This window comes from Salvelinus namaycush, chromosome 12, assembly GCF_016432855.1.
Source record: "Salvelinus namaycush isolate Seneca chromosome 12, SaNama_1.0, whole genome shotgun sequence".
Taxonomy (NCBI): Eukaryota; Metazoa; Chordata; class Actinopteri; order Salmoniformes; family Salmonidae; genus Salvelinus; species Salvelinus namaycush.
The window spans coordinates 40,742,329-40,886,507 of NC_052318.1; the positions used below are offsets into that span (position 1 = coordinate 40,742,329).

The 144,179-nt window shown below is 43.6% G+C and overlaps 3 protein-coding genes across 3 annotated transcripts; 1 reads left to right on the forward strand and 2 right to left on the reverse strand.

Annotated features, from left to right (window-relative positions):
- The first annotated feature begins 12,190 nt into the window (after positions 1-12,190).
- LOC120057543 (probable G-protein coupled receptor 34) lies at positions 12,191-13,186 on the forward strand. Its single transcript, XM_039006134.1, has one exon. The coding sequence runs from the start codon at positions 12,191-12,193 to the stop codon at positions 13,184-13,186; it is 996 nt and encodes a 331-aa protein (XP_038862062.1).
- Positions 13,187-22,914: 9,728 nt separating this feature from the next.
- LOC120057544 (V-set and immunoglobulin domain-containing protein 1-like) lies at positions 22,915-27,059 on the reverse strand. The gene is made up of 7 exons (XM_039006135.1): positions 27,035-27,059; positions 26,698-26,861; positions 25,041-25,245; positions 23,638-23,796; positions 23,413-23,529; positions 23,168-23,303; positions 22,915-23,065 (listed from the first exon to the last, which is right to left on the reverse strand). Exons 1-7 carry the CDS (start codon positions 27,057-27,059, stop codon positions 22,915-22,917), a joined length of 957 nt encoding a protein of 318 aa, XP_038862063.1.
- A 21,945-nt stretch (positions 27,060-49,004) lies between these two features.
- Positions 49,005-111,920, reverse strand: LOC120057223 (gamma-aminobutyric acid receptor subunit beta-4-like). The gene is made up of 8 exons (XM_039005757.1): positions 111,854-111,920; positions 71,848-71,915; positions 67,715-67,935; positions 55,351-55,433; positions 52,427-52,564; positions 51,064-51,216; positions 50,397-50,653; positions 49,005-49,358 (listed from the first exon to the last, which is right to left on the reverse strand). The coding sequence occupies exons 2-8, from the start codon at positions 71,893-71,895 to the stop codon at positions 49,005-49,007; spliced, it is 1,254 nt and encodes a 417-aa protein (XP_038861685.1). The 5' UTR covers positions 71,896-71,915; positions 111,854-111,920.
- Between the last annotated feature and the right edge of the window lie 32,259 nt (positions 111,921-144,179).

The following is a 144,179-nucleotide window of genomic DNA, read 5'->3' on the forward strand; positions in this document are numbered from 1 at the left end:
ATGAAAATATATTTTATATTTGAGATTCTTCAAAGTAGCCACCCTTTGCCTTGGTGACAGCTTTACACACTCTTGGCATTCTCTCAACCAGCTTCGTGAGGTAGTCACCTGGAATGCATTTCAATTAACAGGTGTGCCTTGTTAAAAGTTAATTTGTGGAATTTTTTTCCTTATTGCGTTTGAGCCAATCAGTTATGTTGTGACAAGGTAGAGTGTAATACAGAAGATAGCCCTATTTGGTAAATAACAAGTCCATATTATGGCAAGAACAGCTCAAATAAGCAAAGCGAAACGACAGTCCATCAATACTTTAAGACATGAAGGTCAGTCAATGCGGAAAATTTCAAGAACTTTGAAAGTTGCTTCAAGCGCAGTCACAAAAACCATCAAGCTCTATGATGAAACTGGCTCTCTTGAGGACCAACACGGAAAAGGAAGACCCAGAGTTACCTCTGCTGCAGAGGATGAGTTCATTAGAGTTAACTGCACCTCAGATTGCAGCCCAAATAAATGCTTCACAGAGTTCAAGTAACAGACACATCTCAACATCCACTGTTCAGAGGAGACTGAGTGAATCAGGCCTTCATGGTCGAATTGCTGCAAAGAAACCACTACTAAAGGACACCAATCATAAGAAGATACTTGTTTGTGCCAAGAAACACGAGCAATGGACATTAGACCGGTGGAAATCTGTCCTTTCGTCTGATGACTCCAAATTTGAGATTTTTGGTTCCAACCGCTGTGTCTTTGTGAGACGTAGAGTAGGTGTGAGGTTCCCACCGCATTCTGCAGCGATACGCCATCCCATCTGGTTTGTGCTTAGTGGGACTATCATTTGTGTTTCAACAGGACAACGACCCAAAACACACCTCCAGGCTGTGTAACGACCATTTGACCAAGAAGGAGAGTGATGGAGTGCTGCATCAGATCACCTGGCCTCCACAATCACCTGACCTCAACCAAATTGAGATGGTTTGGGATGAGTTGGACCACAGAGTCAAGGAAAAGCAGCCAACAAGTGCTCAGCATATGTGGGAACTTCTTCAAGACTGTTGGAAAAGCTTTCCGGGTGAAGTTGGATGAGAGAATGCCAAGAGTGTGCAAAGCTGCCATCAAGGCAAAGGTTGGCTACTTTGAAGAATTTCAAATATAAAGTATATTTTGATTTGTTTAACACTTGTTTTTGGTTACTACATGATTATATATGTGTTATTTCAAAGTTTTGATGTCTTCACTATTATTCTACAATATAGAACATAATAAAAATAAAGAAAAACCTTTAATGAGTAGGTGTGTCCAAACTTTTGACTGGTACTGTAAGTGTTATGATACACTGAATGTATTTCAAAACAGAATGGAAGTACTCTGAGCCACCCAAAGTTGTTCGTCAATCTGAATAATTGTGTTTGTGAAAACACTTTCTGGGGTTTCAGTGCAGTGCAAAGGCAGCATCCAAACAAACATGTTTTGGCAGACTGTGTCGCTCATATAATCAAATATTTTTACATTGCAAATGGTTTATAGTATAAATATTGATTGATTATAAATATTGATTGAATTTTCTGTCAATATTTTGAATAATTGAATACTTTTGCTAGGCACTAATTATAGGCTAAAGTTGCCAGGCAACTTTCGATTGTAAATAATGTTACAATCTAAATTTTTAGGACTATGTAAGTTATAGCAGAGGTAAAATGAGGTAACATGTATAAAGTGCACCGTCATCACTGGTATTCATGTGAGAAAGTGGATGTGAACTCAGGATTCTTGCTTGTTAAAACACTGACTTAGTCCACTCAGCCATTCTTCATGAATGGACTGTTGTGCTGATCCACCCTTGTTACACTGATCAAATGGGGCCAGATTCAAACATGATATAAGTTGACTTAACATGGACTCAAGATAACATTTACTAGTCATTATTTTTTTAAGTCCACGTTAAATCAACTTATCTCAAGTCTGAACAGGGCCTAGGGAGAATGTTTTTTGTGTGAAATTCCACCTTTATTTATTCATACCTTCATATCAGAAGACAAATGTTTAGATTAAAGGCAAAATGTGAACCTCAAACATTGTGCTTGTGTACTTTTCTGAATTCCCCCAGTCTGAGGCATAGTGGTGGAGAAGGGGCATCCATGGGCAGGTGTGCCTGCCTCTTGCAAACTCTATGGTCAATTATAAAAAACAGGCACCTCCCCTGAACGGAAGTGGCTGGACGCCTGATGGAAAAATGGCGTCCCTTGACAGGGTAAGAACAAGACGTATGTCAGGAGAACTTCAGTATTATCATAAGGATACTTGGAATACAGAGGAGGAATGAAGGGAAAAGGGAGGCAGAGGAGGTCGAAGAGAGAGGGAGGAAGAGGGTGAGCTGGAATCGGTTAAAAATTGTGGAAAAAGAGAGATGGTTTGTTAAAGAAGAATGGTGTGGTGAAATTCTCAGAGCCCGAGGCTTGCACCGAGGGTCAGGATAAAGATGAGTCTGTGATGGTAGGAGTGACATTTTTGTAAAAAGTGGACCTTTGCCTTTTGGCTGATCCATTTGTGGTTTCAGGGTGGATGAAAACAGAGTTGGGTGCTGTGGAATCGGTGAAGGTAACCAGAAGTGGTCTTGTGATAATTGTTTGTGTTTCTGCTGGTCAGAGGGAGCAGGCTCTCTGCGTTAAAGGAATGGGGACAAGAGATGTGAATTGTTTTGCTCTCAAGAAAAGGGTGCCATTGAAGGAGTGATTACGGGGGTAGCGGTAAATGTGAAAGTTGACCAACTGAAGGGGAAAATTCCCGGTGTTTGTGATGCTCGTCATTTGGTGTGACAGACAGGTTGGCGTGAGTGGTGAAACAGAAGAGTCGTTGTCTGTTCTTTTGTGCCGAATACATTATGTTGTTACAGGTGTCAAGCATGTGGGCATGTGGCAGCAGTGTGTAGGGGAAGTTCCTAGGTGTGAGAAGTGCAGAAGGGCAGAAGTGCAGAAGGGCATGAGACAAAGCAATGTGTATCTTTTGGGGAAAGTAGTAGTATGTGTTTATGTGTTAATTGTAGGGGTGCCCATGGGGCGTTGGATCAGAAATGTCCATTGCGAGAGAGGCAGGTTGAGGTTTCCAGGGTTAGAGTAGTGCAGAAGTTGTCATATGCTGAGACAGTGAAGAAAGTAGAGGAAGATGGGTTAAGGAGGCGGGATCCTGAGAGTGGCGTGAGTAGGATATCTGTACCAGTAAAAGTGATATACAAGTGATATACAGTGCATTCGGAAAGTATTCAGACCCCTTGACTTTTTCCAAATTTGGATATAACTCTACAAGCTTGGCACACCTGTACTTGGTGAGTTTCTCCCATTCTTCTCTACAGATCCTCTCAAGCTCTGTCAGGTTGGATGGGGAGCGTCGCTGCACAGCTATTTTCAGGTCTCTGTTCGATCGGGTTCAAGTCCGGGCTCTGGCTGGGCCACTCAAGGACATTCAGAGACTTGTCCTGAAGCCACTCCTGCGTTGTCTTGGCTGTATGCTTAGGCTCAGTGTCCTGTTGGAAGGTGAACCTTTGCCCCAGTCTAAGATCTTGAGTGCTCTGGAGCAGGTTTTCATCAAGGATCTCTCTGTACTTTGCTCTGTTCATCTTTCCCTCGATCCTGACTAGTCTTCCAGTCCCTGCAACTGAAAAACAGCCCCACAGCATGATGCAGCCACCACCATGCTTCACCGTAGGGATGGTGCAAGGTTTCCTCCGATGTGACGCTTGGCATTCAGGCCAAAGAGTTCAATCTTGGTTTCATCAGACCAGAGATTCTTGTTTCTCATGGTCAGAGTCCTTCAGGTGCCTTTTGGCAAACTCCAAGGGGGCTGTCATGTGCCTTTTACTGAGGAGTGGCTTTCATCTGACCACTCTACCATAAAGGCCTGATTGGTGGAGTACTGCAGAGATGGTTGTCCTTTTTCCCATTTCCACAGAGGAACTCTGGAGCTCTGTCAGAGTGACCATCAGGTTCTTGGTCACCTCCCTGACCAAGGCCCTTCTCCCCCGATTGCTCAGTTTGGCCGGGCTGCCAGCTCTAGGAAGAGTCTTGGTGGTTCCAAACTTCTTCTATTTAAGAATGATGGAGGCCCCTGTGTTCTTGGGGACCTTCAATGCTGCAGACATTTTTTGGTACCCTTCCCCAGATCTCTGCCTCAACACAATCCTGTCTCAGAGCTCTATGGACAACTGTGGGACCTTATATCGACAGATGTGTGCCTTTCCAAATCATGTCCAATCAATTGAATTTACCACAGGTGGACTCCAATCAAGTTGTAGAAACATCTCAATCTGAGTTCAATTTCAAGTCTCATAGCAAAGGGTCTGTATATTTATGTAAATACGTATTTCTGTTTTGTATTTTCAATACATTTGCAAAAATTTCTAAAAACATGTTTTTACTTCGTCATTATGGGGTATTGTGTGTAGATTGATGAGGGGAAAAAATGATGTAATACATTTTAGAATAAGGCTGTAATGTAACAAAATGTGAAAAATGTCCCGGGGTCTGAATACTTTCCGAATGCACTGTATGCTTCAGTAAGAATGGATTTTTTTAGCATTTATAGCAATGGTTGTCAACTGTACTGCAGGGACATTTTTTACTATTTTAAAGCTTATTTCCTGCAATTCTATGTATTTTGATATGGCTTAGGTCTATGAGCAGGGTGGAAAATTAAAACCACAGGTCAGGTGTATTTAGGATGCTTTGAACATTAAATTAACACTCAAAATATGTTGACTTTGTTACTTGATTTTTGGGGGATGAAATTTCAAGTATGCTAATATCCTTTTTTACATATTTTTTGGGTGATTTGACACTTTTTTCAGACAGTAATGAAATGGGGAGAAACAGTGGGAAGATTGGAAGCAGGGATTAAACCCTAATCTCGGGTGGAAATTTGTAGGTAACACGTGCCAGGGAGTGGCACCACTACACTAAGGATGGAATAAAATCCTGCTCTCCAGGAGGGTTAGCCACCTCTGATCTGTTTCCCAAGTGCTGGGTGTTTGAAAATGTTCTTCTTTTAACAATACATTTCTCAAAATCACCCAAACTTCAAGAAAAATCTAATGAATATCAATTATTCAGGTGGTTTATGCCTACCAGTTGAAGATCCTTACCATCTTACTCTACATAGACAAAATATGATGCATTTATGAGTTGTGTCCCCCATCTATGCCTAGCATGTGCACAATACTAAAATGTCAAATATAATATTTGATTCCTGGAGCATTTTATCCAATGCTTATTTGAAAAATACATAGCTCCATATGATTCATTTCAAAGACACAAGTAGGCATATCATATTTCAAATATGGAATTACACTGTCAAAAATGTGAAGAAGCGGAATAATAAAATAAGTGTGTGGAATAATAATTACCCTATATTTTACCCCAATGTTAATAATGAGAATTGTCCAACTGATCAGGTAAATAAAGTAAATAGATAATAAAATATCCTGATGACTAGACTACATCCTAAACAAATTATTTGTCTATTTATTTCCCCCCCTCTAGAATCAAACGTACACTTTTGGGTTCACATCCCAATCTGTTGTACAAAATTATTTTCATAGTTACAAATCAGGTCACCCTGCCAAACTTCCCTGCTAAAACGTACTGTAGGTCTGTCTGCTACCTTTTCATTGTCACAGTCTAAAAGCCAATCTCGAAACTAGGGGACTAATGTAAATGTGTATTAAATGGGCTTTAGTACATGCTATCAAAAGGCTGCATTCTGCAATAGGGACGGGAGTTACAGCAACCTCATTTTGTTGACAACATTGTACATAAAACAGCGCTACCCGTGCCGCTCTTTTTACAGTTTTATAAACTCAGCAGAGAACGTTTTCATTTTCTCCATTAAACTCCACTCTAATCTTGAGGGGCGTTTCTTTAAAACATGCATCCAATCCCCATGAGCCCTTACATAACTAGACCAATCATATGCTTCAATGTGCCGCGGTTCACAGTGCAGTGGCAAAACAGGACAATAATGATAGAGGTTCCACTCGTGATTTTAAAGGAAATGTTCACCCATTTTGAATGTTATATTGTTTTGTGCATCTCTGAGGGATGTTCTATCCGTTTTGAAGTGTGTGTGAGTTTCCAATGCCAATAAAGCCCCTTGATTTGATATATAGATAGGAGATTTGAAACCAATGAATTAAGGAATGTGTAATGCCACACCCAGCAGACTGTCGACCAATCGCGTTCACGTTGTCATGCTGCGTCACGCCATTGTTAAATTTATCGTCACGCAATCCCTTCTCAAAGACAGTGTCTATGTCGAGAAACGTGCCTCTTTTCTAGAAAGTACGTAATTTTGCGATTCCAAAGCAATACGATATTACAGAGAGCAAGTTAATTATCTCACATCTCGGAAAATATTTGTAATGTTGTACTTGTTGTTGACGAAATTCGTGCTAATGTTGGGTTTTGAGCTAGCGCCCAATAGACTCCATTCAAGCCTTGCAGGACCGCTCCTTGTCTCCGAATCGCCCAGAATGCTCCGCGCGGACTATTGACGTCGCATGGGCAACGTTTCCCATTGCCTCAAGTATATGTATATATTATGCCTTTGTGAATGTAAAACTTTCTCACTCTGAGGCACATCGATATACAGGTTGAACATGGTGAGACGCCTAAGTTGATATTGCAGGATGTTTAGGCGATTGTACAACTAATTAGCTACTTTACATGCTGATATTGTCTTTGGTATTATTTTACTTTTTTAAATATTTTTTTACTATGAACACAACAAATACAAAAAAAAATGAAATATACAAACAAGAGTACATCAACCTAACAGACAGGGGTATTACATACCAAGATTAATTTTCAATTTATTAAATACTTTTATGGTGCGTATTGCTTTTTGTTTTTACATTCACTGATCATTTCAAAATAATATTTCAATTCTATCTTAAATAATGTGAAGAGTTCTCTGCCCACTTCCTTTTATGGATAAATAATCTTCCATGAAAGATAAACAAATTAACAATGAAAGTTAAATCAGGGTCCATATAATTTGGGTGTTTGGTACGTTTTCTAGCTAGCTACATAGCCAGCCAGCCAGCCCATAGAGAGAGCATTGCATTGTGTATTTTGTAGTTGACTTGAGCTGCAACGATTTCCACAATGATTTTCCATGTTGCTACCAACGTTATTATAACGTCAAAATGAAACATTTGTTAAAAAAATATTGTTCCCACATATTAGTGTAATTTAATACTGTAAATTAAAGGAATTAGTGGTTTTGGATGGATTTTTCCTTTACATTTCTGGTGCAGATACTAGGATTTCAAAACGATTTGGGCGCAGTTGAAAAGTTAACACAATGGATTAATTTAAAAAATAAAACCAGTACTTTAAAAATAAAACCAGTACTTTTTGATGCGTGAGACATGAGGTGTGGTGTGTCAGCGTGAGAAGAGTGTTATAAATGTGTGTGTCTTATTGCTTATGTGTGAGAATTGGCAGCTCTGACATTTGATAACCAAATTATGCATTTATGTAGTATCATTATTGCTTGAGATTACCATCATAGTGTTTATGAGATTTAGAGAGGAAACCACACCAAAGGAGAAGGGATCCAATTCGGCTACACAGGACTAATAGTGTTTTCAAGCATTTCCGGGACAGGGCTCCCAGTCTCTGGCAAGGGGTTATGACACTGACACTTATGTGGTGTTACAACACACCATGTCATGTTTCAGAACACCTCAAGATGAATGTTTCAGAACACCTTAAATCTGTCCCAATACCCTCACAACAATGTGTTTCAATACTCCAGCCAAGTTAAGGTTTCATCTCCTTTAAGGTGGTGGCAGCTCATTTGCCACTAGTTTGTGTAACAAAGCACTTTATTTTTTACAGTGTACATTAACTTCAGTGGATGTATTCTGCTTCATGTTTGACAACATTTGTGTGAGATATGAGATAAAGACATGTCACTCTCGGCCTGACTAATACAGCTATGCTCTGTGACCACAACAATAACCTGAAGTTCTGTGTTTTCTCCAAATGGCGTGTTTGCACAGCTGCATGCACTGCTACATGAAACCAGGCCCACCTCAGACATTTACTGTTCCTTTTAACGTTTGTGAAAACCAAAAGGGTTGCAGATTGTTGACATGTGCAAGTCATACTTTGTAAAGAACTGAAGGAGGGGGTACCTTAAACAGCTTTAAATAAGATCAAGAGTTTCCCTGACAATGTGACCAGAAAAAACACTACAGGTACCACAGTTTGACACAGGAGGGTGGTAATAATGGTAGACAGTTAAATTAGTTATTGGGGTGGTGTATTGATTTGATATCACAAACAATCCCACTGCCATCCGCTGCCATCCGCTGTGGGTGTATCAGTGCTGAGCTTTGGTGTGTAGCTTGAGCTGTGATCAGGTTGAATCCCCAGCCACAGTCCATATGGATGCTACAGTAGACTACACACCAGCACAGATGCAGCTTGCTCCATTGTATCAGATTACAAATTATAAATGCCTCCAGATGCCAATGCATCCAGAATTTCAGAAGACTAACGTGCAGAGAAACATTTCTTAAAACACCTTGATATATGAGGTTGCTTCACCTCTTCTGAATGAACTGAGAAGCAAAGTTGCAATGCACCACTGATAACATAGACTTATCTGATTACTTAATTCTGCGATAGGTGGCTTGGAGTTTTAGCATGTGGGTGGTGAATGTGTGCTTTTGCAGGCTGCTAAAGCATTTAATTTCCTGTTCTACAATTTTGTTTTTCAATGTGGTTTGATAATTCAGTATAAAGTTCAAGCTGCATTACTACAAAAGCGAAATGCTGAATTTTTCCATTTAACATCCTCTTTAACTGGAAATCTGTATGCCACGAACCAGCTAATACAGTAATGCACCGTCAGCAGAATCAAGCCCCCCACACAGGTTGTTGGCTCTCTGACCTGTGTCACGAACCGGCTCGAAGTTCGTAACAAAAAGGGAGACAACGTGGAGATAAGGAATAACTAAATATATTTATTAACTAAAGTAAACTAAATACAATTAACAATGGTGTGTCTGTAGTCAGTAATCAGTAGTGTAAGTGAGTGGTTGCGTGCATAAATGTGATAATGAGGGTGTTGAAAGGTGCCAACGCAAACAAACAAAACAGCCACAAGAATGCCACAACCAAAACCTATCAGTGTGTCTGCATGAAGAGAGTCTCCTCAATGAATGGGGAAGAGGTGTATTTATCCTGGGACACACCTTATAATTCTCCTTATAAAACAAGCTTTTTTCCCAGTATGGTCACTGTAGGGCCAAGAGTTTTTCAAAAAGTTTTTCTTGATGAAACAGACAATTGGGTCATGTGGAAAGAGGGCCCTATATATTTTCTGTATGGTTAGTGTGGTGAGGGGTCTGAGGTTGTTTCTTGACAAGAAGTGAGACTATCTTGAACACATCCTGCTGCTACATCCTGTAGCAAGACACTAAAGAGTCAAAGATTAGTTTCTAATGATATACAGTGCATTCGGAAAGTATTCAGACGGCCTAAAATAAAATATGAAATACCTTATATACATAAGTATTCAGACCCTTTGTTATGATACTCGAAATTGAGCTCAGGTGCATCCTGTTTCCATTGGACATCCTTGAGATGTTTCTACAACTTGATTGGAGTCCACCTGTGGTAAATTCAATTGATTGGACATGATTTGGAAAGACACACACCTGTCTATATAAGGTCCCACAGTTGACAGTGCATGTCAGAGCAAAAACCAAGCTATGAGGTCGAAGGAATTGTCCGTAGAGCTCCGAAATAGGATTGTGTCGAGGCACAGATCTGGGAAGGGTACCAAAACATTTCTGCAGCATTGAAGGTCCCCAAGAACACGGTGACCTCCATCATTCTTAAATGGAAGAAGTTTGGAACCACCAAGACTCTTCCTAGAGCTGGCCGCCAGGCCAAACTGAGCAATCGGGGGAGAAGGGCCTTGGTAAGGGAGGTGAGCAAGAACCCGATAGTCATTCTGACAGTGCTCCAGAGTTCCTCTGTGAAGATGAAAGAACCTTCCAGAAGGACCACCATCTATAGAGCACCATGAGAAACAATAATCTCTGGTCTGATGAAACCAAGATTGAACTCTTTGGCCTGAATGCCAAGTATCACATCTGAAGGAAACCTGGTACCATTCCTTCGTAAAATATGGTGGTGGCAGCATCATGTTGTGGGGATGTTTTTCAACGGCAAGGATTGGGAAACTAGTCAGGATCGAGAGAAAGATGAACGGAGCAAAGTACAGAGAGATCTTTGATGATCTGCTCCAGAGCTCACAGGACCTCAGACTGGGGCGAAGGTTCACCTTCCAACAGGACAACGACCTTAAGCACACAGCCAAGACAACGCAGGAGTGGCTTCGGGACAAGTCTCTGAATGTTCGTGAGTGGCCCAGCCAGAACCCGGACTTGAACCCGATCAAACATCTCTGGAGAGACCTGAAAATAACTGTGCAGCGACGCTCCCCATCCAACCTGACAAAGCTTGAGAGGAACTGCAGAAAAGAATGTGAGAAACTCTCCAAATACAGGTGTGCCGAGCTTGTAGTGTCATACCCAAGAAGACTCTAGGCTGTAATCGCTGCCAAAGGTGCTTAAATTAACAAAGTACTAAAAAAAGGGTCTGAATACTTATATAAATCTTTTTATTTGTGATGAATTTGCAAAATTGTCTGAAAACCTGTTTTTGCTTCGTCGTTATAGGGTATTGTATTGATGAGAGAAAAAAACGATTTAATCAATTTTAGAACAAGGCTGTAATGTAACAAAATGTGGAAAAAGTGAAGGGGTCTGAATACTTTCCTAATGCCCTGTAGATTGAATACAACACCTCCACTTGTGTTCTTGCTAATTAAAACTCAGAGAGTGGATGGAATGGGAGTGGTTGTCTCCATAGGACTCCATAAGTGCACATAGCAGTTAACTGCAAATAGTTTTTAATGACGAACCAGATAAATTATACATATTTTTTGGTCATGAAAGGATAATAAACCTTCATCATTCATTATGTCCGAAAGTTTATGAATTCCTTGTTCAGGCCATTGTTTAAAAATAATAGGTATCCAGGTCTGTATTGAGTGGGCGGTGATTGGTCCAAACTGAGTACGGAAAAACTTAGGAGATAAGGCAGAGAATAGTACATATTGCAATGTAAATGGTGCCACTATATTTTCTTCTAGATCCAACAAAGGAAGACATTTATCTTGATAAAACCATTTCTTAAATGGGCGGAGCACTAGAGACAAAGCATATAACCTGAAGTTGAGTAAACCTAGACCCCCAAGACCTTTGGGTTGCTGGAGTGTGGTAATTTTAATTCTGTGACGTTTCCCTTTCCATATAAAATTCAAGACTGAACTTTGAATCTTTTCCCAGTACCCTAATGGCGTGGGCAAATTAAAAGTAATGCAATAAGTAATCATCTATTTTTCCAAAAGTATCTGTAATCTGATTACAATATTTATTGTCTTCACAACGCTTGTTTGTACTCCATAGACCCAGGAGCAGTATATCATAACCTCATATAGTCCCCAAAACAATGAAGTCAAGACAATGTTGGTTTTTCTTCAAATATTACTCATCCTCATCTATCTAGAGATCAATGTCATGACAGGGCCCTCAGAACTGTCTGTCTCATTTTCCCTTCGCTGAAAGCTTTGCGATTGAGGAAGCAACATAAGCTGTCTTAACAGGGATGATTTGATGGTTGACTCACGTCACATCTCAGTATTTCCTTGATGGGACTTGCTTCTGTCAAAAGCACTGCTCATGCACAGGAACTCATTCATTTCAGTCTGAGACTGAGAGTGGAGCAGAGGGCAGGAGCAGCTACCCATGTAAGTTCTTGTTTTCTGGTTGTAATAACATGGCTTGATGATAGTTTATTTCAGACTTCAATCAACACAGCATAATATAACAAATATCGCAACTTTCATACATTTTGTTTATTTGATTTGATTATACTTTTTCTTGCATTGAAAGAAAACAATTGTATGCATGGTGTTTATAAAACACTGTCTTTGAAATATATGGGTTTTAATTAAACTTTTGCCTTTCTTTAGCTGATTGATCAGCATGTGTCGTCCATGTGATTCAGCTTGTGTCTCGGCCTTTGGGACTAGATTGAATACCACCGTTAGTGGGACGATGATGGAACTAGGAGTAAACACCAGTGGGGTTGATGTAAACGGCAACTGTGAGATCCATGACGGCATCCTGTCTCCTGCCTTACCCATTCTCTACTCAATAATCTGCTTCTTCGGCCTGGTCAGCAACACCATGACCATATTTGTGTTCTTCCTGAGGAAGCACTCCGACTCGTCCATGGCTGTGTACATGAGACACCTGGCCATAGCTGACTTCCTGTTGGTGCTGTGTCTGCCTATGCGGGTCTATTACCACAACAGCCAGGGCCCCTTCTACATCTGCAAGGTGCTGGGCATCTTCTTCTACGTCAACATGTATGCCAGCATCCTGTTCCTCAGCCTGATCAGTCTGGATCGCTACCTGAAGATCATCAAGCCTGTGTGGGTCCTGAGAATCCACAGGGTGCGGTGGAGCCACCGGGCGTCCTTCTCGGTTTGGGCAAGCCTGGTCCTGGGCATGTCTCTGTTCTTCCTCAGGAATGACAGGCAGCAACCCTGTGACATGATCTGCTTCCACTTCCACCATAAAGGTCTCCTGGGGGGCCTGGCCAACCTCACCATGGTGGCCTTCTTCTGTGCCACCTTCATCCTCGTCCTCTGCTTCTACGCCAGCATAACCACCAAGGTGAGGACCATGTCCTTAGGGAACCAGGACCCCAAGGCCCAGCGGAGGAAGAGCAGGGTGGTCCGGAAGACTTTTGTGGTGCCGGTGATCTTCACACTGTGCTTCCTGCCATACCACCTGGTGCGAGTGCCCTACGTGCTGGCCCAAATGGATCTGATTCAGGCCCTGGACAGTAAGCAGATTCTTCACATCCTCAATGAGCTCACTCTGCTCCTGTCTTCCCTCAACAGCTGTCTGGACCCCATAATCTACTACTTCCTGTCCTGCACCTATAGGAGGACCATCCTCTGTGCCCTGCAAGGACAGTTCAAGACCATGTATGCTGTTACCAGTAGACACATCATTATTAATCAATCTATTACAGAGATATAGAGCTATCTAAGGCAGGGAGTTTTTAACATTTTGCACAATGGGGTTAGAAATCTATTTAGATTAGTAACTGAGAAATGATGTATAATAATGGACAATACATGTTAATACTGTTGATACTATTGACTCTATAAAATAAAGTATAGAAGGGTATTATTGAATGTACATTATGAAAGATGAATATATATATGAACTATTTTTATCAAGTTCTTACTGGACTTTGTAGATATAATTGTTGGTCCAGTAAGAATGGTGTTTGTATGAGTATTTGTACAGTCTGCGAGTATATTACTCACCCTTATGGTGACCTTAGGTTGTCATTGTTAAAAGGGCATTATAAACCGGGTGGTTCGAGCCCTGGATGCTGATTGGCTGAAAGCCGTGGTATACCACGGATATGTCCCCCAAAAAGTTTTATTGTCACAAAACTTCTGTTGTCTGAAAACGTATTAATTCAATGAAGTACTAACAAAAGCTGTAATGGCCATGTTGTGTCAGTCTTGTACACTTTTTAAAATATATTTTTCTGCCATGAGATCAATAAATGTATATTTCCACACAATAGAGAGCCTTGAAGTTTATTTATGTGAATATTTGCCTTTTACAGTTGCATAAGTTCACTAAAGATACTGATTAATTAAGTTCACCAAAGTTAATTTCTTTTGATGTTCATGATGTCACGCCCTGGCCTTAGTATTCTTTGTTTTCTTTATTATTTTAGTTAGGTCAGGGTGTGACATGGGGAATGTTTGTGTTTTTGTCTTGTCTTGGGTGGTTATATGGTAAAGGGGGTGTTGGGTTTAGTGTATGGGGTTGTGTTTAGTAAATGTGTCTAGGTATGTCTATGGTTGCCTGAGTGGTTCTCAATCAGAGACAGCTGTCTTTCATTTGTCTCTGATTGGGAGCCATATTTAAGGCAGCCATAGGTATTATGCGTTTGTGGGTAATTGTCTATGTTTAACGTTTGTAGCTTGTGTATGCACTTACGTTTGTAGCTTCACGGTCGTTTGTTGTTTTGTTTTGTAAAAGTGTTCGTTTTTCGTGTTTCGTCTTCTCTAAATAAAAGAAGATGTATTTTTCACACGCTGCGCCTTGGTCCACTCATTATCCTCAAGACGATCGTGACAGAATTACCCACCAAACCGGGACCAAGCAGCGTGTTAAGCAGCAGCAGGAGCAGCGCATAAAGGATTCTTGGACTTGGGAGGAGATACTGGAAGGTAAGGGACCTTGGGCTCAACCGGGAGAATATCGCCTCCCTCGTGAAGAGCTGGAGGCAGCTAAAGCCGAGAGGAGGCGATATGAGGAAGCAGCACGGAAGCAAGGCTGGAAGCCCGAGAGTCAAACCCAAAAATTTCTTGGGGGGGGGGGCTACAAGGGAGTGTGGCGAAGTCAGGTAGGAGACCTGCGCCAACTCCCCGAGCTTACCGTGGAGCGCGAAAGTACGGGCAGACACCGTGTTATGCCGTAGAGCGCACGGTGTCTCCTGTACGTGTGCATAGCCCGGTGCGGGTTATTCCACCTCCCCGCACTGGCAGGGCGAGATTGAGTATTGAGCCGGATGTCATGAAGCCGGCCCAACGCATCTGGCCTCCAGTGCGTCTCCTCGGGCCGGCATACATGGCACCAGCCTTACGCATGGTGTCCCCGGTTCGCCTACACAGCCCAGTGCGGGTTATTCCACCTCCCCGCACTGGTCGGGCTACGGGGAGCATACAACCAGGTAAGGTTGGGCAGGCTCAGTGCTCAAGGGAGCCAGTACGCCTGCACGGTCCGGTATTTCCGGCGCCACCTCCCCGCCCCAGCCCAGTACCACCAGTGCCTACACCACGCACCAGGCTTCCAGTGTGTCTCCAGAGCCCTGTTCCTCCTCCACGCACTCGCCCTATGGTGCGTGTCTCCAGCCCGGTACCACCAGTTCCGGCACCACGCACCAAGCCTCCTGTGCGTCTCCAGAGTCCTGTGCGTCCTGTTGCTGCTCCCCGCACTAGCCCTGAGATGCGTGTCCCCAGCCCGGTACCACCAGTTCCGGCACCACGCACTAGGCCTAATGTGCGTCTCCAGGGTCCAGTATGCCCTGTTCCTTCTCCCCGCACTAGCCTTCAGGTGCGTGTCCCCAGCCCGGTACCACCAGTTCCGGTACCACGCACCAGGCCTACTGTGCGCCTCAGCAGGTCAGAGTCGGCCGTCTGCCCAACGCCGCCTGCACTGCTCGTCTGCCCAGCGCCGTCTGAGCCGCCTGCCTGCCCAGCGCCGTCTGAGCCATCCGTCTGCCCAGCGCCGTCTGAGCCATCCGTCTGCCCAGCGCCGTCTGAGCCATCCGTCTGCCCAGCGCCGTCTGAGCCATCCGTCTGTCCCGAGCCATCTGAGCCGCCCGTCTGTCCCGAGGCATCAGAGCCGTTCGTCAGCCAGGATCCGCCAGAGCCGCCAGTCAGCCAGGATCCGCCAGAGCCGCCAGTCAGCCAGGATCCGCCAGAGCCGCCAGTCAGCCAGGATCCGCCAGAGCCGCCAGTCAGCCAGGATCCGCCAGAGCCGCCAGTCAGCCAGGATCCGCCAGAGCCGCCAGCCAGCCATGAGCAGCCAGAGTCGCCAGCCAGCCAGGATCTACCAGAGACACCAAAGCTGGTATTGACAATGGTGGAGTGGGGGTCACGTCCCGCACCCGAGCCGCCGCCATAGGAAGGCCCACCCCGGACCCTCCCCTTCTGTGTTAGGTTTTGCGGCCGGAGTCCGCACCTTTGGGGGGGGGGGTACTGTCACGCCCTGGCCTTAGTATTCTTTGTTTTCTTTATTATTTTAGTTAGGTCAGGGTGTGACATGGGGAATGTTTGTGTTTTTGTCTTGTCTTGGGTGGTTATATGGTAAAGGGGGTGTTGGGTTTAGTAAATGTGTCTAGGTATGTCTATGGTTGCCTGAGTGGTTCTCAATCAGAGACAGCTGTCTTTCATTTGTCTCTGATTGGGAGCCATATTTAAGGCAGCCATAGGCATTATGCGTTTGTGGGTAATTGTCTATGTTTAACGTTTGTAGCTTGTGTATGCACTTACGTTTGTAGCTTCACGGTCGTTTGTTGTTTTGTTTTGTAAAAGTGTTCGTTTTTCGTGTTTCGACTTCTCTAAATAAAAGAAGATGTATTTTTCACACGCTGCGCCTTGGTCCACTCATTATCCTCAAGACGATCATGACACATGAGGGATTATCTCCTCAGATAACACTGATCCTTTCATTATTATTTTCTTGCTTTCAAAACATTTCTATTAAATGTATATTAAATGATAATAGAGTACTGATCAATTTAAGTAAGCATGTGAGTAGTATGTATAGTAGAGGCAGTATATTATCAAACTTTTAAGTAGTCTAATCCAATCACTGTCAGGATTCACTCAGTTATTCAGTAATTTATCAAATAAATGATGGGTTGAATTATTTAGTTTTATCACCTACTGCACAAAAACAGGCTGGGCTTCGACTGACAGCATAGATTGATCACAGAGGAGCGGAGGAGCAGAGGAAAGAGGGATATATACCTGTTGTTCAAAGCCAGACGCTCACTTTGATGATATCACTGTCTCTGGTGGATGATCAGCAGCCTTTCATTAAAGAGAACAAAGCCATTTCCAGTCTTTATCTTGGATAAATACTGTTTGGTGCATATTTAGGCTATTTGCATTTGGATGAGTTGACCTTGCAGTACAATACCTGAAGTAACAATGTCCATAGCTGACAAACATATTTTTTGTCATTTGTATAATAGAATGTAAATGATCCTTTGTCTGACATTTCTAACCGATTCTTATCCTTTTTAATCAAGGCAGTGCACAGACCTTTCAGGGGGCAGGTGCTCAAAATAAAAATACTTTCATAATTCATATCTTGATATTCCTAAAATATCAACTGCCTCTGTAGCGATGTATTTTTATTTTTAAGAAAAGGGCCATTTATTTGTACCAGAACACACTCATTACAAATTGTAAGCCTCCTAAAGACATGATTGACAGGGGAAAGAGGGTGGGCTTTCAGCTTGTCATTGTTGATAATTGATGTTAATCTGCTAGTTAGCTAGCTTGATTTTAATTTTTTTTGTACTGATTGTAATTTATCCTCCATGTTCTTAAATTCTTAAATAATAACTTTATAATGTAATACTCATAGTCTTCTAACTCATGATATATGGCTGGCTGGCAAGTGGCTTGTATTGATATTTTAGTATTATGGTGGTCAGCGCCAGTAGACTACCTGTGTTGCTGCTGCCCTGACACATGGTGCAACTCGCGGACTGAAGAAGGGATGGACTGAAGAAGGCATGGAGTTGAGTTAGAGGGTCCTTGATGAAGACGCTCCTCTATCTTTCTGCCTCTCTCTGCTGTGTGTATTAGCCAACCAGACCAGGTATTGATGATGCTATTAATCTAGTGTTATCAAGTGTTAATAAAATATTATGCTGATGTGGCAGTACTGCTGATATTTAAACTAGGTAGCTGGCTAGTTGCAAAGGGTCGGAAACTTTCCGGTAAATTTCCGTATATTTTCCAAAAATTTTTCATGGTAAGTTAAGCCTGGGAATTTTGGGAATTTTGCTTAAATTCATCAAAAAAGTTAGCTTATAACAGTGAACCTTTTTTTGTGGGATACACATAAGGCAATTCTAGGTCTGTGGCATATTTTGGTTAAACTATCCTCAATTCAATGGAATTGCAACCCTCTGCATGCACAGTACATTCTTCCATCACATGGGCAGCTGATTCTCAAGATCTTGCACACTAATGAGATGCTGTTGAGCCCACACTACTACACTGTCTGAGCCAAGGACTACATGCTTTCTGGTAAGTTTTGATTACAATACTGGGTGGGGTGAATATATTTTATATGACATACATTATTTCTTTGTTAACTAGTAAATAGTAGCCTACAGCAAAGTGTGTTTAAATAATTTATAACTTGTTAACAATTTCTGCTAGTTAGTTTATGCTACCATGTGGGTTTTAGCTTGCTTGAGCCTGCTAAGTGAGAAGTGTTAATTCACCTGTTTCCATACATGTTTCATTTAAAAATATATATCTTACAAAGGAGTTGTTTATTCTAACTGCTTAACTATTTATCTGTACATAGATTGTATTCGTTTTTTTTACTCATTTTTTTCTAACCTTTACAGGAAAATGCCACGGGCACTATCTGATGTGTGGAGACATTTCACTGCAGCTAATGTAGAAGGAAAGCTGTGTACATTTGCAAATACTGTGCCAAATCATATGTGAAGAATGGAACAAAGATGCAGAATCATCTGGCCAAGTGCATTAAGTTCCCTCAGCGCTCACAACAAGCAACCTCTGACAAAAGTCCCTCTACTTCTATTCGAGGTGAAAATTATGAATCAGACACCTTATCGATAGCAACAGCTCACGGTCCTCCTGGAATTAGACGTTTTTTGACTCAATGGAGGAACGTAGTCAGAGAAATGCTGATGAATGTCTTGCTCGAGCTGTGTATGCAACTGGTTCACCTCTGATGCTCACAGGCAATGTGTATTGGAAGATATTTCTGAATGTTCTTCACCCAGCATACACCCCTCCAACCAGACATGCTTTATCTACTAATTTGCTGGATGCAGAGTTCAACAGAGTTCAAGTGAAGGTCAAGAAAATCATAGAGAAAGCAGACTGTATTGTAATCATCTCTGATGGGTAGTCAAATGTTCGTGGGCAAGGAAAAATTAACTACATCATCTCCACCCCTCAAACCAGTATTCTGCAAGAGCACAGACAGAAGAGATGACAGTCAAACCGGTCTCTACATTGTAGATGCGCTGAAGGCAGTCATCAATGACCTTCGACCACATAAGGTATCTGCACTGGTGACAGACAATGCTGCGAACATGAAGGCTGCTTGGTCTAAAGTGGAGGAGTCCTACCCTCACATCACACCCATTGGCTGTGCTGCTCATGCATTGAATCTGCTCCTCAAGGACATCATGGCACTGAAAACAATGGATATAGTCTACAAGAGAGCCAAGGAAATGGTTAGGTATGTGAAGGGTCATCAAGGTATAGCAGCAATCTACCTCACCAAGCAAAGTGAGAAGAATAAGAGCACCACATTGAAGCTGCCCAGCAACACCCGTTGGGGTGGTGTTGTCATCATGTTTGACATGGAGAGGAAGGAGTCTCTCCAAGAAATGGCCATATCACAGTCTGTCGATATGGACAGCCCCATCAAGAGGATCCTCCTGGATGATGTATTTTGGGAGAGAGTGGTAAGCAGCTTGAAACTCCTGAAGCCTGTAGCAGTAGCCATTGCACGGATTGAGGGAGACAATTCCATCCTGTCTGATGTTCAGACTCTGCTTTCAGATGTAAGAGAAGAAATCCGTACTGCCCTGCCCACTTCACTGTTGCTCCAAGCAGAGGAAACTACAGTTCTGAAATACTTCAAAAAGTGTGAAGATTTCTGCCTGAAGCCCAACGTACATGTTGGACCCCAAGTATGCTGGCAAGAGCATCCTGTCTGGTGCAGAGATCAACGAGGTCTATGGTGTCATCACTACCCTGTCTCCCCACCTTGGCCTGGATGAGGGCAAGGTTTTTGGCAGTCTGGCGAAGTACACTTCCAAGCAAGGGCTTTGGGATGGAGATGCAATAAGGCAGTCGTGCCAACATAGGACTGAGGCTCTTTCCCCTGTTGCCTCCCTCATCCTTCAAATCTCACCATCATCAGCCGCCTCAGAGCGCATCTGGTCCTTGGTTGGGAACACACACACCAAAGCACGCAACAGGCTGACCAATACAAGGGTGGAAAATTGGTGGCCATCCGGGCAAATTTGAGGCTTTTTGAGCCTGACAACGAGCCATCCTCAACAAGGTTGGAAAGTGACAGTGAAGATGAGGCCTCAGAGTCTGATTTTAAAGAGGTGGACATTGAGGAGGTGCAGGGAGAAGACATGGAAGCCTGAGAGGAACCAAAGCTTTAGTTTCTAGACTTTCATTTTATGTTGAAAATGTTTTTGGGAGATGCGATGGATCATTGGGAATCATTCAATATTCCCTTTCTTTTGTTGTTCAGTGAAATCATCCCATGTGAAGAGTCAACTCATTTAATTAAAGTTCAATTCGTAACAAATATATATATTTATTTTTCTATTGGAAGGATTTAATTATTTGCAATTATGTCTACTTATGATAAGGTAAAAGGTTTATGGTTCTGTCTCCATATGATATGGTAATTATATCCAATGCAAAAAACATCTACATTTAAATGGTATTAATATTAATTTGCATATATTTCCATTAATTCCCTTATATTCCCATTAATTCCCATATTTTCCCGTTAATTCCCATGGAAAGTTTCCACCTCTGAATATTCCCCAAAATGTGCAACCCTAGTGGAGGGTGGCGGGGCATTGTGATCAGAACGATGACAAAAACTGTATACAAAAAACATACAGTGCCTTCAGAAAGTATTCATACCCCTTGACTCTTTCACCCATCAGACTATCCTCAATTTAAACTTGTATTTACTAATATGTTGTTACAGCCTGATTTCAACATTTATTAAATGTATTATTTTTCTCACCCATCAAGACACAATACCGCATAATGACAAAGTGAAAACATGTTTTTAGACATTTCTGCAAATTTATTGAAAATTAAATATCTTTACATAAGTATTCACACCTCTCACACCCCTCAAAATTCTTCAAGCTCTGTCAAATGGTTGTTTATCATCGCTAGACAACCATTCTCAGGTCTTGCCATAGATTTTCAAGTAGATTTAAGTCAAAACTACCTCGGCCACTCAGGAACATTCACTGTCTTGGTAAGCAACTCCAATGTAGAGTTGGCCTTGTATTTTAGGTTATTGTCCTGCTGAAAGGTCAACTCATCTCCCAGTGTCTGGTGGAAAGCAGACTGAACCAGGTTTTCCTCTAGGATTTTGCCTGTGCTTAACTCCATTACGTTTCTTTTTTATCCTGAAAAACTCCCCAGTCCTTAACAATTACAAGCATACCCATAACACAGCGCTGCAACTTTGGTTTTAGATGGTTTTTTTTTTATCCAGTCGGATAAACACTCCAAACCACCTACCCAACGCTCGGAGGAGTCCGCATGGTCCTAAAGCACACCATTGCCTCAATTCATATCACATTCCAATGATAAAACTGGGGGGGGGGGACAAAAATGACACGTCCCCCCGTCCCCAGTGAAAGTTGCATCCCTGCCATAACATGATGCAGCCACCACTATGCTTGAAAATATGAAAAGTGATACTCAATTATGTGTTGTATTGGATTTGCCCCAAACAATGCTTTGCTTTCAGCATTTGAAAACCTCCTTGGTCTTTATAGTTGAATCTGTGCTTGAAATTCACTGCTCGACTGAAGGACCTTACAGATAATTGTATGTGTGGGGTACAGAGATAAGGCAGTCATTCAAAATCATTTAAAACTATATTATTGCACACAGAGCGAGTCCATGCAACTTATTATGTGACTTGTTAAGCACATTTTTACTCCTGAACTTATTTAGGCTTGCCATAACAAAGGGGTTGAATACTTATTGATTCAATACATTTCAGCTTTTCATTTTGTATTAATTTGTAAAAATTCCCTAAAACATCATTGCACTTTGACATTATGGGGTATTGTGTGTGACCCAACCCAGTGACCCAACAACAATCTCAATTTAATCAATTTTAAATTCAGGCTGTAACACAACAAAATGTGGAAAAAGTTAAGGGGTGTGAATAGTTTCTGAACGCACTGTATATATACTACCACCCGAAAGGGCACTTGGCGAGTGGGAGGGCAAAGGGGCAGGTGCCCCTTTAACAAAAATGTATCTTATCTGTGCATGTATCTGGCTCTAATGTCAGTTAATTTTCCTGTGATTTTCCAGTTCTGGCCTTTCAGCTCCCCCTACTGGTCATTAATACTGTCTTTGAATCAGTATGTGGCATAATATTTGACAACAATGTTTTTTCTTTCTGTTCGGGCCAATTTTCTGGAGTATCCATCTGTCCGCACCATAGACTTAAAGGTCCACACTCCTCTGTTTTCATGCATATATGAATCATGACTGTGGGATCAGATGGACTCTGTACTCACACAGCTCTCTCCCTCTCCTGATAATGAAAAAGGTGAAGGATTAACAGAACATTAACACAGAGCTATATTCTAATCTTTTATACCATTCTTTTTCTCCATGGGCTCATTCTTAGAAATGTATTTCTTGGAGACAGCAGCGAGGTGTTAAGGTCAAGTGGTAGAGGCCACCTCTGATTGGCTGTGCTACTCTCATGTTGCTCTCCTCAGGTTGCCTGGAAAGGCCACAGGGAGTCATCACAGTCATTTCAGACCAAACATATTAGAGCTCTCCTCAGGATTTACCCCATGTCATTCCAGACCATGTGTATATCAACATTAGTAATGAAACGCTTGTCTCAGTTATGCAAAATTACATTTGTATTTTATTGGTTAGATTGTCACAATGAATATGAAATGGGAATAAACATTTTGTCAGGGAATGGGTGGATTACCACATTAATCAGGGTGTAGAGTGATTAGCATTTTTTTGGGGTGTGTGAAATCAAGACAATTGGAATTCCTTATATCACATAAAACAAACATGAACCATTACTTAAATTGTGAATAAAAAAAAACATTATACAAAAACACAAACTCCAGTGGAGTATTGTTTTTCAGAGTAGTGAGGTCACCCCAGACGTGTGTCAGGCCTCTCCTAAGCTTCGGCCTTCTCTCCGTCAGCGTCAGAATGGACGTGGCTGTTTGTTGCCATGGGAACCCCTCCGGAGGTCACATAGGCTTGATGGCCACTCCCCCTGGTAGGGACGCCTTCATATGCCACTGTGGCCGAACTCTTAGGGATGGCTCTGGCGGGGGAAAGGGAAACTGTAGGTAAAACACTGCACCACACATTTTAATTGTATTATTGTGAATGCGTTAAAAGTGCAGCACAAATCATAATCACTCACTGCATCTCTGTTGCCTTTGAAGCCTTGTATTTCTGCTTCTTCATGGAGTGTGTCATGTACCAGATAATAAGGATAATAAGGACAGCTCCAAGAAGTGCTCCAATGACTGCACCAGCAATGGCCCCGTCTCTTAACTCTGTTAATGGTGGGATATTGGTAAGATGAATTACAGCAGTGTGTTTAAAGATTATATAGCCACATTCAATAAAAGTAAAAACAACAGCATACATATATATTACCCATACCATGGTTGAGCTCCACAGTGCAAGTAGCAGATCCTACAGCGTTAGAGGCACTGCAACAATACTCTCCAAACTCAAACTGGGATATGTTTCTGAAATACAAGGATCCTATTTTCGGATCTGAAAAGAAAGAGAAAGAACACAAGTCTAGCAAAAGCATTCTAATGAATCAGAGAACAACAGAGTGATGGGGAATGTGTGTTACAGAGGAACAGTATGGCAACCCACCAGTGTTCCCCATTACAGGTGTCTTGGTCTTGTCCTGATCCACTCTGATCCAGGTATAGGTGGGGGTGGGGCTTCCCCGCTCACTGTGGCAGGTGAGGGTAACCAGGTGACCAGACTCCACATCACCATGGACAGCACAGAAGGGCACAGATGGCCTCTCTTACAGACCATGTAATAGAGAGAGAGAGAGCAAGAGTTAAGCTTACGTAATATGCTGCAAGCTGGACCCAGTTGATCCAACTACCGGCAATCAGAGAAAGTGCCCAAAGGGTATAGCCAAGTTAGACATAATAGTCAACACTTTGCCCTGGACCAGTAGCTAGCTATTTAAAATAATGACTTTATTATTCCCGTGGGGACATTTTGGTTGCGACTCTATTCATAGATAAAAAATATTATGAAACATAGACAAAGAACATATGCAATAAGTACAGGTAAAAAAGGGCAGTTCATGAGCGATCAATGATGAATCTGTACATTATACACTATACACAGCAGAACACTCTGTCAACTACAAATTCAACTGAGGCCAGCGCGCTGGTCCTACTTGGGGTTTTTAACACTCAGGATTTGGTCTAGTACTAGGTACCGTTGACGTTGGAATGCAGAACACTGAATGCCAGGGCTTGATACGAGTCGTTACAGTGATACTTTCATACATGAGCAGTCTAGTAAAGACGATGTCATCGCCCTGAGTGTCTCTTATGCTTTGCAATGGTGACAAAGGTGGCATTGTACTGTACACAATGATACTGGCAGGGTTTACGGTGACTAAAATGAAGAATTTATACAACAGACATGACCAATTAAGACGATGATATATTTGTAAGATGAGCAGCCATTGGTACAATCAAATGTGTATGTAAACACAGCATGAAAAATAAAAGGCCAAGACCATTTCCATGGTAGGACTGAATACCGTGTATTACCTTCACCATAATGCTTCACTACAACCTCTCTGCTTTATCGAACTGGGAATCATTCATTTCATCTAAAATAGTCATGTGTCTCTCCAGTCTATTCCTGAGGAGTACGAGACATGTCGGAAGGCGGTCTTGTACTCCTGTGTTCCTGTTCTAATTTCTGACACTGACAATGAAGATACTAGTCTGCTCCAGTTCCCATGGAAACTACTGTGGACACTGAGGCCTGCAAGGTTGGCCCTGGTAACTCTGTGGATGAGTGGAATCACAGAAGGCACGTAATTCAACGATCACCAAACTCAGACTAGGAAAAACAGTGTAACTATTTCATAGATCTGCTCGCGTGTTGTGGTGACACTGAAATAGGAAGAAGATTTACGTTACTATTCAATTTATTAAATGTGACATCATTGTATTCATTTATGAAGTAAACCATGACTAATTTCAAAGCATTTGACCAAATGTAAAAACAGAACTTACCAAGAACGTTGACAATGATAGTGGCCTCAGTCTTCCCATTGACATCAGGGAAGTTGTGGACTTCGCAGGTGTAGGCCCCTGCATCTGACACTTGCATGTTGCTTATTGTTATTGAGGCATTGCTAGTAGTTGGATAGGTGGGAGCCTTCAACCTGCCTTCATACGGTTTAGAAATAACATCCTCTCCTGACTGAGAGTAATACACCTAGAAAGTAACAGCAAGAATGTCTTATAGCTTACAGAAAAACAACCACTGGACAACCAACAGACTTCGTGCTGATATTTCAGAGACCTACTCATTCTACAGAAGAAAGTTACAATATGTCTGTCACGCCCTGACCTTAGAGATCCTTTTAATTCTCTATTTGGTTAGGTCAGGGTGTGACTAGGGTGGGCAATCTAGTTTTCCTATTTCTTTGTTTGGCCTGGTATGGTTCCCAATCAGAAGCAGCTGTCTATCGTTGTCTCTGATTGGGGATCATACTTAGGCAGCCTTTTTTCCCACCTTAGTTTGTGGGATCTTGATTTTGTATAGTTGCTGTGTAGCATGCAGAACTTTACGTTCGTTTTGTATTGTGTTGTTTTTCGGTGTTCATTTAAACGAAAGTAAGATGTTTGCCTACCACGCTGCACCTTGGTCTCCTCATTCAAACGACGAAAGTAACAATGGCAGAAAAGTTGGAGCAACCCCAAGTGTTAGTGACTGTGTGACGTGAGAATTCTGAGGTCTGAGGTTTTGCTCTACTGTAACACTGCCTCTGGTAAGAGGGCAGGGAGCCACTTGTGCTCTGGTGACTGTGCTTTTTTTTTGTCGTTCCAAGGTGTGTCACAAAATGGGCGCTCAAGAGCAACCACCATATTGAATAGTACCTGCCTTGGCTTTTCTGAAAATACTGAAGCACAGCAATCAAGACTGACGTACTGAAGCACAACAATCAAGACTGACGTACTGAAGCACAACAATCAAGACGATGTACTGTTTGTGATTTAGGGGAGGTCCAGAATGAATTGCACTTTTTATTTTATTGTACTTTATATGATGATTTGAGAGCTATACTGTTTGATAAAATATTGAAAATATAACAGGAACTGTTCTGAATTAGAAAAACTTGAATGGTTATTTAGGAAAGAAGTATTCCTGGTTTCAAATTGTATCTCCAGCTTGGAAGACAAGATCAGTTGTATATTTGAAATGTTTTTGTTTTGTTCTCTCAATAGTTTTTCACTGCTGTATGAACGTATGTTTATATACTGTTTATGTATGTGTGCACATACAGACATAATGATTTTATTTTGCTACAGAAAATACAATGTCTTATATGCCCATGTGGGCATCCAGAAGATGCATGACACTGTAATAATAAAACAAATCAAATCATCGATCCTTGTGGGACCTCATGCTATCCAACAGCATGCCCATCTACTGCAATGACTCTCCTGAACTTCCATGTATACCTGAAAGCAGTTCGATCACACATTTTCAAATTCAGACGTCTTTGTAAATCCCTGTAAGCACGATAACATTGCCTTTAGCACTCTTGTCCATGAACAGAACAATATCCTTTGGCGCACTAGGTGTGTAAAACGGTCCAGGTGAAATTGAGGACACAGTGTGACCATGTGGCAACATAAGACATAGTAATGTCAGCCTACATACCTGCTGTGGCACAATGGAGGTTTGGGCATCAAAACTCCACTGGATGATGATGTCGCTTGTGTTCTGAACGGTGGTAACAAACGTGCACTGGAGAAGAGCACTTTCACCATTTGTCACGTTCACAAATTTCTCGGGAACCGTCACTGTGATTAAATGCCCACATCCTAGAAAAAAAGAAGAATGTTAAAAAAGCAGAGTATTTTCCTCTGCTTGAACATGATCCTTTAATCTCAAATATGTCACACTCCAATGTGTAAGGCCAAGATATATACAGTAGTTACACAATCCTTCATTACTGTTTTTAAAAAGTATAATACAGGAACATATAGTTACTCACCCATCATGCTGAACAGCAGCGCCATTCTCAGTGTAGGTGACATTTTAAAGGAAATGTTCATGTGTCGTTCAACAAGCCAGTCGAGAGTGTTATCGTAGCACTACCTGGAAAGCCCTCACCTTTCTCAGTCCTTACCTATCAACTAAGGAGTAATGGGCAACGGCCAGGCAGAGTGTACTGTATTAGCCCGTGGTGACACTGTAGTAGTGGTCAGGCTGATTTTGTGCCTGTAGGTATCATGGGGATGTTTGCACAGCCATGTTTTCCATATCACCTAGACTGGGCGGGAACACTGACTGTTATCTTTCAAAATGCGGATTTGCGTTTCCAAATTATTATTATTTGTTCATACTTCAATGTTTAGACTTACAGGCAGGCCATGATGTCTGTGCTAAAGAATATATAACACAATTTAATTTATGTTTTTGCACTTTACACCATCAGTTGTACACTATACCTTTTTGATTCTGTCTGTTAACCTTATTCCAGCGGCCCACTATGTATTGACAGTGACTGTTCCAGTAATTCATTATTTAGTATTTGGGCTGATGCTCATCTCTCCCTCTTCTATGCTCTAAATGTACCTTGTAATTCATTCTGGGTCAGGGCTTCTGAAAAAGGAATTAATGTAATGTAATCTCTACTTGGACTTTATCACCTGCCCTGAGGAAGTGTGAGCCAGAGCACTACAATACTCTGCTTATCTTTGGGGAGTTCACTCCCTGGCACTGCCGCTGAGTTATAAAAGCCAGTTTTGCCTGTGTCACTCTGCTCGTGCTAAGTGATCGACACGGCGGTAGGGGGGACAATGAATCACGTATAAGTAATTGTGCATAATTACAATAAAGTGACATAAGAAATGAATGATGTGGAAATGTTGATCAGCAGTGACTAAACTGTCAGAGGGAAAACAGGGAAGGGGGATGTAGAGGGAGATGTGGAGAATGGAGGTGGTGTTGAGGAAGGGGAGTGGGAGGCAATCAAATCATTGGGCACAGAGCTCATATACAGTACCCATCAAAAATTTGGACACACCTACCCAAGGGTTTTTCTTTATTTTTACTACTTCTACATTGTAGAATAATAGTGAAGACATCAAAACTATGAAATAACACATACGGAATCACGTAATAACCAAAAAAGTGTTAAACAAATCAAAACCTATTTTATATTTGAGATTCTTCAAAGTAGCCACCCTTTGCTTGATGACAGCTTTGCACACTCTTGGCACACTCTCAGCTTCGTGAGGTAGTAACCTGCAATGCATTTCGATTAACAGGTGTGCCTTGTTAATTTGTGTAATTTCTTTCCTTCTTAATGTGTTTGAGCCAATCAGTTGTGTTGTGACAAGCTACATGTGGTATACAGAAGATTGCCCTATTTGGTAAAAGACCAAGTCCATATTATGGTAAAAACAACTCAAATAAGCAAAGAGAAATGACAGTCCATCATTACTTTAAGACATGAAGGTCAGTCAATGCGAAAAATGTAAAGAACTTTGAAAGTTTCTTCAAGTGCAGTTGCAAAAACCATCAAGCCCTATGATGAAACTGGCTCTTATGAGGACCGCCACATGAAACGAAGAACCAGAGTTACCTCTGCTGCAGAGGATAAGTTCATTAGAGTTACCAGTTTCAGAAATTGCAGCCCAAATAACTGTTTCACAGAGTTCAAGTAACAGACACATCCCAACATCAACTGTTCAGAGGAGACTGAGTGAATCTGTCACGTTCCTGACCTGTTTTCTGTTAGTTTTTGTATGTGTTAGTTGGTCAGGACGTGAGTTTGGGTGGGCAGTCTATGTTTTCTGTTTCTATGTTGGTTAATGGGTACCTAATATGGCTCTCAATTAGAGGCAGGTGGTTTTCATTTCCTCTGATTGAGAGTCATATTAAGGTAGGTGTTTTCACACTGTTTGTTGTGGGTGGTTGTCTCCTGTGTCAGTGTTTGTTGCACCATACGGGACTGTTTCGTTCGTTCATCGTTTTATGTAGTCATTTTTCCTGTTGTGCGTTCTTCGTGTTTTATGTAAGTTCGTATGTTCAGGTTTGTCTACATTCGTTTTGTTATTTTGTTTATTATCAAGTATAGTTCGTTTTTCGTCTTGTTTGAATAAATATCATGTCATTTCACAACGCTGCAGTTTGGTTCAATCCCTGCTCCTCCTCTTCGGATGAAGAGGAGGAGGAACGCCGTTACAGAATCAGGCCTTCATGGTCGAATTGCTGCAAAGAAACCACTACTAAAGGACACCAATAATAAGAAGAGACTTGCTTGGGTCAAGAAACACGAGCAATGGACATTAGACCGGTGGAAATCTGTCCTTTCGTCTGATGACTCCAAATTTGCGATTTTTGCTTCCAACCGCCATGTCTTTGTGAGACGCAAAGTAGGTGAACGGATGATCTCCTCATGTGTGGTTCCCACCGTGAAGCATGGAGGAGTAAATGGGATGGTGTGGGGGTGCTTTGCTGGTGACACTGTCTGTGATTTATTTCGAATTCAAGGCACACTTAACCAGCATGGCTACCACAGCATTCTGCAGCAATATGCCATCCCATCTGGTTTGCGTTTAGTGGGACTATCATTTGTTTTTCAACAGGACAATGACCCAAAACACACCTCCAGGCTGTGTAAGGGCTATTTGACCAAGGAGAATGATGGAGTGCTGCATCAGATGACCTGGCCTCCATAATCATCAGACCTCAATCAAATTGATAATAATGGCCCTGGAGGAGATGGCTGACAGTTTATGGTCCCGTAACCAATTGTGCTATAAGACAAGGGGTGGCGGTCTATGTGTATTTGTAAACAACAGCTTCTGCACGAAATCTAAGGAAATCTCAAGGTTTTGCTTGCCTGAGGTCGAGAATCTCATGATAAGCTGTAGACCACACTATTTACCAAGAGAGTTTTCATCTATATTCTTCGTAGCTCTCTATTTACCACCACAAACCAATGTTGGCACTAAGACCACACTCAATGAGCTGTATACGGCCGTAAGCAAACAGGAAAACACTCATCCAGAGGCGGTGCTCCTAGTGGCCAGGGACTTTAATGCAGGGAAACTTAAATCCGTTTTACCTAATTTCTACTAGCATGTTAAATGTGCAACCAGAGGGAATAAAACACTGGACCACATTTACTCCACACAGAGATGCATACAAAGCTCTACCTCACCCTCCATTTGGCAAATCTGACCATAACTCTATCCTCCTGATTCCTGCTTACAAGCAAAAATTAAAGCAGGAAGCACCAGTAACTTGGTCAATTAGAAGTGGTCAAACGAAGCAGATGCTAAGCTACAGGACTGTTTTGATAGCACAGAATGGAATATGTTCCGGGATTCTTCCGATGTCATTGAGGAGTACATCACACCAGTTACTGGCTTCATCAATAAGTGCATCGATGAAGTCGTCCCCACAGTGACCATATGGATTACAGGCAACATCAACACTGAGCTAAAGGGTAGAGCTGCCGCTTCAAGGAGTGGGACTCTAACCCGGAAGCTTATAAGAAATCCCGCTATGCCCTCCAACGAACCATCAAACATGCAAAGCATCAATACAGGACTATGATTGAATTGTGCTACACCGGCTCCGACGCTCGTCGGATGTGGCAGGGCTTGCAAACTATTCAAATCAAATCAAATCAAATTGTATTTGTCACATACACATGGTTAGCAGATGTTAATGCGAGTGTAGTGAAATGCTTGTGCTTCTAGTTCCGACAATGCAGTAATAACCAACGAGTAATCTAACCTAACAATTCCACAACTACTACCTTATACACACAAGTGTAAAGGGATAAAGAATATGTACGTAAAGATATATGAATGAGTGATGGTACAGAACAGCATAGGCAAGATGCAGTAGATGGTATCGAGTACAGTATATACATATGAGATGAGTAATGTAGGGTATGTAAACATAAAAGTGGCATAGTTTAAAGTGGCTAGTAATACATGTATTACATAAAGATGGCAAGATGCAGTCAATGATATAGAGTACAGTATATATATATATATACATTATATTAAGTGGCATTGTTTAAAGTGGCTAGTGATACATTTTTGATCAATTCCTATCAATTTCCATTATTAAAGTGAGCTGGAGTTGAGTCAGTATGTTGGCAGCAGCCACTCAATGTTAGTGGTGGCTGTTTAACAGTCTGATGGCCTTGAGATAGAAGCTGTTTTTCAGTCTCTCGGTCCCTGCTTTGATGCACCTGTACTGACCTCGCCTTCTGGATGATAGCGGGGTGAACAGGCAGTGGCTCGGGTGGTTGTTGTCCTTGATGATCTTTATGGCCTTCCTGTGACATCGGGTGGTGTAGGTGTCCTGGAGGGCAGCTGCCCAATGACACGAGCTTACCAGACGAACTAAATTACTTCTATGCTCACTTCGAGGCAAGTAACACTGAAACATGCATGAGAGCATCAGCTGTTCCGGATGACTGTGTGATCACGTTCTCCATAGCCGATGTGAGTAAGACCTTTAAACAGGTCAACATTCACAAGGCCGCAGGGCCAGACGGATTACCACGACGTGTACTCAGAGCATGCGGTGACCAACTGGCAAGTGTCTTCACTGACATTTTCAACCTGTCCCTGACTGAGTCTGTAATACCAACATGTTTCAAGCAGACCACAATAATCCCTGTGCCCAAGCACACTAAGGTAACCTACCTAGATGACTCACGTCTATAGACATGAAGTGCTTTGAAAGGCTGGTCATGGCTCACATCAACACCATTATCCCAGAAACTTTAGACCCACTCCAATTTGCATACCACCCCAACAGATCCACAGATGATGCAATCTCTATTGCACTCAACATGGCCCTTTCCCACCTGGACAAAAGGAACACCTACAGTATATGAGAATGCTATTAATTGACTACAGCTCAGCGTTCAACACCATAGTGCCCTCAAAGCTCATCACTATGCTAAGGACCCTGGGACTAAACACCTCCCTCTGCAACTGGATTCTGGACTTCTTGACGGGCCGCCCCCAGGTGGTAAAGGTAGGTAACAACATATCCGCCACGCTGATCGTCAACACGGTGTCGGGTGCCCCTCAGGGGTGCATGCTCAGTCCCCTCCTGTACTCCCTGTTCACTCATGACTGCATGGTCATGCATGACTCCAACACCATAATCAAGTTTGACGGTATCACAACAGTGGTAGGCCTGATCACCGACAACGATGAGACAGCCTATAGGGAGGAGGTCAGAGACCTGGCCGTGTGGTGCCAGGACAACAACCTCTTCCTCAACGTGATCAAGACAAAGGAGATGATTGTGGACTACAGGAAAAGGAGTACCGAGCACGCCCCCATTCTCATAGACGGAGCTGTAGTGGAGCTGGTTGAGACCTTCAAGTTCCTTGGTTTCCACATCACCAACAAATGTCATGGTCCAAACACTAAGACAGTCCTGCAGAGGGCACGACAAAGCCTTTTCCCCCTCAGGAGATTGAAAAGATTTGGCATGGGTCCTCAGATTCTCAAAAGGTTCTACAGCTGCACCATCGAGAGCATCCTGACTGGTTGCATCACTACCTTGTATGGCAACTGCTCAGCCTCTGACTGCAACACACTACAGAGGGTAGTGCGTATGGCCCAGTACATCAATGGGGCCAAAGCTTCCTGCCATCCAGGACCTCTATATCAGGCGGTGTCAGAGGAAGGCCCGAAAAATTGTCAAAGACTCCAGCCACCCTATTCTAGGTCCAAAAGGCTTCTTAACTTCTCTGGGATATGTGGGACGCTAACGTCCCACTTGGCCAAAAGCTAGTAAAAATGCAGAGCGCCAAATTCAAATAAATTACTATAAAAATCTAACTTTCATGAAATCACACATGAAAGACACCAAATTAAATCTACACTTGTTGTGATTCCAGCTAACATATCGGATTTCAAAAAAGATTTATGGTGAAAGCACACCTTGCGATTATGTTAGGTCAGTACATAACCACAGAAAAACACAACCATTTTTCCAGCCAAAGAGAGGAGTAACAAAAAGCAGAAATAGAGATAAAATTAATCACTAACCTTTGATGATCTTCATTAGATGACACTCAAAGGACTTCATGTTACACAATACATGTATGTTTTGTTCGGTAAAGTTCATATTTATATCCAAAATCTGAGTTTAGGCGGGACGCTACTGTCTCACTTGGCCAAAAGCCAGAGAAAATGCAGAGCACCAAATTCAAAAAAATTACTTTAAAATCTAACTTTCATTAAATCACACATGAAAGATACCAAATTAAAGCTACACTGGTTGTGAATCCAGCCAACATGTCAGAATTCAAATAGGCTTTTTGGCGAAAGCAAACAATGCTATTATCTGAGTTAGCACCATAGTAAACACTTACTTTAATGTTAGTAAACACTTACTTTTATGTTTACATACCTTACATTACTCATCTCATATGTATATACTGTACTCGATACCATCTACTGCATCTTGCCTATGCCGTTCTGTACCATCACTCATTCATATATCTTTATGTACATATTCTTTATCCCTTTACACTTGTGTGTATAAGGTAGTAGTTGTGGAATTGTTAGGTTAGATTACTCGTTGGTTATTACTGCATTGTCGGAACTAGAAGCACAAGCATTTCGCTACACTCGCATTAACATCTGCTAACCATGTGTATGTGACAAATAAAATTTGATTTGATTTGATTTGAGAGAGAGAGAGAAGCATATTTCAACCCTGCAGGCGCAACACAAAACGCAGAAATAAAAAATATAATTCATGCCTTACCTTTGACGAGCTTCTGTTGTTGGCACTCCAATATGTCCCATAAACAACACAAATGGTCCTTTTGTTGGATTATTTCCGTCGATATATATCCAAAATGTCAATTTATTTTGCGCGTTTGATCCAGAAAAACACCGGTTCCAACTTGTGAAACGTGACCTACAAAATATCTCAAAAGTTACCTGTAAACTTTGCCAAAACATTTCAAACTACTTTTGTAATACAACATTAGGTATTTTTTTACGTAAATAATCGATAAAATTGAAGATGGGATGATCTGTGTTCAATACAGGATTAAAACAAACTGTAGCTAGCTTTCAGGTCACACGCCTCTAACTAACAGTAGACCCTCGTTCAAGATGGCTGTACTTCTTCATTACACAAAGGAAAAACCTAAACCAATTTCTAAAGACTGTTGACATTCAGTGGAAGTGGTAGGAACTGCAAGAAGGTCAATTAGAAATCTGGATTCCCAATGAAAATCTATTGAAAAGAGAATGACCTAAAAAAAAAAAAATCTGAATGGTTTGTCCTCAGGGTTTCGCCTGCTAAATAAGTTCTGTTATACTCACAGACATGATTCAAACAGTTTTAGAAACTTCAGAGTGTTTGCTATCCAAATCTACTAATAATATGCATATCTTATCTTCTGGAGATGAGTAGCTGGCAGTTGAATTTGGGTATGCTTTTCATCCAAACGTGAAAATGCTGCCCCCTATCCTTTAACAGCTAATCAAATGGCTACCCAGACTATTTGCATTGCCCCCCCCCCCTCCCTCTTTTACGCTGCTGCTACTCCCTGTTTATTAACTATGCATAGTCACTTTAACTCTACCTACATGTGCATATTACCTCAATTACCTCGACTAACCGGTGCCCCCGCACGTTGACTCTGTACCGGTACCCCCTGTATATAGCCTCGCCATTGTTATTTTACTGCTGCTGTTAAATTATTTGTCACTTTTATTTTCTATTTTTTACTTATCAATTGTTTTACTTACCACTTCTTTTTCTTAAAACCGCATTGTTGGTTAAGGGCTTGTAAGTAAGCATTTCACTGTAAGGTACACCTGTTGTATTCGGCACATGTGACAAAGACAATTTGATTTGATTTGATTTGAGATGGTTTGGGATGAGTTGGACCGCAGAGTGAAGGAAAAGCAGCCAACAAGTTCTCAGCATATGTGGGAACTCCTTCAAGACTGTTGGAAAAGCATTCCTCGTGAAGCTGGTTGAGAGAGTGCCGCGAGTTTGCAAAACTGTCATCAAGGCAAAAGGTGGCTACTTTGAAGAATCTAAAATCTAAAATACATTTTCATTTGTTTAACACTTTTTTGGTTACTACGTGATTCCATATGTGTTTTGATGTCTTCACTACAATGTAGAAAATAGTAAAAACAAAGAAAAATCCTTGAATGAGTAGGTGTGTCCAAACTTTTGACTGGTACTGTACGTCTGCCAAGGTGTCATACCATGACCATCATTAGGATGTATGAAAAGGATCATCTGAAACAGCACCAGAAATGTCAGAGCAAAGCATGTCCATGTTATAGTTCTGCTGGGTTTATGAAAATGAAATGTGGCCATTGTGAATAAAACCTTATCAAACGGCATGACTAAACACACACACAAAAGAGAAAGAAAACATACAGGTTAATCATTGAAATCTCTAGGGCCTTACTGGTGTGGCCCTGCTAGCTCATCTAGTTTATGCAAACTGAAACTCAAGTATGCATCCACAGCAACCATACTGGGGGGGTGCTTTGCACTGAATGTGACATATAAGAGTGAGGAATGAAGACAATGTTGTTGTTGGAAGTTATGTTTTAATGCCCAACAATTACAATAACATTTTGTCACCAATTAAATCAAAGAACTCAGAACAACATCCTTCCCAACATTATCTGTTGTCTGACTTCTCTCTTTGTAGTTATTTTTTTTTTCAGGACATGGTCATGATTCCAATTGACCCTGAGAGTATCCAAAAATCCAACATGCAAGTAATTTACATTGGCCATAGATGCGGTAAAGAGGTCAATCGAACTCGACCAAAACAATGGAATTGCCATGGAAACGTGTTGGGGGAATGGGCTGTGGTGGAAAGATCCTGAGTCTCCTCATTGCCCCCCAGCAAAATTAGCCTACATTTAGGCTATTGTTTAAATGTGTATTTCTCACTAAGTTGAGGTAAAAATCGGAGTATAATACTTGTATGGATGTCAACCCCAGTACATATTCATGTCATTGTCACCAATCAACTGCATTACAGTTAAAAACGACTTTGACTACCACCATCGATTTATGTATGGTTGCTATGCTACCAGCTTATACAAATGGGAGTTAGCATTTAGTAGTCACTTCTTCTAAACCTGAAAAGGGACTTCAGCCAAATTGGACTTAAGTAACCACATTGTGGGCCTGTTACAATACATAAATCATGACGGATTTGACGAATATCCACTTTGTTAGATTTGTTGAATGTGCGCCAATCTGGTCAATGGAACCTCTGCGTTCCATTGACTCCTTTACCGCATCTATGGTTTGTCACTGTGCTCTAGTCATCTTTGCCATGGAAATGCTCTAGACCTTTCCAAAGTTATCCTCAGCATTCAGAAAGACAACTTCTGATATTTGAAGCACATTGGAAAACCTTATCAGTCTGCCTTTTTGAGAAATGTAAACAAAAAATGAACCGAAAAGTCTCCCAACAACGTTTGGCGATGGATAAGATGTTAAATACATTTTTATTTTGCATCCGGATTTGAAATGACAACTACAGTGTATCAACATTTGTATTACAGGAAAGCCTAAAGGGGTCTCACAGTAGTTTGAAGTTTGACATTACACAGTAGTTTAATATTTTACATTACATTAAGGCCTAGATTAATCATGAATACTCCATTTGGAATTCTGTTCAGAAATGACACATCGTTAACTGTTTTGAACAGGAGTTTATCATTCATGAGACCCAAGTCGTCTCCTCCAGCGATGGGTATGGACACGGACAGGGTGACCTGGAGATAAAGACTGAGACTGCTGGGGCCTCCCAGCCAGAGGACTCCCAGCCCATCCAGAGCATCCAGAACCTCTCCTATGGCATGTACTATCCTACACCTTTGTGCCTGGGTATAAGTGATCGACAGGGCATCAATCAAAAGACACCACGACGAGTCTGATGAAGAAGAGGAAATGTTTCAAAGACCCCTCTGAATTCCTCACAGGTACTTGATCTCTTTTTCTTCACTCTTGTGCAGAGAAGTGGACCAAGCAGTCACCGAATCCTGGAAAGAGCTCGGCGCCTTGCCCAATCAGTGATGGATGCAGAGAACGACTGTGGTCATATTTATGACATGGTGACCGGTCAGAGCGATAGTAGCAGTCGTCCTGTCATGCTGACCCTGGTTGTGAAGATGTCAATATTAGCGGTACCAGCCCATGTAGATCCTGAGGAGGACCACTGCACGCTGGTCCTGCCTCCCAAAAAAGGAGGCCCTGTCTGATTGATGCAGCATATTTACCTAGTTTAATAAAACTATCTATAAAAACTCTGCTTGTGACCTGTCCTCTCTCTCTCTCTGTCCATTAATCACGCCATAAAAAGAGGCCTTTGTAACTCTTCCAGGAGTCGTGACATGGTCTTAAATTCCAACGTGGCTCTCATATTTTAAACCTCTCTCTTGCACTCATTGATTTTTATGGTCTCTTAAAATGATCCCAATCAAGTAAGTGTCAATGTTTAGTGATATGATAAACTATGCTAGCTCCCTCAAACGCAGAGAGCAGAAGGGCTTCACTCTTACTGTGCTTTGATGAGAATATTAGCCTGGAGAACACAGTGTGCAGGTCTGCCTGTAATTACATATAATCATCTCATATTAGATTCGATTAGGTAACAAAGACGTTGGTTTTGGCTGCTGTTGTTGTTCAGCCAGAGTGGTTCATAAGAGATGTGATTTAGCAGTGGTGTAGTTAGATCCTCTGCCAACAGAGAGCAGTGTTGGCTGCCGACTGATGAGTGGGAGGGAAGGCCATTTGGGAGATGGAGGTGAGGGGAGTTTGAGGCGTGCGATGACAACAGAGAGAAGACCTCCTCTCTGTTCTCAACATGGCTCACTCCTTGCCCCTCGTCCCATCTTCCCAGCAGCCTGGGGAAAACAGGCCAGACATGTAGCATGACTTCACACAGTCCCCACAGCCACTGAAAATACCATCAACACAAAATAGGGAGGGGACACATTGCAAATTCACATATGTGACAACAAACAACCATGTAAAAACTCTCACTAGATTGTTAAAAATAAACATTCAGGATTCGTTACTCAAAGGCAAATGCAATGCCAATGAACCATTCTCCTGCATTGCCGTCAACTGCAGGGATGCAATATTGTTCTACTGGAACTGTTGTAGTCATTTTGTTTGAAGCAAGATAAAATAAGAGAAGCCTAAACAGAGACAGTCAGCCTTTCTTGTCTTTTTTCCATCTCTGCCATTCCAAGTGTATTTGGTAGACATTTGTAGAGGTTTCTTTGTACGTGCTGAATAAATAAGGAAGATAAAATGAGGTAGATATAGAGACAGAGAGAGAGAGAGAGAGAGAGAGAGAGAGAGAGAGAGAGAGAGAGAGAGAGAGAGAGAGAGAGAGAGAGAGAGAGAGAGAGAGAGAGAGAGAGAGAGAGAGAGAGAGAGAGAGAGAGAGAGAGAGAGAGAGAGAGAGAGAGAGAGAGAGAGAGAGATAGGGATATATAGAGAGAAAGACATAGATCCAGCAGTGCAGCGATGGTCACATTGTATTGGATAAAAGAGCTGGGTCTTAATATTTTATTAGACGCATTCCGTCTCCACTCCCCCTCATTTCTCCACTCTTTCTGCTCAACCCCAAAACAGGAGCTCCAAAAGCAAAACATCTCAAAATGGATGGACATCCCAGAGTGAAGTGACCTCTCCCTTAGAGAGACACCACGGCCAAAGTCAGAACATGGTTTCTCTAAAGGTAAAAGCAACAAAGACGCGTATTCATAAAGTCATCAGTCACCAGTAAGAAATAAAGGTTTCTACGAGTAACATTTTGATCTTTCATTTGTTTTTATTTTAAAAGACCATCACTTACCAATGTGTGTTATCAATAATGAGGAGTTGGGGCTGCGACTGCTGATATGAAGTAGTCATTTTCTCTCCCACTACTGAAGCACCTTCCAGAGAATCATAAGGAGTCCTTTGGAAGTCTGGCCTCTAACAAGACATTTCATTTCCTCAAGCAGTTTGCCAAGTCTATTTAAAAATCAACTCAAACAACACCAAATATCTGTCTCCATGAGATATTTGAGTAGACGATGCTCAGTGGCTTTTATCAAGCACAATTGTGACAACTACTGCCTTGCGCTTTACATTGTCAAAATCTGTGTTTGAACTAAACAACTCCATTCATCGCATAAGATGGCATGGTGATGTCAGGCTTATGATGACCACAGTTTTGAATCCATTGTCTTGATATCATCATCACGTTTACAGCTATGTACAGGTAACTGACAAAATAAAGGAAACACCAACATAGTGACTTAATAGGGCGTTGGGCCACCATGAGCTGCCAGAACATCTTCAATGCACCTTGGAATAGATTCTAAAGTGTCTGGAACTCTATTGGAGGGATGTGACACCATTCTTCCAAGAAAAATTCCTCTAATTTGGCGTTTTGTTGATGGTGACGGAAAACGCTGTCTCAGGAGCTGCTCCAGAATCTCCCTTACGTGTTCAATTTGGTTGAGATCTGGTGACTGAGACACACAAACCCCTTTAAACCTCCCATGCTCCTTTGAGAACCCCTCTTTCAAAGTCACTGAGATCTCTTCTTCTAGCCATGGTAGCCAAAATAATGGGCAACTGGGCATCTTTATACATGACCCTAAGCATGATGGGATATTAATTGCTTAATTAACTCAGGAACCATATTTGTATGGAAGAACCTGCTTTCAAAATACTTTTTATCCATCATTTAGTCGTGTTTCCTTTATTTTGGCAGTTAACTGTTTTTTTACATAATCTTTTGTAAAAAATCTGATTTTACCACTAAACCCCAGCCAGTGCAGGGTAAGGGTTAGCTTTGCTTGTGACACAACAGATCAAAATACATCACTGCAGTAGAAAGTGTAAGCCATGAAGCTAAAGCATCATCTTCTTTATGACCATTTCTGCTCCTTTTTCCTCAGTTGAGCAGCCATCAATTTCTGGCCCATGTTAATGCACCCTTTCAATATTTGATGTTTTTATATGGAGTGCTGATAATAGAACACGGAAATGGAGGGCACATTTTGCCGATCTAGTTCAATGGCTCTGCATCCATCTTCTTAACAGAGCAATGCACTCCAATCCTGTGAGTGCTTCTCCTCCACCAGCCCCTCCACTGGGGCCATTTTCAAAGTTTACCATAGAAAGAAAGACAGAGCGAAAAGGGGGAAAACAGCAAAGATGTCTGGCTACCCATGGCATCATGGTAAGAGTTGCTCCTGGATCTGTCTAACATGTCCCACACCAAAAGTCATGGAAAACATATATGGAACTAGGATCTACAGAAGCTCTTCAATAACAGAATGTGACTGTTTCTGAATGATAATCTTTAACTCCTGTAAGTATCAATGTGCTAACTTCACAAGACCAGATAGATGACTCTGGTCACGTGCTCTTTGTCCTCTGCTATCTCTCCAAATACCTTCACCACTCTACATACTCCAAAACATGGAACAGACTCAATACGAGCCAGAGGACTGAGCGGTCCAGCAAAATGATCTTAACGATAGTAGAGCAGTTAGTGCTAGGTGTCTATATTATGTTATCCATCTCTCTTCATGCAGATAAGGGGTAAGCAGTGCTATGGCTTGAGTTGAATAAGGGGCAAACATTACACTTCTCAGCAGGAATCACTTTGTGTCTTTATTCAGGAAATAGGGCATGAAAGGAGGTATACTCTCATTAATGCGTCATGGTTGTAATCAAATTAAAATCTGTAACAAGAAGACACTCTCTTGTCTTTTCTCTCTTTTGTACTCATGGCTGATAGCCCAACAGCCCTTATGAGAAAGCAACACACCAACAAATAGGTGAAACCTCCCACGACAGCTTGGAATTGCAATGGTAAAGAACTTATTTCGTTTTTCAATAGATTTTTTTTGCAACAGAGTATGTTATTTACCTTTTGGGGACTAACACATTAAAATGAACTCAGGAAAAATGTTAATTAAACAATAGATATTAGTCCTCAAAGGGCAAACAAAAAGACATTGTCATTCTTTACTGTATAAGCCTTTATTAGTAAAAAGTCCGTTGTTTGAATGATAACCCTTTTATACCACATACTTTAACACCTTGTATTTGTAAAAAACACATTTTGCTCAAACACCTAAAAAAGCTGATTGACACTATAACATTAATTGGCACTGACAAAAAAAAGTTAATACAACTTCATACTATACAAATGTTGATTCCATGAGTACAACTCATCCCCCAAATGAAATAAAACACCTCATTAGATAACTGAATCAAATAAAGCGCCCAATGTAAACTCAACAATTACAGTGCAAAAAATTAATACATTTTACTTCCAGGGTAGGTTGTAAGTACATGTCCTTTTTATGAGAAAACAACAGTAATAATAACAATCCATAACAAAACGCAACAAATACAGCCAATTACGAAGAAAAAAAATTGAAATAAATATAAATATAAAATACTGATTGAAATCTTTAAAATAGATATGGGTTGGTGGCCTTTCAATTTATTAATTTTTTTAATTTTTTACAGAATTTTCCCCATAGCTATTTGTTTTACAAGTAGTGTTTTCCCTGGTAAAAACTTATTGAGAGGGAGCTATACTGATGTATAATTGGGACTCAGCACAGCCTCCTGCAAGTATCATCATAATCAGTAACACACCAGAACCCCCCAGTCCAGAGGCAACTCATTTAAGAGAAACGGCTGGGAATACCCACTCAGCATGCAATCTCATGGCTTAAGTTCAGATGCTACTGGTAAGCATCCTTTACATCCTTTGTAGTTGAAGGGCGATTGATGTTAGTGCTAAAGCTAAACCTGATAAAACTACAGTATGTACTTGGTGCATTGATTCCAAATTGTATGTGCTTCGGGTACACAGTAAGTGAATATGATTGAGAGGTACATATTATTCATGTTGACCATGAATCATATAATGTACATCCTATTTTTCAGTTTTTCTCCAGTTTTATTGAATGTACAGTTTGTTTTACAGTGTTTTGTCGAGCTGGCTGTAAAACAAGTGCAACTAGAGCATGTAAACACTGGGTCCTTCCTTTCCTGGCTGTGAGAATGGAGCTGATGAACAGTGTGAAATAGAAAAATACGAAAATAAACCTTTCCAAACTTAGGTCATGCAAAACAAAACCTTAATCTTCTCTTCTTAACATTTTTTTTTAGGTTTTCTTTGCAGAAGTATGCCAATGCCATAGAAGCTGTCCATGCCATTAGCAGTGAAGCTAGCTGCTATTACGTACTGCCCTGTTTTGTTCATGCATTAAGAAATATTCAGTGAAAGATATCATATTTACAGTACAATTCACATATAATTACACATATACACAAGAGGCAAGAAAATTCACATTGAAATCAGTTCAACAGCTGTTTTTTTTTTTTACCTCCACTAATTTTTACCTCCACTAAATGAATGTATCAACAAAACATATGTGGCATAACCAAAATAAATCATAACATGAAAAACATGTAGCTGGTATTTCCTCACAGCTTTTGAGACATGAAAGTGGTTTACATTTGCACGTAGAGTAGGTGTGAGTTCAATGTAATGAGTATATTTACTGCAAGCATGCAAGGGTTTCCATACAGACCAATCATAAGTTATTTCTGGTAAAAATGAAATCCTTTTTCACTGTATGTTATACTATGAAATTAACTGTCATTGTGTGAAAAACAAAAAAAAACACGTATAAGCTATTTAGTGCATAGTGAAATTCAGATCAAATGGATTATTTCCAAACAAAAGGCCAAAAGTTGTAATCCATCTCTTACCTTTACTTGATATTTTCACTACGCAGTTTAAATGCAAAGTGCAAATGCTTAGCTAGTACATCTGGCCCTAAGTTGTTTGTTAGAGTTGGATGGCTTTATGTATTTTCTCCTTGTTTCTCAAAGCGTTGTATAGTATGCCTTTGTAAGACTTGTTTTGCATTTTAAATCATTTAATTTATTGTATTGCCATTGAACATTTTCACAAAATGTTTTGTGACCACCGTCTTGAAGCTATGTAAGCCAGGGTGATTTGCTATTTAATCATATCTCATTTTGCTCAAGTCCTGGCAATTTGAGGGTGGGGAGGTTACCTAGCATGACGTTTAATATCCAGTGGGCTCTATCCATCCAGCCCAAACCTAACACACCATAGGTAGGGAACATGTGTAGTGTATGTTGGATCACTAACAGATGAAAATTGGACATCTAGTGCTACTCTGACAATATGATCAGCTGGTTGGACATCTAGTGCTACTCTGACAACATGATCAGCTGGTTGGACATCTAGTGCTACTCTGACAACATGATCAGCTGGTTGGACATCTAGTGCTACTCTGACAACATGATCAGCTGGTTGGACATCTAGTGCTACTCTGACAATATGATCAGCTGGTTGGACATCTAGTGCTACTCTGACAACATGATCAGCTGGTTGGACATCTAGTGCTACTCTGACAACATGATCAGCTGGTTGGACATCTAGTGCTACTCTGACAATGTGATCAGCTGGTTGTACATCTAGTGCTACTCTGACAATATGATCAGCTGGTTGGACATCTAGTGCTACTCTGACAATGTGATCAGCTGGTTGGACATCTAGTGCTACTCTGACAACGTGATCAGCTGGTTGTACATCTAGTGCTACTCTGACAATGTGATCAGCTGGTTGGACATCTAGTGCTACTCTGACAATGTGATCAGCTGGTTGGACATCTAGTGCTACTCTGACAATATGATCAGCTGGTTGGACATCTAGTGCTACTCTGACAACGTGATCAGCTGGTTGTACATCTAGTGCTACTCTGACAATGTGATCAGCTGGTTGGACATCTAGTGCTACTCTGACAATATGATCAGCTGGTTGGACATCTAGTGCTACTCTGACAATATGATCAGCTGGTTGGACATCTAGTGCTACTCTGACAACATGATCAGCTGGTTGGACATCTAGTGCTACTCTGACAATATGATCAGCTGGTTGGACATCTAGTGCTACTCTGACAACATGATCGGCTGGTTGGACATCTAGTGCTACTCTGACAACATGATCAGCTGGTTGGACATCTAGTGCTACTCTGACAATGTGATCAGCTGGTTGGACATCTAGTGCTACTCTGACAATATGATCAGCTGGTTGGACATCTAGTGCTACTCTGACAATGTGATCAGCTGGTTGGACATCTAGTGCTACTCTGACAACGTGATCAGCTGGTTGTACATCTAGTGCTACTCTGACAATGTGATCAGCTGGTTGGACATCTAGTGCTACTCTGACAATATGATCAGCTGGTTGGACATCTAGTGCTACTCTGACAATATGATCAGCTGGTTGGACATCTAGTGCTACTCTGACAATATGATCAGCTGGTTGGACATCTAGTGCTACTCTGACAACATGATCAGCTGGTTGGACATCTAGTGCTACTCTGACAATATGATCAGCTGGTTGGACATCTAGTGCTACTCTGACAACATGATCAGCTGGTTGGACATCTAGTGCTACTCTGACAATATGATCAGCTGGTTGGACATCTAGTGCTACTCTGACAACATGATCAGCTGGTTGGACATCTAGTGCTACTCTGACAACATGATCAGCTGGTTGGACATCTAGTGCTACTCTGACAACATGATCAGCTGGTTGGACATCTAGTGCTACTCTGACAATATGATCAGCTGGTTGGACATCTAGTGCTACTCTGACAATGTGATCAGCTGGTTGGACATCTAGTGCTACTCTGACAATGTGATCAGCTGGTTGGACATCTAGTGCTACTCTGACAATATGATCAGCTGGTTGGACATCTAGTGCTACTCTGACAACATGATCGGCTGGTTGGACATCTAGTGCTACTCTGACAACATGATCAGCTGGTTGGACATCTAGTGCTACTCTGACAACGTGATCAGCTGGTTGGACATCTAGTGCTACTCTGACAATGTGATCAGCTGGTTGGACATCTAGTGCTACTCTGACAATGTGATCAGCTGGTTGGACATCTAGTGCTACTCTGACAATATGATCAGCTGGTTGGACATCTAGTGCTACTCTGACAACATGATCGGCTGGTTGGACATCTAGTGCTACTCTGACAACATGATCAGCTGGTTGGACATCTAGTGCTACTCTGACAACATGATCAGCTGGTTGGACATCTAGTGCTACTCTGACAATGTGATCAGCTGGTTGGACATCTAGTGCTACTCTGACAATGTGATCAGCTGGTTGGACATCTAGTGCTACTCTGACAATGTGATCAGCTGGTTGGACATCTAGTGCTACTCTGACAACATGATCAGCTGGTTGGACATCTAGTGCTACTCTGACAATGTGATCAGCTGGTTGGACATCTAGTGCTACTCTGACAATATGATCAGCTGGTTGGACATCTAGTGCTACTCTGACAATGTGATCAGCTGGTTGGACATCTAGTGCTACTCTGACAATGTGATCAGCTGGTTGGACATCTAGTGCTACTCTGACAATATGATCAGCTGGTTGGACATCTAGTGCTACTCTGACAATATGATCAGCTGGTTGGACATCTAGTGCTACTCTGACAATGTGATCAGCTGGTTGGACATCTAGTGCTACTCTGACAATATGATCAGCTGGTTGGACATCTAGTGCTACTCTGACAATATGATCAGCTGGTTGGACATCTAGTGCTACTCTGACAATGTGATCAGCTGGTTGGACATCTAGTGCTACTCTGACAACATGATCAGCTGGTTGGACATCTAGTGCTACTCTGACAACATGATCGGCTGGTTGGACATCTAGTGCTACTCTGACAACATGATCAGCTGGTTGGACATCTAGTGCTACTCTGACAACATGATCAGCTGGTTGGACATCTAGTGCTACTCTGACAACATGATCAGCTGGTTGGTGTCTCAGTGACTGTGTGAGTGATAGCTTACAGTAAATACAACATGGCACATAGTTACTTATGAACTGAAGGCTAAAGCCCATGTAAGGCCATCTTAACCATGACACAATCCATACCAAAACCATTCATAGAAATCCTGATGACACTAGCAAGCCTAAGTCCTTATATGTGACACCACAGGGGTCATTTGCCAAAAGGAGATTAATGGTTAAAACAAGAGTTATGCCATGTTTATGAAGTATTATGTAGGCTTGTTTGACATAGATCAATAGGGAGCAGAAGCGGAAGGTCCTTAAAATCTGATACCAGGTTCCTGAGTAACATCAAGTGACGTCATACAGTATTTCTTCCCCCTACAGATTAGCATCATCCACTGATTACGTTTTAGACTAAACAGAAACTCCTTTTTTCAACCTTTAGTCTCAATAGCTACACTGTACTGCTTCATTTTCTGCTGTAGTATAACCTGGCATTGCAGGTTGGACTTAGTGCAAACTCTGGTTCATTTCTCTCAAATGTGTTGCAGAGACTAGCCGTCATTGGTGGCGTAACATTGTAACCAGTGACAACAGTATGCTACAGTATCCCAGATACAGTTCCGTTTACAGTCAACTACAGGTAGAACATTGGAGTGGGATCCAACTCACTGGGCAAAAAGCGTCAGGATCCAAGATCTCTTCTTTGCTCCACACTATGATCTTTCTCCTTTTCTGTCTTTTCTGTATCTCTGTTTCTCGCTCTCTGTCCGTCTTTCTGTCTCTCCTCTCTCTCTGCCCCGTGGTGCATCCTGTCCTGTGCTAGTCCTCCATGGGGCCCGGGGCTCCCAGTTAAAGGTCCGTTTCCTTCCTGTCTGGTACCGGCCAGGGGAAGGAGACGTTGGAGAGAGAAGCTCTTGGAACTTAGGGGAGCCCATCAGTGAGTTCTGAGGAGATTGGTCACTGCAATGTGCAAGGCAGTAACTGTGATGCTCTCAACATTCTCTCCTCTCCTATCCTCTGGTACGTCCAAAGGACCCCATCTCTTTGTTTGGCTACCCTCTATCTGACCTGCGACTTTGCCTCCCTCTGTCACCCCATGTCATTTGATAACCATGCAAACCCAGTAGATTCAACAACGCTCTGCATGTATCAATCACAACCACATTTGGCATTCCTTAGCATGAATATTCAAATCCACTGCACTTCATTGCATTGTTAAATCAATGCAATACTAGTTTGAACACAGAGATAGCCTGTAAATGCCAGTTTAAATTGAAATGCCTGTTTAAATGTATGAATGCATTTGCTCTTCTCTTCACTCTAGGCAGAACCAAATAATGAAAAACAAGGTTGTCCTTTAAAGGTACAGTGTGGATCAAAATGGCATGGCATCAACTCTGCAGTGGACATCTCATTAGTGAGTGGATCTGAGCAGATGGAATGTAGTGACATTAAGAGCAAAACCCCAAAATAACACGGGGATTCTAGGCCTTTTTGGTTCTCAATTCAGTTCATGGCTATATTTATCACACATCTTGTCTTGCCCCTAAAAACTGAAAACCAATTTTTCCCGATTCTGCTGATGTTTCTGATCTTTGGGGTGTGATCCTCAGAGCCCATTTGAAGGGTGGGTATGTCTGCAGTGTTTTCAGAGCTAATGGATGTAAGAGGTTGATTCTTTTTCTTCCTCTAATCCCGTTCCCCGCTACAACCGCTACTAAATAGTACATTTGAGAACACGGCCATTCGAATTTTAAGACAGGCACGTTTCATAGGAACTATAATATCAGTGCCCAACATTCTCGGGGTGAAAACTGTTTTACAGTGAGAGAGTGTTACATTCAACTACAGGTCAAACTATGGGCTGATATGTTGATTTCACTCTCAAACAAATAAACAATGGCGATATCCCTTTTTTAATACACAATATTGTTTCTCACATTTTTATAGTGGAATAACTTCAAATCGTTCATTCTAGGTATCGTTTCTTCCTTACAGAACACAGAGCTGAATATGAGGCAATAAATACTGTATCTACAGAGCATGTGAAGCACTAGGAGGATGGTAAAGAAAAAGTACAATTATATTTGCCAACTATGTCCATGAGGATACTGAATTACAAAATGTACAGTATATGTCTATTTTTCAAACAATCAAAATGAGCAATTCATACCTGTGACTTTTTTTCTAGTAATGCACTAACTAGAACCTCGTTAAGTGACACACTCCCAAAAGCACAGTATTTTCAAGACAAAATAATAATTACAATAATCATCATCTGTATAACCATAATGAAAATACCCCAAGGAACTGCTCTAAAAACAAACATGAGTAGAGAAATGAAGAGAAGTTTGCACTGACTCTGAGCAGGAACGCAGTGGTCTAACATCCCATCCTGATGGCCCCCCAAACGCAGACCAGCATTGTACCAGAGCTGATGTCCCATAAAGAGAACGTCACTCGAAAAAAAGCCAAGGAACGACACATAATCCAAACAAGGTTGCTGTACAGAGTCGAACCGGAGAATTCCGTGTATGTTATCCATGGGAAATGGGGGGGGGCTGGATATTAGGGACTTGACTCAGCCGATGCCTGAACACACGAGCCACCTGATTTGATGAGCTGCAGTAGAGGACGCCGATTACGGAGTATCAATAAAAAGCCAATGAGACTCTGAGACATCTCTTCTCTCAAGAGCTTTCGCTTTCTTTTTTAGCAAAAATATCATGCAGTCTTTAGTTCCAAAATCCCCCAAAGGGATCTGATGGTTGTTAGTTAGTTCGTTTCTTTGCTAGTTTGTTTGTTTCACAAGGAAAAGGAAACTCAAAGGCTTGAAATTATTCTTAAACATTCAAGTCATTCTAATAATACTTTATACAGGAGAAAAGTCCTTCAGATTTACACACACACACGTGTATATATAAATATAATATATAGAAATATGCATATACATACTGTATGTATCAACTTGTATATGTGTATACATATTTTCCAACTGTATCAAAGCCAATTTAATGTGCTCTCAAAATATGGCCCATGATTCCTAGTGGGATGCACATCAATTCACATAGTACAACCAGTAGATTAGGTTGAAAAATACAAACATGATGGGGAAAAGGACCCGGGACCATTTGTCAATGGTGCTGACATCTGCCAGATTGGGGATTTTCAGCTTGAGCTTGGAGGAGCGCCGTCGTAGCCGACAGTTGGCCCTGCTGCGCATGGCGCTGCGGTCCAGTGAGTGGTGGCTGAAGCCGTCCCGGGGAGCCATGGGCTTCCTGAACTGGACCCCGGAGCTGTCGAATGACATCACTGAATTCCGGGAGTCACTGACGCTACTTCCCACATCTGACGGCATCATCTCGTTATTCATCTCCAGCGTGGTGAGCAGGATGTTCCCGTACGCGTCCACCTTGGAGGACAGAGGAGGGGTAGAGAGAGAACGTCAGGGAGAAGCAGAACACGGTGACATTACCACAAACTGTCCGACCAAAACTCTACACCCACCCAGCGTTTCATTTCCAATTTTCAAGCTAAAGCAAATGTAATGATGATGTGGAAGGACATTTCATTTTTTCATGCCTTTTTAAAGAATTCTGAACTGATGCACTTTTCCCATTTTCTTCCTTATAGCTGATGCCTTACGGTGCTTTTTCACTGAAAGTAAATCGACACAAATGAATTGCCATCACTCCATCAACCATTGTATCAGACCTCTATTAGGCCACAGTGCCACAACTCATATGATTTCAAAATGTATGTACCCCAACTTTTCTTTGCTCCTCGAGGTACAGATTTCTTCTCTGTGTATATGACCTGAGGGTGTTGGTTTGAAACGGCGTGGCGATGGAGTCCTTGCAATGGAAAAAGAAAAGTGAAAAGAACATTAAACGCCTATAAAACACTGACAATTAAGCACAATTTCTTAAAAATACAGAATGCATAAACATAAGGTTAACAAGAACAACTTTGCATACGGATGACATGTCATTTTTCAGACACAAAGACAAGGGGCTTCGTTCAGTCGGACCGTTTTAGCATTTTCCTTTGAATACTAATGTTTCTGGCTGCATACCCATTACGATTTGTTACATTTTAGACGGAAGTGGGTGAATGTCGGTAAGAAAGCGACTCCCAGGACAGAACAGAGATAAGACTGAATCAAGCCCACAGCAAAAACATAGACAACAACCTGAGAGGAGAATGAGAATGTAGTTTTACACATCTCCAGAGTTAAATAAACAGCCACAGTATATCTCCAAGCCAAAATACTATGCTCAATCAAATCAAAGTGTCAGTGCTGGAGGAAAAGCAATGGAGGATGGTTGTTGGATGTGTATCTGGTGAAAGTGGCATCTATATGCTTGTAAAAGTACTGTCTTATGACAAACTAACATAGGGAGGGAGTGCGTAAAATAGGCAGAGAGAGAAGCCAGCTGAAGATACAAACCTGTTCTCTCAGGCGCTTCTCTTCGTATCGCGGGCGCTCGTTGTTGGTTTTGTTCAGCCGCTCGTGGATTTTCTTCTGTTGCTGGGGGCCCCGGCCAAAGAACACGTAGTTTACGAAGGCATATTCGAGCAGGGCCAGGAACACAAACACAAAACAGCCCATGAGGTAGACGTCGATGGCTTTCACATACGGGATCTTTGGGAGGGTCTCCCTAAGGTGGGTGTTAATGGTTGTCATGGTGAGCACCGTTGTAACTCCTGGAAATTGCAAACACAAACACAAAGAAATTATTATTAGTAACAAAAACAATCAATAGTCATCGCCATCAAAGTAAGGTATTGGTCATCAGGAAGACCAACATGCAAGGTAATGATTGTGAGTAGGAAGTGTGTGCCTCTAAACATTGCTTGACAATTTGTTCCTGCTGGGTGGAGATTTATTCAATGGAAAGTGCACATTATTAGTGGTTGTAAGGGCTCCTTTGTGTAAGTGGGAGTTGGCCACTAATCTGTTTATGACGATTCCCAATTGTGCTGTGCGTAGCATTTCGTACTGCAACAGCAACATAAGTCACCTCAATGTTAGAGCAACCTACAAGGCAACCTTACCCACTCTGTTCACTGGGAATACTCTGTGTTGTAACACTGCAGTGGAAGCGGAGTCTTACCAAGGGCCACCCGAGCTGCAGAGGCATCGTAATTGATCCAGAAGGAGACCCAGGAGAGGATGGTGATCAGGATGGAGGGCATGTATGTCTGCAGGATGAAGTAGCCAATGTTCCTCTTAATCCTGAAACTCAGTGATAGCCTGGGATAGGAACCTTTCACAGAGAACAAGAGAGAAGGAGAGGATGGAGTGATGGAGTGATGGCGTGATGGAGCGGGGCAGAGGAAACACATCAGTGAAGAAAAGAAACGCTGGCACAACTTATGAGTTCCAAAGTCTGCACTTTGACAATACGCGGGGTAGTCATTTCTCCATTTGTTCAGACGGAGCACTTAATTTCCCCAAAGCAATGGATTCCTTTCCAGGGACAAGTTCGATTCCAATTAAACATGGCAGAAAGTCGCAAACAAGGCAGATTTTTCCTCAACCCCCCCATCTCAGCAGGCAGCTCCAGCGTCCCTGTGAGAATTGTCACGGAAAGCTGCTGTGCTTTTCTCTGTTTAGCACTTTCTCTGTCCTCTAAATAGCACCAAAAGGGGATTTAAAAAGGTCCGTAATTGGAGAGCACATCTTCTCACTACTTAAGTGAGAAGGAGGAACCCACATGAGACTGTGATGTAGCTGGTGGGGTGAACCTATGGCGCTTAACATTTATGCATGTTGCAGAGAAAAATGCCAGCTCGTTGTGATGCGACATTCATTGGTTGCATTGAATGTATTGATTATTCAAACAAGCTCAACAACAAGTTGTTAAAGAGAAATGCATCTCAGGATATTCCCCTGTGGCTTTGACTTTCCCATACTTCAGCTAGAGAGAAATGTTTACCGCTATGGATGCATAGCTAATTCCATCAAGGGAGTTTGTACGGCCACTTTATCAAAACGAGAGAAAGGGAATAAGAGAGCCATGATGGTTTTAATTTAAATGGCAATCGACTGTGAGATGCACAGAGTGAGAAATGACCCTATCATCTCGCTGGTCTGGTAAATCTTTTAATGAATCAATATTCAGGCATACATATTTTATCCCGGCAGGTCCTTCCTGCTGTACCTCGTGAATCTAAATAAACAAGTGCACGCACAAGGGCAAGACTACTTCAATCATGGCAACCTTTTCCAAAGGAACTCAAGTTAACTGTCACATTAAGAGATGACTCTAAATCTTCGCAGAATTGTTAAGCAGCTAGTTACAAGTGCTCCCCATTGGAATAACATTAACAACACAAAGCAGTGAGAGGAACTGGACTGACAATTTAACTCATCCTACAAGCACGCCTACATTAAAATATGTTTCTGAGAATGTATTCTTATGCCATACTATACCCCTTCAGCACAGATAGGAGGTGTTGAAGTGGAGGCCTTACCTGTGGTAAACCTGACCTCCCTGGACACCAGCCGAAGCGCCACGATGGAGAACTGGGGAAGCTCCAGTTTGTCCACCCCCGTCACCGCATTGTCCCCTCCATGCCAGTAGAACACTATGTCGTCTGTGGTGTACCCATCTGTCCCAGGTTACAGAGAATAGGTGGAGGGGATGAGAGGAGAATGAACAGGTTCAGTACTGGTACAACCTCTCACCTTAGACATTAGGGAAAGCCGAATAGACCAAAGCAGAGGAAAATAGGCCTTCATTCCATTGGTACTGTATAGAATATGGTCTAAGCTTATGTATGTCTCCCACTTCAGCAAAACTGAACTATATAAGAGCATGCATAATGACATGGCTAAGTTACGTCAGACAAACATGAATATTTATCACGTGTCAAGTCATGCTTCTGTTTATGATTCATGTTGACTCCACGGGGCTCCATCAAAATGCCAGTGGAATCAAAGCGAGAAGTGTAAGGTAGATTTATGTAGTGCAGTTCAGGCGATATACTGCCTTACATTCACTGTTAAACCTCATGGCAATTACATTTCCTGGATATAGGTGCCTTTACTGTATTTACATTTAATGACCACTCTTCTGCCCCCTGGCTGTGCCAGCTCTCTGTCCATGGTTATATACCAGCCAGCACCGGAGCACCATTCATCCACTTTTAATCTTTTTCTAAAGTTAGAGGTCCAGGAACTGAATTTGAATTTGACATGTTTTCATAAGTGGATGCTCCTTGTTAATCTATGATATTGAACGGTTGTTAATGAATTTTATCCCCCATGGCATTCTGCCTCTCCCAACATGTAGCAGGATATAGAAGATTTTAATTTCACAGCATGTCCAGATTTCCTCCCTTATCGACATGTAGTGGAAAAATATGTTATTGAGGGTGTGGGGTTATGGATGTGGTAGGTCTATCCATAATTACACTTTATGTCTATGGGGACCTAGGTAGGGCCAAGCCATGGACATGTTATGTTGCTTGGCTGTCACTAGTGGGGAAATCAATGGCATGAAATCATTGGTTTGGAGAGGAATACTGTAGCTGTGACTTCTCTGCATACATTGCATGTTTCACATTTGCATAAGTTAGGATGTGACAAACCTTTTTCACTCTGGCTGTAAAATTAAGGGAATTTGGGTTGATAAAGATATCCCTCCAATGCCATGCCTCTGTGCTGCTTTGCCATGAAAGGAGCATCGATGTTGTTATGACAGACGGGGTCCATCTGCCCGCTCAAGTTGCATTCAGTGGTCAATATGTAACGGCTTCTAATTGAAATACAAGCAAGCATTAAAAATGTCACCTGCTTCTGTCAATGCAGTCACTGCCCTCTGAGTTAACACGTCTATAAGAAATGGCACTCAGAGTCAATGATGCCAATAATGTTGGCCAGGATAGCTGCTTTAAATGTTCCATAATGATCACATCTGCTGACAGCAGGCCTCTGCAGACTGGACCCAGAACCACCCCAGTCAAAGATACATCAGTACAGCTTAGACCTAAACCACCCCGGAGTCAAAGATACATCAGAACCACCCAAAGATACATCAGTACAGCTTAGACCTAAACCACCCCGGAGTCAAAGATACATCAGAACCACACCAGAGTCAAAGATACATCAGAACCACCCAAAGATACATCAGAACCACCCGGGAGTCAAAGATACATCAGTACAGCTTAGACCTAAACCACCCCGGAGTCAAAGATACATCAGAACCACCCCAGAGTCAAAGATACATCAGAACCACCCCAGAGTCAAAGATACATCAGAACCACCCCAGAGTCAAAGATACATCAGAACCACCCAGGAGTCAAAGATACATCAGAACCACCCATGCTGACATCAGGCCTCTGCAGACTGCACCCAGAACCACTCCAGTCAAAGATACATCAGAACCACCCAGGAGTCAAAAATACATTAGAACCACCCAAAGATACATCAGAACCACCCGGGAGTAAAAGATACATCAGAACCACCCGGGAGTAAAAGATACATCAGAACCACCCGGGAGTAAAAGATACATCAGAACCACCCGGGAGTCAAAGATATTAGAACCACCCAAAGATACATCAGAACCACCCGGGAGTCAAAGACATATTAGAACCACCCAAAGATACATCAGAACCACCCGGGAGTAAAAGATACATCAGAACCACCCGGGAGTAAAAGATACATCAGAACCACCCGGGAGTCAAAGATATTAGAACCACCCAAAGATACATCAGAACCACCCGGGAGTCAAAGACATATTAGAACCACCCAAAGATACATCAGAACCACCCGGGAGTAAAAGATACATCAGAACCACCCGGGAGTAAAAGATACATCAGAACCACCCGGGAGTAAAAGATACATCAGAACCACCCGGGAGTCAAAGATATTAGAACCACCCAAAGATACATCAGAACCACCCGGGAGTCAAAGACATATTAGAACCACCCAAAGATACATCAGAACCACCCGGGAGTAAAAGCTAGAGGGTGAAGTAAGACTGTATGGAGAATTTTGGCCTAAGGACTTGGGCTTCATCTTTCAGTAAGGATAATACAAATGGTTCAATTCCAAATATGTTTTGTGAATATTGACAGAAACAACTTGAGATGCAAAAGGCTCCTTTTGTATTTTTTGTCTAGAGACAAACAGTATGACAGGTCTAAAAGTTGACTTTTGCCTTAAATGTATAGAGACGTGAGCTGAATTATGAAAAAGAACACAAACTGCCTGCAATCATGGGCAGTCCCTTGCTGTGTTTTTAAAACGCTGTGATACCCAGTGAAAATGGCAGGAAGACATTCCTGCTGAGATGCTTGAGAAGCCAAGGCAGGTAGTTGGGGGAGGGATGGGAGGTTACTTAGCTAGAGTGGAGAGGAATGGGGTAGAAGACGTTTGTATTAAGTCCACCTACAGCTTTCGATTTCCAAGGTGCAGTTCTGTTCGTCGAGGGGGTACCTCCTCAAGTCCATCATGCAAGCTGCTGTGGTGGTTATTCTGGAAAAGATAGAGAGCAGAGACATAGAGGGTGAGAGAAAATAGAGGGTAGAGAGAACCGCTGTTACCTTGGTAACCTTTAAGAAATCGTAGCTTAGCCTTCACTGCACGATGTGGATCTTTAATTGAGCAATGTTAGGCAGTTGTCTCGTGTTGGGAAAAAAATAAAAAAGGAAATGCAATCATTGGCAAGCTAGTGTTGGATACAACCTGTCTGAAGTCTGATTTCTAGGAGCGAGGGATGAGAAGGGATGGGGGAAGAAGAGGAAGATACATTTAGGTCAGTTTCTAATAATCTGGCCCACTGTTTGAGATCTTCCATAATAGCCGTGGTCAGTTCTTTATGAATTTTGAATGAATGAAATTGCAGAAAGTGAGGTTGTTGGGAATGTGTTCTGACTGAGGCAAGTGGATTCCAAACGGAGAGAGGTTGGAATAAGAAATGGTATCTCAGTGAGCAGCATTTTAGTGCTTATATATAGGCCTCATGACAGCCCTGATCTATGTTGTGACTGCAACCTCGCACACAACTGGAGCCGTTTGCTCCATATTTACAGTTCTACCTATAGAAACATCATGAATTAATTCAAGCTGTTAAAACGTCAAACAAAACCATAGGTACAGTTGAAGTCAGAAGTTTACATACACTTAGGTTGGAGTCATTAAAAACTCATTTTTCAACCACTCCACAAATTTCTTGTTAACAAACTATAGTTTTGGCAAGTCGGTGAGGACATCTAAGTAATTTTTCCAACAATTGTTTACAGACAGATTATTTCACTTGTAATTCCCTGTATCACAATTCCAGTGGGTCAGAAGTTTACATACACTAAGTTGACTGTGCCTTTAAACAGCTTGGAAAATTCCAGAAAATGATGTCATGGCTTTAGAAGCTTCTGATAGGCTAATTGACATCATTTGAGTCAATTGGAGGTGTACCTGTGGATGTATTCCAAGGCCTAACTTCAAAATCAGTGCCTCGTTGCTTGACATCATGGGAAAATCAAAAGAAATCAGCCAAGACCCCAGAAAAAAAATTGTAGACCTCCACAAGTCTGGTTCATCCTTGGGAGCAATTTCCAAATGCCTGAAGGTACCACGTTCATCTGTACAAACAATAGTACGCAAGTATAAACACCATGGGACCACGCAGCTGTCATACCGCTCAGGAAGGAGACGTGTTCTGTCTCCTAGAGATTAACGTACTTTGGTGCGAAAAGTGCAAATCAATCCCAGAACAACAGCAAAGGACCTTGTAAAGATGCTGGAGGAAACCGGTACAAAAGTATCTATATCCACAGTAAAACGAGTCCTATATTGACATAGCCTGAAAGGCCGCTCAGCAAGGAAGAAGCCACTGCTCCAAAACCGCCATAAAAAAGCCAGACTACGGTTTGCAACTGCACATGGGGACAAAGATCGTACTTTTTGGAGAAATGTCCTCTGGTCTGATGAAACACAAATAGAACTGTTTGGCCATAATGACCATCGTTATGTTTGGAGGAAAAAGGGGGAGGCTTGCAAGCCGAAGAACACCATCCCAACCGTGAAGCACGGGGGTGGCAGCATCATGTTGTGGGGGTGCTTTGCTGCAGGAGGGACTGGTGCACTTCACAAAATAGATGGCATCATGAGGCAGGAAAATTATGTGGGTATATTGAAGCAACATCTCAGGACATCAGTCAGGAAGTTAAAGCTTGGTCGCAAATGGGTCTTCCAAATGAACAATAACCCCAAGCATACTTCCAAAGTTGTGGCAAAATGGCTTAAGGACAACAAAGTCAAGGTATTGGAGTGGCAATCACAAAGCCCTGACCTCAATCCTATATAAAATTTGTGGGCAGAACTGAAAAAGCATGTGCGAGCAAGGAGGCCTACAAACCTGACTCAGTTACACCAGCTCTGTCAGGAGGAATGGGCCAAAATTCACCCAATTTATTGTGGGAAGCTTGTGGAAGGCTACCCGAAACGTTTGACCCAGGTTAAACAATTTAAAGGCAATGCTACCAAATACTAATTGAGTGTATGTAAACTTCTGACCCACTGGGAATGTGATGAAAGAAATAAAAGCTGAAATAAATCATTCTCTTTACTATTATTCTGACATTTCACATTCTTAAAATAAGGTGGTGATCCTAACTGACCTAAGACAGGGAATTTTTACGAGGATTAAATGTCAGGAATTGTGAAAAATGTATTTGGCTAAGGTGTATGTAAACTTCCGACTTCAACTGTACATCTTTAATGCTTAATGTAAACATCTAATTCATTCAAGCCCAAAAGCCAACAATCAAACGCAGAAAGTAAATTCACCAAGCTTGTTTTATTCCCTTGGGATACATTGAATCAGTTGAAAAATGAAACAAAATGTATATGCTTTAATCTCACACTAAATTGTGATTGACTGCTATACGTATATGTTTCCGCCACGTGTGTTTATGAGGGGTGTACATTCATTGTATTCCATTTCAATAAATCCAGAAACGCAGGAAAATGTAACGTTCGTCATATTCCTCCTCCTCGGATGAGGAGGAGCATGGATCGGACCAACACGCAGCGAGGTATGTAGACATAATGAATATTTATTAAAGCAAAGACGAACATACGAAGAACACTTGAATAGAAACAAAACAACAAAACGACGTAGACAGACCTGAACTTGAGAACTTACATAGACACGAAGAACGCACGAACAGGAAAGACTAGCCAAACGAACGAACAAACGAAACAGTCCCGTGTGGTGCAAACAGACACAGACACAGGAACAATCACCCACAAACAAACAGTGAGAACAGCCTACCTTAATATGGTTCTCAATCAGAGGAAACGTCAAACACCTGCCCCTAATTGAGAACCATATCAGGCAACACATTTAACCCAACATAGAAACACATAACATAGACTACCCACCCAGCTCACGTCCTGACCAACTAAACAAAGTTCAAAAACAACAGAAAACAGGTCAGGAACGTGACAGAAAAGTGCACTGCTTACAGATTATTAGTGTGGGAGTTTATGGCATTGAACTGAGATATTAACTAGTGCAGCACATTTTAGTAATTACATTTGTGCTGTTAAATCATACCAGCTTGTGCCTGCTTTCAGGTTTTTTGTGTAAATGAACTAGGGAGCTCACTGGTTTGCCTGAATGGGAAAACGAATTGAGTTTCAACTCATCACCCCTGTGTGTCAGATGCACCGTCACATTCATGGGGAGAGTTTGAAAGGTAAACAATTTGTGTGTGTTAGGGGGCGGGAGAGAGTGGTGGGGAGTTTACCCTTTACAACAGCCTATTTTACATTTGGGATGCCCAATGTAGGATAGCTGAGTCCATGCTGTCTTCCAGACTGCAGGACATTTCAGCACATTGCAAAAGATTCCCAGTGTGCAGGCTAATACAAGCCACCACAACTACTGTCAAACACATGCACAGGTACTGGTGAAGTGTATTGAGTGCAATAGGAAAACAATGTGAAGTGTTAGCAGGGCCTATACAACCATGATGAAAACAGAACCCATTTCAATACAGCGAGTCACCGTTTGGGACGATATACTTTTTGACTCCCTCTACTTTGGTGCGTTAGGACATAATGCCGTGGCAAAATTATTCTGACTCTCCCCATGGCACAACACAACCTCATTATCACTCCCCTCCGGCTTTATCATAGACCAAGTACATTTCACTTCGCATTGTACATTGTTTTCTATCTCACAACTTTACTGTAAATGACTAATGTAAAGCAAAGCTGCAAAATGTTGGGGAAAGAAAAAGAAGCCTGTGTCCCTTGGGGCTCTGGCTGCTGTGCTACTTTAAAAGGGCCCCAGATGCTCCTCTCCCCCCAGCAGCCCCCCAGTCCTCTGGGTGGGTCCCTGTGGGCACCTCACTGCAGACTCACTGTCTGGGATGTTTCATTGATGAAACTGGGACATTGTGGTGATGAGGGATGAGGAGGGTGTTTTGTGGCTTTTTTCTGGGGCACAGAATTCTGGATGGGAAGTGAGCCTCCTTTCCAGTCAAACAAATAAACAGAAATAAGTGGTGCACTATATTTGTTTGTCTTGTGCAGTACAATAGTGACTGCTACATGCAATAGTAAATGGTACATACAATAGTGACCACTACATACAATAGTGACCGCTACATACAATAGTGACTGCTCCATATAATAGTGACTGCATTATACAATAGTGACTGCTTAATACAATAGTGAATGCTACATACAATGACGAAAGATACATACAATAGTGACCGCAACATACAATGGTGACTGCAAAATAGAATAATGACTGCTACAAACATTAACGACTGCTACATACAATAGTGACTGCTACATACAATAGTGGCTGCTACATACAATAGTGACTACTACATACAATAGTGACTGCTACATACAATAGTGACAGCTTAATACAATAGTGACTGCTATATACATTAGTGACAGCTACATACAATGGTGACTGCTATATACAATGGTGAATGCATAAAACAATAATGACTGCTACATACAATAACGATTGCTACATACAATAGTGACTGCTACATACAATAACCACTGCAACATACAATAGTGAAAACTACATACAATAATGACTGCTACATACAATAGTGACTACTACATACAATAGTGGCTGCTACATACAATAACGACTGCTACATACAATAGTGACTGCTACATACAATAGTGACTGCTACATACAATGGTGACCACTACATAAAATAACGACTGCTACATACAATAGTGACAGCTTAATACAATAGTGACTGCTATATACATTAGTGACAGCTACATACAATGGTGACTGCTATATACAATGGTGAATGCATAAAACAATAATGACTGCTACATACAATAACGATTGCTACATACAATAGTGACTGCTACATACAATGGTGACCAATACATACAATAACAACTGCTCCATACAATAGTAACTGCTCCATATAACAGTGACTGCTTCATACAGTAGTGACAGCTTAATACAATAGTGACTGCTATATATATTAGTGACAGCTACATACAATAGTGACTGCTACATACAATAACGACAGATACATGCAATAGTGACTGCTACATACAATGGTGACAGCTACACACAATGGTGACTGCTAAATACAATGGTGTGTGCAAAATACAATAATGACTGCTACAGACAATAACGACTGCTAAATACAATAGTGACTGCTACATACAATAAAAGTGGCAGCTACATACAATAGCGACTGCTACATACAATAGTGACTGCTACATACAATAGTAACTGCTACATACAATAGTGACTGCTACATGCAATAACAACTGCTACATACAATAGTGACTGCAACATACAATAGTGACTAGTATGTACAATGGTGATGGCTACATTCAACGGTGACTGCAACATACAATAGTGACGGCTACATACATTAGTGACTGCTACATACAATAGTGACTGCTCCATACAATAATGACTGCTACATACAATAGTGACTAGTATGTACAATGGTGACGGCTACATTCAACGGTGACTGCAACATACAATAGTGACTGCTACATACATTAGTGACTGCTACATACAATAGTGACTGTTACATGCAATAGTGACTGCTCCATACAATAATGACTGCTACATACAATAGTGACTGTTACATACAATAGTGACTGCTACATACATTAGTGACTGCTCCATACAATAGTGACTGCTACATACAATAGTGACTGCTCCATACAATAGTGACTGCTATATACAATGGTGACCGCTACATACAATAGTGACTGCTACATACAATAACAACTGCTACATACAATAGTGACTGCAACATACAATTGTGACAAGCACATACAATATTGACTGATACATACAATGGTGACTGCAACATACAATGGTGACTGCAAAATACAATAATGACTGCCACATACAATAGTGACTAGTATGTACAATGGTGACTGCTACATACAACGGTGACTACAACATGCAATAGTGACTGCTACATACATTAGTGACTGCTACATACAATAGTGACTGTTACATACAATAGTAACTGCTACATACAATAACGACTGCCACATACAATAGTGTTGATTTACATTGTTTCTAAACATTGGAGTAAAAAAAAGCTTATTTGGGGTTCTGATGCAGTACAACAGTTGAACTAAGCTCAAGAGTTATGTGATATATCCTTCAATTATCAATGGCTAAAAATAAAAGTGGCAGCTACATACAATAGTGACTGCTACATACAATAGTGACTGCTACATACAATAACAACTGCTACATACATTAGCGACTCCTCCATATAATAGTGACTTCTTCATACAATAGTGAGTGCTACATACAATAGTGACTGTTACATGCAATAGTGACTGCTACATACAATAGTGACTGGTACATACAACAGTGACTGCTATACACAATAGTGTCTGCTACATAAAATGATGACTGCTACATGCAATAGTGAGTGCTACATACAATAACGACTGCTTCATACAATAGTGACTGCTACATACATTAGTGAGTGCCACATACAACGTTGACTGCTACATACAATAGTGAGTGCTACATACAATGGTGACTGCTACATGCAATAGTGACTGCTACATGCAATAGTGACTGCTACATAAAATGTTGACTGCTACATACATACATGTTGTGTCCCCGTGTCACACCTGCTACATGCAATGGGGACTGCTACATGCAAAAGTGACTGCTACATACAATGGTGACTGCTACATACAATAGTGACTGCTACATACAATGGTGACTGCTACATACAATAGTGACTGCTACATACAATGGTGACTGCTACATGCAATGGTGACTGCTACATAAAATGGTGACTGCTACATGCAATAGTGAGTGCTACATACAATAACGACTGCTACATACAATAGTGACTGCTACATACAATAGTGAGTGCTACATACAATGGTGACTGCTACATGCAAACGTGACTGCTACATACAATGGTGACTACTACATACAATGGTGACTGCTAAATATATTAATGAGTGCTACATACAATAACGGCTGCTACATACAATAGTGACTGCTATATACAACAGTGACTGCTACATACAATAGCAACCGCTACATACAATAGCGACTGCTACATACAATAGTGACTGCTACATACATTAGTGAGTGCTACATACAATGTTGACGCTACATACAATAGTGAGTGCTACATACAATGGTGACTGCTACATGCAAACGTGACTGCTACATACAATGGTGACTGCTAAATATATTAGTGAGTGCTACATACAATAGTGACTGCTATATACAACAGTGACTGCTACATACAATAGCAACCGCTACATACAATAGCGACTGCTACATTGTAATAGTGACTGCTACATACAATAGTGACTGCTACATATAATAGTGACTGCTACATACAATAGCGACTGCTACATTGTAATAGTGACTCTACTACATACAATAGTGACTGCTACATATAATAGTGACTGCTAAATACAATAGTGACTGCTACATATAATGGTGACTGCTACATACAATGGTTACTGCTACATAAAATTATGACTGCTAAATACATTAGTGACTGCTACATACAATTGCGACTGCTGCATACAATAGTGCTACATTCATTCTGTTGCACAGTCAAAATAATGTTGTGTCCCCGTGTCATGCCTGCTGAAAACATTCCAGGCTTATACTGTATGTTCCATCTCATGTAAGAGAAGCTCACATGCCAATCAAATGAACAGGAATGTCTTCCCATGAATGGTAAAGGGATCATGGTCTTCATGATAAGTCATAGAGGCATATTTGTTTCAATCATGAATATATACCCTACAGGCAATCTGTACTCTACACAGGCATGACATTGTCCTCACTTCATCCTTCCACCTTTTCACCAACTCCCTCTGGGTAACAAGAGATGCTACGACCAATTCCGCCCCTCCCTCCCTCCCTCCCTCGCTCCTTCCTCTGCACCCACAGCTGATTCCACCAAGAGACATATTAAATAAGCATTTACCAGACCATTAGTTTCCCGTCTCACTTCCAAACATCATCAAATTCTCATTAATACCACAGTCTGTCTGACAGATCCTAAAACATCTACCCCTCTGAGACAGACACCAAGATGTCCCTGTGTTTGGTGGGGTGGACTGGGGATGAGGACCTAGTTGATATGAACAATCTCAGAGTGATTTAGTGAGGCAGTGTTAACAAAGTGTATGCTGACTGGCTGAAAAACCACCAAAGAATGGAGAAGACTGCCATTCTCTTGCAGACACTGATAATGCTATCATGTATCTCATGTCAATGAGCAAGGGCATGCGCTAAGTCCCCCATTCTGGAAAATAACACAATCCTTTTCCAGAGGCTTACCTAAGCTATATTTAATCTTGCAGACAATAGGGACATGACAAGAGCAAAATGCCATCTCCACTGATTGTGAAGTGGAATGAGGTAATAGAACCTCATAATAGAGCTACGCATAAGATAGTAATATAGCCATTACAGCAGCATATGTACATTTAGCTGTAAGCTTCCTATAATTAACAGTTGCAACTGAATTAGGTTTTTGCTTTGAAACATTTCAAAATGGGACTGCCTTGTGTAACAAAGAAACAAACATCATTGGCCAAAGCACATCAGCATTATTTTAACCCAAAGAACAGTGATTCTCTGTCTTGTCTTCTGAGGCCTCCATTCACCGGAGACACATGATGCTAAACAAATAAAGTTAAGTCAAATTAATTTATTTAAAAGCGCAAGTACATGTGTACCATGTGTACAGTCAGGTCCAAAATGATTGGCACCCTTGATAAAGATGAGAAAAAAAGACTGTATAAAATAAATAATGCAAATACTGAGATATTTTGTATGCTACATTTTATACTAGTACAATTTCTCAGAGAAAGATATTTTGTTTAGCAAGTCATATTTTTTGGGGTAACACATTATTTGGATAGTCCATCTGGGCAATTCAATGGTAAGGGAATTAGGTTTTGACTCAGTATTTTCACCTTAAAATGTATGCCTGTAACGGCTGTCTTCGGGTGAAAGAGAGGAGGACCAAAATGCAGCGTGATGATAATCCATATTTTAATTAGGATATTTAAACGACGAACAAAAACAACAAATTGACAGAAGGAACCGAGAACGCTACAGTCCTGAACATGGGAACACAGAACAGATGAACACACAGGCTACCTTAATATGGTTCCCAATCAGAGACAATGACAAACACCTGCCTCTGATTGAGAACCATATTAGGCCAAACAACAAACCCAACATAGAAACACAAAACATAGAATGCCCACCCAGCTCACGTCCTGACCAACTAAACAAAGACTAAACAAAGGAAATAAGGTCAGGAACGTGACAATGCCAAACAAAAACCATTAATTTCAAAGTTTAGCTCTATGTACAAGGACTACATTTAACAATTTCCACTGAACATTTTACAAAAACTAATTTAGTGGAAGAACTGTGCAGATGCAAAGTTTGGTAACGGAATTATGGAAAAATCTCCAGTCAGGTTTTCATGCGACAACGTTTTCCACAAACTCTATTAAATATCTGCTTCGTACTAAGATTCAAAGATGTCTGCGGAAATAATGGGTGTGTCAGCTATGACATGACACCTTGAGTTAGAAAAAATCTATTTGAGTTTTTGAACTACAGTAAGTGAAGTGGATTTACACCTGGTAACGGAATTAAGGGAATGGGTTTACATCATGGGTCCCTGATATGTACTACACAGAAATGCGTAATTATGGAAATCAATGTAATTCTCTTCATTTTTTCACAAGTTTGGACATCACAGCAGAGTACAGTACAGTGCAGTAAAGTAGAGTTCAGTACAGACGGATAAACCATGTGATTCTATGTTCAGCAAAGATCTTCTGTGTATAAGTGACGCGCGAGGGCAAAAAAGCATCTAACAACGCAATTCTACGAGTAGTCTGAGGCAGACGTTAGGTAACGAGCGTTTTCAAGTGCAACGTTAATAACGACGGTTTCGGGAAACAGTTCAGAGATTTTAACAATGTTCCTACGAAGGTTCTAACAATGAACTTAGCCTTAATATGCTTTTGGGAAACCTGGTCCAGTACTGTGCTATCCAAACTTGGGAAACATACGTCTATGATAGGTTCAGATTTGGTCCACTCGGTCCATCTGTGGACGTTAACATCAAGGCCAGAGTGGACTGACCACATTTCAACTACCCTAACCCTAACCACAAACTTAGCAGACAGTTGCTTATCAACAGATAGTTTGTTGATAGTATGACCATCTGTAGAGAATCAACTTTTTTTTTAAACTCATTTTTATACCCCAAAAATGGTGTCAAAACGACTGTTTTCAGTACCTCACCTTGCGAGGATAATGCCACTTTTTCAAAAATGTTTTATGAGATTGGAGAACACATTGGGAGGGATCTTAGACCATTCCTAGATACACAATCTGCCCAGATCCTTAATATGCTTTGTCAGTGGACTGCCTTCTTCAATTCACACACATACCAATGGGGTTCAAGTCCGGAGACTGACATGGCCATTTTATGGTCATTTAACCTCCTTTTTGGATATTGATGTGTGCTTGGGGTCATTGTCTTATTGGAAGTTTCAGCCTCCTGGTAGAGGCAACCAGTTTTTTGGCTAAAAAGTCATGGTACTGAGCAAAGTTCATGATTCCGTTGACCTTAACAAGGGCCCCAAGACCAGTGGAAGAAAAATAGCCCCATAACATCAAAGATCCACCATCATATTTGACCGTAGTTATGAGGTACTTTTCTGCATATGCTTCTGTTTTTCAACACCAAATCCACCGCTGGTGTACGTGGCCAAACAGCTCTATTTTCATGTCATCTGACCAAAGCACCAGTTCCAATCCATGTGCCGTTTAGAAAACTCCAGACATTTACATTTGTTGGATGACATGAAAATAGAGCTCTTTGGCCACGAACAACAGTGGTGGGTTTGGCGTCGAAAGAAAGAAGCTTATGCAGACAAACTTGGCTGCAAGTGGATCTTCCAGCAAGACATTGACCCCAAGCACACACCAAAATCCATAAAGAAATGGTTAATTGACCACGAAATCTATATTTCTCTGAACTTGATCCCCATTGAAAACCTGTGTTTTGAATTGAAGAGGACAGTCCATAAGCAAAGGACAAAGGATATTAAGGATCCGTAAAGATTATGTATGGAGGAATGATCGAAGATCCCTCCTAATGTGTCTTCCAATCTCATAAAACACAAGAAAAAGGCTCAGTGCCATTAAGGTGGGGTACTGAAAGGTATGTTAAACAGGGGTGTCAATCATTTTGCCCCGTACTCTATTTTTTTGAGAAACAAAAGTATTACTTGTTAAACAAAAATCTCTTTCTCTGAGCAATTGTATTAGTATCAAATAATATAATTATCTATTTTTTTGTATACAATATAGCTCAGTATTTGTATAATTTAATTTACAGTCTTTTTTTACTCATCTTTATCAAGGGTGCCAATACTTTTGGACTTGACTGAGTATACAGTTTCTTCCATGACATAGACTGACCAGGTGAATCCAGGTGAAAGCTATGATCCCTTATTGATGTGACTGTTAAATCAACTTCAATCAGTGTTGATGAAGGGGAGGAGACAGGTTAAATAATGATTTTAAGCTTTGAGACAATTGAAACATGGATTGTGTACATGTGTCATTCAGAGGGTGAATGGGCAAGACAAAAGATTTAAGTGCCTTTGAAAGGGTGTCGTATTAGGCGCCAGGCACACCAGTTTGCATCAATAACTGCAAAGCTGCTGGGGTTTTCACGCTCAACAGTTTCCCATGTGGATCAAGATTGGTCCTCCACCTTAAGGACATCCAGACAACTTGACACAACTGTGGGAAACATTGGATTCAACATGGGCCAGCATCCCTGTGGAACGCTTTCGACAAATTGTAGAGTCCATGCCACGCCGAATTGAGGCTGTTCTGAGGGTAAAAAGTGTGTGTGGGGGGAGGAGGTATACTCAGTGTATATGTCAGGTATTAGCATGTCATGTAATTGTCAAGGTAGGCTTTAACTACTTACAATTGAATCCTGTCATCAGAAATTCAGCTAAATAATTTAAGTTAGTCGTGCTTTTATCAGGGATTCTCTGGACTCATGTTATTTTTTATGGAAGTAAGGAAAGTGAAAAGGCAGGAGGGCCATGATACTATTTAGACACAGACCTAGTTTCTCATATGCCTTCCCAAGGTCTCTTCCAGTCCTGTCTGACAGGCCAGGCTTTAACCAGTTTAGTTACAGTAGAATTCCAATGAAAGTTAGCTGTACCTGAGCCCATATAACACGGTGCCATCAGGATGCAGTCGAATCATACGGTTCTTCACTGTCACGCCATGCAGGAAGGACTTCTTGTCATTGAGGAAGTAGGTGTCTGGGAGCCACAGCTGGTCTGCTACACGGTTATCCAGAGTCAGGTTGAGGGGCAGCTCAGCGTATGCCAACCGCTTGTCTCGCCAACTTTGCTGGAAATACATTGTGATGGTGTAATCCTGTGGAAAAAGGGCAAACAGCACCGTGAGATTGGGAAAAAAATAGTTGCTACACTCTTAGAAAAAAATGTGTTATCTAGAACCTAGATAACACATTATTTGGCTGTCCTCATGGGAGAACCCTTTGAAGAACCTTTCCAGGTAGAATCCTTTTGGTTCCAGGTAGAACCCTTTTGGGTTCCATGTAGGTTCTCCAAAGGGTTCTCCTATGGGGACAGCCAAATAACCCTTTTGGAACCTTTTTTTTCGAAGAGTGTATGCATTGACAAAAGCTTCAACTATGGGAAGTATAAGTTACCCTTACTGTAATTGCCCTATCCTACACCATACACTTACTACCCAATGTGCATAAATATATGTACATCTAAACGTATCATCATAGTCATTATGTGCAGAGTATATCAAAAAGCATTAACAGTGTTTTTCAAGGATACAATGGAAACATAATGAAAATGGGAGACTTACAGGGAAGTGATTTAAAGGCCAAGTTAAGTTGAACACCTCCAGTGACAGTACAGTATTTCTGAGTTTCGCATGATAAATGCTGCCAATTATTCTGGGAACCTCAGTGTCCCGAAATCTCAATATAATTGTCTTAAAACCATAATATACATCACATTTTATAAGCGGACAGAGCTAATCTTAGTGGTTATTCAGCTGGACATAAAATGACCTATATTCTCACAGGGTGTACCCTATCAGAAGAATATTCCATATTTTCCAGAAAAAAATATACTTGCTGCATCGTGAAAAAAAATTAATGAAATGAAATACTAACACAAAGTAATTTTGTTTTTCATGGCTTTCGTCTGAAACGATGTGGTTTTCTTTAGCTATGACTATGTTGGCTGGCTGACAAAATACAAAAATGAACAGCTAAAATAGACGAGTTATGGCGTTAGACATAACATACATGTTGAGATTATACAATGTTTTCCAAATTGACAATAACCAGGTTTCCATCCAACCTTTTTATGCGAGTAAAGTACATGTCGGATAAAAAAATGTAATGACAGGCCTTTGTCGGTAAACTTTCCAAATGTCAACAAAACAAAATACGCCAGCTAAGGCGGGATCTTTTTGTGTCGGTAAAATTAACTATGCGAGAAATATCGGGGGAAATGCTTTTAATGCACAAATATTGATATAATAATGACATTGTGTGGTCCTCCACTACGACTCGTCGGGAAAGCATGCCGTTTATTAGGCTACAGATGAAATAAGATAATATTCACAGGGAGGTGAAAGTGCAAGGTGATGAACTTGATGATCCTTTCTAATAAATATTGAGGGTCTTATTCTGGTGACATGATCAACGATGCTTGACTGCCGTTTGACAAATAGAAAAAATCTTGCTCTTTTGTCCATAATAATCTCATCATGTAGGCTATACCCGCATTGTATCTGCAAGCTGTTGGCTAGAGCTCACGTTCCAATACCAGAGTGGGCACACTCGTTATATAACGCACTTTTTTTTTGTGAGAAAACCCATCAGTAGAGTTGCAAATCTGCAACAAGTCAATTTGATGCAAACACATCTCTGGTGGGAAAATGCACATATTGTTTTAATGCCGATTTTAAATATTCGCATGGATATATGTCTCCAATTGGATGGAAACCAAGCTAGTCATATTGTTTTGTGTCTGTCTTTGTTCACAGGAACCTTTTTCAACCTTTTCAGCCCTGCACCTGATGCTACCTTCTCAAATGTCCAGGGAAACAAAAATAACATAAAACATAAGATAAAACTTGCTGTGTCTTCAAAAACACCGGAGTAGAAAATAAATCTCAGAAATAAAAAATGAATATATCAAAGCGCCTCACGTGCTTGCTCTTAAAAATAAAGAAAACAGCTTTGTACATGAGTGACTACCTCTAACAAATTAAAAATAAAATGTGCTATTGCTTGAAACTGGATGAAAATACTCTCGTGATTCGAAATGGCAACATTGCAGGGAGAACAAATCCAGAATACAAAAACAAAGCTCCTCTGGCTTGTGGGGGGGAGTGAACTCTTGAGTGTGTCTGTGCCACATTAAAGAAAAGAAAATACAACGGAGAGCAGAGAGACAGAATGATGTCATTGCAGAGACACCAGCCATGTTGTCTTCTTTAAAGAAGAAGACTGAGCCTGATTTCTCACCGCTCTCTAATAAACAGAAGTTAAATACGTAATATAATCAAGTAAATCAGATGCACAACATGTCTATGGTTATCCAATGTTTGCAAGGCCAAATATGATTGACTGAAATGGTATTATTGCATTACAAATACACCGAACAAAAATATAACACCTGAAATACACCATACATGTGCTATGTGGAGGTCATACAGTGCCTTCAGCAAGTATTCATACCCCTTACTCCACTATTTGTTGTGTTACAGCCTGTATTAAACATTTATTTAAAAAGAATGTCACTCATCTACACACAAGAAGTGAAAACATGTTATTTACATTTTTTTGCAAATTTATTGAAGATGAAGTACAGAAATATCTTATTTAAAAAAGTAATCACACCCCTGAGTCAATACTATACTGAACAAAAATATAAAACGCAACATGTAAAGTCATCAAAAAGAAAGGAGGACCAAGGCACTCTTCATATAATTAATTAAAATGCCTTTATTAGTATGGCATATTCAATAGAAACAAAGTTTTTTAAAAACCGACGCATTTCGGCTGCATGGCCTTCGTCAGGGAGTACATGTAAAGTGTTGGTCCCATGTTTCATGAGCTGAAATAAAAGATCCCAGAATTTTTCCAAAATTTCTCTCAAATTTTGTGTCCAAATTGGTTAACATCCCTGATAGTGAGCATTTCTCCTTTGACAAGATAATGTATCCATCTGATAGGTGTTGCATATCAAGAAGCTGATTAAACAGCATGATAATTACACAGGTGCACCTTGTGCTGGGGACAATAAAAGGCCACTCTAAAATGTTCAGTTTTGTTACACAACAAGTTTTGAGGGAGCATGTAATTGGCATGCTGACTGCAGGATCGTCCACCAGAGCTGTTGCGAGATAATTTAATGTTCCTTTCTCTACCTTAAGACACCTCCAACGTCGTTTTAGAGAATTTGGCAGTACGTCCAACAGGCCTCACAACCGCAGACTACGTGTATGGCGTTTTGTGGTCAAGCGTTTTTTCTGATGTCAACGTTGTGAACAGAGTGCCCCATGGTGGCGGTGGGGTTATAGTATGGGAAGGCATACGCTATGGACAACGAACACAATTGCATTTTATCGATGGCACTTTGAATGCACAGAGATACCGTGATGAGATCCTGAGGTCCACTGACGTGCCATTCATCCGCCGCCATCACCTCATGTTTATGAATGATAATGCACGGCCCCATGTCGCGAGTATCTGTACACAATTCCTGGAAGCTGAAAATGGCCCAGTTCTTCCATGGCCTGCTTACACGCCAGAAATGTTACCCATTGAGCATGTTTGGGATGCTCTGGATTGACGTGTACGACAGCGTGTTCCAGTTCCCCCCAATATCCAGCAACTTTGTACAGCCATTGAAGAGGAGTGGGACACACCAGATACTGACTGGTTGTCTGATCCATGCCCCTACCTTTTTTTTAAGGTATCTGTGACCGACAGATGCATATATGTATTCCCAGCCATGTGAAATTCATAGATTAGGGCCTAATGAGTTTATTTCAATTGACTGATTTCCTTATATGAACTGTAACTCAGTAAAATAGTTTACATTTTTGCATGTTGCATTTATATTTTTGTTAGTATACTGTACATTGAAACAAATGAAATTATCAAAATTGTAGTTTATAAAATGGGTGCATCATGCTTTAACCGCGAACCCTAATAAATAAAAATAGACACATTGAGTCAATGTTCTATATGGACAGTGCTACTGTAAGAGAAGGGGTTTTGTAACTCACCATGTTCACTTCTGAGATGGAGTCAATGCTAGCGATGTTGATGCTCATTCCTACGATGACTGGGGCACCTGAGGGAACACAAGAGCCAGTACAGTCACACAACAAATTCACACCATTATTCACACTGGGCCAAAAATACACTTCTAACATAACATAGGACAACACGTACACACATTATAATGTACTTTATTTGCAAAAGTAGTATGCAATAAGCAAGGCATGTTTTTTTCTGTTTGGTTTTTCTTTTTTATCTTATTCTTATTCTGTATAATGAAAAGCGCTTTACAAATGTAATCAACTATTATTATTATTATTATTATTAATGTTAAGATAAGAAAATAATCCAATTATCTCCACATGCTGGGTTATCTCAATAATTATCAGGATATTATTGTATGTACCATGATATAACTCCTTCTTTTTTTTAGATGCATTACATATGAGACTGGACCTGGACATTTCTGATGTGGGAGAGTGAATCAGACATTTTTGGGAAAACTGTCATAAATGTGTCACTGTGGGAACAAGCCTCGTATGAGCAGGAAGAGACCACTGACGGAATCGAGAATGAAGAAAACATACCATAATTACTTAAACCCATTGACCTTTATCATACAGTCTGTGGAAAGTGACCGAAAAAGGCTGCAGACTTTAAAGTAGGAACAAATTGGTGGGGGAAAAAATCATAAAAATTACAGAGGCTGATGAATAGTCAAATCCAATTTTTGGGAGGCTTAAAACAGCCATATAAAATCTGACTAAATCTTTCTTTAAACTTCATAAAATTGTAATCCATATGAGATTCAGGTACATCATGCTAATTTCACGGTCAATATTCTCGCCCCCCAAATCATGTAATCTTTGAGTATCTCATCCTACCTCTTTCTCCTCACAAGAAACGTAAACATTGAAGTGAAAGGGATGTAAAAGTGTGTTGATATTCAGCAATGTCAAAAGGGAATAATTAAAGGCCCAGTGCAGTCAGAAATGTGGTTTCCTTGTGTTTTATATATATTTCCACACTATGAGGTTGGAATAATATTGTAAAATTGTGAAAATAATGATAATGCACTTTTAGTCTATGAGCTGTTTGAAAAGACCGGCTGAAATTTCAGCCTGTTTTGTTGGGATGGAATGTTGCCTTCCATGGTGACATCACTAGGGCCATAACTACATATGAGGATGCCGTATTATTAATATTAATAACTATTTTTTTTTGACAAATCTTTTGGGAGCAACTCAATCGGGGTCTCAACTTACAGTTGAGAGTGAGAATAGTAGAATACACAAGGTGCCATTTAATAACTTACTGTTGAGAGTGAGAATAGTAGAATACACAAGGTGCCATTTAATAACTTACTGTTGAGAGTGAGAATAGTAGAATACACAAGGTGCCATTTAATAACTTACTGTTGAGAGTGAGAATAGTAGAATACACAAGGTGCCATTTCATAACTTAATTATGCATCAGCAGTTTTCATCTTGTTATATGTCACTCACTGACAGTCAATCAAAATGTCAGCAATTTTTTTTTTAGATTGGTAAATTAGTCTAGTTAGTCTAGCCAGCTATCTAAACGTGTAGTAATCATGGCCGAATTACCGACCGGAGACGCAGGGCACATGCCCAAGGGGGCGCTGACCCCCAGGGGGCCCCCATTGATTTTGTTAGTCACTCTCACTCAGAGACTGTATCAGATACCCTGGTTACGGCCCTGGACATCACCATGCGGTAAATTAGTTAATAGACCAATAAGAAAGAAAGTTACAAACCTCTCTGCCAATAACAGCTCATTTTCAGTTTTTCCCTCCCCACTAAGACCACTCCCAGACAGTCCTAGTAAAATTCTTGCTTGAGAAACTGCCCTTTGTTAATAAGCCATTTTTTGTTATTTTTGACTGTTTTAATTGAAAACAATCAATGTAAGGTACTTAATTGTTACCCAGAAAGCATTTGGTATTGAGATAAAAACGGCCGCATTGGAACTTTTCAAGGCAACATTCCTACATTTTTGGTTCTATTCAGATCTTGCTGCCCTTCAGTTTAGAGCAGCCTGGATTTTATAACGGACACTAGATCTGTCTTGAGTCAGTTAAAATAACAAATAAAAACAACATTATGTGCGTGGGCCGATGATGAAAGTAATAGCAAATGGAAGGTCAAAAAAGGTTTCGAACTAACCACAAATATACTCAAGCACTGCGTATGACAAATGTACTAAATTTGTCCTTTGCCTTCGTAGTGTGGAGTTAGTCAACCCTCTACAGATGCCCCGGGGAGTGCTTTAACTGTTGTTAAAAACAATGATATTAGAATATACCGGTTGACCTTAACCCCCATAGGAAATAGCAGTTGTCATTTTGTATTGTTCAAAGCGAATGCTGAATCTTTAGTTTTAAGAAGTGCTGTGCTGAACATGTGACGGTGGGGTGCGAGAAAGACCGGGAATCTTGTGCATAATCAGAGTTCAATTTGCAATTTCTTTGAAAATGTGTGCATATTTAACATAATTGCACCTGTCCATATATACTGTTTATCCATCGTCTGAAAGGTTGAGTGGTCAAAGAATGACGCTGAAATAGTGGAATGGTCAAAGTGCCACAGACTGTACGTGAAGAGCTCTCTGTCTAGAAGTTGAGGTTAAGTGCGGTGTTTTGGAAAACAACAGAGACATACTGACAGTACTGACACAAAGAACATAGTCTGAATGTCACCCAACTTGTGAATTTCTCTGGATAAGAGCATCAATGAGGAGGATACAGTGTATCTGCACACAGCATGTTAGTGATAGAAACAGAATGTGGCTAAATCTGTAACCTGGCATTACAATGGATACACGTGTTTCATTCACAAATATTAAGGCCAAGAGTGCATTGCCCCCCCCCCCCCCCCCAAAAAGTGAAAGACATTCTGGAAGTTGGGCTTTTTCATCCTGTAGGTCTCTTCACCTTCACAACATCTGGTGATAATTCATGCAGTGCCAACTTTGGAGCTCAAAGCAAGGACTCCCCACTCCCCTCACTTCAAATGTTCACTCCTTGATTTGTAACAATTGCAACATTTCTGCACAAGGGAATTGTGTCAACCCCACAAGGGATGAATGAGTCATTTCCCAGTCAGCAGACCACTGAATCATGATGATCAGGTGAAGGAGGAAGGAATTGTGACCACAAAAACAATGACCAAACGCTCACAGAAAAGGCTGAGAGTAACATCCCAACTTTTTGTTTCGGGACTTCTCCAAAGGTTCTTCCTGTTTTTAGCAGTGGCCGGGGAAGTACCATCTCAACCATTGGGTTCAATGCAGGTTTGTTACAGCAGTGTATTTTAGGTGAACTACAATTCCCTTGAGCTAAGAGTGGCGTAGGCAACAAAGGCACTTCCATACAGCTAGTGTATGTTCTGAACGTACATGTAATGTACCGTGCAGCTGCAGATAAGCTGTTAAAATGAATTGAAACATTGTCTAATGTAACACCTGTTTCAAGTATCTTTCATACAATTGAGAGCTTCCAAAGTAGCCATTACGGTCCAGTAAGTTCTTACTTTGTTACGAGAAAAAATCTGCACTTATGATTTTTGTCACAGACCAACGCTTGGGACATTTTCTTGAACAGTTACCTGGGCATTGCCAACTTTATCAGGTGTGAATCACAGATTTGCTTCTGAGAAACATACTGCCTGTGGGTTTTTGAAATGGCTGGCTGCCAACAGAAATGTTTTCTTAGTTGCATTAATATTTCAGAGGTGGTTTACCCACAATACACACAACAGGACATTTTGTAAAGCACTGCAACATTGGGCATTGAACAACATTTTTCTCAAACCACGCCAGGCAAAGGAGGCTGGCCCTGTAACTCATCCAGCCAAAGGTGTTCCACCTTCCCTCCAGAGACACAACACACAGACAAAGAAACAGAGAGAGAGGACTGTGAAAGATGGTATTGAGAGTATGGCTTCTGTAACTGCATCTCAGAATCCCTTCCAATTTGTGCACATTTAAAATGAATCTCGAAAACAGTGATTTTCTGAGTTTGTCTCAAATCCATGACCATTGTTTGTTTACTTTCGTTCCTTCCTTCAAATAATCCGCAGATTACTCTGGCTCCGGCCAACTCTGGAAAGATCTGACAATTACCATGTTTCTCCTAATACTGGCCCTGAAATTTTAAGCAGCACAGCACTTGACTGATAGTGCACATCTCTCCTATCTCTTCTTCTCTTCTTGACTGAGAGTGCACATCTCTCCTATCTCTTCTTCTCTTCTTGACTGAGAGTGCACATCTCTCCTATCTCTTCTTCTCTTCTTGACTGAGAGTGCACATCTCTCCTATCTCTTCTTCTCTTCTTGACTGAGAGTGCACATCTCTCCTATCTCTTCTTTTTTTGTAATCCTATTTTCTTTCCCCCTCTCCTCCAGCTCTAGCTGCCATGTTGCCACGGCAGACCACCTCTCTCTTAAATGCCCTGCAGCTTTGTCATATTTCCTGACCCATCTTATTTTTTTTAAAGAAGGAAAAAGTGGGGCCATTTTCCATTGCGCTTTGTGAAGGCAACTAGTAACAATTTTCCCCTGAGATGTCAAAGTACATTCGTTCGCTGGTTGTAAACAGAAAGCACAAAGATCTCTCTCTCTCTCTCTCACTGCATATTTTTGACCCTGCTTCAATGAAACAGAGGGATCCACTTTGCCACCGTGGCTTTCTCAAAATATAAGCACTTACCTGCAGCAGCACTTTCGTGAGCTGAAGCTAAATATCGCCTCGACAACAGCAGACTGAGATCCTGATAGAATGTTTCTATCAATTCATGTTTTCACATCGAAATATATTTGAGATTTTTTTGTAAATATTTGTACATAAGTGGCATCTGAAAATGGAAGAAGCAGGATCTCAAATCAGATGATTGTGTGCTAGTGTGTACGTGCATGCATTTGTACGTGCTTGTGTGTATGCTTTTGTGTGCTATGGGTGCTATTGTGTATGTGTGTGTGTGGGGGGGAGGGGGCATCTGTAATTTACTTTACTATTTATATTTGTTATTATTTTTTCCTTTTACTTCACTTCATTCCTAAAGAAAATAATGTACTTTTTACTCCATATATTCCCTGACACCCAAAAGTACTCGTTACATTTTGAATGCTTAGCAGGACAGGAAAATGGTCCAATTCACAATTATCAAGAGAACATCCCTGGTCATCTCTACTGCCTCTGATCTGGCAGACTCGCTAAACAGAGAACATCCCTGGTCATCTCTACTGCCTCTGATCTGGCAAACTCACTAAACAGAGAACATCCCTGGTCATCTCTACTGCCTCTGATCTGACTCACTAAACAGAGAACATCCCTGGTCATCTCTACTGCCTCTGATCAGACTCACTAAACAGAGAACATCCCTGGTCATCTCTACTGCCTCTGATCAGACTCACTAAACAGAGAACATCCCTGGTCATCTCTACTGCCTCTGATCTGACAGACTCACTAAACAAAGATGCTTCATTTGTTAAGGATGTCTGAGTGTTGGCTATCCGTAAATTAAAAAAAACAAGAAAATGGTGCCGTCTGGTTTGTTTACAGTTTTTTCCAACTGCTTACACACAAAATCTTTTCATGTCACACGATTTTTGAAACCTCTCACTCAAAGTGCAAAACTACACACCAAATATCCAAAACCATAAGCTATTTCTCAGCCTTTGACTCAGTTGTCAATTGCATAAAACACTTTTTTCAAAACACTACACACAATTCTCTACCTAAAACACAAAAATCTAACAGGAAGTGACTTGCTTTCCTTTTCCAAACACAACCAATCAAAATGCTACACTTATTCACCAGGTCACACACACACACTCCTCACATGTGCAAACACTAATAGCATAACTGATCACTAACCAATCACTGCTTTACTGTAGTATAGGCCTATACATAGGTCAAAGGTCAGATTACCTGTTTTGAACAATGGATGCCAACAATGGACAGAGAGCAAGAGGAGTAGGAGGGAGAGGAAGAGGAAGAATAGGACGAGGGCAAAGAAGAGAAGGAAGGAGAGCCATCTCTGATGAGATTAGGGCAGCACTTGTTGATCATGTGATCAACCACGGTTTGACCATGAGAGAGTCCGGACTGAGAGTCCAGCCCAACTTGAGTCGATTTACAGTGGCGTCCATAATTCGAACCTTCAGAAATGAGACCAGGTATGCAACTATCTAATGACTATTTTAGCATTACAGTAATGTACTGTAAAATACGTATGACTGCATAGTATTGCATAAACATTTGTAACTCTAAGCCATCCATTTACTGCACTGCATTGAATGAATGAAGTTGGTTATCATGCTGTACTACATTTTTTTGTACATTATTTACAGTTCCTATGCTGAACACATACTGTGTTTGAATTCTGTACAGAGTGGAAAGGCAAAGACATCATGGAGGACGAGGACGCTTGTTTACAGATGTACAAGAGACTGCAATTATAAATATGGTTTTGGCCAAAAATGCAATTAGGATTCGAGAGATAAGAGAGCATATCTTGAATAATGACACCATATTTAACAACATCAATGCTGTAAGCCTGTCGACCATACAACGCATCCTCCAACGGCACCGAGTGACGATGAAACAACTTTACAAGGTGCCATTTGAGAGAAACTCTGACAGAGTCAAGAATATGCAACATGACTTTGTAGAGGTATGTATGCAACCCTACTTCCAGTACTTCAGACATACCATATTTACTCATCTGTATATCCTTTTGTCTGTTACAAAGAGTATTGGAGCTGGATGCCCATGTAATTCGCCATTAATTTATTTATGTGGATGAGGTTGGCTTCAACCTCACCAAAACCAGGCGCCGCGGAAGAAATGTAATAGGACAGAGAGCAATTACCAATGTCCCTGGACAGCGTGGGGGTAATATAACTATGTGTGCTGCCATCACTCAAAACGGGGTCCTCCATCACAGTGCCACACTGGGTCCGTACAACATTGGCCATATGCTCACTTTTCTTGATGCAATTTACACAATGCTTGTCCCTGATCCAGATCAGGAGCCTGCTAGATTTGTGGTTTTATGGGACAATGTTAGTTTTCACCGGGCTGTTCTGGTCCAAAACTGGTTTGCCACCCATCCACAATTTGTAGTTTTGTACCTACGCCCATATTCACCTTTTCTAAATCCCATAGAGGAATTCTTCTCAGCCTGGCGCTGGAAAGTGTATGATCGCCAACCCTATGCCCGCATGCCGCTTCTCCAGGCAATGGAGGACGCATGTGGGGACATAGAGGTTGCCTCTGTCCAAGGTTGGATACGCCATGCTAGGACATACTTCCCTCGATGTTTGGCAAGAGAAAACATATCTTGTGATGTGGACGAAGTATTGTGGCCAGACCCAGGCCGGAGAAGAGATGAAGCGTAGCTTAGCACTGGTGACTGCCCCCCCCACCTACCAATTCCTGGACTGCCCCCCCCCGGGACCCCACACACACAATTGTGTTCTTTACTGTATTCTAAAGAATATACTTTTGGTTTACATATATTTATGGTTTTGTTGTATGCTACTGTATACAACAGTAATGTTTGGCCTAATAAATATGTTCTGTTTCTACATTGCATTGGTGTTTACAGTGTACTTGTTACCCCTCTCAGCAGATTACTTTCACTGTAGAACATTGTATTGAAATGTAGATATAAGCCTATGAAAGACCAAAGAGCTTTAGATTTAGAACAACAGTGTTTACATGGTATATCCCAAAATGTACTATTATGAAAGTAGTGTTTGCCATTTGATGCAAATGCTTCATTCTGACATGTGTTTATGGCATTTTGAATGCAGTGTTACATTTTGAAGGAGATGTGAGGCATTTTGCATTTTGTGTGTGCAGTTTTGGGAATTGTGTGTAGTTTTGAAAAAAGGAGACAGTTTTGAAAACGTGTGTAAGCAGTTGGAAAAAACTGTAATATAAGGAATTTGAAATAATATATACTTTTAATTTGATACTTATATTTATATATAGTATCTTATATTTTAGCAATTACATGTACTTTTGATACTTAAGTATATTTAAAACCAAATACTTTTAGACTTTTACTCAAGTAGTATTTTACTGGGGACTTTCACTTTTACTTGAGTCATTTTCTATAAAGGTATCTTTAATTTTACACAAATATGACAATTGGGTACTTTTTCCACCACTGTGTGTGTGTGTGTGTGTGTGTGTGTGTGTGTGTGTGTGTGTGTGTGTGTGTGTGTGTGTGTGTGTGTGTGTGTGTGTGTGTGTGTGTGTGTGTGTGTGTGTGAGAAAAAGAGATGGGGGAATATCGATGTCCAGGCCAAACCCCAACTACTATTAGCAATTATCACATCACAGTGTGTCAGCACTTTCCACTACTTTCTCAAATAAGCCGCATCTAAGCCACTGACTGGCGTGACCTGATGCTGTTTGCCGACAAACTCTGACCTGATCTCCCGGAGTAGGGACTACTTCCAGCTGAGTCCCATAACTCGCCAGCTATTGATGTGGCATATTAAAGGAGTGTGGAGTATAGAAAATAGTCTTTAATAAAGTCAGGCTTGGATCCAACTCAACGTCCAGCATCCAGGAACTTCATCTCCTGATCTTTGATTGTCTGCCAGTTTCCTCTCTCCTCTCTGATCTCAGCACATTCCCCCCTACCAAGGAAGGCACAGCCCTCAAGGAACCAAACAAATTCTACCACTTTGCTACAGTTTTAATTTAACAGAAGAAGAATGGATGTTCTTAATCCATGCTTTACAGTTGTTTATCTCAGTGTCTTTGATAAAGGCTGTGAGTTTCTGATGCATCTATTGGCAACGGTGGGTGTGGTCCCTATGTCAAGAAGCATAGTAACTGCACAACCTGCAATTCATCACCACTGAGGTTAGTATCAACGCTAATGCAGACACACACCAACAATAAATCCACTCCTGAGAGCAACATTGACAAAAACATGAGTACTTTCCGAAATATTTCAATAACACAATCACAGTTCACTAACATGCAATGATAAAATAGGGCGGGAAACATTAGCACTACATTCCTGCGTCTGCCATTGAAGAATAATCATCTTTGGACAGTACCAGTGAATGAGAAAAACAAGTGTATTTGTCAATAGAGCTGCATTCTAGACCCCTCCAAGCCATAGCACACAGATTACTCACTCCTCTCTGCCTTTCTTTGTTTGACATTTTGCCTCTACTCTCTCTACTTCCTGTATGTAGTGCTTTTGGGCTTCTCTGAGAAGGTCCACTGCTTCCTCAAAACGTGTGTTATTTTCCTCCATTTTTACACTCAGCAACCAGATGGCCCCATCATCTGTGTCCATATTTAAATGACAAATGCAAAGCAGGTGGCATCTCTGGAGTGCCTAGGTTTGGTTTTTATTAAACAGAGGGCCCCGTCCCTGGAAGCCTGGGAGATGCTCAATGAAACACACAGCCAGTGTTTTCAGGAATACCTCAGGTGGATGGGGCCGTTTAGACTGGCTCCCTCTTCAGGGGCAACAATCCCCCCTCAGCATGTTTTTATCCCTGGCAGTGTTTCCTGTCATACAGGTAAAGACGATAATAATGATCTCAAATTGCTTTACAGTAGGAGGTTGGGGACTGAGAGGGAATCACTCGCAGCCGGTACAGTATATCTGCACACCAGGGAAAGTGATGGTTTCGAGGTGGATCGGGTTTGATTTGGCTGATGGTAGGGCTGGTGTTGGGAGGCATGTTGGTGATTAGATATTGTGACATTAGAACATCAGGACCTAAATATGTCAGGATGAAGCCCACCCCTCCCACCCCGCCCTGAATATGCTCAAAGAGGCAGTTCAACCCTGTTTGATACGTATACTATATATACAAAGGTATGTGGACACCCCTTCAAATTAGTCGATTTGGCTCTTTCAGCCGTAGCCGTTGCGGACAGGTGTATAAAAACGGTAGAATGGCCTTACTGAAGAGCTCAGTGACTTTCAACGTGGCACTGTCATAGGATGCTACATTTCCAACAAGTCAGTTCGTCAAATTTCTGCCCTGCTAGAGCTGCCACGGTCAACTGTAAGTGCTGTTATTGTGAAGTGGAAATGTCTAGAAGAAACAACGGCTCAGCCGCGAAGTGGTAGGCCACAGAACGTGACCTCCAAGTGCTGAAGCGTGTAGCGCGCAAAAAGGGTCTATCCTCGGTTGCAACACTCACTACTGAGTTCCAAACTGCCTCTGTAAGCAATGTCAGCACAATAACTGTTCGTCGGGAGCTTCATGAAATGAGTTTCCATGGCCGATCAGCCGCACACAAGCCTAAGATCACCATGCGCAATGCCAAGCGTTGACTGGAGTGGTGTAAAGCTCGCTGCCATTGGACTCTGGAGCAGTGGAAACGCATTCTCTGGAGTGATAAATCACACTTCTCCATCTGGCAGTCCAACGGATGAATTTGAGTTTGACGGATGCCAGGTGAACACTACCTGCCCCAATGTATAGTGCCAACTTTAAAGTTTGGTGGAGGAGGAATAATGGTCTGGGGCTGTTTTTCATGGTTCAGGCTCCTTAGTTCCAGTGAAGGGAAACCTTAACGCTACAGCAAACAATGACATTCTAGACGATTCTGTGCTTAGAAATTTGTGGCGACAGTTTGGGGAAGGCCCTTTCCTGTTTCAGCATGACAACGCCCCGTGCACAAAGCGAGGTCTATTCACAAATGGTTTGTCGAGATCGGTGTGGAAGAACTTGACTGGCCTGCACAGAGCCCTGACCTCAACCCAATCAAACAACTTTGGGATGATTTGGAATGCCGACTGCGAACCAGGCCTAATCACCCAACATCAGTGCCAGATCTTACTAATGCTCTTGTGGCTATATGGAAGCAAGTCCCCACAGCAATGTTCCAACATCTAGTAGAAAGACTGGAGGCTGTTATGGCAACAAGCAAGTGTCCACATACCTTTGATCATGTAGTGTATGTATGCAGTACACACCATGAAGTGCCCTCTACTGGCTTTTTACTGACTCTACACTCTGTTTTGCTGTTGATCACCAGAAAAAGGACAGTGTTTTATAATGGCTTACAAAGAACACAAATATACATAGATACAGTGAGGTAAGATGTAGATTCATGAAATGGGTTACTTGTCATATCACACTGCTATTTCTCAGGTGGTGACTGCAGTAATACTCTTTGTAGATGATAAGGAAGTTGATGTTGCTGTACTTTGATTTGTGCCCATTTCATGTTACTCTGGTGTAATTGCATTATTTGGGAGGTTTGTGTCCATGGATGCAGTCAATTGCAAACTGAAAACAAATTTACTGGATAACGCCATTGCACAGAAAATACCACTCTGCCTCTAATATAAAAAATCTAATAATCGACTCATTGCTTAGCAACAAAGGGTTCCATGGCAACTGCGCAGCATTCTCACTATAGCATTACAAGGGAAGCACGGTGCATTGTGTTGAATCTGCACTCATTTTTGTATTCAATGGCCACTGCTGTCATGAAAGCTCCTTCTTGAGACAATAAACCAAAAACTAAACACATGCTGTGTCGCCTTGCAATGCTTCCTATTTATCAAACGTATGACCTCACGTGTGCCAATATGCATATCTAATTTGAGACAAGGGATTGAATGTCTGTTGAAGTATCTCAAATATTTTTATATCCCTCAAAACTGATATGTGTCATCTTCAATAGATTGTTGACATTTCCAACATGTGTAGCTGGAAGCTATGAGTCATAAATAAGGGCTGGCTCGTTATGCTTTAATAGTCATTGGAAACACCCCTTCTATTAAGAGCACTTTGGAGACGAACAAGGGAATCATAGATAATTAGTCCACAACATCATAATTTTTCAATCACATTGTGGTTATCATCATGATATATGTGTTAATATTACTACTAACGTTAATAGTAGTAGCCGTGCTGGTCGATGCAGTAGTGACAGCAGAGTTGTAGCAAAAGCTGTGCTACATACATTTAGTTACTCAACGTATCCCTATTTGCATGCTGGAGAGCTTGTCTTCAAATGACTCCCCATCATACGATGTTCATTGCTTTCCTCAGCCATTTATGGTAACAGAACCTCCAGCTGCGACACGCCTGTGGTTGAGAAGCCACAGACTAATGAAAGCACACCTATGAGTGCATCAGTAAACCGAAACACTATAGCATCTTATCACAGGCACTGAGATCAGACATGCAATTAACGTAACTCTTGCTAATGAAATAGCCTTCTGAGTTCTGACACTTAACGATCGCGGATGAATGAAGGGAGATCATTTCACTAGTTATATTGTGATGTCAGACGTTGAGGACACACTGATGAGAGAGTACATGAGAAAGGGAGAGAGAGAGAGAGAAAGAGGGACAGAGCCTGCAGAGGTAGTAAATTAAGGGAATACACCGGGACATAGAGACAGGGAAGAAAGAAAGGTGGCCCTATCCAACAAAAACATCCAGTGACTCCAAAAAGCTGAGGTTAAGTAATGAGATGGGCTTTTAAGCATGCTTCCTGGCATTGGGGCTGTTGGCATCGATCACTATGTGCCGTAAATGACATTTATATCCTTGTTTATCTATCTGAACAATTGGATAGCCGCATCCCGTCCTTGGCCGGTCCCTCTCGGCCTGCTCAAGGACACACCTCCCATCAATCACTGGGGTTGCAAAAAGGGCGTGACTGGGGGCATGAGGAGGGGAGTTGAAAAGCAAAAGAATGCCTTGTGAGTTGCCTCACCGGTGTGCGACCTATGGTTTCTGTACTTCACAGACGGCTGAGATACATTTTGAGTCTAATTTCCATCTGAGCTTTTTTTTTCTCTCCTTCAGTTCAAAGTTGCTGGATACAACACTTTGTTTGATGAAGCCCCTCCCATCCCCTGCATGCCCCCCCCCCCCCCCCTCCACACACACACACACACACACCTCACTGACTCAGAGCAGAACAGAGCAGTAAGAAGAGGGAAAGCACTGTGCTCCCTCCTTAAGCATTTTCGCCTTCTGCTCCCTCTGCAATAAATCATCTGCTGTTCTCTCTTCATCAGGATAGATATCAACCTTGCACACCCGAGCGTCCATCCTGCTGTTCTCTCTTCATCAGGATAGATATCAACCTTGCAAACCCGAGCATCCATCCTGCTGTTCTCTCTTCATCAGGATAGATATCAACCTTGCACACCCGGGCATCCATCCTGCTGTTCTCTCTTCATCAGGATAGATATCAACCTTGCACACCTGAGCATCCATCCTGCTGTTCTCTCTTCATCAGAATAGATATCAACCTTGCACACCCGAGCATCCATCCTGCTGTTCTCTCTTCATCAGGATAGATATCAACCTTGCACACCCGAGCATCCATCCTGCTGTTCTCTCTTCATCAGAATAGATATCAACCCTGCACACCCGAGCATCCATCCTGCAGTTCTCTCTTCATCAGGATAGATATCAACCTTGCACACCCGAGCATCCATCCTGCTGTTCTCTCTTCATCAGGATAGATGTCAACCTTGCACACCCGAGCATCCATCCTGCTGTTCTCTCTTCATCAGGATAGATGTCAACCTTGCACACCCGAGCATCTATCCTGCTGTTCTCTCTTCATCAAGATAGATATCAACCATGCACACCCGAGCATCTATCCTGCTGTTCTCTCTTCATCAGAATAGATATCAACCTTGCACACCCGAGCATCCATACTGCTGTTCTCTCTTCATCAGGATAGATATCAACCTTGCACACCCGGGCATCCATCCTGCTGTTCTCTCTTCATCAGGATAGATATCAACCTTGCACACCTGAGCATCCATCCTGCTGTTCTCTCTTCATCAGGATAGATATCAACCTTGCACACCCGGGCATCCATCCTGCTGTTCTCTCTTCATCAGAATAGATATCAACCTTGCACACCCGAGCATCCATCCTGCTGTTCTCTCTTCATCAGGATAGATATCAACCTTGCACACCCGAGCATCCATCCTGCTGTTCTCTCTTCATCAGGATAGATATCAACCTTGCACACCGAGCATCCATCCTGCTGTTCTCTCTTAATCAGGATAGATATCAACCTTGCACACCTGAGCATCCATACTGCTGTTCTCTCTTCATCAGGATAGATATCAACCTTGCACACCGAGCATCCATCCTGCTGTTCTCTCTTCATCAGGATAGATATCAACCTTGCACACCTGAGCATCCATCCTGCTGTTCTCTCTTCATCAGGATAGATGTCAACCTTGCACACCGAGCATCCATCCTGCTGTTCTCTCTTCATCAGGATAGATATCAACCTTGCACACCGAGCATCTATCCTGCTGTTCTCTCTTCATCAGGATAGATATCAACCTTGCACACCGAGCATCCATCCTGCTGTTCTCTCTTCATCAGGATAGATATCAACCTTGCACACCCGAGCATCCATACTGCTGTTCTCTCTTCATCAGGATAGATATCAACCTTGCACACCGAGCATCCATCCTGCTGTTCTCTCTTCATCAGGATAGATATCAACCTTGCACACCGAGCATCCATCCTGCTGTTCTCTCTTCATCAGGATAGATGTCAACCTTGCACACCGAGCATCCATCCTGCTGTTCTCTCTTCATCAGGATAGATATCAACCTTGCACACCGAGCATCCATCCTGCTGTTCTCTCTTCATCAGGATAGATATCAACCTTGCACACCGAGCATCCATCCTGCTGTTCTCTCTTCATCAGGATAGATGTCAACCTTGCACACCGAGCATCCATCCTGCTGTTCTCTCTTCATCAGGATAGATATCAACCTTGCACACCCGAGCATCCATCCTGCTGTTCTCTCTTCATCAGGATAGATATCAACCTTGCACACCTGAGCATCCATACTGCTGTTCTCTCTTCATCAGGATAGATATCAACCTTGCACACCGAGCATCCATCCTGCTGTTCTCTCTTCATCAGGATAGATATCAACCTTGCACACCCGAGCATCTATCCTGCTGTTCTCTCTTCATCAGGATAGATATCAACCCTGCACACCCGAGCATCCATACTGCTGTTCTCTCTTCATCAGGATAGATATCAACCTTGCACACCCGAGCATCCATCCTGCTGTTCTCTCTTCATCAGGATAGATGTCAACCTTGCACACCCGGGCATCCATCCTGCTGTTCTCTCTTCATCAGAATAGATGTCAACCTTGCACACCTGAGCATCCATCCTGCTGTTCTCTCTTCATCAGGATAGATATCAACCTTGCACACCTGAGCATCCATCCTGCTGTTCTCTCTTCATCAGGATAGATATCAACCTTGCACACCTGAGCATCCATACTGCTGTTCTCTCTTCATCAGGATAGATATCAACCTTGCACACCGAGCATCCATCCTGCTGTTCTCTCTTCATCAGGATAGATATCAACCTTGCACACCTGAGCATCCATCCTGCTGTTCTCTCTTCATCAGGATAGATGTCAACCTTGCACACCGAGCATCCATCCTGCTGTTCTCTCTTCATCAGGATAGATATCAACCTTGCACACCGAGCATCTATCCTGCTGTTCTCTCTTCATCAGGATAGATATCAACCTTGCACACCGAGCATCCATCCTGCTGTTCTCTCTTCATCAGGATAGATATCAACCTTGCACACCCGAGCATCCATACTGCTGTTCTCTCTTCATCAGGATAGATATCAACCTTGCACACCGAGCATCCATCCTGCTGTTCTCTCTTCATCAGGATAGATGTCAACCTTGCACACCCGAGCATCCATCCTGCTGTTCTCTCTTCATCAGGATAGATATCAACCTTGCACACCGAGCATCCATCCTGCTGTTCTCTCTTCATCAGGATAGATATCAACCTTGCACACCCGAGCATCCATACTGCTGTTCTCTCTTCATCAGGATAGATATCAACCTTGCACACCGAGCATCCATCCTGCTGTTCTCTCTTCATCAGAATAGATATCAACCTTGCACACCGAGCATCCATCCTGCTGTTCTCTCTTCATCAGGATAGATATCAACCTTGCACACCGAGCATCCATCCTGCTGTTCTCTCTTCATCAGGATAGATGTCAACCTTGCACACCGAGCATCCATCCTGCTGTTCTCTCTTCATCAGGATAGATATCAACCTTGCACACCGAGCATCCATCCTGCTGTTCTCTCTTCATCAGGATAGATATCAACCTTGCACACCGAGCATCCATCCTGCTGTTCTCTCTTCATCAGGATAGATATCAACCTTGCACACCTGAGCATCCATCCTGCTGTTCTCTCTTCATCAGGATAGATATCAACCTTGCACACCTGAGCATCCATCCTGCTGTTCTCTCTTCATCAGGATAGATATCAACCTTGCACACCCGAGCATCCATCCTGCTGTTCTCTCTTCATCAGGATAGATATCAACCTTGCACACCCGGGCAACCATCCTGCTGTTCTCTCTTCATCAGGATAGATATCAACCCTGCACACCCGGGCATCCATCCTGCTGTTCTCTCTTCATCAGGATAGATATCAACCCTGCACACCCGGGCATCCATCCTGCTGTTCTCTCTTCATCAAGATAGATATCAACCTTGCACACCCGGGCATCCATCCTGCTGTTCTCTCTTCATCAGGATAGATATCAACCTTGCACACCCGGGCATCCATCCTGCTGTTCTCTCTTCATCAGGATAGATATCAACCTTGCACACCCGAGCATCCATCCTGCTGTTCTCTCTTCATCAGGATAGATATCAACCTTGCACACCTGAGCATCCATTCTGCTGTTCTCTCTTCGTCAGAATAGATATCAACCTTGCACACCTGAGCATCCATCCTGCTGTTCTCTCTTCATCAGGATAGATATCAACCTTGCACACCGAGCATCCATCCTGCTGTTCTCTCTTCATCAGGATAGATATCAACCTTGCACACCTGAGCATCCATCCTGCTGTTCTCTCTTCATCAGGATAGATATCAACCTTGCACACCCGAGCATCCATCCTGCTGTTCTCTCTTCATCAGGATAGATATCAACCTTGCACACCCGAGCATCCATCCTGCTGTTCTCTCTTCATCAGGATAGATATCAACCTTGCACACCCGAGCATCCATCCTGCTGTTCTCTCTTCATCAGGATAGATATCAACCTTGCACACCCGAGCATCCATCCTGCTGTTCTCTCTTCATCAGGATAGATATCAACCTTGCACACCCGAGCATCCATCCTGCTCTTCTCTCTTCATCAGAATAGATATCAACCTTGCACACCTGAGCATCCATCCTGCTGTTCTCTCTTCATCAGGATAGATGTCAACCTTGCACACCTGAGCATCCATCCTGCTCTTCTCTCTTCATCAGGATAGATGTCAACCTTGCACACCGAGCATCCATCCTGCTGTTCTGACAACACACTCCTGTTTTGTGCTGAATGGGCATTTATTTTGCACTGCGTTACAGTGGGTCGTGTAATGAGCCCACATGCAAAACGGCCCATCGTTTAGCATGTGGCGACACACCAGGAAGAGATTGTCTCCAAAATGCTAAATGTGTGGGGTGAAATTTAGATTGGAGCATCATAGGAATATATGCACAAAACATTTAAAGGCTGTTGCTGATATATGCAGGCTTGTACAGATGGGCTTGTATGCATAAATTACGAGTCATGTTTAGAAAAGACACATTTCACAGCATGGGAATCACTCTCTCTGCATACGTATAGAGTAAATGTTCTTTGTGAGCCATTCCGCTCTCATAAACAGACTTGAGGGGGCGCGTTTCATTGGATACTGTTCAGATAATATAGCAAAGAAGAATGCTATTATGATGGCATGAATAAAGCTAGCCCTCACCTCCTCAGATGGAAGACACGCTTGAATCTCATAAACAACTTGTGCATTCGGTCAGTGAGATGCACATACTGTACTGTACTGAGCATCAATGTCACTGCAATGACTGTGCTGTTTCATGACTACATTACATTTACTGCTCTGCCATTACAAATAAGATCAGGCTGCAGCTGGGACTCATTTGAGCTCAATGGGGAATGAGATCAGTAAAAAGAGGGCTGCGTGTGGAGGAGGACTGGTGGCCGTGTTCAGATACCATGGCTGAGGGGTGAACTGGCACTGAAACACATTAGACTGTTAGAGTGTGTGGGCCTGGGCCACCCTTAGTGGGAGAGCAGGTGCTTACGGTTGTGGCTGCATGATACGTGGCCAGGCTGACTTCTCAGACTCCTACTCCACATGGCTGTGGCTCCCCACCACGCTTCACACTGTACATTATCCTGGATCTTTGGAATGTGCCTGGCCCTTTGACTAGAACCAATAACACAAATGGCCTGGAGCTTTACAGTAGACTGGGACCAACCCCCAGGATAGGTACTTTACAGTAGACTGGGACCAAACCCCCAGGACAGGGGCTTTACAGTAGACCGAGACCAACCCCCAGGCCAGGAGCTTTACAGTAGACCGGGACCAACCCTCAGGACAGGAGCTATACAGTAGACTGAAACCAAACCCCAGGACAGGAGGTTTACAGTAGACTGGGACCAACCCCCAGGACAGGAGCTTTACAATAGACTGGAACCAAACCCCAGGACAGGAGGTTTACAGTAGACTGAGACCAACCCCCAGGACAGGATCTTTACAGTAGACTGGGACCAACCCCCAGGACAGGAGGTTTACAGTGGACTGGGACCAACCCCCAGGACAGGAGCTTTACAGTAGACTGGGACCAACCCCCAGGACAGGATCTTTACAGTAGACCGAGACCAACCCCCAGGACAGGATCTTTACAGTGGACTGGGACCAACCTCAAGGACAGGAGCTTTACAGTGGACTGGGACCAACCCCCAGGACAGGAGCTTTACAGTAGACTGGGACAAACCCCCAGGACAGGAGCTTTACAGTAGACTGGAACCAAACCCCAGGACAGGAACTTTACAGTAGACTGGGACAAACCCCCAGGACAGGAGCTTTACAGTAGGCTGAGACCAACCCCCAGGACAGGAGCTTTACAGTAGACTGGGACCAACCCCCAGGACAGGAGCTTTACAGTAGACTGGGACAAACCCACAGGACAGGCTTATGGGAGTCATCAAAGAATGTTTGCTACACACCAGCTTCTGAATCTGGCTCCACAGGAAGGCCAGCCAGGTAATAGGACGTACCAGAGGCACCTACACAGGAAGAGAGCGTGTCAACCTTTTAGTTGTAGGGATAAAAACGTATGATGGGCATGCTGAGAAATAAGACATAGTAACCGCCTTGGGCCTGTACTGAACTTCCAGCAAATATCATTGTCTTTCACGTCATTTTGTCATTATTTGTCTAGAGACAATGACTCTCCATTTGGCACAACTTTCATTTCAATGGCCGCTCTTATATGAAGGTAACCTACCTCCCACCCACCCACTCACACACACTAACACACACGGCAAAGTATGAAGACGGCATTGAGGAGAGGCCTAGGGATGCCTAGCTCTGGGCCCAGGGGCGAGAGGGGCATGTTCATAGCACCAGTGATATGTCACCCACATTTCAAGCTTTGTTAACAGTGGAAGCTGAGACCATAAAACCCATTTCAGCGGTGATGACAGCTAGATTTAAAGTGCGTTCTCCAAGGGGAGGGGAGTGGGATGGAGCTAAGCCAGGCTCTCTCGCCACTTGGCACGGACTCGGCTGAGGCTTTGCTTTTTGTTTTGCGACTCTTGTGCGAGATCATTACACTGAATTCCCCTTGGTAGGATCCAGAGCACCGCGGCACACCGGTGACTCATGATCCCCTCTCCTCTGCCCAAATCAATGACGGCGGGCAGAGACAAAGACAGAGACACAGGCAGAGCCATGCTCCAGTCTCTCCGCCCCTCCGCCCACAGCCAGGCAACAACGCAGCCCACAGAGAAGACATCCCGCAGCAATAGTACACACCGCTGTAGAGAACAAACTAGCAGTCTCAAACAGAGACTTACAACACAATGAGATAACACAACACGAGAGAAACATTTTATCGCCAAGCAACCCACAATATATCGATGTTTTTGGCAGCTTAGCAGAATGTTCTTTAACAAATTAAGTATTCACTGAGAGGTCAACTGGCATTTACCAAATTAATAAAAAATGACTACTTGGATGTACAGTATCGGGAGAACTTGTATTGTGGTATTGTTAACCCATGAAACAACAATCACAGGTGGATAGAGAACAATGCGTTTGATTTGAACAGCCTCGTACTACAAAGCAGGACTCATTGTAACAGGCGGCGGATAGCCTAGTAGTTTGATTATATAACCCACTGTCACAGCGGTTAGGAGTGTTGGGCCAGTAACCGAAAGGTCACTGCTCCCTCTGCTGTTTCCTGAAGTCCACGATCATCTCCTTTGTTTTGTTGACATTGAGTGTGAGGTTATTTTCCTGACACCACACTCCGAGGGCCCTCACCTCCTCCCTTTAGGCCGTCTCGTCGTTGTTGGTAATCAAGCCTACCACTGTAGTGTCGTCTGCAAACGTGATGATTGAGTTGGAGGTGTGCATGGCCACGCAGTCGTGGGTGAACAGGGAGTACAGGAGAGGGCTGAGAACGCACCCTTGTGGGGCCCCAGTGTTGAGGGTCAGCGAAGTGGAGTTCTTGTTACCTACCCTCACCACCTGGGGGCGGCCCATCAGGAAGTCCAGGACCCAGTTGCACAGGGCGGGGTCGAGACCCAGGGTCTCGAGCTTAATGACGAGTTGGGAGGGTACTATGGTGTTAAATGCTGAGCTGTAGTCGATGAACAGCATTCTTACATAGGTATTCCTCTTGTCCAGATGGGATAGGGCAGTATGCACTGCGATGGCGATTGCGTCGTCTGTGGACCTATTGGGGTGGTAAGCAAATTGGAGTGGGTCTAGGGTGTCAGGTAGGGTGGAGGTGATTTGGTCCTTGACTAGTCTCTCAAAGCACTTCATGATGACGGAAGTGAGTGCTACAGGGCGGTAGTCATTTAGCTCAGTTACCTTAGCTTTTTTGGGAACAGGAACAATGGTGGCCCTCTTGAAGCATGTGGGAACAGCAGACTGGGATAAGGATTGATTGAATATGCCCGTAAACACACCAGCCAGCTGGTCTGCGCATGCTCTGAGGACGCGGCTGGGGATGCCGTCTGGGCCTGCAGCCTTGCGAGGGTTAACACGTTTAAATGTTTTACTCACGTTGGCTGCAGTGAAGGAGAGCCCGCAGGTTTTGGTAGCGGGCCATGTCAGTGGCACTGTATTATCCTCAAAGCGAGCAAAGAAGTTGTTTAGTCTATCTGGAAGCAAGACATCGTGGTCCGCGACGGGGCTGGTTTTTCTTTTGTAGTCTGTGATTGACTGTAGACCCTGCCACATACCTCTCGTGTCTGAGCCGTTGAATTGCGACTCTACTTTGTCTCTATACTGACGCTTAGCTTGTTTGATTGCCTTGCGGAGGGAATAGCTACACTGTTTGTATTCGGTCATGTTTCCGGTCACCTTGCCCTGATTAAAAGCAGTGGTTCGTGCTTTCAGTTTTGCGCGAATGCTGCCATCAATCCACGGTTTCTGGTTGGGGAATGTTTTAATAGACGCTGTGGGTACAACATCACCGATGCATTTGCTAATAAACTCGCTCACCGAATCAGCGTATTCATCAATGCTGTTGTTCGACGCTATTGCGGAACATATCCCAGTCCACGTGATCGAAGTAATCTTGAAGCGTGGAATCCGATTGGTCGGACCAGCGTTGAACAGACCTGAGCGTGGGAGCTTCCTGTTTTAGTTTCTGTCTATAGGCTGGCAGCAACAAAATGGAGTCGTGGTTAGCTTTTCCGAAAGGAGGGCGGGGGAGGGCCTTATATGCGTTGCGGAAGTTAGAATAACAATGATCCAGGGTTTTGCCAGCACGGTTAGAGCAATCAATATGCTGATAGAATTTAGGGAGCCTTGTTTTCAGATTAGCCTTGTTAAAATCCCCAGCTACAAAAAATGCAGCCTCAGGATATGTGGTTTTCAGTTTACATAGAGTCGAATGAAGTTCTTTCAGGGCCGTCGATGTGTATGCTTGGGGGGGGGAATATACATGACTGTGACTATGATCGAAGAGAATTCCCTTGGTAGATAATGCGGTCGGCATTTGATTGTGAGGAATTCTAAGTCAGGTGAACAAAAGGACTTGAGTTCCTGTATGTTGTTATGATCACACCACGTCTCGTTAATCATAAGGCATACACCCCCGCCCTTCTTCTTACCAAAGAGATGCTTGTTTCTGTCGGCGCGATGCGTGAAGAAACCAGGTGGCTGTACCGACTCCGATAGCGTGTCTCGAGTGAGCCATGTTTCCATTAAACAAAGAACGTTCCAGTCTCTGATGTCTCTCTGGAAGGCAACCCTTACTCGGATTTTGTCTACCTTGTTGTCAAGAGACTGGACATTGGCGAGTAGTATGCTCGGGAGCGGTGCGCGATGTGCCCGTCTACGGAGCCTGACCAGAAGACCGCTTCTTCTGCCCCTTCTGCGGCGCCGTTGTTTTGGGTCGGCGGCTGGGATCCGATCCATTGTCCTGGGTGATGGGCCAAACAGAGGATTCGCTTCGGGAAAGTCGTATTCCTGGTCGTAATGTTGGTGAGTTGACGTTGCTCTTATATCCAATAGTTCCTCCCGACTGTATGTAATAAAACCTAAGATTTCCTGGGGTAACAATGTAAGAAATAACACATAAAAAAACTAAATACTGCATAGTTTCCTAGGAACGCGAAGCGAGGCGGACATCTCTGTCGGCGCCGGAAGTACTCAGTCGACGGGACAGTAGTGGAGAGGGTGGAAAGTTTTAAGTTCCACATCACGGACAAACAGAAATGGTCCACCCACACAGACAGCGTGGTGAAGAAGGCGCAGCAGCGCCTCTTCAACCTTAGGAGGCTGAAGAAATTCGGCTTGTCACCAAAAACACTGACAAACTTTTACAGATGCACAATCGAGAGCATCCTGTCGGGCTGTATCACCGCCTGGTACGGCAACTGCTCCGCCCATAACCGTAAGGCTCTCCAGAGGGTAGTGAGGTCTGCACAACGCATCACCGGGGGCAAACTACCTGCCCTCCAGGACACCTACACCACCCAATGTCACAGGAAGGCCAAAAAGATCATCAAGGACAACAACCACCCGAGCCACTGCCTGTTCACCCCGCTATCATCCAGAAGGCGAGGTCAGTTTAGGTGCATCAAAGCGGGGACCGAGAGACTGAAAAACAGCTTCAATCTCAAGGCCATCAGACTGTTAAACAGCCATCACTAACATTGAGTGGCTGCTGCCAACATACTGACTCAACTCTTTAATAACTTTAATAATCACTTTAATAATGGAAAAATGTATGTAATAAATGTATCACTAGCCACTTTAAACAATGCCACTTTATATAATGTTTACATACCCTACATTACTCATCTCATATGTACCATACCATCTACTGCATCTTGCCTATGCCATTCGGCCATCACTCATTCATATATTTTTATGTACATATTCTTATTCATTCCTTTACACTTGTGTGTATAAGGTAGTTGTTGTGAAATTGTTAGGTTAGATTACTTGTCAGATATTACTGCATGGTCGGAACTAGAAGCACAAGCATTTCGTTACACTCGCATTAACATCTGCTAACCATGTGTATTTGACAAATACAATTTGATTTGATTTGAATCCCTGAGCCGAACAGGTGAAAAGTCTGTCAATGTGCTATTGAGCAAGGCACTTAACCCTAATTGCTCATGTAAGTCACTCTGGAAAAGACTGTTTGCTAAATGATGTAAATGTATCAGTCATCTCCCTGACTATGACAGCCATACACAATACCCTCCATTTTGTAAAAGACAAAAAAAAATAATAATAATAAATGCTCTGAGCTCTTTCTCATTTGGCACGTATAATTAAGCAATAAGGCCTGAGGGGGTGTGGTATATGGCCAATATACCACGGCTAAGGGCTGTTCTTACGCAGGACGCAACACAGAGTGCCTGGATACAGCCCTTAGCCGTGGTATATTGGCCATCTACCACCAACCCCCAAGGTGCTTTATTGCTATTATAAACTGGTTAACAACGTAATTAGAGCAGTAAAAATAAATGTTTTGTCATACCTGTGGTATACCACAGCTGTCAGCTAATCAGCATTCAGGGCTCAAACCCCTCAGTTTATAATGCATAATAAATATTAATTCAATACAAATGCATTATTGTGCTTTATAATGCCTTTTAAAAGAGTCATGCTTTATAAAGGCCTCACATATGTGTTACAGATGCATGGTGGGAAGGGGCCTGTCAGAACCGGGAGGAACCAAAAGCCCTGGGTCAGTGTTGTTCTGTGGGCTGGCCGTCCCTGTCTGTGGCTGGGGCTGTTAAATCACATAACTAACGAGTCCTGCGCCCCTCAGGCTGCTGAATGCTGTCATTTGTCTGAGATATGCTGTCCATTCGACTAATATTTGGCGCTGCAATATAAATTGCCATATAAATCAGATGCGTATGGCCACACCTTGTTTAAATTCGTAGTTCAACCTTGTGATAGTAGTCAGAGTACTCTACAGCAGGTTGGAGTATAGTACGACAACACATGGCTATAAACACACCCATATTACTACAGTAGACTAAGATAGTCAGCAACCTCCAACTAAACCCTGCAGCAAATTCAAGTTGAGAAAACTTACTTCTGGAAAGGAATTTCATATCCATTCCTACATTCCATTACACAGAAGGCTGTCTACATGTAATAATATTGAAGACGGACATATAGACAGAGTGAGATACAATTGTGCTAATTTCCCTTTTTAAAACAAATTTGGCTATAAATAATTTGACAAAGCTTTTAAAAGTAACCGCCAATGGCGGTCAAATGTTGAAAGATGTAGATAACAGAGAAGAAAAACACTTACTGAAACAATTTACAGACGACTGGTTTTTATTAGATTTCCCACAGTCCTTTAAGGCCACTTAAAACTCCAAATGATGAGCTGCTCAAAGATAATGTAATTAGGGGCTTTCAGTTCACAGTGTCATTTCTAGGAGATCTCCTATTTGACTATAGCCTTAATTATTCAGCCCTTATTGACTGATATGACCACCTGACCACCGTGATCACATGATTGTTTGGCGGACAACCTTGTTTGGAGAAATATGTGACACAAAATGATTTCTGTACTAATAAGTGGTCATCATGTGATAGTTGACAATGTCAAGCTCGGAAATTTGGATGGACTTTGATCCCAAAAAATTGTACTATCCTCAACAACATTTAAAAATACATTACAGGCCTAATGGTTTGTCAGAAGTCATGGCTGTCTCAGTCTTGCATTTGCATTGTGCGTCTTATCGTAGCATATCTTAAAACCAACCAAAGACAACATGCACTGTACTTCAGCAGCTAGTATTCTATCCCCCTGGTGAAGTCGGACTGAAAAGTCAGATATAGCCGTCTGGGATGTGCACTTTAGATTCTAATCATGGTGACTAGGATAGGTATCTCAGTACAGAAGGATCCTCTGATGCAAAGAGATAGGCAGCCTCTAATGCAGTCTGAGCGTGTGTGTGTGTCAAATCAAATCAAATCCAATTGCATTCGTCACATGCATCGTAAACAATAGGTGTGGACTAACAGTGAAATGCTTACTTACGGACCCTTCACAGCAACGCGGAGAAAGAAAATAATAGAAAAGTAAAACATGTAATAATAAAAGTATTAATAGATACACAATGAGGAATGAAAACTTGGCTATAGACAAGGGGTACCAGTACTGAGTCGATATGCAGGGGTATGAGGTAATTGAGGTAGATATGTATAGTACATGTAAGGTAACTAGGATTAAAGTGACAGATAGTAAACATGTCTGCATATGTGTGTGTGTCCGTGTGTGTCCGTGTGTGTCCGTGTGTGTGTGTGTGTGTGTGTGTGTGTGTGTGTGTGTGTGTGTGTGTGTGTGTGTGTGTGTGTGTGTGTGTGTGTGTGTGTGTGTGTGTGTGTGTGTGTGCGCCTGCCTGCGTATGTGCACCCCAAAAATCTGCGGGGACACAAAGCATGTGAGGATGGTTGGAGAATTTAGCATTTTTCAAACACCTGAAACAGCTTTTAGCTGCGATCTAGAGTCATAATGATTATACATAATTCTATGTAAAAAAAATATGTCTATTTTTCGGCTGTGTGCTTAGTCATTGTCCTGTTGGAAGGTGAACCTTTGCCCCAGTCTGAGGTCCTGAGTGCTCTGTAGCAGGTTTTCATCAAGGATCTTTCTGTACTTTGCTCCGTTCATCTTTCCCTCGATTCTGACTCGTCTCCCAGTCCCTGCCCCTGAAAAACATCCCTACAGATAATGCCTCCACCACCATGCTTCACCGTAGGGATGGTGCCAGGTTTCTTCCAGACATGACGCTTGGCATTCAGGCCAAAGAGTTCAATCTTGGTTTCATCAGACCAGAGAATCTTGTTTCTCATTGTCTGAGAGTCTTTAGGTCCCGCTTGACAAACTCCAGGTGGGCTGTTATGTGTCTTTTACTGAGGAGTGGCTTCCGTCTAGCCCTTCTACCATAAAGGCCTGATTGGTAGAGTGCTGCAGAGGTGGTTGTCCTTCTGGAAGGTTCTCCCATCTCCACAGAGGAACTCTAGAGCTCTGTCAGAGTGACTATCAGATTATTGGTCACCTCCCCGATTGGTCAGTTTGGCCGGGCTGCCAGCTCTAGGAAGAGTCTTGGTGGTTCCAAACTTCTTTCATTTAAGAATGATGGAGGCCACTGTGTTCTTGGGGACCTTCAATGCTGCAGAAATATTTTGGTACCCTTCCCCAGATCTGTGCCTCAAAACAATCCTGTCTCGGAGCTCTACGGGCAATTCCTTCAACCTCATGGCTTAGTTTTTGCACTGACCTGCACTGTCAACTGTGGGAACTGAAATAGACAGGTGTGTGCCTTTCCAAATAATGTCCAATCAATTGAATTTACCACAGATGGACACCAATCAAGTTATAGAAATATCTCTGGGATGATCAATGGAAACAGGAGGCACCTGAGCTCAATTTCGAGTCTCATAGCAAAGGGTCTGAATACTTATGTGAATAAGGTATTTCTGTTTTTTATTTTTAATACACTTGCAAAAAAATTCTCTAAAACTGTTTTCACTTTGTCATGATGGAGTATTGTGTGTAGATTGCTGAGGATTTGTATTTATTTAATCAATTTTATAATAAGGCTGTAACGTAACAAAATGTGGAAAAAGTCATATGCTTCTCTGCATCTCTACTAAAATCTGGATAAAAGATTGAAAGCAATGTGAGTCTTATTCAGTACATTTAGTTATTGCTTGTTTTTTTAAAGTCTACCAAACTGGACAGCAGGCATGCTAACTAAGATAGTTAGATAAGCTAGCTACTCTAACTTGATTAATAGCCTGAAATTGATTCTTCGTAGCTAGTTTTAAGGTTGGGAGATTGGGAACCTATCTGGGCTAGCTAAAGCCATCTTCATAAAATTGCTAGGTGGCTAGTAGTAAACAGGAAAAATCTGAGGGTCCACGTGCCCCTGTGCCTATCGGCATGACTCCTCTGTGTGCCGGAGTGGTCAGGAGTGTGTATTTGGGAGCGTGTATGCATGTGTGTATTTATCTGAAAGAGGGAAAGAGAGGGTATTGGTGACTAAGATGGGGATGAAAAGGGATAGATTAAGACTGTTAGTGCTGTGTGTGTGTGTGTGTGTGTGTGTGTGTGCGTGCGTGCGTGCGTGCGTGCGTGCGTGCGTGCGTGCGTGCGTGCGTGCGTGCGTGCGTGCGTGCGTGCGTGCGTGAGCGACCGTGCCTGTGTTCATGCGGGAGGGGCTTTAGTTCTGACCACATGCTCCCAGCGCTGTGACTTCCCTGCAGTGACAGAGGGATGGTGATGTGTCCTCACATCGTTGAAATGAACAAATTCAAGTGCAACACATTACTTACTGCTGAAATCACACCACATCTTTCTCTCCCTATTGTCATCACAAAGAAAAATCTAAAGGGGAGAAATTCCCTTGTCACAAAAACCCTTAGTGTATCATAGCCTTGGGTGTGACATGTCGCATATCCAGGCAACTTCCCTTTTCAATTTTGCTAATTAAACACTGGACCATGTTTTATATGATCTGACCGTAAATGGGCGCCTTGGTCATGAGACCATCCATGTGTGGGGCAACATGGGGCTGTCTTTGTTGAAAGGCCTGGCTCCAAATGACAAACCACAATCTCGTAACAATCAAGGTTGTCAAAAGCTGACCTGATAAGAGGTTGTAAATAAAGCCTTTATAGGAGGTCATTCATGTAATGGCAGCATCTCTGAGACAACAGCAGATTCCATTTCCTTTTTATGGTGGAATTGTTACACCGTGCATTCAGAAAGTATTCAGACCCTTCCCCTTTTCCCAGTGGTGGAAAAAGTACTCAATTGTCATATTTGAGAAAAAGTAACGATCCCTATATCGAAAATGACTCAAGTAAAAGTGAAAGTCACGCAGCAAATTACTACTTGAATAAAAGTCTAAAAGTATTTGGTTTTAGATATACTTAAGTATCAAAAGTAAATATGAATGCAAACATATACTTAATTACCAAAAGAAAAAGTATAAATCATTTCACATTCTTTATACTAAGCAAACCAGACAGCACGATTTTCTTGTTTTTTAAATTTACGGATCGCCAGGGGCACACTCCAATACTCAGACTTCATTTACAAATGAAGCATTTTGTGTTTAGTGAGTCCACCAGAGGCTGTAGGGATGACCAGGGATGTTCAATTGAGAAGTGTGTGAATTGGACCATTTCCCTGTCCTGCTAAGAAATGAAATGAAATGAAATGCAACAAGTACTTTTGGGTGTCAGGGAAAATGTGTGGAGTAAAAAGTACATAATTGTTTTTAGGAATGTTGTGGAGTAAAAGTAAAAGTCGTCAAAAATATCAATAGTAAAGTACAGATACTCAAAAAAAACACTTAAGTAATATTTTAAAGTATTTTTACTTAAGTACTTAACACCATTGCCTTTTCCACATTTTGTTGCGTTACAGCCTTACTCTAAAATGGATTCAAGAAAAATGTTTCCTTATCAACCTACAAACAATACTCCATAACAAAGCGAAAACATTTTTTTTGCAAATGTATATAAAAAAAAAAAACAGACCTTATTTACATAAGTATCCAGAATATTCAGTTCCTCTGTGGAGATGGGAAAACCTTCCAGAAGGACGACCATCTCTGCAGCACTCTACCAATCAGGCCTTTATGGCAGAGTGGACAGACGCCACTCCTCAGTAAAAGGTACATGACAGCCCACCTAAAGGACTGTCAGACTATGAGAAACAAGATTCTCTGGTCTGATGAAACCAAGATTTAACTATTTGGCCTGAATGCCAAGCATCACGTCTGGAGGAAACCTGGCACCATCCCTACAGTGAAGCCTGGTGGTGGCAGCATTACATTTTACATTTTAGTCATTTAGCAGACGCTCTTATCCAGAGCGACTTACAGTAGAGTGCAAGGTATAATAAAGGCATACATTTTATTACATTTTTTTACATTTCATTACATTTTACATGCTGAGACAAGGATATCCCTACCGGCCAAACCCTCCCTAACCCGGACGACGCTATGCCAATTGTGCGTCGCCCCACGGACCTCCCGGTTGCGGCCGGCTGCGACAGAGCCTGGGCGCGAACCCAGAGACTCTGGTGGCGCAGCTAGCACTGCGATGCAGTGCCCTAGACCACTGCGCCACCCGGGAGGTCTATCCCCACAGCATCCCCACAGCATCATGCTGTGGGGATGTTTTTCAGCATCAGGGACTGGGAGACGAGTCAGGATTGAGGGAAAGATGAACAGAGCAAAGTACAAAGAGATCCTTGATGAAAACCTGCTCCAGAGCACTAAGGACCTCACCTTCCAACTGGACAACGATCCTTAGCCCACAGCCAAGACAACGCAGGAGTGGCTTCAGGACAAGTCTCTGAAAATAGCTGTGCAGCAACGCTTGAGAGGATCTGCAGAGAAGAATGTGAGAAACTCCCCAAATACAGGTGTACCAAGCTTGTAGCATCATACCCAATAATACTCAAGGCTGTAATCGCTGCCAATGGTGCTTCAACAAAGATACTGCGTAAAGGGTCTGAATACTTATGTAAATGTGATATTTCAGTTTAACATTTTTTATACATTTGCAAAAATGTATAAAGAACAGTTTTTGCTTTGTCATTATGGGGTATTGTGTGTAGATTGATTAGGGGGGAAAAATATAATTTAATCAATATTTAGAAAAAGGCTATAACTTAACAAAATGTAGAAAAAGTCAAGGGATCTGAATACTTTCCGAATGCACTGTATAAATCCATACATTAACAGGCCATAGGTGCATAAAAACATTTGTTCAATTAGAGGGGCAGTGTACTTTATGATTTAAGAGACTCTTGTCTACATTCAAACTAGCAGTTGACAACATCCCTCATATTGACTACATAAGAGCATTTATACTGAACAAAAATATAAACACAACATGCAAAAATGTCTAAGATTTTTCAGAGTTACGGTTCATATGAGGAAATCAGTCAATTGAAATAACTTTATTAGGCCCTAATCTATGGATTCCACATGACTGGGAATACAGATATGCGTCTGTTGGTTACAGATACCTTACCAAAAAATGGGCCTCACAATGAGCCTCAGGATCTCGTAGCAGTATTTTTGCGCATTCAAATTGCCAATCAATATAATGCAATTGTGTTCGTTGTCTGTAGCTTATGCCTGCCCATACCATAACCCCACCGCCACCATGGGGCACTCTGTTCACAATGTTGACATCAGCAGACCGCTCGCCCACACAACGCAATACACGTGGTCTGCGGTTGTGATGCCGGTTGAACGTATTGCCAAATGCTCTAAAACGACATTGGAGGCAGCTTATGGTAGAGAAATGAAGAATCAATTCTCTGCCAACAGCTCTGGTGGACCTTCCTGCAGTAAGCATGCCAATTGCAAGCTCCCTCAAAACTTGAGACATCTGTGGCATTGTGTTGTGTGACAAAACTGCACATTTTAGAGTGGCCTTTTATTGTCCCCAACACAAGCTACACCTGTGTAATGATCATGCTGTTTAATCAGCTTATTGATATGCCACACCTGTCAGGTGGATGGATAATCTTGGCAAAGGAGAAATGCCCACTAACAGGGATGTAAACAAATTTGTGTTCAAAAATTTAGAGAAATAAGCTTTATGTGCATTTGGGAAATGTTTGGGATGTTTAATTTCAGCTCATGAAACATGGGACCAACACTTGTTGTGTTTATATTCTTGCTCAGTGTAGTTTTGAGTGACTACAACTAGCCCATTGACTTGGTTGCATTTTTTAAAAGACAATGAAGAGTCTTGAAACAACACCAAATAAACAAAACATTGAGAACGCACTTTACTTTGGTCCTACTCTAAGAAGGAACAGAGACAAGAGAGGTTCAACGTTGACAGATAAACACTCTCTCTCTCTCCTTATCTTTTTCTTATAATTTTTCCTATTGTCAAGATATATTAGCCAAGGCTAAAGCAAGACGATTCTACAGAAATATAACAATACAATGAATGTATTGCCATATATAAACCAACCACTGGCCTTACCACCATGACCCATTATAGGGCTGGGCGGAACACTGTATTTGACTAAATACCGGAATTGATGCACAGACCAGTTTGGGGTTTTACTTTACCTTCTCTAACGATATTTGAATGTTTGGTTTGTTAAATGTGATACGCCTTGTGTAACGTCCATTTTTATAGTTTACTCCGCTACTTGAGTCATCCCTCTGCGCTCTCTCTCTCTCTCTCTCTCTCTCCACGCCGCTTTCCACACAGACCTAGTCCCATCCCCTGTCACTCAAGGAGCGAATTTTTTGTTACTTGACCACGAGACACTTTCGTTCAGTCTGCATAGTCAGTGCAGCACATGCAATAATGTTGATTACAACAATGTTTCCAATTTGATCTTAATGTAGATCCACAAGCGTTCTATAATTACAACATTAGTTTGTGTTTCTTACATCTGCAAACAGCTAGTTTGTATTTTCTTAGCCAGTTAAGCTAAATCATGTTACCCACTAATGCTAATCGCTAATTAGCTGGGTGGCTAACTAGCTAATTAAAGTACTGAGTCAGTGCAAACGTACTCATTTTTCAACTCTTCCTTTAAACAGCTTGGAAAATTCCAGAAAATTATGTCATGGCTTTAGAAGCTTCTGATAGGCTAATTGACATCATTTGAGTAAATTGGAGGTGTACCTGTGGATGTATTTCAAGGCCTACCTTCAAACTCAGTGCCTCTTTGCTTGACATCATGGGAAAATCAAAAGAAATCAGCCAAGAAATTGTAGACCTCCACAAATCTGGTTCATCATTGGGAGCAATTTCCAAACGCCTGAAGGTACCACGTTCGTCTGTACAAACAATAGTACGCAAGTATAAACACCATGGGACCTCGAAGCCGCCATACCGCTCAGGAAGGAGACGCGTTCTGTCTCCTAGAGATGAACGTACTGTGGTGTGAAAAGTGCAAATCAATCCAAGAACAACAGCAAAGGACCTTGTGAAGATGCTGGAGGAAACAGGTACAAAGTATCTATATCCACAGTAAAACGAGTCCTATATTGACATAACCTGAAAGGCCGCTCAGCAAGGAAGAAGCCACTGCTCCAAAACCGTCATAAAAAAGCCAGACTACGGTTTGCAACTGCACATGGGGACACAGATCGTACTTTTTGGAGAAATGTCCTCTGGTGTGATGAAACATAAATAGAACTGTTTGGACATAATGACCATCGTTATGTTTGGAGGAAAAAGGGGGAGGCTTGCAAGCCGAAAAACACCATCCCAACCGTGAAGCACGGGGGTGGAAGCATCATGTTGTGGGGGTTCTTTATTGCAGGAGGGACTGGTGTACTTCACAAAATAGATGGCGTCATGAAGCAGGAAAATTATGTAGATATATTGAAGCAACATCTCAAGACATCAGTCAGGAAGATAAAGCTTGGTCGCAAATGGGTCTTCTAAATGGACAATGACCTCAAGCATACTTCCAAAGTTGTGGCAAAATGGCTTAAGGACAACGAAGTCAAGGTATTGGAGTGGCCATCACAAAGCCCTGACCTCAATCCCATAGACAATTTGTGGGCAGAACTGAAAAAGCGTGTGCGAGCAAGGAGGCCTACAAACCTGACTCAGTTACAGAAGCTCTGTCAGTAGGATGGGCCAAAATTCACCCAACTTATTGTGGGAAGCTTGTGGAAGGCTACCCAAAACGTTTGACCCAAGTTAAACAATTTAAAGGCAATGCTACCAAATACTAATTGAGTGTATGTAAACTTCTGACCCACTGGGAATGTGATGAAAGAAATAAAAGCTGAAATATATCATTCTCTGTCACGCCCTGACCATAGAGAGCTGTTTATTCTCTATGTTGGTTAGGTCGGGGTGTGATTAAGGGTGGGTTATCTGGGGGAATTATATATCTATGTTGGCCTGGTATTGTCCCAATCAGAGGCAGCTGTTAATTGTTGTCTCTGATTGGGGATCATATTTAGGTGGCCATTTCCCCATTGTGCTTTGTGGGATCTTGTCTAGGTATAGTTGCCAATGAGCACTACTCTGAGCTTCACATTTTCATTTGTTTGCTTTATTGTTTTTTGTTCTTTAAGTTTCTCTTCCTAATAAAAGGATGGAAACATACCACGCTGCATCTTGGTCCACTCCTTATAACGATTGTGACAGAAGACCCACCACAAACGGACCAAGCAGCATGGCCAGGAGGAGCAGACATCCTGGACATGGGAGGATATCTTGGACGGTGAGGGGTCCTGGACATGGGAGGAGATCCTGGCTGGAAAGGATCGCCTTCCATGGGAGCAGACGGAGGCAGCGAGGGAGGAACAACGACGACACCGGGGTTCGCGGCCACGACGGAAGCACGAGAGGCAGCTTCAATTTGTTTTGGGGGGGGAGGCACACGGGGTGGTACACGGGGTGGTTGGCGGAGCCAGGTTTCAGACCAGAGCCATCTCCCCGCACTCGCTTTAAGGAGCGTGTGACCGTTCAGGCACCATGTTATGCGGTGATACACACTGTGTCTCCAGTGCGCATTCACAGCCTGGTGCGCTCGGTGCCAGCTCTCCGCACTTGCCGTGCAAAAATGAGCATGCAGCCAGGACGGGTTGTGCCGGCTCAGCGCTCCTGGTCTTCAGTACGTCTCCTCGGACCAGGATATCCTGCGCTGGATCTATGCACTGTGTTTCCAGTGCGCCTTCACACCCCAATGCGTCCTGTGTCAGCGCCCCGCACTTGCCGGGCTAAAGTGAGCATCCAGCCAGGACGGGTTGTGCCAGCTACGCTCTAGACCTCCAGTGCGCCTCCACAGTCCAGTACGTCCTGTGCCTCCTCCCCGCACTCGCCCTGAGGTGCTTGTCATCAGCCCGGTGCCACCTGTACCGGTCCCTCGCATCAGGCCTCTAGTGCGCCTCCACAGTCCAGTACGTCCTGTGCCTCCTCCCCGCACTCGCCCTGAGGTGCGTGTCATCAGCCCGGTGCCACCTGTACCGGTCCCACGCATCAGGCCTCTAGTACGCCTCCACAGTCCAGTACGTCCTGTGCCTGCTCCTCGCGCTCGTCCTGAGGTGCGTGTCACCAGCCCGGTACCACCAGTGCCGGTCCACTCCTTATAACGATCGTGACATTCTCTCTACTATTATTCTGAAATGTCACATTCTTGAAATAAAGTGTTGATCCTAACTGACTTAAGACAGGGAATTTTTACTAGGATTAAATGTCAGGAATTGTGAAAAACTGAGTTTAATAAATGTATTTGGCTAAGGTGTATGTAAACTTCCGACTTCAACTGTAGTTGGCTAATACAGCCTGATACCAGTGCTGGTGGAGGCCTAAATCAGCATGTTGTTTGTGCAACAGTATCTTCTAAATCAAAGAGGATTAGGCGAAGCATGAATATGTTTGCTATATGACTAAAGATTTAATAAAGCCAAAGATTATAGGGTCCCCTAGGAAACACAAAATTAGTGCAGGAAATGCAGAAATTGATGGAAATGCAGGAAATTATTTTAGGCTGAAGTTGAATTGAACAGTATAAACAATCGGAATGGAGAAAGACCCATTGAAATCATTTAGAATGTATGTGTTGCCACCCTAGGATCACGCACTACTCATAAAGCAAATGTAGAACTTTTATTAATCAAAAACATAAAATACCGTCAGATACCATCATACCTTCAAAAATTTGAAAAATACCATGATAGGAATTTTTGCCCATATCGCCCTTATCATCATCCTCCTCCTCCTCCTCATCAACATCAAGCACTTTGATGTATTATTTCCCTACCTTGATTGTCTGTCTAGTTACCTCAATACATAATCAGATTCGACAGAGCACCTGGGTGGTTTGGATTGTGCTTAGCACAGGCTATTTCTCAGTCAGACAGTACACTACATCCATGGGCTATTTGTTGAGAGGTAAGAGCCAAAGCCTATAATCTACACAAACATGAAAGGAGTAAAAGAGGTAAGAAACACAAGGCCTCAGCATCGGCAACTAACCCAACACTGAATATTACAGAAACATAGCAGAGGAGAGTGCAGTGAGATGGAAAAGCTGTCTTTATTGTTTCACCATACTATCTTAACATTTTGCTAACCTCGCTGATCATACTCTGGACTATATGTAAATAAACTGCAAAATTAGACACAGATACGCTTAGAGAAAAGTCACAGTAGCCCTTGTTGTCATTCACGCTACAAAGTAAAGGTTGACTAGTTTGTCCTTAAACTAAAGCATAAAGAATGAAATCCAATTTATATGATTCCCCTTAGTAGTGGAGGTAGGTGGATGTGGGGGTGGGGAGATAGTGTGTGAAAGCCTGATGTTGGATTGTGTTGACCGTTTTAGGGCTCTGTCAGTTGAATTCCAGTTTGGCTCAGAGATCAATGAAGAGGCGAGGGGACAGGGGGCTGTGTGGAGCGAGTGCAGCCTGCATTTTCATGAAGATCTACCAGCGATAAGGCCACCACACATCAACTGGTTCCCACGGCAGCACCCTGGGCAAGCCAGGATTCAACCATTTAAACCACAGGCCCTATCATCGACAAGTATAGCGTTCTGGGTCAGTTTTCTCTATTCTGGTTCCAGCACAATAGCTTCAAATATCTCAGTCCAGCATGGGGCACCAATTAAAAGGCCTCCCTCATTCTTTTGGCTCTCCAGAGCTGAAGTTGGTCAGCAGTTGTGTCAGGACAGAAGTGGCTGATTGATGATGGAGTTATCAGGATGTGATGGACTACAGCTCCCTGGCCTGAGGCAGCCGTGGCTGGAGGAAGAGGCGCTGCCGCTGCCTGCCCGGGACACTCAGACTAACAACTTAGTGTGCTGCAGTGTGGAGGAGCAATGGGAACTGACTAGAGCTGCAAAGCAAGGAGAGAGCTGGACGAGAAAAAGCTTAATGCAATGTTTTTATGGTGACCTCAAGTGTAGACCGCTAAGCAAGGCATAATTCAAAGGCGCGCGAGAGAGAGAGCGACATCCCAAATACACAATAGCACATCTCTGTCAAAGGAGCTCTTTTCTAGCTTGACGTTAATCACTGAGAGAGAAAAAAGAGGAGAGAAAAGTACAACAAATAAAGACATAATGGCTGAATTATGTTTTACAACCGTTTTTGTTGTTGAAACCCTGTTTAAGTTTCAGGTATCTGATCATGGTTGTTACTGTGCTTTTTACAACAACACCGATTGGCTGCTTTAATGTTCAAGCAAAAATAACATGTTTTTTAGATAACATGTAAGTGATTAAAATATGTGTATTTTAAGGTACTATGATTATATTGTGATTATGTATATATATATATAGTACCAGTCAAAAGTTTGGACACACCTACTCATTCAAGGGTTTTTCTTTATTTTTACTATTTTCTACATTGTACAATAATAGTGAAGACATCAAAACTATGAAATAACACATATGAAATCATGTAAAACCCCAAAAAGTGTTAAACAAATCAAAATATATTTTATATTTGAGATTCTTCAAAGTAGAAACCCTTTGCCTTGATGACCACTTTGCACACTCTTGGCATTCTCTCAACCAGCTTCATGAGGTAGTCACATGGAATGAATTTCAATTAACAGGTGTGCCTTGTTAAAAGTTAATTTGTGGAATTTATTTCCTTCTTAGTGCGTTTGTGCCAATCAGTTGTGTTGTGACAAGGTAGGGGTGTTATACAGAAGATAGCCCTATTTAGTAAAAGACCAAGTCCATACTATGGCAAGAACAGCTCAAATAAACAAAGAGAAACTACAGTCTATCATTACTTTAAGACATGAAGGTCAGTCAATACGGAACATTTTAAGAACTTTGAAAGTTGCTTCAAGCGCAGTCACAAAAACCATCAAGCTCTATGATTAAACTGGCTCTCATGAGGACCGCCACAGGAAAGGAAGACCCGGAGTTACCTCTGCTGCAGAGGATGAGTTCATTAGAGTTACCAGCCTCAGAAATTGCAGGCCAAATAAATGCTTCACAGAGTTGAAGTAACAGACACATCTCAACATCAACTGTTCAGAGGAGACTGCGTAAATCAGGCCTTAATGGGTGAATTGCTGCAAAGAAACCACTACTAAAAGACACCAACAAGAAGGAGAGACTTGCTTGGGCCAAGAAACAAGAGCAATGGACATTAGACCAGTGGAAATCTGTCCTTCGTTCTGATGAGTCCAAATGTGAGATTTTTGGCTCCAACCGCCATGTCTTTGTGAGACGCAGAGCAGGTGAAGGGATGATCTCTGCATCTGTGGTTCCCAGCGTGAAGCATGGAGGAGGATGTGTGATGGTGTGGGGGTGCTTTGCTTTTGACACTGTCTGTGATTTATTTAGATTTATTTAGAACCAGCATGGCTACCACAGCATTCTGCAGCGATACACCATCCCATCTGGTTTGTGCTTAGTGGGACTATCATTTTTTTTTTCAAGACAATGACCCAAAACACATCTCCAGGCTGAGTAAAGGCTATTTGACCAAGAAGGAAAGTGATGGAGTGCTGCATCAGATGACCTGGCCTCCAAAATCACCCGACCTCAACCCAATTGAGATGGTTTGAGATGAGTTGGACCGCAGAGTGAAGGAAAACTCCTTCAAGACTGTTGGAAAAGCATTCCTCATGAAGCTGGTTGAGAGAATGCCAAGAGTGTGCAAAGCTGTCATTAAGGCAAAGGGTGGCTACTTTGAAGAATCTCAAATATAAAATATATTTTGATTTGTTTAACACTATTTTGGTTACTACATGATTCCATATGCGTTATTTCATAGTTTTGATGTCTTCACTATTATTCTACAATGTAGAAAATAGTAAAAAATAAAGAAAAACTCTTGAATTAGTAGGTGTGTCCAAACTTTTGACTGGTACTGTATATATATATATAATCAGCTGTTACCATAATCACATGTGTCACCAGCTGTGCTTGACCTTGATCACTCATTCGACTAGATCTGCTCTTATTGATGTCTTGAATGCATACGATCAGACAAACTGATCTGCTCTGATTGATGTCTTGAATGCATACGATCAGACAAACAGATCTGCTCTTATTGATGTCTTGAATGCATACGATCAGACAAACAGATCTGCTCTTATTGATGTCTTGAATGCATACGATCAGACAAACAGATCTGCTCTAATTGATGTCTTGAATGCATATGATCAGACAAACAGATCTGCTCTTATTGATGTCTTGAATGCATACGATCAGACAAACAGATCTGCTCTGATTGATGTCTTGAATGCATACGATCAGACAAACTGATCTGCTCTTATTGATGTCTTGAATGCATACGATCAGACAAACAGATCTGCTCTTATTGATGTCTTGAATGCATACGATCAGACAAACTGATCTGCTCTTATTGATGTCTTGAATGCATACGATCAGACAAACAGATCTGCTCTAATTGATGTCTTGAATGCATACGATCAGACAAACAGATCTGCTCTGATTGATGTCTTGAATGCATACGATCAGACAAACAGATCTGCTCTAATTGATGTCTTGAATGCATACGATCAGACAAACTGATCTGCTCTTATTGATGTCTTGAATGCATACGATCAGACAAACAGATCTGCTCTAATTGATGTCTTGAATGCATACGATCAGACAAACAGATCTGCTCTGATTGATGTCTTGAATGCATACGATCAGACAAACAGATCTGCTCTGATTGATGTCTTGAATGCATACGATCAGACAAACAGATCTGCTCTGATTGATGTCTTGAATGCATATGATCAGACAAACCGACCCCACTCAGTTATAAGGCTGTTATGACAGAATTATCTTTCAAGATAATGCTGTTGCTTTCCTATTACTATTGAAGTAACATTTAAACCTCACAAATGAGCTTTCATTTTATACAACTTTCTCTTTTTGTCAGTGTTTTGCCAGTACGACTGACAAACTGGACAATAATAAACGTATTTTGCCTGCCCTACATTTTAGAGAGGACTGAACTCACTGCTATGGTTACAGTCTGAATCACTTGTCTTCAGCTTGTTTTCAAAACTCACCACTCTAGTGGTTCAACCCATTATGTTGTTCTCTACAATTATACCAATCTACTAACCTAGATTCCCACTATTAATTGCTTCGGTAGGTAAACGCTTCATGTCTTTTTCTATTACAAAGACTTTGTGTACTAGCATAACCCTTGGTTAACAATCTGTCAGTGTAGCTGCACATCAAGAAACCTAGTGTTAGACAGGTTCTGTATGCGCCCCACTTCTAGAGAACAAGCCATCTTCCATATGTGGTGGTTAATAGATGCGGAGCAAATGAGATGGTAGCAGTCACTTCAAAGCCTATGCCTTTGGTGTTCCAAAAGGCTAACAATTCAAATGGTTTCAGAAAAATAACAAGCAATAGCACAGGTGCAATATATCTCACACACCTCCAAAATCAGGCCTTAGACGGATGTCATACCCCTTCAGCAACTTGTCCACGGTGGCCTTGGCCACAGATATTCCGGTTTGTCCAGTGGAGGTGCTGTGGAAAGAAATCAGTTTTAAGACCCTGTCAGGAGCCATGAGTTGAAACTAAACATGAAGCTCAGTTAGCCTACTTTTGAACATGTTTCACATTACACTTGTAGCCTTCAACTTGCTCAATATTCAGTAGCAAACCTCAAAGATGACATTTCAATATTTCTGACATTTCTAATTGGTAAGTCTATGGCAACAACCACTGCTTTAGTGGGGGTTGGGAGCCTGCTTTCTTGAAGTGATCTGAATTAGGCTACACCTGGCATGCTAAAGACTCAGCTCTTACATCTAATTGCATGTGTCAGTGGGACATTGAGAAACACATAAGTATTTAAATTCCGTAATTAAATAAAATACCTGATTGATATGTTACTTATTTACACTGAATAACAATGTAATTAACCACATAATTCACGAGGCATAAACAAGTATGAAATCAATGAGCTGATGAACGTGTCAATGCGTGTAGGAGCGTGAGAAGCGTAGTGATCACCCCGTATATTTCCTGTCATGATAGGCCACTAAAATGAAATTGAAATGTCAAAATGGAAGACCCAGTTTGGGACCACGACTGTTTGATTAGCGAGCGAATGTTGTCAGTCTCAGTAGGTTAAATGCAATGTAGCCCAGTGGGGAATATATCATGTGAACGTGGTGAATATAGATCTTATTTTGTTGGCCTACCTGTATGTCTTAATTTACACTGGACATGACAAAACATTAGTCAAGAAATCGTCCTTCTATTGCTAAGCCTACTTCACCATCTCCACTAGGCGGTTACAGGTGCTCAAAATACGCAATATTGGAGCGGGCTGAAGACTTGAAGAGTAGTGTGAATGTTGAATTAAAAAAGGTTTTATCAAATTCTAAATCATATGTGTTGAAGTGATGATGACCTACTTTAAACGACTGACAGGCGTTTGGGTTTTATTTTCTCCTGCTGATCAATGATGAATCGGTAGTAGGTAGGCGACATGGTGTTGTTGATGGGGGTGGAATCAAGACATGGTCATTTGCACTTAGGTGGATTTATGATTTTCTTCTTTCCATAAACATTGCGCAGATATACGTCTATAGTCAACGTCTTAAAATTACAGTACGGATGAGGCTTTGGCTACATTCCTCTGGCTAACATCCATTAAAAAGCTATTCGTGCTGATTGATCAATGGTATGGCTAATTTAATAGACTCAGCATTGTACCTAATTATCGGGTATGTACGGTTTGATTGTATTTAATATGATTGATACTCGCCCCAGCCAATTAGCCGCTATTTACAATTTGGATAGGAGTGCGTTTTAACAATAGACAACATGAACGCGCGCCTCTTGCTCGCACACAGCCGCGTGCGCCGCAGAAAATGGTTTCGTGTTAGATTGCAAACGCAATATGAGTAGTAATGTCGCCTTAATGTCGGTGCTGACAAAATCTGATTTCAGTGGGGTTTTTCCTTCCTATAGCCCTCTGAACATTATGATAAGCTTTTGCTCTCATGGAAATATATCTTAGAATGCTGTCTTACCTTTGAGCAAAGCAAACGAAGGACAGAGCCGCCAAAGCAGAGAACATTCCACATAATTTATCTTCTTGAGGACCCAACATTTCCACAAATCCTTATATAGTTTCAATAATCCAACCGCTTGTGGTCCAAAGAAAATTGTGAAAAGAAAGTAAAAAAAAGCAATTAAAATAAATTGCTGGAAAAAAATATATGATACATTTAGTCATGTAATGGCTTTATACAAAATGCGTGTTAAACCTCGTAATTGGTCCAAGCTGTTTTCCCAAGCTATGGAAATCCGTGCAGGTCACAGACCCCCTCAACCAACACCAGAAGATCCGACATCTTGCTCATTACAGCCTACACAAGACTTTCAAAAAGTGATAACAAGCCTTTTTCTTTAAAAACGAAAAAGTCCAGCAAAAATGAGAGACGTCTGATAAGGAACAGCAGCGTCTTGTTGATTAAATTGGCAGTTGCAATTTCCCAGTCCAAACCTGCAGAAGAGGCATGGTTCCAGCGATGCTCCGGCGCTAGAGATTGTTCCACAATGTAGGCTATGATGTGTTTAAGAATTTGTTTTAGCTGTAAATGTTTGGGGGTGAAAGGGGAGGCGTGGGTAAAAAAAAGAAAAAAGAAATCTTCATTCCCCTTTTGTTGCTGATGATGATGTAAATTTGCTTCTCTCAACTCAAAGTCAGTGAGGAAAAAATGTCCATAAAAAAATGCAATGGACAATATCTGATGCAGACGTCAGAGCAGGCTATATCACCCTTCTAGTGAAAAATTAGGCACAGCGAAATATGGATGACCCGTCATGTATATCGGCCAGTGTATGTATCACAACATTGTATTTAATGTCAAAAAGGATAACCAAGTGAAAAGCCCAGTCGTCGCCGTTGTCCAACCTTATCTCTTGATTGAATACCTTACATGTTTCGTTCATCTTCTTCTCGAAGCACTGAGCAAATAATGACAAAGATTGAGGAACACCCGCAAGAGCATTTGTGGTGAAAACAAGTGTTGAAATTCCCTTGTACAAGATTTCATGGGAAATAAGTTCAGCCTAATGTATTGTATAAAATGCTAATGTTAATTGAAATTTAAAACATCTGAAATCTAAGGAGAAATTTCAACGGCAGCCTATCCATGCACTGAATCGCCAAGGAATGAAGTGAAATGATGGCCATATGAGTCTATTCTCCCTGCAACCCATTAGAATGTTGCTAGTACGTTCCGGTGCGTTTCATGCATTACCACTTTACCACATAGCCTATTTGAACACACATCAACACTCATAGGGTACTCACTGAAGACAACAAACACCAACAGGCACACACACACACACACACACACACACACACACACACACACACACACACACACACACACACACACACACACACACACACACACACACACACACACACACACACACACACACACACACACACACAATTGAAATGCAGCTAAATGCAGTTCATATTACATCCATACAGTTGTGTAAGTAGATAAAGAACATACAGGCACTGCTGCAGCCACCTGTGCATATTAGATCAATAACTTAAATAGCATAAAACATTATTCAAGTATTTATTTGAATGATAATCACATTATTACTCAAATGCACATCACATGGTACAATCAGACAAGATGTGTTTCATACAGAAGAGGAGGCTTTCTGTAGGGATCTATGTGCTATCCAGTTGCTAAGCAACCCAGCGAGCACTGATGCAGTTATGGTGTTTCGAAGGCTATGTGCAAAAGCTCATTGAAAGAACCCCTGCCACTACTGTGGCATCATCTGTGGGACAGAGGAGCAGACATTCTGATGTATAGGCCCATGTGTGAACCATACTTCCAAATGCTAACATTTAATTAGGGTTCAGTGAGTGATGGGTCTGGAATACCGTTTGAACGATATGTGTTCTCTTTGTCAGTGTTTTAACAAAGACAAACTTGTTTTCCCACTGCACAATAATAAACGTATTTGGCCTCCCCTGCATTTTAGAGAGACTGAACTCACTGCTATGGTTACAGTTTGAATCACCTTATTGTCTCAGCTTGTTTTCAAACCTCACCACGGTCTTGTTCTCTTTGTAAGTGTTTTAACAGAGACAAACTTGTTTTGCCACTGCATAGTAATTAACTTGTATTTTAGAGCGGACTGAACTTACTGCTATGGCTACACTTTGAATCACCCTGCCTCACCTCATCACCATCATCATCATCATCATGACAATAACATAGTGTAACACAATCTGGCAAGCTTTGAAATAGAACAAACAGAATAGAAAAAAAGTTACTGTAACTTACTACTGTACACACCAAGTAGGAAGAGAGTTTGATAACACTTTATTTGGATAGTCCATCCCTAGATGCTCTACAGACCGTCTACAGACTATCAGTGACATTTCAACTATCTACTAACCCTAACCTTAACCTTTATCCTAACCCTAACCCTAACCTTAACCTTTATCCTAACCCTAACCATAACCTTAACCTTTATCCTAACCCTAACCATAACCTTAGCAAGCAGTTGCTTCTCAACAGATAGTTTGTTGATAGCATGACCATCTGTAGAGCATCTACAGACGAACAATCTGGACTATCCAAATAAAGTGAGTGACTGAGAGTGGAGAGTTTGTATTGATTGTCTGTGCTAGAGAGCCAGCCACTCTGTCAGTGGTGCTGGACTGATTGATATTGAGGTCAAACCAGCAACTATTTGGGCTTTCTCTGTTTCATGAACTTAATTGGTGATGAAAAAGTACACATTTGTACAAAAAAGTGTTAAAACAGCTAATCTATAACAGTGGACAGTGCATCGTCAGACGTGTCAATAGCTGACGCCGATCTTAATCAGTAGCAAGCCTTTATACACTTAAACAGCCTTAATCCACGGCAATATGCCTGGAAACATTTAATTCACTTTTATTCTCTGCCTCTATATTTACATTTTAAAAGTTAATTATATTTGTTGCATGAATAATTTAATTCAAATATACAGTGTTGTAGAGAGCATGATGTTGAATATGTATTTTTGTTATAATTTCATTGAATTAATTAATTTTCCTGTATGATTGTAAAAAGACAAACTTAAGATGCATTCTTAAAGAGGAAAAGGGAGAGAGAGCGAGAGAGAGAATTGCATCTCACTGAAGCCAAGGCACTTATTTTTGCTGACTCAATGAACACAGCCAAGCCTGCTGTTTGGAAATGCAACACTGCAATGGATTGATGGCAACACCCTTTCACTCTGTAAATATCACACATTTTGGTTGTTGAATCTCAAAATTGTATATGTCAAACATTTTCAACAATTGTTCGATTACATTTATTAGTTTCTTACTAGTGTAGGTGTTGGTATATGGTTAGGGCTGGCATACAGTATACGTGTCACGCTCGTCGTCCTCCTCATCTGAGGAGGAGAAGTTTGAAGGATCGGAGGACCAATATGCAGCGTGGTAAGTGTTCATCTTGATATTTATTAACACAGAGAACACTTAACGAAACTATACAAAAATAACAAACAACGAACGTGAAGCTAATGAATAATAGTGCTGACACAAAAACACTACACATAGACAATCACCCACAACCCACAATGACAAAACAGGCTACCTAAATATGGTTCCCAATCAGAGACAATGACTAACACCTGCCTCTGATTGAGAACCATATCAGGCCAAACACAGAAACAGACAAACTAGACATACAACATAGAATGCCCACTCAGATCACACCCTGACCAAACAAAATATAGAAACATACAAAGCAAACTATGGTCAGGGCATGACAATACGCAAAAAAGTAAAGATTCTTGTATATTCCACAATATCTTGCAAGAAGATGATTAGTTCATTGATATTGTTCCTGAACCAACAGAAAACGGATGAAAAGGTGGAAAATAGCTAGAGATTTCCCTTTCATTTCCTTTTCAGACAACCCTTAGCTATAGGTCTTCACCAGGGTGGCTTGTGTCAGAGGAAGATCGAGGGTCAGCTTAGCTGGAGCGCTAGCTAGCTGTGGGGAGAGAGACGGAGCGTCTCAGACAGTGTGCCAGATGGGTCCCCCTTAGCACCGTCTCTGAGGGACACAAAATCGACACCTCTGTCCACTTGCCTTTCCCCCCAAAGCCCATCCATGCATGCTGGAACCCTAGTCCCCGGGGTCACCTGACCACAGGATCTGGCTCTAATTGGCTTCTGTGGAAGGCCATCCAAGCCCCTGAGATGTGTGTGCTCCCTGCTCCTTTTTTCCCTTCGCTCACATGTTGCATAACGCATGCGAGTTATTGGGTCACCCTTACTCCTCTGATATAAATAGTATCACATGCTTAATGCATTGCTGCCTCCCAGTCACTATTTTGCTCTTCTTCTCTAGCTATGGGCGGCAGGTAGCCTAGTGGTTAGAGAGTTGGGCCAGTAACCCAAAGGTCGATGTTTCCTTGAGCAAGGCACTCAACCCTAATTGCTTCAGGGGGCCGTACTACTATGGCTGACCCTGTAAAGCAACACATTTCCTGCACCTATACGGTGTATGTGACATGCCTGGGCACGATGACATACATAAAACCACGTTGCACTTCTCTCTCTCAACATCTCCCTTACTGTGGTGGGTTCATCTATGAACTATGAAATTGCAATGTTTCTGCAGGATTATCTGTGGTGACTGTCACAATAGAAAAAGGTCCGATGGTGAAGGAAACCAACAATGTATAGCAGCGATTGGAGATTCAGCACCATGGACAGCGTCAGAATGGGAATCCTGAAGTTCAGCAGCAGAAGACAATGGTCAGCAACCATCTAGGCGCAGCCGAGAATCCCTGGAAATAAATACAGTACTAGGCTACATCTACATCCAACTAAATCTCATCCTTTACAGAGAGGTCCTTTGGTTATGCTTTATAAATGATAGTGGACATTTCTATTAGTTAAAACATGTAATCATGTGCTTCTCTTTCCTACAAACAGCACAGACTAACTTTAGGTAATGATCTCATTCAAGCCACTCAGTGATTGCTGTGACATATCTGATTTGGCAGGGTCATATCGGCCCAATAGTGGGATAGGGAGGGTGACAGTGTTGGGTAAATGGCTCCAGTCCATCTCCCCTGGACCATCAATGTTCTTCCTGTTTTCACCCTCCATAGGGAACAGAGAGTTCCAACAGACCTCCAGGGAGCAACAGGGATGGAAAAATAATGCCTTTTCTCATGTTACACCTGACAACAACTGCCTGGGCTAAAGGAAGAAAGGAATGTGAAATTCAATGGTTGTATAACTGATGTATGCTCTGGGCTTTCTGCTAAGGGTACCATCTCACTGACGAGTTTCCACATGCACTCACTCACACTGCAACTCTCTCCCTGGTCACTGTCGCAAGGCCTGATCAAACATGAGGGGTTCAGTTCACTATATTTAGACCAAACACAAATCGTAAAGCCCAGTAATAAACTGTGTATTGTACGGTAGGCGAGCAGGTGAATCCCCTTACATGATGCTGTTCTAAAGGGGAGTTCATTGTAACTGTAACCCTCACATTTGCTTTGAAGAGGTTCAGAATCAGGTCATTTGTTTGAGTGCTACAGTATATGCAATGGTATGGCAAAAGGTATAGTGCGAATAAAGAGGAACTGAAGCAAAATGATATAGAGAGAATTACTTTAGACTTCATAACAACATGACAATTCATAATAAACGACCACAGTGACACATTTCCACAGTGTATTATAACAGTGATATATAATACATGCTATGGGATGCTACTTGGAACGTCAAGCGTCCTGTACAGTACTGTGAATAGTCTTAATGAGCCAAACAATGTAACTCACGGTTTGGGGGTTCCCATCCATGTGGATCCACAACTGCCATTAAAAGCTGTGTTTACAGATGAGGGCATTTTAACACAGCCATTTAGGCCACACAATTGGATTACATATACTTCTAGTCTGTACATTGTTACTGTCATTATGTTAGGCTTATATTGGTCAGAGAGAGAGAGAGAGAGTTAAGGGGCGGATGAACAAGAAATACAGTAGATCTGAACCAAAATGGATGAGCAAATCTTGACAAAGCATAAACAGAAAGGGTAATGAACAAAACCAACTAACAGCAATGCTGGATGCAGCCAATCGTGCGTTATGAGGCCTTTAGATCCCACAGCATTAGTTTGTTCAACTACCATGCTATCTCACTAATTTCAATAGGCTGCAAATGGCAGCAGAAAAACCATGCAGTCATTAAAAAGGGTAATGAATGTGTACTATTTTGCCCAAATAAATACTGGAACAGCAATGAGGTCAATAAATTGTAACGTACATGCAGTGCCTTCGGTTAGTATTCAGACCCCTTGACTTTTTTCCACATTTAGTTACGTTACAGCGTTATTATTCCTCATCAATCTACACACCATACCCCATAATGACAAAGCAAAAACATTTTTTTTGAATATTTTGCTAATAAAAAAAGGAAATATCAAATTTACAAAGGTATTCAGACCCTTTACTTGGTGCTTTGTTGAAGCACCTTTGGCAGTGATTACAGCCTCGAGTGTTCTTGGGTATAATGCTACAAGCTTGGACCACCTGTATTTGGGGAGTTTCTCCCATTCTTCCCTGCAGATCCTCTCAATCTCTGTCAGGTTGGATGGGGAGCGTTGCTGCACAGCTATTTTCAGGTCTCTCCAGAGAAGTTCGATCGGGTTCAAGTCTGGGCTCTGGCTAGGCCACTCAAGGACATGACCTCATGGCTTGGTTTTTGCTCTGACATACACTGTCAACTGTGGGACCTTATATAGACAGGTGTGTGCCTTTCCAGCTCATGTCCAATCAATTGAATTTACAACAGGATGACTCCAATCAAGTTGTAGAAACATATCAAGGATGATCAATGGAAACAGGATGCAACCGAGCTCAATTTCGAGTCCCATAGCAAAGGGTCTGAATACTTATGTAAATCAGGTATTTCTGTCGTAATATTTCATTTGCAAAAATGTCTAAATACCTGTTTTTGCTTTGTCATTACGGGGAATTGTGTGTAGATTTAATTAATCAATTTTAGAATAAGGCTGTAACGTAACAAAATGTGGATGAAGTCAAGGGGTCTGAATACTTTCTGAAGGCACTATAGAAGAGCTCCAGTTTGTGCTGATGCTGTCACTACCTACTCTTCCCCACATCCCACAACACGCTGTACTCCCATATAGAACCACCTCCCTCCAGACACCACGCTGTACTCCACATATAGAACCACCTCCCTCCAGACACGACGCTGTATTCCCATATAGAACCACCTCCCTCCAGACACCACGCTGTATTCCCATATAGAACCACCTCCCTCCAGACACCACGCTATACTCCACATATAGAACCACCTCCCTCCAGACACCACGCTGTATTCCCATATAGAACCACCTCCCTCCAGACACCACGCTATACTCCCATATAGAACCACCTCCCTCCAGACACCACGCTGTATTCCCATATAGAACCACCTCCCTCCAGACACCACGCTGTATTCCCATATAGAACCACCTCCCTCCAGACACCACGCTGTACTCCCATATAGAACCACCTCCCTCCAGACACCATGCTGTAATCCACATATAGAACCACCTCCCTCCAGACACCACGCTGTACTCCACATATAGAACCACCTCCCTCCAGACACCACGCTGTACTCCACATATAGAACCACCTCCCTCCAGACACCACGCTGTACTCCCATATAGAACCACCTCCCTCCAGACACCACGCTGTATTCTCATATAGAACCACCTCCCTCCAGACACCATGCTGTATTCCCATATAGAACCACCTCCCTCCAGACACCACGCTATACTCCACATATAGAACCATCTCCCTCCAGACACCACCCTGTATTCCCATATAGAACCACCTCCCTCCAGACACCACGCTGTACTCCCATATAGAACCACCTCCCTCCAGACACCATGCTGTACTCCACATATAGAACAACCTCCCTCCAAACACCACGCTGTACTCCACATATAGAACCACCTCCCTCCAGACACCACGCTGTACTCCACATATAGAACAACCTCCCTCCAGACACCATGCTGTACTTCACATATAGAACCACCTCCCTCCAGACACCACACTGTACTCCCCATATAGAACCACCTCCCTCCAGACACCACACTCTATTCCCATATAGAACCACCTCCCTCCAGACACCACGCTGTACACCCCATACAGAACCACCTCCCTCCAGACACCACACTGTACACCCATATAGAACCACCTCCCTCCAGACACCACATTGTACACCCATAAAGAAACACCTCCCTCCAGACACCACACTGTACTCCCATATAGAACCACCTCCCTCCAGACACCACGCTGTACACCCCATATAGAACCACCTCCCTCCAGACACAACGCTGTACACCACATATAGAACCATCTCCCTCCAGACACCACGCTGTACACCACATATAGAAACACCTCCCTCCAGACACCACGCTGTACTCCCATATAGAACCACCTCCCTCCAGACACCACGCTGTACACCACATATAGAACCACCTCCCCCCAGACACCACGCTGTACTCCCATATAGAACCACCTCCCTCCAGACACCACGCTGTACACCCCATATAGAACCACCTCCCTCCAGACACCACACTGTACACAACATATAGAACCACCTCCCTCCAGACACCACGCTGTACACCCCATATAGAACCACCTCCCTCCAGACACCACGCTGTACACCCCATATAGAACCACCTCCCTCCAGACACCACGCTGTACACCACATATAGAACCACCTTCCTCCAGACACCACGCTGTACACCCCATATAGAACCACCTCCCTCCAGACACCACGCTGTACACCCCATATAGAACCACCTCCCTCCAGACACCACGCTGTACACCCCATATAGAACCACCTCCCTCCAGACAAGCTGTACACCACATATAGAACCACCTCCCTCCAGACACCACGCTGTACACCACATATATAGAACCACCCCCCCCCAGACACCACACTGTACTCCCATATAGAACCACCTCCCTCCAGACACCACACTGTACTCCACATATAGAACCACCTCCCTCCAGACACCACACTGTACTCCAAGATAGAACCACTACCCTCCAGACACCACACTGTACTCCCCATATAGAACCAATTCCCTCCAGACACCACACTGTACTCCACATATAGAACCACCTCCCTCCAGACACCATGCTGCACTCCACATATAGAACCACCTCCCTCCAAACACCACGCTGTACACCCCATATAGAACCACCTCCCTCCAAACACCACGCTGTATTCCCCATATAGAACCACCTCGCTCCAGACAACACGTTGTACTCCCCATATAGAACCACCTCCCTCCAGACACCACGTGGTACTCCACATATAGAACCACCTCCCTCCAGACACCACGCTGTACTCCACATATAGAACCACCTCCCTCCAGACACCACGTTGTACTCCCCATATAGAACAACTCTCTCCAGACACCACACTGTACTCCATATATAGAACCACCTCCCTCCAGACACCACGCTGTATTCCCATATAGAACCACCTCCCTCCAGACACCACGCTGTACTCCCCATATAGAACCACCTCCCTCCAGACACCACGCTGTATTCCCATATAGAACCACCTCCCTCCAGACACCACGCTGTATTCCCATATAGAACCACCTCCCTCCAGACACCACGCTATACTCCACATATAGAACCACCTCCCTCCAGACACCACGCTGTATTCCCATATAGAACCACCTCCCTCCAGACACCACGCTGTACTCCACATATAGAACCACCTCCCTCCAGACACCACGCTGTACTCCACATATAGAACCACCTCCCTCCAGACACCACGCTATACTCCCATATAGAACCACCTCCCTCCAGACACCACGCTGTATTCCCATATAGAACCACCTCCCTCCAGACACCACGCTGTATTCCCATATAGAACCACCTCCCTCCAGACACCACGCTGTACTCCCATATAGAACCACCTCCCTCCAGACACCATGCTGTACTCCCCATATAGAACCACCTCCCTCCAGACACCATGCTGTACTCCCCATATAGAACCACCTCCCTCCAGACACCACGCTGTACTCCACATATAGAACCACCTCCCTCCAGACACCACACTGTACTCCACATATAGAACCACCTCCCTCCAGACACCACGCTGTACTCCACATATAGAACCACCTCCCTCCAGACACCACGCTGTACTCCCCATATAGAACCACCTCCCTCCAGACACCACGCTGTACTCCACATATAGAACCACCTCCCTCCAGACACCACGCTGTACTCCCATATAGAACCACCTCCCTCCAGACACCACGCTGTATTCCCATATAGAACCACCTCCCTCCAGACACCACGCTGTATTCCCATATAGAACCACCTCCCTCCAGACACCACGCTATACTCCACATATAGAACCACCTCCCTCCAGACACCACGCTGTATTCCCATATAGAACCACCTCCCTCCAGACACCACGCTATACTCCCATATAGAACCACCTCCCTCCAGACACCACGCTGTATTCCCATATAGAACCACCTCCCTCCAGACACCACGCTGTATTCCCATATAGAACCACCTCCCTCCAGACACCACGCTGTACTCCCATATAGAACCACCTCCCTCCAGACACCATGCTGTACTCCACATATAGAACCACCTCCCTCCAGACACCATGCTGCACTCCACATATAGAACCACCTCCCTCCAGACACCACGCTGTACACCCCATATAGAACCACCTCCCTCCAAACACCACGCTGTATTCCCCATATAGAACCACCTCCCTCCAGACAACACGTTGTACTCCCCATATAGAACCACCTCCCTCCAGACACCATGCTGCACTCCACATATAGAACCAGCTCCCTCCAGACACCACGCTGTACACCCCATATAGAACCACCTCCCTCCAAACACCACGCTGTATTCCCCATATAGAACCACCTCCCTCCAGACAACACGATGTACTCCCCATATAGAACCACCTCCCTCCAGACACCACACTGTACTCCCCATATAGAACCACCTCCCTCCAGACACCACGTGGTACTCCACATATAGAACCACCTCCCTCCAGACACCACGCTGTACTCCACATATAGAACCACCTCCCTCCAGACACCACGTTGTACTCCCCATATAGAACAACTCTCTCCAGACACCACATTGTACTCCATATATAGAACCACCTCCCTCCAGACACCGTGCTGTACTCCCCATATAGAACCACCTCCCTCCAGACACCACGTTGTACTCCCATATAGAAGAACCTCCCTCCATACACCACCCTGTATTCCCATATAGAACCACCTCCCTCCAGACACCACGCTGTACTCCCCATATAGAACCCTCTCCCTCCAGACACCAAGCTGTATTCCCATATAGAACCACCTCCCTCCAGACACCACGCTGTATTCCCATATAGAACCACCTCCCTCCAGACACCACGCTATACTCCACATATAGAACCACCTCCCTCCAGACACCACGCTGTATTCCCATATAGAACCACCTCCCTCCAGACACCACGCTGTACTCCACATATAGAACCACCTCCTTTCAGACACAACGCTGTACTCCACATATAGAACCACCTCCCTCCAGACACCACGCTATACTCCCATATAGAACCATCTCCCTCCAGACACCACGCTGTATTCCCATATAGAACCACCTCCCTCCAGACACCACGCTGTATTCCCATATAGAACCACCTCCCTCCAGACACCACGCTGTACTCCCATATAGAACCACCTCCCTCCAGACACCATGCTGTACTCCCCATATAGAACCAACTCCCTCCAGACACCATGCTGTACTCCCCATATAGAACCACCTCCCTCCAGACACCACGCTGTACTCCACATATAGAACCACCTCCCTCCAGACACCACACTGTACTCCACATATAGAACCACCTCCCTCCAGACACCACGCTGTACTCCACATATAGAACCACCACCCTCCAGACACCACGCTGTACTCCCCATATAGAACCACCTCCCTCCAGACACCACGCTGTACTCCACATATAGAACCACCTCCCTCCAGACACCACGCTGTACTCCCATATAGAACCACCTCCCTCCAGACACCACGCTGTATTCCCATATAGAACCACCTCCCTCCAGACACCACGCTGTATTCCCATATAGAACCACCTCCCTCCAGACACCACGCTATACTCCACATATAGAACCACCTCCCTCCAGACACCACGCTGTATTCCCATATAGAACCACCTCCCTCCAGACACCACGCTATACTCCCATATAGAACCACCTCCCTCCAGACACCACGCTGTATTCCATTATAGAACCACCTCCCTCCAGACACCACGCTGTACTCCCATATAGAACCACCTCCCTCCAGACACCATGCTGTACTCCACATATAGAACCATCTCCCTCCAGACACCACGCTGTACTCCACATATAGAACCACCTCCCTCCAGACACCACGCTGTACTCCACATATAGAACCACCTCCCTCCAGACACCACGCTGTACTCCCATATAGAACCCCCTCCCTCCAGACACCACGCTGTATTCCCATATTGAACCCCCTTCCTCCAGACACCACGCTGTATTCCCATATAGAACCACCTCCCTCCAGACACCACGCTGTATTCCCATATAGAACCACCTCCCTCCAGACACCACGCTATACTCCACATATAGAACCACGTCCCTCCAGACACCACGCTGTATTCCCATATAGAACCACCTCACTCGAGACACCACGCTATACTCCCATATAGAACCACCTCCCTCCAGACACCAGGCTGTATTCCCATATAGAACCACCTCCCTCCAGACACCACGCTGTATTCCCATATAGAACCACCTCCCTCCAGACACCACGCTGTACTCCCATATAGAACCACCTCCCTCCAGACACCATGCTGTACTCCACATATAGAACCACCTCCCTCCAGACACCACGCTGTACTCCACATATAGAACCACCTCCCTCCAGACACCACGCTGTATTCCCCATATAGAACCACCTCCCTCCAGACAACACGTTGTACTCCCCATATAGAACCACCTCCCTCCAGACACCATGCTGCACTCCACATATAGAACCAGCTCCCTCCAGACACCACGCTGTACACCCCATATAGAACCACCTCCCTCCAAACACCACGCTGTATTCCCCATATAGAACCACCTCCCTCCAGACAACACGTTGTACTCCCCATATAGAACCACCTCCCTCCAGACACCACACTGTACTCCCCATATAGAACCACCTCCCTCCAGACACCACGTGGTACTCCACATATAGAACCACCTCCCTCCAGACACCACGCTGTACTCCACATATAGAACCACCTCCCTCCAGACACCACGTTGTACTCCCCATATAGAACAACTCTCTCCAGACACCACACTGTACTCCATATATAGAACCACCTCCCTCCAGACACCGTGCTGTACTCCCCATATAGAACCACCTCCCTCCAGACACCACGTTGTACTCCCATATAGAACAACCTCCCTCCATACACCACCCTGTATTCCCATATAGAACCACCTCCCTCCAGACACCACGCTGTACTCCCCATATAGAACCCTCTCCCTCCAGACACCAAGCTGTATTCCCATATAGAACCACCTCCCTCCAGACACCACGCTGTATTCCCATATAGAACCACCTCCCTCCAGACACCACGCTATACTCCACATATAGAACCACCTCCCTCCAGACACCACGCTGTATTCCCATATAGAACCACCTCCCTCCAGACACCACGCTGTACTCCACATATAGAACCACCTCCTTTCAGACACAACGCTGTACTCCACATATAGAACCACCTCCCTCCAGACACCACACTATACTCCCATATAGAACCATCTCCCTCCAGACACCACGCTGTATTCCCATATAGAACCACCTCCCTCCAGACACCACGCTGTATTCCCATATAGAACCACCTCCCTCCAGACACCACGCTGTACTCCCATATAGAACCACCTCCCTCCAGACACCATGCTGTACTCCCCATATAGAACCAACTCCCTCCAGACACCATGCTGTACTCCCCATATAGAACCACCTCCCTCCAGACACCACGCTGTACTCCACATATAGAACCACCTCCCTCCAGACACCACACTGTACTCCACATATAGAACCACCTCCCTCCAGACACCACGCTGTACTCCACATATAGAACCACCACCCTCCAGACACCACGCTGTACTCCCCATATAGAACCACCTCCCTCCAGACACCACGCTGTACTCCACATATAGAACCACCTCCCTCCAGACACCACGCTGTACTCCCATATAGAACCACCTCCCTCCAGACACCACGCTGTATTCCCATATAGAACCACCTCCCTCCAGACACCACGCTGTATTCCCATATAGAACCACCTCCCTCCAGACACCACGCTATACTCCACATATAGAACCACCTCCCTCCAGACACCACGCTGTATTCCCATATAGAACCACCTCCCTCCAGACACCACGCTATACTCCCATATAGAACCACCTCCCTCCAGACACCACGCTGTATTCCATTATAGAACCACCTCCCTCCAGACACCACGCTGTACTCCCATATAGAACCACCTCCCTCCAGACACCATGCTGTACTCCACATATAGAACCATCTCCCTCCAGACACCACGCTGTACTCCACATATAGAACCACCTCCCTCCAGACACCACGCTGTACTCCACATATAGAACCACCTCCCTCCAGACACCACGCTGTACTCCCATATAGAACCACCTCCCTCCAGACACCACGCTGTATTCCCATATTGAACCCCCTTCCTCCAGACACCACGCTGTATTCCCATATAGAACCACCTCCCTCCAGACACCACGCTGTATTCCCATATAGAACCACCTCCCTCCAGACACCACGCTATACTCCACATATAGAACCACGTCCCTCCAGACACCACGCTGTATTCCCATATAGAACCACCTCCCTCGAGACACCACGCTATACTCCCATATAGAACCACCTCCCTCCAGACACCAGGCTGTATTCCCATATAGAACCACCTCCCTCCAGACACCACGCTGTATTCCTATATAGAACCACCTCCCTCCAGACACCACGCTGTACTCCCATATAGAACCACCTCCCTCCAGACACCATGCTGTACTCCACATATAGAACCACCTCCCTCCAGACACCACGCTGTACTCCACATATAGAACCACCTCCCTCCAGACACCACGCTGTACTCCACATATAGAACCACCTCCCTCCAGACACCATGCTGTACTTCACATATAGAACCACCTCCCTCCAGACACCACACTGTACTCCCCATATAGAACCACCTCCCTCCAGACACCACACTCTATTCCCATATAGAACCACCTCCCTCCAGACACCACGCTGTACACCCCATACAGAACCACCTCCCTCCAGACACCACACTGTACTCCACATATAGAACCACCTCCCTCCAGACACCACGCTGTACTCCACATATAGAACCACCTCCCTCCAGACACCATGCTGTACTTCACATATTGAACCACCTCCCTCCAGACACCACACTCTACTCCCCATATAGAACCACCTCCCTCCAGACACCACGCTGTACACCCCATATAGAACCACCTCCCTCCAGACACCACGCTGTACACCCCATATAGAACCACCTCCCTCCAGACACCACGATGTACACCACATATAGAACCACCTCCCTCGAGACACCACGCTGTACACCCCATATAGAACCACCTCCCTCCAGACACCACGCTGTACACCCCATATAGAACCACCTCCCTCCAGACACCACGCTGTACACCACATATAGAACCACCTTCCTCCAGACACCACGCTGTACACCCCATATAGAACCACCTCCCTCCAGACACCACGCTGTACACCCCATATAGAACCACCTCCCTCCAGACAAGCTGTACACCACATATAGAACCACCTCCCTCCAGACACCACGCTGTACACCACATATAGAACCACCTCCCTCCAGACACCACACTGTACTCCCATATAGAACCACCTCCCTCCAGACACCACGCTGTACTCCCATATAGAACCACCTCCCTCCAGACACCATGCTGTACTCCACATATAGAACCACCTCCCTCCAGACACCACGCTGTACTCCACATATAGAACCACCTCCCTCCAGACACCACGCTGTACTCCCATATAGAACCACCTCCCTCCAGACACCATGCTGTACTCCACATATAGAACCACCTCCCTCCAGACACCACGCTGTACTCCACATATAGAACCACCTCCCTCCAGACACCACGCTGTATTCCCATATAGAACCACCTCCCTCCAGACACCACGCTATACTCCCATATAGAACCACCTCCCTCCAGACACCACGCTGTATTCCCATATAGAACCACCTCCCTCCAGACACCACGCTGTATTCCCATATAGAACCACCTCCCTCCAGACACCACGCTGTACTCCCATATAGAACCACCTCCCTCCAGACACCATGCTGTACTCCACATATAGAACCACCTCCCTCCAGACACCACGCTGTACTCCACATATAGAACCACCTCCCTCCAGACACCACGCTGTACTCCACATATAGAACCACCTCCCTCCAGACACCACGCTGTACTCCCATATAGAACCACCTCCCTCCAGACACCACGCTGTATTCCCATATAGAACCACCTCCCTCCAGACACCACGCTGTATTCCCATATAGAACCACCTCCCTCCAGACACCACGCTATACTCCACATATAGAACCACCTCCCTCCAGACACCACGCTGTATTCCCATATAGAACCACCTCCCTCCAGACACCACGCTGTACTCCCATATAGAACCACCTCCCTCCAGACACCACGCTGTACACCACATATAGAACCACCTCCCTCCAGACACCACGCTGTACTCCCATATAGAACCACCTCCCTCCAGACACCACGCTGTATTCCCATATAGAACCACCTCCCTCCAGACACCACGCTGTATTCCCATATAGAACCACCTCCCTCCAGACACCACGCTATACTCCACATATAGAACCACCTCCCTCCAGACACCACGCTGTATTCCCATATAGAACCACCTCCCTCCAGACACCACGCTATACTCCCATATAGAACCACCTCCCTCCAGACACCACGCTGTATTCCATTATAGAACCACCTCCCTCCAGACACCACGCTGTACTCCCATATAGAACCACCTCCCTCCAGACACCATGCTGTACTCCACATATAGAACCACCTCCCTCCAGACACCACGCTGTACTCCACATATAGAACCACCTCCCTCCAGACACCACGCTGTACTCCACATATAGAACCACCTCCCTCCAGACACCACGCTGTACTCCCATATAGAACCACCTCCCTCCAGACACCACGCTGTATTCCCATATTGAACCCCCTTCCTCCAGACACCACGCTGTATTCCCATATAGAACCACCTCCCTCCAGACACCACACTGTATTCCCATATAGAACCACCTCCCTCCAGACACCACGCTATACTCCACATATAGAACCACGTCCCTCCAGACACCACGCTGTATTCCCATATAGAACCACCTCCCTCGAGACACCACGCTATACTCCCATATAGAACCACCTCCCTCCAGACACCAGGCTGTATTCCCATATAGAACCACCTCCCTCCAGACACCACGCTGTATTCCCATATAGAACCACCTCCCTCCAGACACCACGCTGTACTCCCATATAGAACCACCTCCCTCCAGACACCATGCTGTACTCCACATATAGAACCACCTCCCTCCAGACACCACGCTGTACTCCACATATAGAACCACCTCCCTCCAGACACCACGCTGTACTCCACATATAGAACCACCTCCCTCCAGACACCATGCTGTACTTCACATATAGAACCACCTCCCTCCAGACACCACACTGTACTCCACATATAGAACCACCTCCCTCCAGACACCACACTCTATTCCCATATAGAACCACCTCCCTCCAGACACCACGCTGTACACCCCATACAGAACCACCTCCCTCCAGACACCACACTGTACTCCACATATAGAACCACCTCCCTCCAGACACCACGCTGTACTCCACATATAGAACCACCTCCCTCCAGACACCATGCTGTACTTCACATATTGAACCACCTCCCTCCAGACACCACACTCTACTCCCCATATAGAACCACCTCCCTCCAGACACCACACTCTATTCCCATATAGAACCACCTCCCTCCAGACACCACGCTGTACACCCCATATAGAACCACCTCCCTCCAGACAGCACACTGTACACCCATATAGAACCACCTCCCTCCAGACACCACACTGTACACCCATATAGAAACACCTCCCTCCAGACAGCACACTGTACTCCCATATAGAACCACCTCCCTCCAGACACCACGCTGTACACCACATATAGAACCACCTCCCTCCAGACACCACGCTGTACACCACATATAGAACCACCTCCCTCCAGACACCACGCTGTACACCCCATATAGAACCACCTCCCTCCAGACACCACGCTGTACACCACATATAGAACCACCTCCCCCCAGACACCACGCTGTACTCCCATATAGAACCACCTCCCTCCAGACACCACGCTGTACTCCCATATAGAACCACCTCCCTCCAGACACCACGCTGTACACCCCATATAGAACCACCTCCCTCCACACACCACGCTGTACACCCCATATAGAACCACCTCCCTCCAGACACCACGCTGTATTCCCATATAGAACCACCTCCCTCCAGACACCACGCTATACTCCACATATAGAACCACCTCCCTCCAGACACCACGCTGTATTCCCATATAGAACCACCTCCCTCCAGACACCACGCTGTACTCCCATATAGAACCACCTCCCTCCAGACACCACGCTGTACACCACATATAGAACCACCTCCCTCCAGACACCACGCTGTACTCCCATATAGAACCACCTCCCTCCAGACACCACGCTGTATTCCCATATAGAACCACCTCCCTCCAGACACCACGCTGTATTCCCATATAGAACCACCTCCCTCCAGACACCACGCTATACTCCACATATAGAACCACCTCCCTCCAGACACCACGCTGTATTCCCATATAGAACCACCTCCCTCCAGACACCACGCTATACTCCCATATAGAACCACCTCCCTCCAGACACCACGCTGTATTCCATTATAGAACCACCTCCCTCCAGACACCACGCTGTACTCCCATATAGAACCACCTCCCTCCAGACACCATGCTGTACTCCACATATAGAACCACCTCCCTCCAGACACCACGCTGTACTCCACATATAGAACCACCTCCCTCCAGACACCACGCTGTACTCCACATATAGAACCACCTCCCTCCAGACACCACGCTGTACTCCCATATAGAACCACCTCCCTCCAGACACCACGCTGTATTCCCATATTGAACCCCCTTCCTCCAGACACCACGCTGTATTCCCATATAGAACCACCTCCCTCCAGACACCACACTGTATTCCCATATAGAACCACCTCCCTCCAGACACCACGCTATACTCCACATATAGAACCACGTCCCTCCAGACACCACGCTGTATTCCCATATAGAACCACCTCCCTCGAGACACCACGCTATACTCCCATATAGAACCACCTCCCTCCAGACACCAGGCTGTATTCCCATATAGAACCACCTCCCTCCAGACACCACGCTGTATTCCCATATAGAACCACCTCCCTCCAGACACCACGCTGTACTCCCATATAGAACCACCTCCCTCCAGACACCATGCTGTACTCCACATATAGAACCACCTCCCTCCAGACACCACGCTGTACTCCACATATAGAACCACCTCCCTCCAGACACCACGCTGTACTCCACATATAGAACCACCTCCCTCCAGACACCATGCTGTACTTCACATATAGAACCACCTCCCTCCAGACACCACACTGTACTCCACATATAGAACCACCTCCCTCCAGACACCACACTCTATTCCCATATAGAACCACCTCCCTCCAGACACCACGCTGTACACCCCATACAGAACCACCTCCCTCCAGACACCACACTGTACTCCACATATAGAACCACCTCCCTCCAGACACCACGCTGTACTCCACATATAGAACCACCTCCCTCCAGACACCATGCTGTACTTCACATATTGAACCACCTCCCTCCAGACACCACACTCTACTCCCCATATAGAACCACCTCCCTCCAGACACCACACTCTATTCCCATATAGAACCACCTCCCTCCAGACACCACGCTGTACACCCCATATAGAACCACCTCCCTCCAGACAGCACACTGTACACCCATATAGAACCACCTCCCTCCAGACACCACACTGTACACCCATATAGAAACACCTCCCTCCAGACAGCACACTGTACTCCCATATAGAACCACCTCCCTCCAGACACCACGCTGTACACCACATATAGAACCACCTCCCTCCAGACACCACGCTGTACACCACATATAGAACCACCTCCCTCCAGACACCACGCTGTACACCCCATATAGAACCACCTCCCTCCAGACACCACGCTGTACACCACATATAGAACCACCTCCCCCCAGACACCACGCTGTACTCCCATATAGAACCACCTCCCTCCAGACACCACGCTGTACTCCCATATAGAACCACCTCCCTCCAGACACCACGCTGTACACCCCATATAGAACCACCTCCCTCCAGACACCACGCTGTACACCCCATATAGAACCACCTCCCTCCAGACACCACGCTGTACACCCCATATAGAACCACCTCCCTCCAGACACCACGCTGTACACCCCATATAGAACCACCTCCCTCCAGACACGCTGTACACCCCATATAGAACCACCTCCCTCCAGACAAGCTGTACACCACATATAGAACCACCTCCCTCCAGACACCACGCTGTACACCACATATAGAACCACCTTCCTCCAGACACCACGCTGTACACCCCATATAGAACCACCTCCCTCCAGACACCACGCTGTACACCCCATATAGAACCACCTCCCTCCAGACAAGCTGTACACCACATATAGAACCACCTCCCTCCAGACACCACGCTGTACACCACATATAGAACCACCTCCCTCCAGACACCACACTGTACTCCCATATAGAACCACCTCCCTCCAGACACCACGCTATACTCCACATATAGAACCACCTCCCTCCAGACCACCTCCCTTCTGTAGTTGTTGACATCGGAGGGATCGAGTGTAGGTTTTTTCAGAAGGGGTGCAACTCTCGCTCTCTTGAAGACGGAAGGGACGTAGCCAGCGGTCAAGGATGAGTTGATGAGCGAGGTGAGGTAAGGGAGAAGGTCTCCGGAAATGGTCTGGAGAAGAGAGGAGGGGATAGGGTCAAGCGGGCAGGTTGTTGGGCGGCCAGACACCACGCTGTACACCACATATAGACACCACGCTGTACACCACATATAGAACCACCTCCCTCCAGACACCACACTGTACTCCCATATAGAACCACCTCCCTCCAGACACCACGCTGTACACCACATATAGAACCACCTCCCTCCAGACACCACGCTGTACACCACATATAGAACCACCTCCCTCCAGACACCACGCTGTACTCCCATATAGAACCACCTCCCTCCAGACACCACGCTGTACACCACATATAGAACCACCTCCCCCCAGACACCACGCTGTACTCCCATATAGAACCACCTCCCTCCAGACACCACGCTGTACACCCCATATAGAACCACCTCCCTCCAGACAAGCTGTACACCACATATAGAACCACCTCCCTCCAGACACCACGCTGTACACCACATATAGAACCACCTCCCTCCAGACACCACACTGTACTCCCATATAGAACCACCTCCCTCCAGACACCACGCTGTACTCCACATATAGAACCACCTCCCTCCAGACACCACGCTGTACTCCCATGTAGAACCACCTCCCTCCAGACACCACGCTGTACTCCACATATAGAACCACCTCCCTCCAGACACCACGCTGTACTCCCATGTAGAACCACCTCCCTCCAGACACCACGCTGTACTCCACATATAGAACCACCTCCCTCCAGACACCACACTGTACTCCACATATAGAACCACCTCCCTCCAAACACCACACTGTACTCCAAGATAGAACCACTACCCTCCAGACACCACACTGTACTCCCCATATAGAACCACCTCCCTCCAGACACCACACTGTACTCCACATATAGAACCACCTCCCTCCAGACACCATGCTGCACTCCACATATAGAACCACCTCCCTCCAGACACCACGCTGTACACCCCATATAGAACCACCTCCCTCCAAACACCACGCTGTATTCCCCATATAGAACCACCTCCCTCCAGACAACACGTTGTACTCCCCATATAGAACCACCTCCCTCCAGACACCACACTGTACTCCCCATATAGAACCACCTCCCTCCAGACACCACGCTGTACTCCACATATAGAACCACCTCCCTCCAGACACCACGCTGTACTCCACATATAGAACCACCTCCCTCCAGACACCACGTTGTACTCCCCATATAGAACAACTCTCTCCAGACACCACACTGTACTCCACATATAGAACCACCTCCCTCCAGACACCATGCTGTACTCCCCATATAGAACCACCTCCCTCCAGACACCACGCTGTATTCCCATATAGAACCACCTCCCTCCAGACACCACGCTGTACTCCCCATATAGAACCACCTCCCTCCAGACACCACGCTGTACTCCCATATAGAACCACCTCCCTCCAGACACCACGCTGTATTCCCATATAGAACCACCTCCCTCCAGACACCACGCTATACTCCACATATAGAACCATCTCCCTCCAGACACCACACTGTATTCCCATATAGAACCACCTCCCTCCAGACACCACGCTGTACTCCACATATAGAACCACCTCCCTCCAGACACCACGCTGTACTCCACATATAGAACCACCTCCCTCCAGACACCACGCTATACTCCCATATAGAACCACCTCCCTCCAGACACCACGCTGTATTCCCATATAGAACCACCTCCCTCCAGACACCACGCTGTATTCCCATATAGAACCACCTCCCTCCAGACACCACGCTGTACTCCCATATAGAACCACCTCCCTCCAGACACCATGCTGTACTCCCCATATAGAACCACCTCCCTCCAGACACCATGCTGTACTCCCCATATAGAACCACCTCCCTCCAGACACCACGCTGTACTCCACATATAGAACCACCTCCCTCCAGACACCACACTGTACTCCACATATAGAACCACCTCCCTCCAGACACCACGCTGTACTCCACATATAGAACCACCTCCCTCCAGACACCACGCTGTACTCCCCATATAGAACCACCTCCCTCCAGACACCACGCTGTATTCCCATATAGAACCACCTCCCTCCAGACACCACGCTATACTCCACATATAGAACCACCTCCCTCCAGACACCACGCTGTACTCCCCATATAGAACCACCTCCCTCCAGACACCATGCTGTACACCCCATATAGAACCACCTCCATGCTGTTAAACTGTACTTGCCCATACCTGTTTGACCCACAGGACCCACAGCTCCTTCCAGACAGCTTACTACCTGACCTTAAACACACAGCTGTCCTCTGAGCCCGGACACTACACATCTCACCGCATCATGTGATGTGACCTACTCCAGAAGTTAGCTGGGACATGGCCGTGTGGCTCCGCCTTACACTTGATTCATGTTAGTGACAGAGAATGTATAAGACAATGTACGTCTGTGTTATCTTCCCTATACTCAACCCTGTTCCCTCTCAATTTATTAACCTTTCGTTATACAGACATGGCAACCATTAATTCAAAACACATGAATAATTAAGTATTTGTAAAGGGCAAACAAAAGGTTAATCTTTGCAATGGTCTATCATTATTGAACCATATTCAGAGAAGTCATTGTTGTGTCGATGGAGTATATTTTGTGCACAAGTCAAGTCATGTTGCTTCACACACTTGCACATATGCGCAAGCAGGCACATGCAGGCTCAAGTGCAAAATCACATGTGTTCACACACATACACACCGACTGTACACACACACACACACACACACACACACACACACACACACACACACACACACACACACACACACACACACACACACACACACACACACACACACACACACACACACACACACACACACACACACGTAAGAGTGGCTACTGAGCCAGATGAACAGGCAGGGGACTGATGTCTGTGAAACCTCAGGTGTTGTGTTCACTTACGCCCCCACGTCTTAAGCAATCTGCTGGATAATCATCAGTGAGGTGTCAGGTGTGTGTGTGTACATACCTATCTGCTTGGGTGCCTGTGTTTTGTGTGTATTTCTCTCTCTCTCTCTCTCTCTCTCTCTCTCTCTCTCTCTCTCTCTCTCTCTCTCTCTCTCTCTCTCTCTCCCAGTCTCTCCTCTCTTACTCCTCTCTCTCACCTCTCTCTCGCTCTCTGTCTCTCCTCTCTCCTCTTTCTCTCTCTCTCTCTCCTCTCTCCTCTCTCTCTTCTTTCTCTCTCTTTCTCTCTCTCTCTCCTCTTTCTCTCTTTCTCTCTCCTCTTTCTCTCTCTCTCTCCTCTTTCTCTCTTTCTCTCCTCTCTCTCTCTCTCTCTCCTCTTTCTCTCTCTCTGTCTCTCCTCTTTCTCTCTTTCTCTCCCTCTCTCCCTCTCTCTCTCTTTCTCTCTCCCCCTCTCTCTCTCTCTCTCTCTCTCTCTCACTCTCTGTCTCTCCTCTTTCTCTCTTTCTCTCCCTCTTTCTCTCTCTCTCTCACTCTCTGTCTCTCCTCTTTCTCTCTCTTTCTCACTCTCTGTCTCTCCTCTTTCTCTCCTCTCTCTCTCTCTCCCTCTCTCTCTCTCTCTCTCTCTCTCACTCCTCTCTCTCTCTCTTTCTCTTTGACAAGCTGCATTTCAGCCAGCTCTTTGTTTATTATACATTTTGAGCCAATCTCTATCTATCTGTGATGTGGACCCGACTTAAAGAGCTACATCTGGACATTCTCTTAACCCTCTATTCACAGCTGGCATGTTTAACACAGTGTTAGTCTTGATGCACATTTCACCTGGATGGATCATGGGAAATTAAGACAATTCTAATGGATTTCCTTTCCTTTAAATTTAGACTCAAGACACACCTAACAGGCTCTCTTTCTAGCTAGTTTGAATTTGAACAAATTCATCAAGGCTTATCTATACTAATATCATGTAAATTCATGAAAACTACAGAAGTCAGCAAAATGTGCCATGACCAAAAATAAAGCCTGCATGGATTTACTCTCATGTATCAAATGTGAGAAGGCTTCCGTAAATAGAAGCATCCCTGCCTGTTTGCCTATATGTATTCTACGTGGGATTTCTGCGCGGAAAGGGTTAATGAATTCCTCTCACAGATATATATTGCCATGGAAACAGCAGCGTGACTGCTTGCAGCTTGTATTCGGTACACACAGGAGGAAAAAAAACAATGGTGCTGGAGGTATTTTGAAATTCAGTGAGCAGAGGCTTTCCAGCATACATAGCTGCATTTAAAAGCATTACCACAAAGAGTGAGGAGTATCCACCTTGCAGCCCCCCCCCCCCCCCCCCCCCCATGTCCTCCTCCCCTCTCTCCATCTCTGTCTCTTTCAGATTCAGAGGAGTGCGACTGGGACTGGGGCTGCATGGGGGATAACCATGGAAATATGAGGTCCAGGCAGTAGGGAAGTAGGTGGAACATAATACTTTGTTCTATATTCTGTGGGCTTACTATACACTGTGGAATTACAGCGTTCATACACATGACCAATAATAACAGAATACTTGATAGATTCATTCCTTCACGGGAAATGGATGAGACGTTACGGAATGTGCCTGGCAGTCAGAGTGAGTGAAGAGGGGAGGAGAGATAGAAGGTTGTGATGACGTTTACACACATCCCCCCCAGCCCTTCTCTGACACACACAAGCACACACACAATTTTGTTTGTTATTCTTTACTTTGATGGATACTCCTAATGGTTCCATTATCAATGAACAATAGTGGCTACATAAATCTAATCTGAGTAAAAAGAGTACAGAGTTTTGTATTTTGAAAGTCTGTATTGTGTGTTTTGTGTGCCATAAACTGCCATACATCACATAAAGCAAATTCAAAAGAGCCATAGGACAGTAATATGGAGATGCAAGATAGGAATTAGACCTGCACATAACCATCTAACCTGGTACCCTCTCTAAGCAGAAGAACATGTTTTTTTCTTTGCCATTAAGTACCCTCCATGCCAATGGCAAGTAAATAATATCTAGTGCTGCCCAAATGTACTTTTATGCTTCAGTCTGCAAATCTGGTCCTATCGGTTTTACAGCATTCACCATCGGTACAGAACTTAGAAACTGCAGTGATAAATGGATTTGGATTCATACATATTTTGAGATGCATTTTAAAGCTTTTTTAGGTCCATAGGGACTAGTACTGTCTGGCAAAGCATGGGTTTGTGGGTGAGAGAGAGGGGACAGAGCACAGTGTGTTCTGTGTAAAAACCCTTCCCTCTGGTGACTCACAGCACTCCATAGAGGGCCTTTCTGTCCATAAGTGAAGACTAAAAGGGCCTGCTCACCTCTCTAACCCCTCCTATTCCAACCCTGACCCAGGGAATTCACTCTACAGCCCAACCACATTCCTAACCTTCCACCTGATCCTTTGGGAAAATGAAGCCTGCTCTACCTATGTCAAAATGAGGTGTGAACACACACACACACACACACACACACACACACACACACACACACACACACACACACACACACACACACACACACACACACACACACACACACACACACACACACAGAGAAATAACACAAAGGACTTAGCTATCATGTTTGTTGTTCATCTCTCTTTCGTTAGAAAAAAAGTATCAAATATCGATTGCAATCAGTAAAGAATTTCACTGTGGATCAGTCGATTCATGACTTGAGCCCAGGCCAGCGTGTCAGCTGTGAAATGCTCCATTCTATCCGTTTCTGAGCCGTGTCAGCAGAGGTTAATTAGGAAGGGATGGATTGTAGCATCTGCCTCCAACACACATGGGGGCATAATTACAGAGCTGCAAGCAGGCCACAATGGGTTAATCATTCGCTAGAGTTCCTTTTGGGATCCCATCCTCATGTGGGAATTTCTAATTGACGGGATCGCTCAACTCTACCCTGTGTTACACGATTTAGGTGGCTTTTGTGGATCATTGCGGAGGTGCTGTGAATAGAGTTGTGCAGCAAACGAGAGAGATGCTCTGTGACATTGTCGGGCAGGCAGAGTATAATGTGATGACCACTAGCCATTATCACAGGGGCCAGAGAAACCAGGGGGCCAGAGGTTCCTCCTGTTTGTCTGTAGAGACAGCAGACCGTTTACTGTAGGTTGTAGAGGTCATACAGCCGCTCGTACTGTGATGATGATGTATGACTGTGTTTCATGTGTAAAAACCTTTATGGGACAGTTGGGGGATGGTCGGTATGGGAAGGTAGAGGTAGGATATGGTCTCAGCACAATGAACAGTTGTTCATTTGATGTCTGGCGGTGCTACAGTAGTGCCTTTTGTTTATGGTCATGATACAGTAGGAGAGTGTCACGTTCCTGACCTGTTTTCTGTTAGTTTTTGTATGTGTTAGTTGGTCAGGACGTGAGTTTGGGTGGGCAGTCTATGTTTTCTGTTTCTATGTTGGTTTAGGGTGACCTGATATGGCTCTCAATTAGAGGCAGGTGGTTTTCATTTCCTCTGATTGAGAGCCATATTAAGGTAGGTGTTTTCACACTGTTTGTTTGTGGGTGATTGTCTTCCGTGTCAGTACATGTTACCACACGGGACTGTTTCGGTTTGTCTGTTCCTGTTCGTGTGTTCTTCGTTTCATGTAAGTTCGTAAGTTTAGGTCTGTTTAGTTCGTTTTTTGTTATTTTGTATTTCTAAAGTGTTATTTCGTGTTTCGTCGTTTTTGTTTAATAAATCATGATGTCTACATACCTCGCTGCACATTGGTCTTCCGATCCCTCTCTCCTCTCCTCGTCCGAGGAGGAGGAGGAATATTACGACGACCGTTACAGAATCACCCACCAAACCCGGATCAAGCAGCGGGTTAACGGACAGCGCACGAAGCAGGATTTCTGGTCTTGGGAGGAAATCATGGAAGGAAAAGGACCATGGGCTAAAGTTGGAGTTAATCGCCGCCCATGGGAACAGCTGGAGGCAGCTCGGAGAGCGGAGGAAACCGGAGAGAGGAACCGGCGTTATGAGGGGACGCGTCTAGCACGGAAGCCTGAAAAGCCCGCAAGTACAACCCAAACATTTTTTGGGGGGGGGGCTAAGAGGTAGTGGGTCTAGGGCAGGTAGGAGACCTGCGCCCACTTCCCAGGCTAACCGTGGAGAGCGGGAGTACGGGCAGACACCGTGTTACGCAGTAGAGCGCACGGTGTCTCCTGTACGTGTGCATAGCCCGGTGCGGGTTATTCCACCTCCCCGCACTGGTAGGGCTAGATTGAGCATTGAGCCAAGTGCCATGAAGCCGGCTCTACATATCTGGCCACCAGTACGTCTCCTTGGGCCGGCTTACATGGCACCAGCCTTACGCATGGTGTCCCCGGTTCGCCTACATAGCCCGGTGCGGGTTATTCCACCTCCCCGCACTGGTCAGGCGACGGGGAGCATACAACCAGGTAAGGTTGGGCAGGTTCAGTGCTCAAGGGAGCCAGTACGCCTACACGGTCCGGTATATCCGGCGCCACCTTCCCGCCCCAGCTCAGTACCACCAGTGCCTGCACCACGCACCAAGCCTCATGTGCGTCCTCAGAGCCCTGTACGCACTGTTCCTCCTCCACGCACTCTCCCTGTGGTGCGTGTCTCCAGCCCAGTGCCTCCAGTTTCGGCACCACGCATCAAGCCTCCTGTGCGTCTCCAGAGCCCTGTACGCACTGTTCCTTCTCCCCGCACTCGCCCTGAGGTGCGTGCCGTCAGCCCGGTACCTCCAGTTCCGGTACCACGCACCAGGCCTATAGTGCGTATCGAGAGTCCAGTGTGCCCTGTTCCTGCTCCCCGCACTAGCCTTGAGGTGCGTGTCTCCAGTCCGGTACCACCAGTTCCGGTACCACGCACCAGGCCTACTGTGCGCCTCAGCAGGTCTGAGCCATCTGTCTGCCCAGCGCCGTCGGAGCCATCTGTCTGCCCAGCGCCGTCGGAGCCATCTGTCTGCCCAGCGCCGTCGGAGCCATCTGTCTGCCCAGCGCCGTCGGAGCCATCTGTCTGCCCAGCGCCGTCTGAGCCATCTGTCTGCCCAGCGCCGTCTGAGCCATCTGTCTGCCCAACGCCTTCTGAGCCATCCGTCTGCCCAGCGCCTTCTGAGTCATCCGTCTGCCACGAGCCATTAGAGCCGCCCGTCTGTCCCGAGCCATTAGAGCCGTCCGTCAGTCAGGAGCCGCTAGAGCCGTCCGTCAGTCAGGAGCTGCCAGAGCCGCCAGCCAGTCAGGAGCTGCCAGAGCCGCCAGCCAGTCAGGAGCTGCCAGAGCCGCCAGCCAGTCAGAGGCTGCCAGAGCCGCCAGCCAGTCAGGAGCTGCCCTACAGTCAGGAGCTGCCCTACAGTCATGAGCTGCCCTACAGTCATGAGCTGCCCTACAGTCATGAGCTGCCCTACAGTCATGAGCTGCCCTCCAGTCATGAGCTGCCCTCCAGTCATGAGCTGCCCTCCAGTCATGAGCTGCCCTCCAGTCATGAGCTGCCTTACAGTCATGAGCTGCCTTACAGTCATGAGCTGCCCTACAGTCATGAGCTGCCCTACAGTCATGAGCTGCCCTACAGTCATGAGCTGCCACCCAGTCCGGAGCTGCCACCCAGTCCGGAGCTGCCACCCAGTCCAGAGCCAGCCATCCAGAACTGCCCCTCAGTCCAGAGCTGTCTCTCTGTCCGGAGCTGCCCTTCAGTCCGGAGTTGCCCCTCTATCCTGAGCTACCTCTCTATCCTGACCTACCTCTTTGTTTCGAGCTATCGCTCTATCCCGGTGCTGTCCCTTGTCCCGGTGCTGCCCCTTGTCTCGATGTTACCCAAGAAATCAAGTGGGTGGAATAGGAGGGTGGTCAGTCGTAGGGGGAAACGTAAGCTGGGATTGACTATGGTGGGGTGGGGACCTCGCCCAGAGCCTGAGCCACCACCGTGGTCAGATGCCCACCCAGACCCTCCCCTAAACTTTGTGCTGGTGCGCCCGGAGTTCGCACCTTAAGGGGGGGGTTATGTCACGTTCCTGACCTGTTTTCTGTTAGTTTTTGTATGTGTTAGTTGGTCAGGACGTGAGTTTGGGTGGGCAGTCTATGTTTTCTGTTTCTATGTTGGTTTAGGGTGACCTGATATGGCTCTCAATTAGAGGCAGGTGGTTTTCATTTCCTCTGATTGAGAGCCATATTAAGGTAGGTGTTTTCACACTGTTTGTTTGTGGGTGATTGTCTTCCGTGTCAGTACATGTTACCACACGGGACTGTTTCGGTTTGTCTGTTCCTGTTCGTGTGTTCTTCGTTTCATGTAAGTTCGTAAGTTTAGGTCTGTTTAGTTCGTTTTTTGTTATTTTGTATTTCTAAAGTGTTATTTCGTGTTTCGTCGTTTTTGTTTAATAAATCATGATGTCTACATACCTCGCTGCACATTGGTCTTCCGATCCCTCTCTCCTCTCCTCGTC

Coding starts and splice junctions, on each gene's coding strand:
- LOC120057543 (XM_039006134.1), top strand. CDS start 12,191: ATGATGGAACTAGGAGTAAACACCAGTGGGGTTGATGTAAACGGCAAC.
- LOC120057544 (XM_039006135.1), bottom strand. CDS start 27,059: ATGGCGCTGCTGTTCAGCATGATGG. Junction 26,862..27,034: donor GCTGCTGTTCAGCATGATGG/GTGAGTAACTAT, acceptor CTTTTTTTCTAG/GATGTGGGCATTTAATCACA. Junction 23,304..23,412: donor CACTGTGGAGCTCAACCATG/GTATGGGTAATA, acceptor CACCATTAACAG/AGTTAAGAGACGGGGCCATT.
- LOC120057223 (XM_039005757.1), bottom strand. CDS start 71,895: ATGAGCATCAACATCGCTAGCATTGACTCCATCTCAGAAGTGAACATG. Junction 55,434..67,714: donor ACCGTGTTATATGGGCTCAG/GTACAGCTAACT, acceptor TATCTTTTCCAG/AATAACCACCACAGCAGCTT. Junction 52,565..55,350: donor CACCTTGGAAATCGAAAGCT/GTAGGTGGACTT, acceptor AACCTGGGACAG/ATGGGTACACCACAGACGAC.